Source organism: Clarias gariepinus, chromosome 13 (assembly GCF_024256425.1).
Source record: "Clarias gariepinus isolate MV-2021 ecotype Netherlands chromosome 13, CGAR_prim_01v2, whole genome shotgun sequence".
Lineage (NCBI taxonomy): Eukaryota > Metazoa > Chordata > Actinopteri > Siluriformes > Clariidae > Clarias > Clarias gariepinus.
In genome coordinates, this window is record NC_071112.1 from 3,253,027 (window position 1) to 3,397,205 (window position 144,179).

The following is a 144,179-nucleotide window of genomic DNA, read 5'->3' on the forward strand; positions in this document are numbered from 1 at the left end:
AGCATTGTCCATAAGCGCCTCTAGTTCGTTGTATAATACAGTCAACTGACTCCACTTAGCCAAGGTGAAGTAACCGTTGTGTTTTCAGTTTAACATGTTTTGTGTTCCCACCATTAAAGCATTTTTTTGTTTAGTTTTTTTATAAATTGATACAAAATGAGTGTAGGTTTAAATCAGTTGCCTGTTGGAAATGCAAACAGAAAATAAGATAGATTACACCTGAAAAAAAAAAAGTATGTGCAACAGAAGTGAAGTAATGGAGTAAACACTGAGTGCAGTAAGTCAAAACACATTAAACATCCATCTATTCGAAACAGAAGTCACAAAACAGACTGTCTAACAAGATTCAAGTGTGCTTGTTAGTTCTTGGGTGACCTAGCTTACCAGTTTGGGTGTATATCTGATCAGTAAATTAGACCAAGGTGAAGTTGAGTTTTGTTGAATACAAAACCTTCATTATTACAATGATTGATGAAGGTCATGAGAAATCTTCTAAACAATACAAAAAAACTTTAGTTTGCAGCATCATTAGACTTCCCCTCTACTAGTTTTAGTTTCACTTCAGTACTTAAAAACAGCTACCTGTCATAGTAGAGGTATGCACCATTTAACACCAATTCATGCATCAACTGACCACATGTCCTCTAAGGCTATTATATGGAATGTACTGCACAGAACCAAAGTGTCCTAATCACAGTACAAGTATCATGCATCATTTAAATAAAACATACTACCTGCTTTGTTGAAGAGAAAATATTTTTGCTTAAAGAAGGAATGCATTTAGCTTGTCACAACTTGTCTACTTTTTCTTGAAAAACTGGCACCTACGTATTGTGCTTTGAAAAGGAGCTAAAGCCGGCTGCAAAAAAATATCACTAGACGGTGAATCACTTGGCCGTCTCAAGGGAAGCTGGTGGTGTCTGATAAACAGGTACGACTGTTACCTAGACAAAATAAATACTACCATTACAGCCTGCTGCATATTTCACAATTACTGTGAAGTAAATGAGAAGTTGTATAATGTTGGGGACCAGGAAGTAACTGAATGGAACCCCCTTTATTCAAACACCACTGCCAACAGCACAAAAGATGCCTTCTGTACATTTTATTTTACACCTTCTTGCGTGTGAACTTTTAAACGTAAGCTAAGTGACAGGTCCCATTCGAGTTAGGCATGTTTTTAAAGTTATCCGAGGTGGAGTAACCGTTATGTGTTTCCAGTTTAACATGTTTTGTGTTCCCACCACTGAAGCAGTTTTGATACAAAATTAGTGTGGGTTTAAGTAATTTGCTTGTTTCAAATGCAAACAGAACATGAGATACAGTAGATTACACCTGAAAAAAATAAACAGTATGTGCAACAGAACTGACGTAATGGAGTAAACATTGAGTGCAATAAGTATAATTTAAGAGCATTCTTAAGCAAGAAAACAAAGGTACCTAATTGTCTTTAGCAAGGGGGTCCCTTTAGTTGAACTTAAACTCATGCCTTAATTTTGATTTTTCTGAGTCAGACAGAGTAGAGTAGTAGCAGTAAATTAGATCAAGGCAAAGTTGACTTTTGTTGAATACAAAACCTTTATTATTGCAATGATTGATGAAGATCATGAGAAATCTTATAAACAATAAAAAAAACTTCATCATTAGACTCCCCCTCTACTAGTTTTAGTTTCACTTTAAAACTTAAAGACAGTTATGTGTCATAGTAGAGGTATGCACCATTTAACACCCATTCATAAATCAACTGACAACATGTTGAAAGTAATTAACTGTTCACTCAGCAGTGGGTATGTTCCTAAATCCCTTAAATTAGCAGTTATTAAACCACTAATCAAGAAACCTGTTAGCTTTCCAATTATGGCCGATATCAAACCTCCCCTTTATCTCTAAAATTCTGGAAAAGGTAGTATCACAGCAGCTATGTTCATATCTACATAGGAATAGCATACATGAACTGTATCAGTTAGGATTTAGGCCTCATCACAGCACAGAGACAGCACTCATTAAAGTAGTAAATGACCTCCTAGTGGCCTCTGATCAGGGTTGTGTCACTATACTTTTGTTACTCGACCTCAGTGCAGCTTTTGACACTATTCATCATAGTATTCTCCTTCACAGATTAGAAAATGTAGTAGGAATTAAGGGAATGGCCCTCTTATGGCTCAGATCCTATTTGACTGATCGTTATCAGTTTGTAGATTTAGATGGTGACCATTCCTCATGTTCTCAAGTTGAGTTTGGGGTTTCACAGGGTTCTGTTTTAGGCCCACTGCTTTTTTCCCTTTACATGCTTCCTCTGGGCAACATAATTCGTGAACATGGTATTAGTTTTCATTGTTATGCTGATTCAAAAATAAAGAGCATTCTTGATTCTAAAGCAAGAAAATATAGGTTCTTAATTTTCTTAAACAAGGGGGTCCCTTTAGTTGTACTTAAACTCATGCTTTTATTTAAATTTTTCTGAGTTAGGCAGAGTAGAGTAGTAGCAGTAAATTAGATCAAGGCGAAGTTGAGTTTTGTTAAATACTAAACCTTTATTATTGCAATGATTGATGAAGATCATGAGAAATCTTTTAAACAATACAAAAAACTTAAGTTTGCAGCATCATCAGACCCCCCCTCTACTAGTTTTAGTTTCACTGTAATACCTAAAGACAGCTACGTGTCATAGTAAAGCTATGTACCATTTAACACTTATTCATGCATCAACTGAACACATGTCCTCTAAGGCTATTATATGGAATGTACTGCACTGAATCAAAGTGTCCTAATCACAGTGCAGACATCTCATGGCTCTTTAACTCAAATCGCTTGCAAATCTTACAAGTGTTGATTTCAGAATTCTCCACAAATCATTTAAATAAAACATACTACCTGCTTTGTTGAACAGAAAATATGTTTGCTTAAAGAAGGAATGCGTTTAGCTTGTCACAACTTGTCCACTTTTTCACGAAAATCTGGCATCTACTGTACGTATTGTGCTTTAGAAAGTAGCTAAAGCCGGCGACAAAAAAAATAAATAAATCACTAGACAGTGTGCAATTGAGAATGGAACTTAGAACGTTAGTTTTATAAAACCAAAACAAGTTTTTATATGGAATATGATGCATAAAGTCCAATAAGTAGCCTAGATACATATACTGTAGTGAATGATAAGTATTCAAATTATGTACTTTCTATTCTCCCTCTGGAACATCTGGGTTCAGGAGAAGTCTGGTGTGTGGTGGCGACATGAGCTCTTGACCAGTAGAGACCAGAAATGGCTGAGAAATTTTTGCATGAGGAAGACAACATTCCTACAGTTGTATAACATCCTTCGGCCACGTCTCACAAGAGAAGCAAACTGGCTAATATGTCCAGTGCCTGTCGAGCAACGTGTGGCTATATTCCTCAGGAGATTGGCCACAAATGTTGAGTATCGGACTATTTTACATTTGTTCGGTATTGGCCTTTCCACAGCTTGTGCCATGGCTAATAATGTGGCCTCACGTATTGTGGAAAATTTACTTGCACAGTATATTAAAACACCATCTGAGGAAGAACTGAAAGTCATAATTGAAGATTTTCGTGATGGGTGGAATTTCCCGCAGTGTGAGGAAGCTGTTGATGGAACCCAGATAGGGATTTTAGCTATCAGATACTCCTTCAGACAATTTCAACTATAAGCTAACCACCACTGCTAACACCACAAGAGATGCCTTGGGTACAATTCTTTCTATACCTTCTTGAGTGTGAACTTTCAAACGTAAGTTGAGTGACAGGTACCATTCAAGTTTAGCATGTTTTTAAAGTTACCCGAGGTGGAGTAACTGTTATGCGTTTCCAGTTTAACATGTTTTGTGTTCCCACTATTAAAGCTTTTTTTTTTTTTGGTTTTGTTTTTTTGCAAAATAAGTATGGGTTTGAGTCATTTGCCTGTGGGAAATGCAAACAGAACATAAGATAGATTACACCTAAAAAAAAAAAAAAAGTATGTGCAACAGAAGTGAAGTAATGGAGTAAACACTGAGTGCAGTAAGTCAAAACACATTAAACATCCGTCTATTCGAAACAGAAGTCACAAAACAGACTGTCTACCAAGATTCAAGTGTGCTTGTTAGTTCTTGGGTGACCTAGCTTACCAGTTTTTCCTTTAGTTGAACTTAAACTCATGCCTTAATTTTGATTTTTCTGAGTCAGACAGAGTAGAGTAGTAGCAGTAAATTAGATCAAGGCGAAGTTGAGTTTTGTTGAATACAAAACCTTTATTATTGCAATGATTGATGAAGATCATGAGAAATCTTATAAACAATAAAAAAAACTTCATCATTAGACTCCCCCTCTACTAGTTTTAGTTTCACTTTAAAACTTAAAGACAGTTATTTGTCATAGTAAAGGTATGCACCATTTAACACCCATTCATGCATCAACTGACCACATGTCCTCTAAAGCTATTATATGGAATGTACTGCACAGAACCAAAGTGTCCTAATCACAGTGCAGACATCTCATGGCTCTTTAACTCTATAGACTTGAATGTTGTTGGGGACCAGGAAGTAACTGAATAAAACCCCCTTTATTCAAACACCACTGCCAACACCACAAGAGATGCCTTTTGTAAAAAGAATTTTATACCTTCTTAAGTGTGAACTTTTAAACGTACTGTAAGCTGCGTGACAGGTCCCATCGAGTTAAGCACGTTTTTACAGTTATCCGAGGTGGAGTAACCGTTATGTGTTTCCAGTTTAACATGTTTTGTGTTCCCACATTGAAGAGTTTTTTTTTGGTTGTTTTTTTAAATTGATACAAAATGAGTGTGGGTTTGAGTCATTTGCCTGTTGGAAATGCAAACAAAACGTAAGATAGATTACATCTAAAAAAACTGAAGCTAAGTCGATCTACTCTTAAAGAGTGGTATAGGAAATTTTTAACATCAAACAACAGACCAGTACAATAAAGGCAACCAAGGCTGGATAACATACTGGATCAGATCACATGGTTGTATATTTCTCTGCTGACATTATTTCCCAAGTTCTGTTTGTAGGGTTGCATGACTGTTTAACAAAATTCAAGTGTGCTTGTTAGTTCTTGGGTGACCTAGCTTACCAGTTTCAGTGTAAATCTGATCAGTAAATTAGATCAAAGCGAAGTTGAGTTTTGTTGAACACCAAACCCTTTATTATTGCAATGATAGATGAAGATCATGAGAAATCTTATAAACAATACAAAAAACTTCAGTTTGCAGGATCATCAAACTTCCCCTCTACTAGTTTTAGTTTCACTTCAGTACTTAAAAACAGCTACCTGTCATAGTAGAGGTATGCACCATTTAACACCCATTCATGCATCAACTGACCACATGTCCTCTAATATTCCACTATATATGGAATATAGTGCACAGAACGAAAGTGTCCTAATCACAGTGCGTGATCATGAATCATTTAAATACAACATACCACCTGCTTTGTTGAACATAAAATATCTTTGCTTAACTGATCATAGGACAAAAACAAGGAATGTGTTTAGCTTGTCAAAACTTGTCCACTTTCTCTAAAAAAATCTGGCACCTACGTATTGTGAAAGTAGCTAAAGCCGGCTGAAAATAAAATCACTAGACGGCACTAAATGATGTCACATGCCAATTTGCATATTACTTCCAGTATTTACATAACAGCTAATGGGAGACAGAGAAGGTAGTGTGCATGGAGGTTTAATAGCAGGAACAGACGCTGAATTTTGGGTTTCGAGCCTGTTGTGATGAGCTGTTCTTCAGCTCTAGGGCTTAACTTGTGAAAGAAATCAGTGCAGTTGTAAATGTACTTGTAGTAACGTGGAAATATAAGATATTATATAATATTCATTTACAATTATTTGCTTTTATTTGATTAAACAATATTATAATATTTAATATAATTAATAATATAATATAATCTCTATGTGCATAGAGTTTGCATGTTCTCCCTGTAACTGTTGTGTGGTGGGTTTCCTCCGGGTACTCCGGTTTCCTCCCACAGTCCAAATATATGCAAGTTAAGCAAATTGGCGTTCTCAAATTGTCCGTAGTGTGCAAATGAGTGTGTGAGTGTGTGTATATGTGTGTACCCTTCAATGAATTGGCACCCTGTCCAGAGTGTACCCCACCTTGTGCCCTCTCCTGGGATAGGCGCGACCCTGAATACAGAATAAAGAGGTATAAACAATGAGTGAGTGGGCAAGTAATAATATAATACATAAGTAACTTGTTTTATCTATTATTATTAAAAAATTTATATTTTATTTTATTTTAGATTATATTATATAATGTTTGATTTTCCTGAAAAGAATGAAAATGCAGCTCCCTAAGTGATTGGTGATGAGGAACCGGCGGAGTCATTGACTGACAGGGTATCTACTTTCTCTTACCCACTGACTGGATCTGAACCTGAGAGGGTTAAAAGTATAGATTAAAGGAAAAAGAGGTGGAGGCTGGCAAAAAGCTGAGCAAAGACGTAACACAGTGGTATGTAGGCAGAAAATCCACAACAGGTTTCCATTCATAGACGAATTCAAGATTCATGAAACATGGGGTACGTACCAGACACCTGTATGTAGACTGGATAGGTACGAATTATTTAGAATTAATTTTATTCAGTAAGCAAAAATATTTTGATTCTTTAATTTTGTATTTTGTGATATATGTAAAGAAAAATTGTGTGAGTAAAAAATGCACTAATGATTTTTTTTAACATGAAAATAGAAAAGTGAATGTTTTTTGATCTGCAGAATAAGAGTTTTGCTCGTTGTCACCTCTTTTGTGGCTCTGGCCAGTGCAGTCAGTATCTCTCTTGAAGACCTGGAGTTCAATGCCTGGAAACTGAAGTTTGGTGAGAATCTAATGTCTAATTAAACTGTCAGAAACTACCAGTTTGATTATCTTTCTCACATTTACACAATGTATTCAAGAAGGAGAAAAGCTGTGCATTAGTTTGCTTTGGCAGGATGAGTTATGTTTTGTTTTCTTTAGGTAAGATCTATAAGTCTGTGGAGGAAGAGACGCAGCGTAAAAATACATGGATCGAAAATCGCAAGCTGGTCCTTCTACACAACATGTTGGCTGACCAGGGCATTAAGAGCTACAGACTCGACATGACCTTTTTGGCAGACATGGTAAGCTCTGCTTTATCAGCAAGTAACCATGTATTTTTTTCAAAATAATAAAGGAGTTTCACAGCAACAGTGATCAAAACTGAAGATAAATTAATATAAAAATTTAAAAAACATTTTACAAGTGTGAGCCAAAAAGCATTCTATGTGCTACTGCTTTTTGTGCAATTTACCCATAAAAAAGTAATTAATTTCACTGAATCTCCATCTCAAATAGGATAACAAAGAGTACAGAGAGTTAAAGGGATGCCTGGAAAACTTAAACAGGACCAAGAAACACAGTGCAGCTACATTTCTCCGACAAGCAGGTGGAGTTGTTTTGCCTGATACTGTGGACTGGAGGAAGGAAGGATATGTGACAGAGGTTAAGGACCAGGGGTTTTGTGGCTCTTGCTGGGCCTTCAGTGCGGTAAGGGCAGATCGACACATACTTATTAGACTGTGATTTATTATTTTTTTTAAATCTTGCTTCTCCACCAATCTTTGCTATGTAGGCACCATGTACATGTCTTGATGTGAATAGGCATCTCTTTGTCACTTTTTTCACTGTGTCCTCAAACATTTCCTCTATAATCTGTCCTATCTTTGACTGGCTCACTGGAGGGCCAGACATTTAGGAAAACAGGGAAGCTGGTGTCATTGAGTGAGCAGCAGTTAGTGGACTGCACCTGCCTTTACGGTAACATCGGCTGCCAAGGAGGCTGGATGGACTGGGCTTTTCTATACATTATAGACAACAATGGGATTGACACTGAGGAGTCCTACCCTTATATGGCCAGAGTGAGTAGAGCATGAAAACACTTTAATCAGCTGCACATTCATGATGCGTTGAAAAACATTTTTTTATGCTTACTGTGATTTTATCAATGTTTTCTTCTCTGCAGAACATGCCCTGTAAGTTTAATCCAGCTACTGTGGGAGCCATCTGCACTGGATCTGTGGATATAAACAGTGGAGATGAGAAAGCTCTACAGGAAGCCGTGGCCACCATTGGACCCATTTCTGTTGCCATAGATGCAAGTCATACTTCCTTTCAGCTCTATAAATCTGGTGAGTCTGTCATGAAATGTAAAAGTGAAAGTAATATTGATAGGTTTAATAGGTTTATTTTTATTTGCCACTATCTTTGTTCAATGAATTTACTTAATTAATTATTAAAGTAAATAATAAATTGAATAATGTTGGACACTGACCCTTTTATGACTGATTAAAGGTATTTATGATGAGCCTGCCTGTAGCAGCAGTAGGGTTAATCATGGTGTCCTGGTTGTTGGTTATGGGACCGAACGTGGAAATGACTACTGGCTGGTCAAGAACAGGTAAAACAACAACATGGATTCTTAATTCCTAAAATTCCTCCATTATGTGACCTAAAATGAATTTGGAAAATATATTAAATAACTTTACCACATTTTTTTTTACTATTGTCAACAGTTAATTCACAATTATTTAGAAAATACATTCACCATTTTTCTTTTTACAGCTGGGGTGTTTCCTGGGGTGACAATGGCTACATCAAGATGTCAAGAAACAAAAATAATCAGTGTGCTATTGCGAAATATGCCAGCTATCCTTTGGTTTAAAAGTGTGCAAAATAACAGTCAACTACAATATGTCATAGTAGCCAGTGCTTTTTATTTTAAGTGATAAAAATAGCATTAACTACTAGATTTTGAGCATAAATAATATCAGTTTGTACTTGAAATAAATATACAGTATACTTTCTTTACAAGTTTTTTTGTGCTGCAAACACATGACATGATTATCTACACATGATGCATGTACTGCATGTGACAATGCTCATAGTCTTGAACTCAAAAGAAAAAAAACGCAAAAAAAAAAAAAAATTTATATGACATTACTGGAAATCTGGTAGTCTTTTTTTGTGATTGATTATCATTTTTGATTTCTTTCTAAATTACCTTATGATTTGTTAAAGCACTTTTGATCAAGAGGGTTATGGCATTTAATAGAATGATATGTTTAGCATAAAAAACCTTGGTCTTTAGTAATGTTGTTTTTGCTTTAATAAAAGAAATCTCATGCAAACGGTATTAGTCTTTTTCAGCAATATATTGTTCCGCATTTAGACACATTTCTAGTCCTTTTTTATGTTGCAAATGTTTACATCATGGCATTTGCCATAGAAAGTGAGTTGTAACATAAAATATTTTGAGATGAAAATAAATTACATAAATCAACATGAAATTTTACCTCTTGTATCATTGTCTACTTAATAGCTAAAAGTTAATGTGCCACAAATGTAACAAATAAGTTATTAGCATCATTAAATGTCATTAATAGTCAAACAACCTAAACACATGCATATGCTGCCAATACCTCTTACTTCCTGGATCGGGTGTTTAAATTTCGCCTCTGGTTTGTGTGTGTAATTTACCCAAAGCTTTGTGTGTTTTCTCCATAAAGAATAGCAACATTACAAAAAGTCCTATACAGTAGTAATGGTGGAACAGCGCTGCAGTTATTTGTTTGGACGAGAGAAGGAGAGATTGTTGTGGATCATTTCTTTCAGAGATTTTTTTTTAACCGAAATATCTTTGACTGGACATATCTATGGATATGTCCCACCCTCCGTCATCGGCCTCTCGGACTTCATTAACCGAACCATACTCGGTATACTCGGATAACATGCATACAATAAACACGGAGGGGTTGGTTAAGCAAACTTCAACCCAGCAGCTGGGTTACACAAAAACTACTCAACTCTCTGTAAATAACCCAGAAAAATAACCCAACACAGGCAACCCAGCACTTGGGTAGAAAAAACAACCCAGCATTTTTTAGTATATATATATATATATATATATATATATATATATATATATATATATATATATAAACATAATATGATCTGTTCTATAGCTCATTTGATTTAACTTTTTTATTGTTTTTTTGTTTTTTTATTATACATAAGACAACCTTTCAGTTTTGTAAGCTACAGTATACCAGCAGGAGCTTAGTCTTTAAGTGGGACACCCAAGTTAGACAGATCTGAAGGTAGAGACCTGACAAAGTGCAATCCACTTCTCCAGACTTTGGACGCAGCTAACAACACAATTCAGCAAGGACAATACTGTTACTATAAGCACAGGGGAAAAAAACAGTGCTCGAACATGATATGTACACATGACGCCCCCTTCACATTTCTCACTGCCCACCATATGGTCCTGGCCCTGATGCTTGCTCTGAAGGACTATACTCGACAAAAATATAGAGGATAAAAATCATATTTATAATAAGATAATTAAATTATAATTTTAAATAATTAAATAATAAATGATAAAAATAATTAAATAATAAAATTATTTATTAAATAATAAAATTATATAAAATAAGGACTTTATCTAAAAGCCAGACCGACCAAATTTCTCATTCACTGCTAAAGTAGTTAAATATGCTTATACTGTAGATACGAAGGTTACATTTACATAAAGGTACAATTGCAAGTAAATTACAAACTGCATAAAATGAACAGTTTGTAAAATATGAATGAAAAATATGAATGAAACAGTATTAGACACAAATATATGATATGGTAGTATATATACAATAAAAAAGCTATTTACACATGAGTGCTCAAATGTAAAGCAAACGCAATTATTAATTCATTGTGTATATTTAAATTCATTCAGCCTTTTAAGTTATATGAAAAATAACGTGCCTACCAGCCCACTATTATTTTTGTTCTAATTTAAAAAATACCCGCGCGTGTGTGCAAAAAGACGCAAAATGAACACATTTTATTTTAAACTTAGAATATTAGCCTATAAATATATCACCATAAGAGCACGGCTCCGGAGCGGCAGCAGAGGCAGGGAAGAGCTGCGTGCGGCCCAGAGCCGCAGGTTGGCGACCCCCGATCTAGGCTATATATTAAAATATATGCATATATATTAAAAGGAAGATTGACACAAACATAATAAAACTCGACCTAAATCCAATCTAGTGTTTTTTTCTAACTAATGTGTATGAAGGCTGCTGTCCCGCACGCACCCGACCAACCAATCTGAAGCGCTGCTATTTTAATGTTATGACTTTTAATAGATTTTGTTTTTTTGTTTTTTACAATAAAACCTCACAATATAAAGTTATGATATTAAAAACTGAAAATATTACAGTAAATATGATTTCCACACGTTTACTTTATTAGTTTGTTTTAATCTGCGCCTGAGAACTGCCACCTGAAACATGACTGCCACCTACTGGTCTGAGACATGGCGTCTCTTGAAATCTCGCGCACTGCCGCGAGTTGCCATGAGATTTCTGTCCCTCTGACATGCAGTTTTTACTGCCCCATCTGTACAACTAAAGAGACCCCCTTGCTGAAGAAAAATGAGGACCTCTGTTTTCTTGCTTTAGAATGCTCTTAAATTATACTTACTGCACTCAGTGTTTACTCCATTACGTCAGTTCTGTTGCACATACTGTTTATATTTTTCAGGTGTAATCTATCCCATGTTCTGTTTGCATTTGAAACAGGCAAATTACTTAAACCCGCACTCATTTTGTATCAATTAATATATATATATAAAGAAACTGCTTCACTGGTGGGAACACAAAACATGTTAAACTGGAAACACATAACGGTTACTCCACCTCGGGTAACTTTTAAAACATGCTAAACTCGAATGGTACCTGTCACTTAGCTTACGTTTAAAAGTTCACACTCAAAAAGGTGTAGAATAAAATGTACAGAAGGCATCTCTTGTGATGTTGGCAGTGGTGTTTCATTAAAGGGGGTTCCATTCAGTTACTTCCTGGTCCCCAACAATATTCGAGTCTTCATTATACAACTCCTTGTTTACTACAGTAATTGTGAAATATGCAGCAGGCTGTGATGGTGGTATTTATTTTCTCTAGGTGACAGTCGTACCTGTTTATCAGACACCGCCAGTTTCCCTTGAGACGGCCAAGTGATTCACCCTCTAGTAATTTTTTTTTCAGCCGGCTTTAGCTACTTTTCAAAGCACAATATGTAGGTGCCAGATTTTCGAGAAAAAGTAGACAAGTTGTGACAAGCTAAACACATTCCTTCTTTAAGCAAAGATATTTTCTATTCAACAAAGCAGGGGATATGTTTTATTTAAATGATTCATGATGCACGCACTGTGATTAGGACACTTTGGTTCTGTGCACTACATTCCATATAATAGCCTTAGAGGACATGTGGTCAGTTGATGCATGAATGGGTGTTAAATGGTGCGTATCATATACTATAATAGGTAGCTGTTTTTAAGTACTGAAGTGAAACTAAAAATAGTAGAGGGGAAGTCTGATGATGCTGCAAACTGAAGTTTTTTGTATTGTTTATAAGATTTCTCATGATCTTCATCAATTATTGCAATAATAAAGGTTTTGTATTCAACAAAACTCAACTTCGCCTTGATCTAATTTACTGCTACTACTCTACTCTGTCTGACTTAAAACAATTAAAGCATGAATTTAATTACAATACAACTAAAGGGACCCCCTTGCTAAAGAAAATTTAAAAACTTTTTTTTCTCGCTTTAGAATGCTCTTAAATGATAGTCCTATTACATGGTGAGTTTCTAATTTTAATCATCCTCAAGCATTGTTTTCCAAATTCTTCTGTTTAGGCTACATTTTCAGACATTTTTTTATTTTTGATGTTTACTACTTTTAAATTTATCTATTTACCTGATATCAGATATACACCCAAATTGGTAAGCTAGGTCACCCGAGAACTAACAAGCACTCTTGAATTTTGTTAGACAGTCATGCCACCCTACAAACAGAACTTGGGAAATAGTGTCAGCTGAGAAATATACAAACATGTGTTCCCTTTAGTAAAAACCGGTTGTTGAAGCATGTGTGTCAAACACGCCAAAGTTTGGCCTATATGCTTTAATAAGGTGCACCTGGAGGTTATAAATAGGCATGAACCTAAAACCTCCTCAGATCTGGTCTTCACATTGTGTGTGCGTGTGTGTCTTTTCATTGAAATATTGCGATGCAGTTGCGAAAAAGCTTAAGAAAGCTTAAGTAAAAATGGCGCTAGTAAGAAGATGTTTACCTCCATGCTAGGGACTTCTTGATGATGATGATCTCCATGCTATCTGTGTTGAGTGTTTGGGGGGAAGAACACGCTATCCTCTACTCAAGGGAGAATGCAAGCACTGTGATCCCCTCTCAATCAGAGTGCTTTGCGCCTGGCTTACGTTTTTTAAAGGGAAATGGCAAGCAGCGGCTCACTCCTGGGGATCGCGGGTCGATCTGGGGAAGCACGTGAGACAGATTCGGCCTTTTCTCTCGCACTTTCGCTGGATCAGGAGACTCTTGCGTCCGCTTCTCAAGCGCGCTTCAGCACTTCTTTTGATCGGGTGGAAGAGACCTCTTTTCTTGCTTCTACTGTGATGGAAATTGCCACCTCAGAACGCTCCTCTCGTGAAGAACAAGCATATGTAGAGTTACTTGAGGGTTGTAACTAGGACGGTCGAACACCTACACCCCAACTGGCCAAAACAGGAGCAAAAGACTTCCATACGCTCAAAGTTAGATGACAGGTTTCTGTCAGGTGGCCACTAGGGAGGCGAAGCGCTACGAGGAAGCGAGTGAGGTTTTTTCCGCGCCATGCTCAAGTGTCGGGATCGTCAGCCAGCCATTCCCAATCAGGTCCAGTTCTTTTGAGGGGTGAAGCACAAAAAGAGACTGTGGCGAGTCAAGCATCCCCTCGTAGGGACTGGGATACGGCTCACCGCGCTTCACAATCTGCCTTGAGAAGACCGGACCTGAGGAGCATCATCTCCTCCAACAACAGTCCTGGGGTGTCTCCCCCCGGGGAGGGGCAGAAAGAATTCCAACAGAGAATTATAACTCCTTCCTGGCAACCTCAGGAGGCCATTGTCCAATCTCCATCACCACTGGTGTTTCGGGGAGCAGTGGACTCCAGCAAAATGTTAAGTGTTCGCCCCCTGCCATGTTTCAGGACGCCGAACATCATTCCTCAACATTCCCCCATCTAGCAAAAGTGTCAAAACCTGTGCTTCTTCCAGGGAAAATGGCAGCGTGGAAGCTACTGCCAAGTACAGTACATCTCCTTGGGTTTTATGAACTACAGAGAAGGTCTACAGAATTCAGTTTGCACATCGTCCTCCACTTTTTAATGGCCTGGTCTCCACTTGCTTGAAACCGAAATGAGCGCATTTGTTGACACAAGAATTGCAGACTTTGCTGGAAAAAGAAGGCATAGAACATGTCTATATACAAAATACAACATGTCTATATACAAAATGTTGACAGTCAAGACGATTGTTTCTCAAATCCAACCAGAAGATTGGTTTGTGTACTTCCATTTGACCTAGCCCTGTCACCCTGCACATATACAAAATGCATGGATGCATCACTGGTTCCTATATGACTCCAGGGCATCTGTATTTTAAATTACATAGACAACTGGCTGATTTTAGCTCAGTCTCAGAAGCTAGCGTTTCGACATCGGGATGTCGTCCTAGCTCATCTCAAATCTCTAGGTTTGAGACTCAAAGCCAAGAAAAGTGTTTTCTCTCCTGCTCAGAGAACAGTATTTGGTGTCTTATGGAATTAAATCGTAAATGCTGCACATATCGAATTCATTCTAGGTACTCTAAAGAAGGTCAACAGAAAGTGACATGTGTTACTTTCAGAGAATCCTAGGTCTCAAGGCAGCTGCATCCATGGTAATACCCTTGGGCCTTCTGCACATGAGACCCTTTCAGTTGTGGCTGAAAGCCAGGGGATTTCATCCAAGAGCCAATCCCCTGAGGCAAATAACGGTTATGCACCAGGGGCTTTGTACCCTTTCTATGTGGTTCAGACCCCAGTTCCTGACTTTGGGTCCCACTTTAGGTCCATGTTGTCGTCGCTAGATGCTAATGACAGACACTTCCCTCATGGGTTGGGGTGTAGTCTTAGATGGCCATCCAGCCCAAGGGATCTGGAGAGGTCATGTCCTCGCATGGCACATCAATTGCCTCGAAATGATGACTTTATTTTAGACCCTCAAATACTTCCTCCAGCAGTTAAGAGGCTACAATGTTGTGCGGGTGGACAACACCACGGTAGTCTCTTACATAAATCGCTAGGGCGGCTCGCGTTCGCGCTGCTTAAACAAGCTAGTGCAGCAGATTCTGCTTTGGGCACAAGTTCTTGTCCCTCAGATTTACATATCGGGGCATATCAATGTGGGAGCAGACTTGCTGTCCAGACCATCTGTGACACATGGGGAATGAAAACTTCACCCCGAAGTGGTTTGTCAAATCTCCGAGCTCTGGAACTATTCTTCACGTCTGGCCCCTGACGGGGACCAACTAAGAAATGCTGGTCTCCCAGCCCATGTAATAGAAACTATTCTAAGTGCTAGGGCTCCCTCTACTAAAAGAACTTATAATGGAATGGTTTTGAAAGTTGGTGTATGGCAAACCATGTAGACCCAGTCCATTGCCGAATTGCTTCTGTGCTAGAGTTTCTGCAGGAGAAACTGTCTTCGGGCATATGTCCTAGCACTCTCAAAACGTATGTGGCCGCCATTTCGGCTTGTCATGTTCTGATTGATGGGGTTTCTGTGGAAAAGCATCCTTTAGATGCCCGCTTTATTCGTGGAGCTAAACAGTTGAGGCCACCCACTAGAACGACAGTTTTCATGGGACTTAACTATTGTGCTTGATGGTTTGGTTGATAGCACTTTCGAACCTTTAGAGTCAGCGCCTGATAGGTTTCTGATCCTTAAGATGGTTTTTCTAATGGCCATTACTTCTCTGAATAGAATTGGGAATGTGCAGGTTTTGTCAGTCTTATCATCCTGCCTAGACTTTGCCCCTGGGCTGGTCAAAGCTATTCTCCATCATCACCCGAATTATTTTTCAAAAGTTCCATTCTCGACCATGCACCCAGTTGTTTTCAAAGACTTTTGTCCACCGCCATTTAATGCTTCAGAGCAAAATAAGACTTCACTTACTGTGTCCAGTTCGTGCTCTGCAGATTTACATCCACCGCACTAAGTTTAAGTTAAGTTTAAGTTAAGCATTTATTTGTCACACATACATTACTGCACAGTGAAATTCTTTATTCTTCGCATATCCCAGCTTCTTGTTAGTAGGCAGGGGTCAGAGCGCAGGGTCAGCCATTTTTTTTTTTTTTTTTACGGCGCCCCTGGAGCAGACAGGGTTAAGGGCCTTGCTCAAGGGCCCAACAGTGGCAACCTAGCGGAGCTGGGGCTCGAACCGCCGATCTTCCGATCCGTAACTCAGAGCCTTAACACACTGAGCCACCACTGCCAGTGGCGCAGCTAGCAAGTCGGAGCAGCTTTTTATATGCTATAGGGGCTGCAACCAGGGGACGGCTGCCACTAGACAAACGATGTCACATTGGGTGTGGGATGTTATTGCCCTAGCCTATTTGGTCTAAGGCCCATTCAACTAGGAGGCTTGCATCATCAATGGCTTTGGCAAGAGGTGTCCCCTTGCAGCAAGTGTGTGATGCGGCAGGTTGGTCCTCTCCACACACATTTGTCAGATTTTATACTGTAGTTTGGATGTCCATGCTACTCCGGGCTCATGGGTCCTCAAGTCAACATCCCAGAGTCAGGTCTAGACCTCATTGCTAACTTTGCGCACACGCTACACAACCCTGAAGGTCCAGACACTTTTCAGTGTGGTGGCGTTGGTATTCTCGTTCCCAATAGCATTTTTTTACGCAGCAGCGAGTGTAGCTTTTGAAAGGGAACATCTCGGGTTACTTGACTGTAATCCTGTTTCCTTAAAAAGCGGGAACGAGATGCTGTGCTCCAATGCCTCATTGTATGCGTGACTGGACGTCCTTTTAGACAAAATTGACTTAAGGATGTTTGTGGTTCATACCTATTTATGACCTCCAGGTGCACCTAATCAAAGCACGTCACCTGACTAAGGTTATATAAGCCAAACTTTGGCTTGTCTGACACACATGCTTTAACAACCGGTCATGCAAAGAGTGTTCTCAATAGGGTTTCCCACTTTTTCAGGGAACAGGGTTACAGTCAAGTAACCCGAGATGATCTGATCCAGTATGTTATTCAGCCTTGGTTGCCTTTAGTGTACTAGTCTATTGTTTGATCTTCAAGAAATCCTTTACCACTTTCTAAGAGTAGATTGACTTACCTCTGCCTGTTGTTTGACTTCTGCTTCGAATAGATGGATGTTAAATGTGTTTTGACTTACTGCACTCAGTGTTTACTCCATCACTTCAGCTCTGTTGCACATACTGTTTATTTTCAGGTGTAATCTATTTTATGTTCTGTTCGCATTTTAAAGAGTTTAATGACTCAAACCCACACTCATTTTGTATCAATTAAAAAAAAATGCTTCAATGGTGGGAACACAACATGTTAAACTGGAAACACATAAGTTACTTTACCTCGGCTGTAACTGTAAAAACATGCTAAACTCATGTAGCAATTAACAGGGCTCCCACAGAGAGAGACAGCAGTCAACTGACCACAGTCCAGAGACCTTCTACCAGCATGCATGTTGCCATCCCGATAAGCTATCTGATCCGCGATCATAAAGGGGCATCAGCAAAACGAGGCTGCAATCTTATCTCAATCTCAATCTTATCAAAGCTGCAGGAAACCTCACAAGGCTTAAGACCAGATGCTTTGAAGTTATCCCCAAAATGAAGGGTGTAAATTAGCGATTTGCTAAACAAAGCAGTAAGTTTTACAGCTTCACCCCGAGCTGGGGGCGAGAACCTATCACACCTGGACACTCTCTTGACCTCCGGAAGACTTCCCTTTCAATGAACAAAGGCATATGGCATGGACACTATTTTAAACATCTTTACAGTGTGCCAGTAGGGCAAAACGAATTTACATATAGTGTCTTTTATTCCTGTGTATATGTTTGTTTATTCTGCATAACTTTAAAGGTGTAATCAGAATTTACAACCACTTTTATTAGATAAAGGAAGGAGTGAGTGGGTAAAATATGTAATGTTTGATGTCAATCTAAGGCTGGCTTTATTCCAAGAATGTTGGTGAACATGGGAAATTGGTAGAATGAACAGAGCTCATGCAAAGTTACTTTATAAAAAGTATTAAAAACTCCAACCGGATGGGCTCCACGTGACAGACGAAACACAAGGCTAATGCACTTGGTGCAGGCGTGGCTAAGCTCCGCAACCACATCCGATTGGACCAATCACCCATGGGATGGATTGACCCCAAAGGGACAAAAAACCCTAAGGAAGTCTAAAGTCGGGAAGTTAACATCACAACTGCAACCTACAACATCTTCCAAGCAGCTCGGGCTTCCGCCCTTGCGGGCGCTGTGCCACCGCTGCTGGTGTCATCCGCTCTTCAAGAACTCTCAACGAGACTATGTGCCAGAACTGCAAAGTCCAGCAACAAAGAAACCCTTAGGAGAAGTTTCAGAGCGCAGCCATCAGTAACCAGGCAACCAAAACCCCACCGAATGGCTTTCCCGACAAACTTCATCTCTACAACAGCGCACCAACCAATCAGCAACGCCGTGATTCCCTTTGCTGGAGTCGAACCAATGGATGAGATCGAAACATGACGCAAGTAAACAAACAAAGCTGCTTACCTTGCTGAAGTTGGTGTTCGTTTCATAACTAAACCGTAAGATTAAACCCAAGATTCTGCTCTTGTGACTTTCGTTGATCTAGTAAACAGTACTAGAATAACTTCATTTAATTTTCACCTTTCAAACTGTTTGTATGTGTGTGCATGCGTTCAAGTAGTGTAGTTTCATGCATCGTAGATTAGTCAAATAAATTCTATTCTTGGTCATGTATTTTAAAGTCTAAACATTTGATCTTGCCAGATCTTGTTACCTTGCTTATAGTTGCTAAATACTAGATTTTGTGTTATCGTCGTTGGCCACGTCATAGGCAGAACTGGTAAGATACACTAAATTGTGCTAAACGGTGGATGGGTAGTCGATAAACTATACATTATAAATTTTGTTTCGGTTAATCAAAATAACCCGAATCGTTAAAATTCGATACAACTCTGACCCAAAACTAAACATTACATCTTAATGGTGAAGGATGCATTGCCATTGTGTCCACATTAAAATGTCTACATTTATTGGTGGACAATGCGATCATCATTCAATGTCTTTATTATGTAAATCCTACATATAACGGGGGAGAATGCCGGCAGTCCTTCATTGTCATTATTACACTCAAATGGTACCTGTCACGCAGCGTACGTTTGAAAGTTTACACTCAAGAAGGTACAAGAACTTTAACATACAACTCCTCCTCATTTACTTCACAATAATTGTGAAGTATGCAGCAGGCTGTGATGGTGGTATTTATTATTATTTATTATATATCTAGGTGACAGTCATACTGTACCTCTTTATCAGACACCGCCAAATTCCCCTAAGATCGCCAAATGCCCTCTCCAGAGTCATCCGTGCCTTGCAGTTGTAGGTTTGCTGTGCCGGTGTTGCACTGCTTTTAGGGTATGGTTTCATTAATCGTGTAAGGAGTGGGTATGCAGCATCACCTAACATTATCACCAGTACATTCACACCCATAATCCTCTCTGTGAGCTTGGGAAACACTGCTCCATCTTGACCCTGGTGAAAAACAATGTAATTACCAAATACTCTGGGATCATGTGTTACGATATTGGATTTATTTGTTACGATATTGGATTTATTTTTGTGTGTCTGGTGATGCTTGCTTTATCTCTGCTATGTCTCTGCTGGTGGGGAGGGATTGGGCTTGTCTCTTCCTTGTTTTTGCAGATGCCGCCCACTTCTGCCATTGCCAGGAATCTATTGGCCTGTCCTTTGTTGGTCCCGCCTCCTCCCAGACGATTGGTCCTCCAGGCAACCCAGAGGCCTACTTAAGGCCTTCAGACCACCAGGCTTCAGACCTTGTTTTTGCTTACTGTTTATCCAATAGTTTATTCTGAATGTTATTCTTTGTATGACCCCTTTGCTACGTTCTGACTACTTTTAGACTTTCCCCTTTTGATAGTTGCTTGGTTTTTGTTGGCCTATTCCGTGTATGACCCTTTTGCTTGTTTTGACTACGCTTTTGTGTTTGCCCTCTTTGTTTTGTTTGTTTAGTTTGTAAATACTTTTGTATATATTTGTACTTAATTCTTTATTTAGTGGCTTAGTAAGGAGTCGATGCCATTTTGTTTGCCCCTTGTTTTTTCTTGGTTTGTGGTTAGTTAGGGAGTAAGGGAAGAACTTTGTATTTCTGTTTCTTTGTTTTTGGTGAAGGTTAGTTGTTTCACTTTGGTACTAGGTAGAGGGAATTTTGTTTATTGTTTTGGCCTTGTCGGCTTCTGAAGCTTACAGCCATATTTTGGGAATTTGCTTATTTCACCTTGTTGTAAAATAAACACTAAGCAAACGCACTTTTGGTCTCACCCCCTTTTTTTTTCTTTTCACTTAGACCTAGACCGGGGCGTAACACATGAACTTAGCCTCGCAAGCCTACATTAATGTCCCAAAATTCAACGACACCTTAAAGAATTACAGATTAAAACCCCTTAATGCCTAAATGCCTATGTGTGTCCCATCAACGGCTTCCCCACACTGAAGGAAATCCCACTGATCATGAAAATCTTCAATTATATTAGGAAGAGTTTTTCCTCAGATGGTGTTTTAATATACTGTGTGAGTAAATGTTCCACAATGAGTGAGGTCATATTATTAGCCATGGCACAAGCTGTAGAAAAGACAATACCAAACAAATGTGAAATAGACCGATATTCAACATTTGTGGCCAATCTCCACTGGGTACTGAGTTACTGATCGAAAGCTCGGCGGTTCGATTCCCAGCTCAAAAAACTCCCAACTTAAAATAAAAAAAATTAAAAAACACCAGACTTCTTCTGAACCCAGATGTCCCTAAGGGAGAATAGAAAGTACATACATTACATGTTTATCATTCACTATATATACTTATCTAAAGGATTATTAGGAAGCCCTGTTCAATTTCTCATTAATGCAATTATTTAATCAACCAATCACATGGCAGTTGCTTTAATGCATTTAGGGGTGTGGTACTGGTCAAGACAATCTCCTGAACTCCAAACTAATGTCAGAATGGGAAAGAAAGGTGATTTAAGCAATTTTGAGCATGGCATGGTTGTTGGTGTCAGACGGGCCGGTTTAAGTATTTTACAATCTGCTCAGTTACTGGGATTTTCACGCACAACCATTTCTAGGGTTTACAAAGAATGGCGTGAGAAGGGAAAAACATCCAGTATACGGCAGTCCTGTGGGCGAAAATGCCTTGTTGGTGCTAGAGGTCAGAGGAGAATGGGCTGACTGATTCAAGCTGATAGAAGAGCAACTTTGACTGAAATATCCACGCGTTACAACCAAGGTATGCAGCAAAGCTTTTGTGAAGCCACAACAGCCACAACCTTGGGGCGGATGGGCTACAACAGCAGAAGACCCCACCGGGTACCACTCATCTCCACTACAAATAAAAAAAAAAAGGCTACAATTTGCACAAGCTCACCAAAATTGGACAGTTGAAGACTGGAAAAATGTTGCCTGGTTTGATGAGTCTCGATTGCTGTTGAGACATTCAAATGGTAGAGTCAGAATTTGGCGTAAACAATGAGAACATGGATCCATCATGCCTTGTTACCACTGTGCAGGCTGCTGGTGGTGGTGTAATGGTGTGGGGGATGTTTTCTTGTCACACTTTAGGCCCCTTATTGCCAATTGGGCATCATTTAAATGCCACGGGCTACCTGAGCATTGTTTCTGACCATGTCCATCCCTTTATGACCACCATGTACCCATCCTCTGATAGCTACTTCCAGCAGGATAATGCACCATGTCACAAAGCTCGAATCATTTTAAATTGGTTTCTTGAACATGACAATGAGTTTACTGTACTAAAATGGCCCCCACAGTCACCAGGTCTCAACCCATTAGAGCATCTTTGGGATGTGGTGGAACGGGAGCTTCGTGCCATTGATGTGCATTCCACAAATCTCCATCAACTGCAAGATGCTATCCTATCAATATGGGCCAACATTTCTAAAGAATGCTTCCAGCACCTTGTTAAATCAATGGCACATAGAATTAAGGCAGTTCTAAAGGCGAAAGCAGGTCAAACACCGTATTAGTATGGTGTTCCTAAAAATCCTTTAGGTGAGTGTATATCTAGGCTACTTATTGGACTTTATGCATCATATGCCATATAAAAACTTTTTACTGTTTTGGTTTTATTGGGTGAAAGATACATCTTGCTGATGCACTTGGACACATCATCAGTGATGTAACCTGGGGTCACTGGGTGTTTCGGGTCTTTCAACATCAGACACCCTCACCCAGGCGACCCAACCAGAGTTGATCAGACTCCGGCCTGTGTCCCAGCAGCATTCATCCACGGGTCAGCCCTCTTAATCCAAAGCCATCTTGTGGCTCTTTCTGCGGCTTCAGTTGCAGACCTAATGACTTTCCTCCTTGCCTCACTAGTGAGGCCTAGCATGGTGAGCACTTTGCAGAGGGACCGCCCTGCAAATCCTCGGCATCCCACCTCCAGGGGTTCACAGTAGGTCTTCCAGCCTTGGCTCCTGCACTCCTCCACTAGCTCCTGGTACTTGGCACGCTTCCTCTCATTTGCCTCCTCCATGCGTTCTTTCCAGGGAACTGTGAGTTCCAGAATGATTAACTGCTTGGTGGAATCAGAAACAATGATCATATCTGGTCGGAGCCGTGTAGATGTTATCCTTGATGGGATCTTCAGCTGTTTGCCCAAATCCACTTCCAGCTGCCAGTCCGTGGCAGTGGTGAGGAGACCTAACCTTCCCCCTGCTGGGATGGTGGGCTTCTCTCCAGCTCTGTGAAACCTGATGGTCTTAGGCTTGCTGTGGCCCTTGGTGGTGTTAATGGCCTCGGCTATGCTCTCAGCAACCGCCTTTAGCACCTGGTCGTGGCGCCAGCGATAACGCCCCTCTCCAAGGGCTTTTGGGCAGCTGCTGAGGAGGTGTTCCAGGGACCCCCGTCCTGAACACTGAGTGCAGGATGGTGTCTCTGCTTTGCCCCAGACATGGAGGTTGGATGGAGTTGGTAGGACGTCATAAACAGCTTGGACTAGGAACCTGATGTTACGGGAGTCTGCTCTCAAAATGTTGGGCCAGGTGATCTTCCGCTGAAGAACATTCTCCCATTTAGTCCATGCTCCTTGTTGCCCCATTCCCGCCACCCTGCTGGCTCGTTCTTTCTTCACACCTGCCCTCACTTCCTCCTGAATGAGGCGCTGCCTAATGTTCTAAGTTCTATGCTCCATTGCACATACTGTACTGGTACCCTTTTGTATTCTATTGTACATTCGTTTGTAGGACACATGGGCTAGGATGGTTCACTTAAATACTTAGAAATAAAAGTTTTGCCGAACATTTTTTAAAATAATTTTACAGTACATGCTTTACAGTACATGCTATATGTACATGATATATATATATATATATATATATATATCTACATATGCACATACACACATATGCATACATGTATATACCCATACACACACGATTGTGAGAGTGTGTCTACTTGTGTATAAATGTATAAGGAATGTCCGCAATCAATGTTGTGCAAAAAGGCAATTATGTGCAGTATGGAGTGCATAAAGTGGCTTAGTGACTATAAAGTGACAGTGTAAAAGTGACAGTGTAGTGTCAGTGGAGACCTATTGGTCAGTGTTCAGTAGTCTGATGGCCTGATGATAGAAGCTGTCCCTCAGCCTGCTGGTTCGGTACCGGATGCTTCCATGCCTCCTGCCTGACAGGAGCAGTTTAAATAGGTGGTTACTGGGGTGACTGGAGTCTTTGATGATCCTCCTCGCTTTCTTTAGGCACTGCTTCCTGTAGATGACCTGGAGGGAGGGAAGCTCACCTCCAATTATCCTTTCGGAACACCGCACCACTCTCTGCAGAGCTTTGCGGTTGTAGGTGGTGCTGTTGCCGTACCAGGTCTTGATGGATCCAGTGAGGATGCTCTCAATGGCACAGCGGTAGAAGGACCTAAGTATGTGGGGCTCATGCTAAATCTCTTTAGTCTCCTGAGAAAGAAGAGTCGCTGCTGCGCCTTCTTCACTGTTTTTTCAGTATGAACTGACCATGTGAGATCCTCTGCTATTTGGACACCCAGGAAGCGGAAGCTGCTCACTCTCTCCACAGCAGCGCCGTTAATGATGATGGGGGAATGTACACCTCTACACCTCCGGAAGTCCACTCTCAACTCTTTGGTCTTTCCAACATTGAGGGAGAGATGATTCTCCTGGCACCAATGTGTCAGGGCACTGACCTCCTCCCTGTATGCCATCTCATCACCGTTGGTGATAAGACCCACCACTGTTGTGTCGTCCGCAAACTTCACAACGATGTTGGAGCTGCTAGTGGCCGTGCAGTCATATGTGTAGAGGGAGTACAGTAGAGGGCTCAGTACACACCCTTGTGGAGCACCCGTGTTCATTGTGACGGGGGATGAGGTGATACTGCCCAGTCTGACCATCTGGCGTCTGTCGGACAGAAAGTTAAGAATCCAGCTGCAGAGAGAGCTGCTCAATCCTAGATCTTGTAGTTTCCTGTCCAGAATGGAAACAAAAGGATTTTCTGCAACATCTATCCAGTGACAACCAAACACAGACCTTTCGTATGACCCGTGTCTATATAAAAAGTTAAATACCCATACACACTGCCATTTTAACAAATTTAACAAGTGACAATTTCACTATTGAAATCAGATGAGAATCTAGAAGACATCAGGGTACACATCTACGAGTAGAGTTATAAAGGCATTCCTCATTTCCTCATTTTTCATATATCTCTTCACAAGATCGGTGTGTGATAGTAGCCAGTTTAATGTTTCTGGAAAGAGTTGTTGAGTTAAAAATGTATTTTTTTTTATACAGTACATAGATTGAAAAACAAGATTGAGTAGAAGAATGGGGAGGATTTGCGATCAAGTTAAAAGCCCGTCTGCATGTGGGTTATACTCCAAGCCCGTTTCCCGAGCCGCGATATGGAGGCTCTCTGGTTTGGTGTCTTGTAGATTACCAGTACATCGCACCAGTGGCTCCGATGTGTCCTCCCCCTGTCTTCACCCTCTTCCCCCCCAGCGTGGAGTCCCTCAGATCGGCCGATATTTCCGTAGAACTGGCTCTGCTTCTGGCGTGCTACGGCCACTGTGTAGAGCCTCTTTCTTATCTGGTGTTGCTCCTCCACCTAAGATGGGTTTAATCAATGCTCGTTCAGCAGTAAATAAGACATTTTTGCTGAATGACTTTTTTTCCACACAAAGTCTAGATTTTATGTTCATTACTGAATCATGGATTAAGCATGGTGATCTCATTCCCTTCTCTGAACTGGTCCCGGTTGACTGTACGTTTTTTAACTCCCCCCCAAAACAGACGTGGGGGTGGGCTAGTGACTGTTATGAAAAACTCTTATCGTGCGCAGTGTTCCTCTATCTCCCCGGGTATTTATACCAGCTTTGAAGCCCAACTTATCCACCTTGACTGGAACAGTCCTATTTGCCTAGGGCTGATTTACCGTCCTCCACACTCAGATAAAGACTTTCTTCAGCAATTCACCGACTTCATTGGTAATATTGTCACCAAATTTGATCGTTTCTTACTGCTGGGTGATTTTAACGTTCATGTTTGCTGTCAGTCAAACCCTCTTTCGAGGGATTTTCTTAATTTAATTGAGGCTTTTAAACTGATACAGTGGGTTAAAGGTCCCACTCATATTCATAGACATACTCTGGACTTTATCCTCTCTCATGGAGTTGATATTACTGATGTTATTGTTTCTGATTATATGCCCTCTGATCATAAGCCTGTTTTATTTTCCATGTGTCTTCCAAGCCTTCCTCTTGCTTCTTCCAGAGTGACATCTCTGTCTAGGGTTTATTCCCCTCAGTTCAACATCAAGTTTAGTCAGTGTTTCACAAAGTCTTGCTCCCATCTACTCTTGGACTCCCCATTATCAGACTTGCATGCGGATGAACATCTCAGTCTGTTACAAAATGCCTGGCTTATTGTAATAGATGAAATTGCCCCTCTGAAGCCTCTTAAGCTCAAACCTAAATCTGAAGTGTGGCATACCACTGAGACACGGCTACTGAGACAGACTTGTAGAAAGGCTGAGCGAAAGTGGAAAAAAGACAACTTAAACATTTCTTTACAGCTGTTCAAAGACGGTTTATCGGCTTATCAGAGAGCCACCAAATCAGCTAAGGCGACCTATTTTTCTAAGGTATTTTTACATAATCAGTCTAGACCTAAGGTGCTGTTTTCTGTTATTAACTCTGTTGTCAATCCCCCGGTTAACTCTGTGGCAGTTGCCTCTGTCGCAAAAGCTTCTCAAGGTTTTTTGAGAAGCTTTGTGAAAGCTTCTCAAGGTTTTTTAAAGACAAAGTAAGCTCTGGGAGCTTACAGTATATTTTATCTACCAAGTAGCCTGTTCTCCTGCCGTTGTCTGCATCCTGGAAGGTTTTTGAACCAGTTTCTATTCAGTCACTCAAAGATACTCTCACTAAACTAAAACCATCTTTTTCTCCATATGATGCTATTCATCCTAGATTTTTAAGACAAATCATTGATTCGGTTGGACCAGGCCTAGTGTCCTTTTTTAATATATGTCTCTCGACAGGCGTGGTTCCTACTAATTTGAAAGTGGCTACTATCACTCCTCTCCTCAAGAAGCCCTCACTCGATCCGTCTGTTTTAAAAAATTATCGTCCTATCTCTGTTCTACCATTTGTGGCTAAGGTCTTAGAAAAGATTGTGTTTCTTGAACTCCAATTTTTTCTTGCTTTAAACAGCTTGTTTGAGCATTTTCAATCTGGTTTTAAGGCGGCCCACAGTACTGAATCAGCCCTCTTGAGAGTGTTAAACAACATCCTTTTAGCCACTGATACGGGGGATTCTGTGGTCCTTGTTCTTTTAGATTTATCAGCTGCTTTCGACATTATTAGTCACTCAATATTATTACATAGACTAGAGTCTTGGGTGGGTCTCTCTGGCATAGTTTTAAAGTGGTTTCAGTCATTTTTATCCGACAGAAAATATGTGGTTAAGATAGGAGATTTTTTCTCATTGACTTCTTCTTTTCCCTGTGGTCTTCCACAAGCCTCTGTGCTGGCTCCTCCTCTATTCTCATTGTACATGCTACCTCTGGCCTCCATTTTTAGGAAACATAGGGTATCTTTCCACTTTTATGCTGACGACACGCAAATCTACTTACCTTTTAAGAAAAATGATGACCTGCCCATGACTACTTTGTTATTCTGCTTGGATGAAGTTAAATCTTGGTTATCTCATAATTTTTTATCCCTTACTGAAAAGAAAACCGAGGTGATAGTCTTGGGCCCTTTGGAACACACGAAGGCCCCTGATCTTGATCTAGGTCCTCTATCAGCCTTTAGATCCTCTGAGGTTCGGAATTTAGGTTTCCTATTGGATGATTCACTAAAACTTGAGAAACAAATCTCTACCGTGATTGGATCTAGCTTTTATCAGCTCCGTACGCTCGCAAAGATTAGACCTTTTCTCACTGATAAGACTCTAGAGATGGCCATTCATGCTTTCATTACAACCCGCCTTGACTATTGTAATTCTCTCTATTATGGTATTTCTAAATCTCAAATCGCCCGTCTTCAACTGGTCCAGAACGCCGCTGCTAAATTTCTCTTGAAAAAGAAAAAAAGGGATCATGTGACTCCGCTTTTGAAAGCCCTTCATTGGCTGCCTGGTTACTTCCGAATTCATTTTAAAATTTTACTATTTGTGTTTAAATCGTTACACCAGCAAGCACCCCTTTACTTATCTAAATTACTGCACCACCATACCCCCCTGAGAAGTTTGAGATCTTGTGACCTGAATCTCCTCTTAATCCCACACTCCAGACTTAAGCGTAGAGGTGACCGTGCTTTTTCGGTTATTGGGCCTCGTCTTTGGAATGACTTGCCAATTGATATCCGAATGGCTCCTAGTTTACCTATTTTTAAATCCCTTTTAAAAACCTATTTGTTTTCCATGGCTTACTAGGCGCTACTGTGCCTACGAGTTTGGTCAGTCTCACGGCTGTTTTAAATGTGCTATATAAATAAACTAAACCTAAACTAAACCTAAACCTATACACGGCCATATCTCGCCTCTTCATGCACTCCACCATGGAAAGGCCTATGTTGTTTAGCTGCTCCTCACACTGCTTTTTTGCTGTCTGACACAATTGCTGCATCTCCACCTGGACATTCTCCAGTTTACGTTGGTAGCTTAATACCTCTGTGTTGTGGAGGCATTGCACATGACGTCACGTCACACACTCCAGCAAGACTTTTAAATAAAATAGCATTTTTGGTTGATAAGGTTGTGATAAGTAGACGAAGATGTCCGTGATAGAGACTTAAGATTCGAGTGAAATGTCACAACCAAGCACCAGCGAGAAAGGTAACAGCACCAGGAAGGTAACAGGAATGATTGAAATCCTAGTTTGATTGCCTAGTTACGGACTCCTGGCCAGCGGGGGGAGCCAAAAAAACTCTGGAAAAGAGTACAGTCCTGGTTGAAAAATAGGCAAGTCTTGGTTTACGAGTACCGAGTATCATGTATCATGCATGCACTTCTTGCGCTGCTAAATTGTGGGTAATCGTCTCCCCTGCTGGGTCTCTCACTGGTATAATCAACAACCATGCAAGCGCGTACTGTTTACTACAACATTGTGACCACAGTAAAGCATATTTCATTTTGTTTATATGCGTGTGTGTATAGTGCGTGTGTACTGTTTATTATAACACGGTTGTCTCATTAGAAGGTTAAATATCCATTTTCTCCTCAGCATGTCATTATGTGCACATAATTTGACACTGTGCCGTTTCACACTCTCTCTCTCTCTCTCGCCTTTAGCGTGTGTGTGTGTTTGTAAACCAACACAGTGTCAAATTATGCGCGCGCACACATAACCACAGACCCAAACACACACAGCGCCTGCACACATAAACGGAAATACTTATCTGTCGGGATATATTTTTAGGTTTTTTTAAAGGTAAAGTGCAGGTTAATTTGTTTTATTTTTACTTTATATTTTTTATTATTTTTATGGGTTTTTTTTGGACTGTGGAACGAATAATTACTTCTCATGGAAAAATTTCAATTTGGTTTACGAAGGTTTTGGAATACGAGCCCGCTGCCAGAATGAATTATGTTCGTGATCCAAGGTTCCACTGTACTTTTATATTAAAACACTCCTATATCAAAGTCAACAATTCGTTCCACAGCCCAAAAATATTAATATAAAAATAGTTAATAATAAATAAAAAGTGAAAATAAAACAAATTAACCTGTACTTTACCTTTGAAAAGAATCGTGGCGGTAGTGATTAAGACAAGAGAGAGGAGAGGAGGAAAGGAGGAAGGGGGGCCTTCACACACACCCACTAGGACAACTTTCTCACTCACACACATAAACACACACACATACACAAACACACACACACCAGTTTACCAAATAAAGGCTCAAATACAAAATAAGAGATGCTTTACATGCACACACATGGTCACAGTGTTTATAATGAACATTACGATTACCCACAATTCCGCAGCACGAGATAGAGAAAAAACATTTGACTCGGTGTCAAAACGTGTCAAAAAAGAAGGGCATGCGTGATACATGATGCTTGATGATATTCATGAAATCAAGACATGCTAATTTTTCAAGTCAAAATTTATTAAAATTTTTTTCTCGCAAACCGGGCCACTCGCAATCCAATGTTTCACTGTAGATAAAATACATACCGTACATCACAAGAGAGTACACCCCTCACATTTTAGCAACTACTTTTTATATGTTCGTAAGAGACAATACTATAGAAATATAAAATTGAATAAACTTTAGTCAATGTGTAGCTTGTATAGCAATACAGATTTACTGTCCTCTAACAATAACTCAACATGCAGACACAAAACTGTGTCCAAAGTGTCAATATCCTCTGAGAACTGTTTTTATCTAGCACGGCCTTAATTCTCCTGGGCCTTGAATTCACCATGTACATGTTGCTGCTGGGATCCTCTTTCACTCCTTCATAATGACATCACGGAGCTGCTGGATGTTAGATACATGGCCTTCGCCACCTCCTGCTTGAGGATGCTCCACAAGTGCTCAGTACAGTTAAGGTCTGGAGACATACTCGGCCACTGACAATCACATCAACATGCTGAATAGGTCATGTGACTTTGCATGGTTAAAGATGCACAGCTGCCATCACTTAGGGTGTACTCACTTTTGTTGCCAGCTTTTTTGACAATGACTGTGTGTTGAATTATTATCAGAGGAAATTAAATCTAAACTGTTATACAAGCTACACATTGATGACTATGAAGCGGTTTTGTTAGTCTCCACAATTATAGTCCTGTAGTAATGTAGGATTTTCTACTTCGAATAAACAACTTGAGGACACGTAAAAATGGAAAAGTTTGACTTTTAAAGAACTAAACCAAATGTATTTAAACAGTAAAAATATTTTCTTTTCCAGGATGTTGCACAAACTGGCATGGAGAATGTATAATAAGTTAAAGTATACATTACCGTTTAAAAGTTTGGGGTCACTTTTTAATTCTATGATCGTTCCTGATTTTATTTCTTTCTACATTGTAAAGGAATGCTGAAGGCGTCCAAAAAATGCATTAATCTCTTTTGATCAGTTAATGGTGAGATGTTTCTGCTACTTCTGCTTTGTAAAGACTTCATAACGCCTCTAATCTAAGGTGCGTATTCCATATGTGTTAGTTTATAGTTTTGAATTCCCCAGTATTGTTGTAGAATTCATTGTTGATTCATTCATTTACCTTTATTGAACCAGGAAAAAAACTCACTGAGATTAACATCTCTTTTCCAGGAGTGTCCTGGCCAAGATAGGCAGCCAAATAACAACATACATTACAAAGAAGACAGTTTACATATTAAAAACAATCACACACAATTTGATTTCTCTCTAAGTTACACAATAAGGACTTTTAAAAAAAAAACATTAAGTGACACTAAGTTCTGTAACTTTATCCCCTTTTGAAGAAGATTCCAATCTAAAGTAGCAGCATATTTAAAAGAAGTTTTACCAAGTTCAGTCCTAACAAAAGGCACACAAAGATTGTAATTTGATTGAGAACGTAGTGAGTAACTCCTAAATGAAGTCCTTTGTATAAGACAGCAGAGATAAATTGGTAAACAACCCAAAATTGCTTTATATATCAACAAATCCCAATGCATTTTTCTATGGATACTCAAAGAAGGCCATGCAACTCTATTATATAATTCACAATGATGTGTTGAAAATTTACATCCAGTAATAAATCTTAGAGCTCCATGATACAGAGCATCCAATGATGAAAGAAGATAAGAAGGGGCATGCTGATAAACTACATCCCCATAATCAAGAACTGGTAAAAACCTAGCAGAAACTATTTCTTTCTTAACCTTAAATGAAAAACATGACTTATTTCTAAAATAAAAACCAAGCTGCTTCTTTAATTTATTTTGCAAATACTTGATATGTGAACTAAAACGCAATGTGTTGTCAATAATAATGCCCAAGTATTTGTATTCCAACACCGACGTAACTTGGCTCCCCTGATAAGTTTGAAGTACAATAGATTTCTCTGAGGTTATAGAATTTGAAAATAGCATACACTTTGTTTTGTCAATATTTAAAACCAACTTCAAAGCACAGAACTTATTTTGAATTGTATCAAAAACAGACTGTAAAGAAGCCACAGATTGTTGCTTAGAAGGAGCTGAGCAATAAACAATGGTATCATCTGCATAAAAATGGAACTTTGCATTATCAATATTAAAATGTAAAAAATAAATCACTAAACAAAAACAAAGAAATTTTTAAGTGACCTCAATTTTTTGAACGATAGTGTATATTTAACTTAATGTCTTCTAATTTAAAATAGTAATTTCCAAAATCAAACAAAAAATTTAAATAATGTGCAGAAACAAATAGAACAGAGACAGTATGCATGATGTTTATTTAGTTTTATGGGGGGGGGTCACAGTTTTTATGATGTTAAACCTGTTATGCCTTGTCAATAACAAATGAAAAAATCATGGAATTATTTAGGGGAAAAAAATCGAGTAAGAAATGTGTTCACAGAAAGGAATAAAAATTAGAAAATTGGTAAACAAATCTTCTGAGTTCCATATCAGCTTCTATATATATAAGCAAATTTTTATCACTTTTTTGACTTTTCTTTTTTTATAGCCATCTCATCACTGATTCACAGTACACACTTAAACCACAGGGTAGATGGGTTGTGTGGCAATGCCACACTGGTTACTCTTGTTTCTGGACATCCTGATGTAGCCGTTTTCACCCCAGGCAGTACCCCAGCTGTTAATAAAAAGAAATATATTTTTATAATTGACTTTATTGTGTAGCTTTGTATGAAGATATTGTATATAATAACTAGAATACTTTCATTATATTGTGTGTGTATATATATATATATATATATATATATATATGTGTGTGTGTGTGTGTGTGTGTGTGTGTGTAGAATTACAGTACTTCAGTTTTGATTTTGGTAGTTTTTATGACAAAAAAAAAATCAACTTGTAGAAAATGTAGTTATTATTTTAAAAAGTTTATATATAAACTTAAATAGTTGCTTTACCTGTTTTTGACCACCCAGTAGCCAGTAGTCGAGAGAGAAGAACCACTGCCGCCTTTGCCATAACCAACAACCAGGGCAGCATGATTCACATCAGTGCTGCTACACAATAGCTCATTGTAGATGCCTTAAATTAAGCAAATAACTGAAAATGTTAACATGAACATGCAATTTATTAAAACTTGAAAATGAATGGTTTTTAAAATGTTTTACAAAGAAAAATCTGAAAACTGTGCCATGCATTTTTATTTAGCCTCTTTTAGTCTTGTCACTTAATTAGTAAATAGATTTCACCTGTATGTAATTTAATCTCAGTATAAATACAGATGGTCCGTAAAGCCCTCAGAGGTTTGTTAGAAAACATTTGTGAACAGTCAGCATCTTGAAGCCAAAGGAACAGACCAGACAGGTCAGGAAAAAAAGTTGTGGAGTTTAAACGGTTAGGTTACAAGAAATGTTTTTATAGCCAAGAAGTCGATGGTAACTCTGGAGGAGGTCAACAACTCAGGTGGGAGAATCACCACAACTTTATCCCTGACCAGTCTGTCTGGGAGCCTCTGAGGGCTTCACAGAACAGCTATATTTATAATGAGATTAAATTACACACATGTAAACTCCATTTACTAATTAGCTGACTTCTAAAGGCAATTAATTTCACAGAATTCAGTTAGGGGTGTCAGAGTAAAATGGGCTGAATATAAATGCACGCTACACTTCTCAGATTTTTATTTGTAAAACAAACAAACAAAAAAAACATTTGAAAACCGTGTATCTTTTTTTCTTTTAATTCACATTCATTATGTGCCACTGTGTTGACCTAAAATCACATAAAATCCCAATAAAATAAATTTGCGTTTGTGGTTGTAACTAGACAAAATGTGAAAAGGGCCTTTCAAAATAAATACTTTTGAAAGGCCCTGTAGCGTTACTTCATTCAATCTTCATGTATTCATACTGATTCATAAAGTTGGAACGAACAAAGACTTTTATCTATGGCAACAGAAATGGGTCCAATGGTGGCCACGGCTTCCTGTAGAGCATCCTCACCTCCTTCTACATATACATCTAGTGCAGGTGGCTCCTACAGCAGCTGGATTAAACCTGCATTTCTGATCCTGCAGAGAAAGAGAGACCCTAAATTTATTAAAATGCATATTACACGTACTGTATAACCATGTGCAAGCTTGTTGTATAAATGTTTTACAAACTAAACATGCTTGCAATATTAAAATATGTATAAAAAAATAAATGGCTAAAACGAATATGGCTCTCAAAACTAGTTGTGCTTATGCTAAATAAAGTGTTTTATGATCTACTCACACGGGCTTCATAAGGGTATGATTCTTCTGTGTCGATTCCATTGTTTTTTTTAATGTATTTAAAGGCCGAGTCGATCCTTCCTCCTTCACAACCCTTGTTCCTGTATTTCTTGGAGCAGTCTACCAACTGCTGCTCACTTAGTGACACCAGTTTGCCTGTTTTCTTAAATGTCTGTACCTCCAGTGAGCCTGTCTAAGAGAGGATAGGTGATAGATTAAAAGGTTGAAAACACAGTAAAGAGAGTGAAACAGTTTGGTTTATTCACACCTGAACCTATTGGTGCCTACTGTATATACTGTAGCAGTGGTTGGTGGAAGATCAGAAGTACAGACGCTATGTTGAAACAAGCATGTGTCACTCTGCCCTTACCGCACTGAAGGCCCAGCAAGAGTTACAATCCATCTGTTTTTTAACCTCGGTCACATAGCCCTTCTTCCTCCAGTCCACAGTAAGTGGCAGAACAGCTCCTCCTGCTTGTCGGAAAAATGTATCTGCACGGTGTTTCTTGGTCGTGTTTAAGGATATCAGGCAGCCCTTAAGTACAGACTCTTTGTACTCATTGTTATCCTGTTACAGATGGAGATAAAGTGAACAGTATTTTTTTTTTACTTTTACTCCGGCAGTAAAGAGTGTGCTTTTTGTAATAAAATGTTGCTAATTATTCACTTGTAGCAGGCATGTTATACTTCTCTTGTTTTATATATTGTTATTTGTGGGTGTGTGTGTGTGTGTGTGTCAAAAAATTACACTTGGACAATATCAACTGCAATACATTACATAATTCCAAATTATTTGTCAAAAAAAAGTAGTGAATTGGGGTACATTCAAAATAATTTTGTTTAAAATAAGTTTAATTTGTCTTTAATTTAAAGACATTAGTAAACTCACACGTAATCTGCTGTCAGCACTGCTTGTCTCACCTGCTCTATTGACATAAAGACATCTGCGCATCCTGAGGTTCAACCCGTAGACTCGTGCCCTTCACCTGGGCGCCACCGAAGCCACTGTGCTTTTATCGAGTGTACTGTAACTACACTAAGACCTCCTACCTTAATAAAGACTGTTTGTGATTGTGACATCTGGTTACCTTGTGATCCTTGTAGGTGTCTCACCTGTTACACTCTAGTCTGTATAAAGAAGCATACAGAAAATACATACAGTATACTGCAATAATCTTCTCACCATGTCTGCAAAGTAGGTCATCCCAAGCCTATAGCTCTTTATGCCCTGGTCAGCCAACACAAAATGGCACATAACTTTGAACTGGAAAGAAAAAGAATGGTTTTTTACACTTTTAGTAAAGAAAAATCTAGAGGCATGCATTTGTATTTAGCCTCCTTTACTCTGATGACAGAACAAGTCATAAAAATTCGGCCATCGTATTAATTTTCGTATTTTGTAATAGCTTTTTGTCACAGGGGAGCTGAAACAGGAGTGAACCCAGTAGCAGACAACTGTGATGTTCAGAGCTTGTTAAAAAATCACAGGCGCAGCAGGAGTAAAGGAGAGAAGCAGTGCGTGTGTGTGCCCTGCGATGGATTGGCACCCTGTCCAGGGTGTACCCTGCCTCGTGCCCTAAGCCTCCTGGGATAGGCTTCAGGTTCCGTCACCCTGAATACAGGATAAAGCGGTATAGAAGATGAGTGTGTGTATATGTATGTGCGTATATGTATATAATAGAATTACAGTAGTCCAGTTGTTTTTGGTTATTTATATGTCAAAAAATTAACTTGTAGAAAATGTAATTCTTCTTCTTATTATTATTTTTATTATTTTGTGATTATATATTAACTTAAAATTTTAATTTTAATAAGCATGTTGTGTTTCAGGATATTGCATGACTGTTCTTCTTTGTAATCAAATTCTTATAAGCATTGTGTAAATCAGTTTGCAAAACTTGTTTGACAGTTTAATTAGACCTAAGATGATTTCTTACCATTCTCACCAATCAATTAATTAAAAAAAGATTGATATATAATTATACTTTAAAAGTAAAAAAAAAAAAACTTTTAAAAAGTCATTAAGCTTGAATAAATAGCTACTTATTATTTATATTCACCTATTTTCAGGACCTGTTATAGGTGACAATGAATCATAGTACTATTATACACAGTGCTGCAGTCCTCTCAGCTATAAAATATCGAATATAATTTTGAACTGGAAGTAAAATTAATGGTTTTCCACACTTTTAGTAAAGAAAAATCTGAAAGAAGAGGCATGAATTTGTATTTAGCCTCCTTTACTCTGATGACAGGACAGGGTCATAAAAATTCATACAGGACCATCATACAGGAGTGAACCCACTAGCAGACAACTGTGATGTTCAGAGCTTGTTAAAAAATGGCAGAGGTCTAGGAAGGCAGGCGCAGCAGGAGTAGAGGAGAGAAGCAGTGCGTGTGTGTGCCCTGCGATGGATTGGCACCATGTCCAGGGTATACCCTGCCTCGTGCCCTAAGCCTCCTGGGGTGAGTAAGAAACATTAATAAATTATTTTATCCTAATAATACATAGGATAAATTAAAAATTTATATTTAATTATAAATGAAATCAAGTAGTTTATTGTGTTGGGTTTAATATTAACTGTTAAAAAAATTTATTCAGCATAAATATTTTAAGCTAAATTAAATCATTTTAAGAAAAACAGTTTTACCTTTACTAAAAAAAAAATGTTACATTAAATGAATATCTAAGAGAAATTTGGAAGAGATTGATTTATTTTTACTGAATATCCGAGACAAATTGACTAACATTAATTAAATATTTAACTGAACCTGATTTACTTTTACAGATAAGTCTTCATTTGCATCTAAATACAGTTAAATTAAAAATCGAATCTACTTAATAATATTGGATGTTACTTCATTGAAACAATTGTAATATTTCTAAGTTACTTAAATGCTTGTGCTGGGTTAACATAAAAACAACAGGAATAGCATTTAACATTTGTAACATTGATATTTATTTGCAGACAGGATGAACATTGTCCAACATTTTGCAGCATCAGAAGCTGGTGAAATGGACAGTAACTGCATACTTTAAGAGTTTTTATTTTAACATTAAAATTAGCAAACAGCATTATGAGACTATTACAAAGGTGGGCCATATTCATTATAAAGAAACATACAATATTCTGTCACTACACGTGTCCCTGTCATGTTTCTGAGGTTGGCGTGAATGTTTAGGTGGCATATTCGCAGGAGGCAAGATGTAGGTTTCCAAACTCGTGCAGTTCCCACTTAAACATAACCAAAACAAACTACAAACACAAACAGTCTTTGGGCGCATTGGCGCCCTCTAGGGGTTAACCCTCATAGTACCCCCCCCGCTAAAAATGCTCCTCCAGAGCGTTATCGGGGGTCCAGGACTCCCACCCCAATGTTCTGGGTTTGATCTGCCCACTCCTAGGCTGGGTTGCTGAACCAGCAGTACTTGATTAACTAGGCTTAAAAAATGGCCGTACTGACGCTGAATTGATGTCGCCGATGCTGGGGGAAGCGGTTGGCATTGGGGTTTTTGTGCGACACAGCCCAGCTGGCAAGACGCCCGTGGAGCTTGGCAGCAGGTGAGCTGATGCTTTGTCCATGACACTTGAAATCAGCGGAGCTGAAGCGACGTCTGCTGAGTTGGGCGGCAGCTGAGCTGAAGCGACGTTCATTGTGGCTGAGCTGCTGACACGCCGTCTGTGGAGCTGGCCGGTTCCCGAGCTGAAGCTACGCTCACTGCTCTTGGAGGGTGACGAACTGAAGCGACGCTTAATGGCAGTGGAGCTGAAGCGACACTTGCGGAGCTGAAACGACGCTCTTGAAACTCGGCAGCTGCAGAGCGGATGCAACGCCTGCTGAGCTGGGTGGCAGCGTAGCTGGGCGGCAGCGTAGGTAAAGCGACGTCTGCTGAGATGGGAGGCAGGTAAGCAGAAGCGCCGTTCATGGCGCTCGGCGGTTGAGCTGCTGACGCGCCGTCTGTAGAACTGACCGTGTTCGGAGCTGAAGCGACGATCGCGGCGCTTGACTGCTGAGCAAGCACCATGGCGCTTGGAGGCAGCGGAGCTAAAGCAACGTTTGCGGCGCTCTCGGAGCTTGGCGGTTGCAGAGCGAAAGCGACGCTCATGGCTCTTGGAGGCTGCGGAGCAGCAGCGCCGTTTGCTGACCTTAAAGGCAGCGGAGCTGAAGCGATGCTTGCGGCGCTCGGAGGGTGCGGAGCTGAAGCAACGCTCTCGGAGCTTAAAGGCAGCGGAGCGATGGCCTCAAAGCCTGGAGGCGGAGGAAGGACAATGCTCTCCAGGCTGCTCGGTGGCTGCAGAGCAGAAGTGATGTTCTTGTCGCTTAAATGCAGTGGCGTGTAGTCCTCCACGTCGGACCGAGGCGGCGGAGGTGGAGGGAACACGTTGACGTTGCCGTTGAGAATAGGCGGAGGCGGAGAAGGAGAAAGCATGACGTCCTCGATCTCGAGCTGAGGCGGAGGAGGAGAAAGCGCGCCATCCCCAGCAACGAGCAGAGGCAGGGAAAGCGCGTTGTCCTTGCCGTTTAGTGGCGGCGCGTAGTCCTCCACGTCGGGCAGAGGCGGCAGAGGTGGAGGAAAAGCGGAAGCGAATAGCAACACTCGTGGCTCTTGGAGGCTGCGGAGCTGCAGCGATGTCCTCAAAGCCGGGCTGCGGAGGAAGGACAATGCTCTCCAGGCTGCTCGGCGGCTGCAGAGCGGAAGCGACGTTCTCGTCACTTACTGGCAGTGGTGAAGGACGCGCATCATCCTCACTGCTCTGCGACGGCGCGTAGTCCTCCGCGTCGACCGGAGAAGAGAGAGGGAGAACATTCGGGCCTGCAGCGTGGTTCTCCCTAACCTGGACGAGCAGATTTTGGAGCTGTACCACCTGCTCCTCAGGTCTCGAATGCGCTCCTCGTATTGCTCTGCCCAAAACTTGCAAATATCTCCCGTGTCATTTCTCCCTCGTTGCCTCTCCATCTGGGCTTCGATTTCCCTCTAGCCACTGTCATATTTGACCTGCTCGGCCCGTACCTCTTCGTCGGTGCTTGGGATCATGCATGCCCCAGCTGCCTCACCCTTAAATGGCTTCCACCGGATGGCGAGCCTGCAGCCTTTCCAGATCTGCCGCACCTTTTTCTCTCTCTGCTCCTCGCTGTCGTTCAGCAGTTCCGCCAGCTCGGGCGAGATGGTGATTGCTTCCCAAAAAACATCCAGGGGAGAGACCTCCGCTATGCCACTTCGACGGTCTAACTTTGTCATGTTTTTGAGGTCGGCGTGAGTGTTTAGGTGGCATATTCGCAGGATGCAAGATGTAGGTTTCCAAACTCGTCTTTATTGGAATTAAAACACAAAACCAAAAGCTCCTTTCTCCGAGCACTAGTGAACTTTACTAATTTACTTTGTCAAACATAAACATATTCACTAACAACACCAATAATATACATAACTACAACAAAAGCTAGACGCCTAACTGATGTTCAGTCAGGCTATTTATAATTAACTTAATTACGTTCCTCGGTTCAGGTAAATGCCTACGTCACCTGACCGAGGTGCAACCTGGGACATGCAGTTCCCACTCAAACATAACCAAAACAAACTACAAACACAAACAGTCTTTGGGCGCATTGGCGCCCTCTAGGGGTTTACCCTTACAGTCCCCTTTCATTTTATTGTTTATATTGAGCTCAATTCAAAACACAAAAGGTAAATCTTTAAGTTAATTACTTCCCTCTAGAGCAACGGTTAACTGCTGCAGTTAGGCACTCAGTGTCAAGCACAGCTAATCACTCGTTAAAATGGGGCATAGATATCTATACTGACTAGATGTCGCCTTGGGCCTCTAAGCATACGTCAACATCGCCGCCATCTTGGGTCAGGGATCTGAAGAAACGCCAAAGTTTCCTGGGATTCAAATCAACTCTGAAGATGCCGAACTTTTGTGCTGCATATGGATGTTCGAACGAAAGAAATGAAAAAAAAAAAACAGCAAGGGATAACATTTCACAGGTGAGAATGTGTTTTATGCGTTTTATGACATTGTGGTTACGAAATTATATTGTTCCAGTGTCATGTTTCAGTCCTTTCTCGACGACCGCACGTAGTTAATCCATGCTTACGTAAGTTAGTTAGTTAGTTAGTTAGTTAGTCACCCATGCTAGTGCAAGTTGTTTTTGCCAGTTATGAAAACAAACAATATACAGAATGTATTTACATCGATGTAATATGATGGTAAGATGTTGGAAATTTGTCCACACAGTGTCATTGTAGTCTGTAAAGTTATTTTGCTTGACAAGTTCATGTCTGTTACTGTTCATGGTAATAACCACGAAGTTAATGTTATCAAATGAAAGAAAGACCTAGGTAACATTAAGTTATGTTAATGTAAGGTGAAGAAAACCAACAATGAATATAATATAATTGCGAGATAGTAAAGAGTTGCCTAAAGTTTGTGTCAGTGTTAGTTTGTAAAGTTAATCGTTAATGTGAATGACGACATTCACACATAAACCATAACCATATGAAGAACGATACCGGTTGGGGTCACTTTTAGAGCGATTTGAGAACGATAAAAAGCTAGAAGCTAATAGTCAATTAGAACCCATCACATTTTAGCCATTCATTATTTGACACTTGGAGAGATTTTGCTTGTTAATGGTCAGTGTGGACGCTTTTATTGCTATGGTTAGTTATTGCTGTCGTCCTCCCTGGTGAATGAATGCCCATTTACACTTCTATCACGTGGCTATGTCCCTTGAAGTACAATACAAAAATGCTATAGACTTTTGGGTTTGTTTTGTTTGTAGATTCCCAAGTAATAAACAGAGGCATCAGTCATGGGCAATAGCACTCAGGAGAGAGGGGTTTGAGCCAAAAAAACGCACCGTACTGTGCAGCTGTCATTTTCGGCCTAAAGATTTTGACAAGACTGGACAGACAGTCTGTTTACAGCAAGGAGCAATCCCATCCATTTTCAAGTTTCCTGATCATCTTTCAAAGGTTTGTCACAGCATTTTTTTATATTATCACAACATATTCTAATTGATTACGTGTTTCTGTAAGTTCAAACAATTTCCCTTTTTTCTAGCAGCCTAGTTCATCAAGGTTAAGCAGAACGTCAAACAAGGCAACTGAAGAATCTCCACAGTTATGGTCTAACATGCCTCTCATGAGATTTGTAGGACAGTACCTCTTTCATAAGTCAATCTTTGTAAGTGAAGTGATTTATCACCTTTGGATGCTTGGTGGCTGTAACAGTGACATTTTTAAAAGTTAGGAGACAGTATTAAAGTTACCGAGTTGCTACTGTAAATATTTTTCAGGATCATCAGTATGCCCTTGAGCCAGTGAAAGCAAAAGAGAAGTTGGCCATGTATCAAGAGAACATGAAGAAGTTATCACGGGACTTGAGAAATGCGAAGGACCGGAAAAGGAGACAAAAGAAGACAGTGAGCTCCTTGTTGGAGGATTAAAAAAAAAAAAAAATGTTAACAGAGGAACTGGAACAAAAGCTGGATTTCTACTCTGGTTGGTTGACTCGTTCCCTCTCTCTCTCTCTCTCTCTCTATCTCTTTGCACGTGTAGCATTTATAATTTAGTAGTATTATGTCTCATCTCACCCAGTTTGATTGCCATCTCAATATTGTTTTTGATTATTTACCTAAGAAATGTTTTTCAGTTGGTTGTAGAAAAAAATGCATCTGAACAAGTTGTCTCTAAATCAATATGTATCTGTGAAACTATAATATTTCATTGAGCCCTCCAGACCTCCTAGTTGAACTATTTAAGCATGACCATGCCTTCACTCCTACTCAACAGGAATTTGCCTTAACATGGCATTTATATTGACCTAAAGCCTACACGTACTTGAGAGAAACCATGAAGATTCCACTCACATCCTCACACTCTTCTAAAGTAAATATAATAGTTTCTACAATTTTACATTTGTCAGAACTAGATGAAACTGATATGTCAACATGTATTGTTTGCTTTACCTATAACAGATGGTTGCAGACTGTGGATGCCAAACCTGGATTAAACACATCACTCTTAGACATGCTACAGAGACAGAAAAACGAAGACCTTGCTGGGTATGGTCGAGTGTGTCTTGTCTTTAATGGCATGTCCATAAGAAAACAAGTTCAGTATGACTCTCACAAACAGACAATGGTTGGTTTTGAGGATCTCGGCAGTGGGATAGATGAGACTACTGTGGCACGTGAAGCTCTAGTGTACAGTATATGGTTGTTGGATTACAAGGTCACTGAAAAATGCCCATTGCCTTTTACTTCATCAGCTCACTTAAAACAGAAACACAGAATTTTGCTTCTGCACGCCTTGGAGGCACTTCGTGAATGCGGCATCAAAGTTGTGTGCATCACAATGGATGGACATATCTCAAACATTAACATGTATACAATGCTCGGATGCCAGCTAAAGTTAAATCATCCTTTCTAGACACATTTAGTTCACCCTTCCTCAGGGGAAAATGTGTTCATGATCATGGACCCTTGCCATTTGTTAAAATTGGCTAGGAACATGTTGCAAGCTTACAGCTTAATCGTCAGTCCTGCAGAAACAATTAAGTGGAAATACATATCATAGTTGAACGATGTTCAGGAACACGAGGGTCTTCATGCGGGCAACAAAATTACCAAAAAGCACATAAATTTTAAGGGGCAGAAAATGAAACTGTCAGTGGCGGCCCAGACACTGAGTCGATCGATGGTGATGGCTCTTCGCATGCTGGACATCCGCGGTTTGAAGAATCGTCTTCTACGATTGTTTTTTTTCAGGTAATTTTTTATTTATTTTGGAAATGAAATGTGCAAAAAGTACGATAAATGTTTTTCTAAAGGTGGACGTTTCCACTCTTGTTCTATGTAAATCTTCGTCTTCATCCCTCAGCTGGTGTTTCAAGCACTTAATCCCTTTGAACAGTTTTTTCTCTCAGTAAATGCCTCTGGCATCAAGATGGTCTTTGCTCAAACAACCTTTTCCCTTACCTAACAGGCTGATTCTTCCAGGCTACCACATTACCATAGAGATGCCGTTCAGTCATGCCTCCTAACCTAAAGCCTGTTCTCCCCAAGGCAGGGTTGCTATATCCAGTCATTCTCCTGAACAAGCAACCAACTGCTAACATCATATATCCTAACAGGTCTACCTTTCCCTCAACAAAGTGGTTAGTGAGCATTAGAGTACTTCATACGTCTTGCTTGTAGAACTTGTAGAGCTTGTAGAGCATTGTAATTGTGTTCCGTTGAGTCTGGTTTTCATCTGTCAATGATGGGCCTGTCTGTGGAATGTAAATCATAACCAGCTATAGTAAGGAATGTTTGTGTTAAAGGTGATTGACAGATTGATCGACGTTATGAACAGCAAAAACCCACATGCAAGAGGCTTCAAGGCTCCACTAAGTTTGCGCAACTCAATCAAATCAATCAATCAAACTTTATTCATAAAGCACTTTAAAAACAACAAGGTCGGCCAAAGTGCTGTACACCGCCTAACAAGAATAGGTTACATCACAAATGAAATAAGTGTCAGTTTAAATAAACACAAGAATATCAGTCAACAAATCAAACTGAGTTGAAAGCAAGAGTAAAAAGGTGTGTTTTAAGTGATGACTTAAAAAACATAAAAGATTCAGTTTGTCTAAGATGCAACGGCAGATCATTCCATAGTTTAGGACCCGCGACAGAAAGGGGAAGACATGTTAGGTTTTATGTCTGAAACCCGAGCTTACTTGACCAAGTTGAGGCTGAACAATGGCTCTCCACTTCATTGCTTATTATTATTATTATTTTTTTCTATAAGGAAAGGTAAATACGTACCTGGTACATAGTGTATCATTATATACATTGCAACTGTTCTCCTAATTAAAGATGCTATCAGCAAGTACAAACATTTTTTAGACCAGTAGAATCTAATAGTCAGTAGAGGTAGCCAATCTTCTCTGTGAACTAGAATTTCCATTGCTCCCAAAACATCAGCATACTAGGTATTTACCTTCACTTGTTATAATGAGTAAGAAAACAAGAGTTTTAAAGAGTAACAGTACAACCATAGAGTAGATATAGAGTGTGTCTGGTTTTTTACATACTCTGATCTTTGACCCAAAGAAATCACTTATAGATTTACTCTTTAAAACGTCTTGATCAAGTTCTTTGTTCATATCCTTTTTTTTTTTTTGACGTTGTGTGTTCAAAAAACATCTGCTTGCTGTTCCAGTGTTGTTTGGTTCCTTTATCGAAGTGTTTACTTGTAAAACATGTGGACTTCATTTCAGAGAAAATTTTAGGTAATGTATTGAGAAGTTATTTCCTTCATTCCACATCAATAGGTCTACCTATCTTTCTCTGGCTTCTATCCTTCTACTCAATGTTCTTGTAACTTTATTATAAATGTTCTCAACAAGGTCACATTGCAAAGCCTACATTTTACATGCTCAGATGGGTGAGAAATAAATGAGTAGAGAGATAAATTGGATAAATGAGTAGAGAGATTTCACATGCACTACGTGACATTTTAACAAGACATCACACTGACTAAAAGGAGGTTTGTTGGGGCAGGGAGTGGTAAGAGCTTCAGTCACTGAAACTCACTCTGACCTGACATTACATTTAGATCCTTTTCCCCTTTAATTTGTCTCACTTAACCTAGTATGTTGAAGTTCAAATAATGCAATGCTATTTACAATTGTTATGACTCCGATATGCTAGTTGTGTCTGTCAGATTTCTCTCTCTGCTCCTGTGTGTTGGACCTGTCTGTTTTAGGTGGGTGTGGCCTGTTAATCAGCTGAAGCTCCGGATTGGTCCTACTCTACATCCTAGCCTGATATAAGGACCACCCCAAACACTCAGCGGAGGCCCATTTTTGAGCCTCTTTGAATCTGATTTGTTGTGTGCTAGTAGTTACAAAATTCTGATTGACTGTCGTATTTTTTTGTCGTTTGTTTTTGAGTGTTGTGCCAGAGAGAAAGAGAGTTTGTGTGTTATAGTCTGTATTGTCTTTGTTAAACTCTGTATTGACTGACTCTCCCGTTTATCTGAACCTTTGCCTGTTTTGACTATGATATGGAGTCAGGTAAGCAGGTAAGCTAATTTGTATTTTGTTTTCTTTAGTTGAATTCAGGTTATTTAGGTTTAAAACAAAGTCTGTTTTGTTTATTGTTTTGGCCTGGTCTTTCCCTGAAGATAAATCCCGTGTAAATAAAAAGGTGAAAATAAACCCTTTAACTTATCTCTCTGGTGTGAGCTCATTTAGTTCTCTCTTTCTGTTGCGGCTAACCCCTAGACGGTCGTAACAGAAATTGGGGGCTTGTCTAAAAAAAAAAAAAAAAATTTTTCAAACATATTTGGATTTTTGGTCGTCGTGTTAACTTTGTAAAATTGGCTTTGTGTACATTCGTTTGCCTAGTGGTTTTCACTTTGAGGTGGAGGAAATTAGATATGGCTTCAAAATTTGAATTAGATTTGTTTGCAATTCAACCATCAGTAGACCAGTTAAATATTTGCCGAAAAGAGGATTTATTGGCGATTGCAGATTTATATTGCATCCAGGTTACTCGTGGTGCCAGGAAACAGGAAATCAAGGAAGTGATTTACAGGCATTTGATTGAACAAGGAACTTTGTTGGAGGAAGGTGAGGCGGGTGTTGCAATTCAAATGTCAGCTTCCGTAGACGAGGGGAAGGAGTTCCCCAAACCTGGGAAACTGACTGGCATAGATCCCGCTAACATTCCTTCTCCAAACGATCCCTTGCTGGCAATCAGGTTGAAGGAGCTGGAGATAGAATTGAGCAAACAGCAGTATCAGAGCCAATTGTTGCATGTGCGCGCAGTTGAACTCGAAACTCAGCGAGCGATCCGGCTCAAGGAGCTAGACTTGGAGCTAATCTCCAAGCAACCTACTCAACCCCCAGCTGCCGTTGCACCCAGCGTACCTGCGTCACCGCCTGTTAATGCATCCACTCCGAGCCCTATTCCGGCACCACGACGCACTTTACAAGTAAGTGAACCTGAATGTGATATTAGCAGACAAATTGCGTTAGTTCCGATGGTTCGTGAAAGTGAAGTTGACACACATTTTCCTGTTTTCGAACGCATTGCGGCTACTTTGAAATGGCCACGGAATATTTGGCCGCTTCTGTTACAATGTAAACTAGTCGGCAAAGCGCAGGAGGTCTGTTCTGCCTTAACACTTGAACAGAGTTTAAATTATGAAGAAATTAAAAATGCAGTGTTGCGTGCTTATGAGCTGGTTCCCGAGGCATACCGACAGAAATTCCGCCACCATATGAAAACCGCTAGTCAAACATTTGTTGAATTTGCAAGAGACAAAGCCAATTTGTTTGAGAAATGGTGCGCTGCCACTAAAGTTGTTACATTCGCACAATTAAGAGTTAATACTATTGGAAGAATTTAAGAATTGTCTTCCAGAGAAAATCGTGATCTATCTGAATGAACAGAAAGTTTCTTCTCTTTCTGAAGCTGCTGTGTTTGCTGATGAGTTTGTGCTTACTCATAAAGTAACTTTTCCGTCGCCCGCCAAGCGTAATCTTTTTGACCGTGTTCGCAGTTCTAAGGATACCCCAGTAGTATCTAAGAACGATTCGAGTGTAGTAAAAGAGGAAAATCGTGAGTGCTTTTACTGTCATGAGGTAGGACACCTCATCGCCATGTGTCCCACCTTGAAACGTAAAAATAGCAAGACAAAAGTTTCTAAAGGTGTTGGTTTGATTGAGCGGCCCCTTGTTTCTCCCATGAGGGAGAATTCGTACACAACTACTGAACCTGTCTTTGAGCCCTTTATTTTTGATGGTGTTGTTTCACTTAATAACCTAGACTCCAAGACAAAAAGAATTCTCATCCTTCGTGATACTGGCGCATCTCAATCCATGATCTTGGAGAATGTGCTGCCATTTTCAGAAAAGTCAAGCTGTGGTTCTAGCGTCTTATTGCAAGGCATTGATCTTTCTGTGGTTAAAGTTCCATTACACAATGTCTATTTGCGTTCTGGGATTATTTCAGGCAAAGTTAAGTTGGCGGTTCGGTCTGAGTTGCCTGTTAAGGGTGTTGCGCTCATACTGGGAAACGATTTAGCTGGCAAGAAGGTTTTTTGTTTACCTGAGGTTACAGATGTTCCTGATGTACAGGATGATTCTTTGCAGGAACTATTCCCTAGTGTATTTAGTGATTGTGTGGTGACTCGAGCTTAAGCTTAAAAATTTAAAGACACCATAGATTTGTCTAAGACCTTCTTGTGTGCTGACAATTCTGTTGAGACTAATGATGAAGGTGAATTAGTTGAAGTGAAAATGTGTGAACTTCCCAGTGTTGATTTACCATTCGGAAAAGCCATATTAATTAAGGCCCAAAGTGCCGATCAAACTTTGTGTTCCTGTGTTGCAGCTGCTGTCGAGCCACGCGTTTTGCCAGAGCATCCAGTTGCCTACTATTTTGACGATGGTGTCCTAATGCGCAAGTGGTCTCCACGTCATGTCACCGATGACTGGGGAACTGTGTTTCAGGTTGTCATTCCAAAACCTTTTCGAGAGCAAGTTTTGAGCACTGCACACGACCACGAACTTTCTGGGCACGTAGGTATTCGAAAAACTTATGATAGGTTGTTGAAACATTTCTTTTGGCCTTCGATGAAATCTGACGTCGCCAAATTTTGTAAATCTTGTCATGCATGTCAATTAACTGGCAAGCCCAATCAAGTTATCCCCCCGGCCCCATTGAGACCAATACCAGTAATTGGTGAACCATTCGAACGGGTTTTGGTTGATTGTGTTGGACCCTTACCCAAAACTAAATCTGGAAATTCGTATTTGTGAACGCTAATGTGTGCCTTGACTAGATATCCTAAAGCAATACCCCTACGCTCACTTAAAGCTCATGCCATTGTTAAAACGATCGTCAAATTCTGCACTACTTTTGGGATACCTAAATATACAGTCTGATCAAGGAACAAATTTCATGTCTAAAGTTTTTGCCAAAGTAATGAAGAAATTAAACATCAGACATCAAGTATCTAGTGCCTATCACCCTCAGTCCCAGGGTGCTCTCGAACGATTTCATCAGACTCTCAAATCTATGCTCCGAACGTTTTGTGTTGAACAACAAAAAGAATGGGACGAAGAAGTCCCATTGTTGTTGTTTGCTATTCGCACTACAACTCAAGCTTCCCTCGGTTTCAGTCCGTCAGAGTTAATTTTTGGGCACACAGTACGTGGTCCCTTGAAGATCTTGCAAGAGCAAATTCTCTCAGCTGACCATCCCTCTAGTACTAAGAGTGTTTTGGATTATATTAGCTCGTTTCGTGATCGATTGCATCAATTGTGGAAATTGGCAAAATGCTCGCTTGATGCTGCACAAGAACAGATGAAAACCCGATATGACCAAAAGGCAGTCCCACGCTCATTCCAAACTGGTGACAAAGTTCTGGTTTTACTTCCTGTGCCTGGGTCAGCTCTTCAAGCTAGATTTACTGGCCCCTATGAGATAAAAGAGAAGTTGAGTGGCACTGACTGTTATTTCCACCCCTGATCGTAGGAGAAAGACACGTGTCTGTCATGTTAACATGCTGAAAGCATATGTGACACGTTCTGACTCTAAGGGTAAGACTCCCCTCCTTACGATTGCCCCGGTAAGTGTTCCACTCTGAGTATTCACCAGAAATTGATGGTTTGAGGATGAATAGTGCCACCTTTACGTCAGCTCGGTTGTGCAATTCAGAGACTTTATCAAACCTTTCTGCAAAGTTGTCTCACTTACCTCCATCAGCTCAAGCTGACATTGAGGATATGATTAGGAAATATCCGAATCTGTTTAGTGACTTCCCCACTACTACTCACGTGTTAAAACATGATATTGAGGTTGGTTCACATGCACCCATCAAACAAAGGGCTTATCGAGTAAACCCATTTAAAAAAGACTTGATGAGAAAAGAAACCCAATATCTGCTCGAACATAACCTAGCATTCCCTAGTTCTAGTCCATGGTGTTCCCCATGTCTTTTAGTTCCCAAACCAGATGGTACTTCCCGGTTCTGTACCGATTATAGGAAAGTCAATGCACTGACCAAGGCTGACTCCTTTCCAATGCCACGCATGGAAGACTGCATAGACCGAGTGGGTAATGCTAGGTTTGTAACGAAACTTGATCTACTAAAAGGTTATTGGCAAGTGCCACTTACTGACCGTGCATCTAAAATTTCTGCTTTTGCCACTCCTGATGTGTTCCTGCAGTATCGAGTGATGCCTTTTGGCCTTCAAAATGCAGGAGCTACATTTCAACGTTTAATGTCTATCGTGCTATCTAAGGTTTCTAACTGTGAAGCTTATCTAGATGATGTTGTCTGCTATGCTGACACTTGGGATGACCATCTTAAATCTATAGATGAAGTTTTTGGGAGGCTTTCTGATGCAAATCTTACTATAAATCTTGCAAAATGTGAATTTGGTTGTGCTACAGTCACATATTTAGGTAAGGAAGTTGGCAGTGGTCAAGTTTGTCCCCTAAATTCAAAGATCCAAGATATCCTTGATTTCCCGGCCCCCAAGAACAAGAGAGAGCTTCGGCGATTTCTTGGCATGACCGGTTATTATCGCTGTTTTTGTAAAAACTTTTCTGTGGTGGCCAGTCATCTCACGGCCTTACTTTGTAAATCGGTTTCCTTTAAGTGGACACCTGTGTGTCAGACAGCTTTTGACGCTTTGAAAACTCTGCTTTGTAGTGCTCCAGTGCTTGTTGTCCCACATTTTGAAAAACCATTTCAGTTAGAAGTGGATGCTAGTGGTACAGGTGTTGGTGCTGTTTTGTTGCAAACTGGAGACGATGGTTTGAACCATCCAACCAGTTTCTTTTCAAAAAAGTTCCTTAAACATCAAATGAGCTATAGTACTATTGAAAAAGAAGCCCTTGCCTTAATACTTGCTTTACAACATTTCGAGGTGTATATTCGTTCGACTGTACAGCCTGTTACTGTTTTCACAGATCATAACCCTCTTATCTTTCTCCAACAAATGTCAAACGCCAATCATCGTTTAATGCGATGGTCCCTGATTAGTCAAAGTTACAATTTGAAAATATGCCACAAAAAAGGTGTTGGAAATGTAGTTGCTGATTCACTGTCACGTGTAAGCCAATAAAACATTACATGTTTTATTTTATGGGTGGGGGTGTTATGACTCCGATATGCTAGTTGTGTCTGTCAGATTTCTCTCTCTGCTCCTGTGTGTTGGACCTGTCTGTTTTAGGTGGGTGTTGCCTGTTAATCAGCTGAAGCTCCGGATTGGTCCTACTCTACATCCTAGCCTGATATAAGGACCACCCCAAACACTCAGCGGAGGCCCATTTTTGAGCCTCTTTGAATCTGATTTGTTGTGTGCTAGTAGTTACAAAATTCTGATTGACTGTCGTATTTTTTTGTCGTTTGTTTTTGAGTGTTGTGCCAGAGAGAAAGAGAGTTTGTGTGTTATAGTCTGTATTGTCTTTGTTAAACTCTGTATTAACTGACTCTCCCGCTTATCTGAACCTTTGCCTATTTTGACTATGATATGGATTCCGATTCGGCTGCATGTAAGCATTTTGTAAAATAGTTTGTAAATAACTCTTTTCATACGGGAAGTAGGGGGTTAGACGCCGTTTCTTTTTGTATATATTTTGTCTCTGTTTATTGTTTAGGGAGACAGGTAAGCTAATTTGTATTTTGTTTTCTTCAGTTGAATTCAGGTTATTTAGGTTTAAAACAAAGTCTGTTTTGTTTATTGTTTTGGCCTGGTCTTCCCCTGAAGATAAATCCCGTGTAAATAAAAAGGTGAAAATAAACCCTTTAACTTATCTCTCTGGTGTGAGCTCATTTAGTTCTCTTTCTGTTGCGGGGAACCCCTAGACGGTCGTAACAACAATATTTAAAGTAAATATTAACAGACCAAGTTTTTGGTTTTATATAGTCAATGTTGGAATATTGAAGTCTCTTTTCTTTATTTTAAAGGTATCTATTTGTGACCGATTTTGTTATCAACATCAACTCCTTCACCATAATGATACCAGCGCTATTAGAGGGACAGCGATATGTGTTCACATACCGCTTTAGCCAAGACCACCTGGAATTGTTTTTCCAACTCCATCGGGGCCTCAGGTAGGAGCTGAGATTGAAGTGAGCAAAGTTCTTGAGAGAAAACAAACAAAATTCTACAAAAACACACCTTCCACACCTATTGGAGACAGCTGTTAAAAACACACTTGTCTGAAATACCTACCTGGAATATACTTACCTTTTTAATTTCAGGTGGATGGAACAACAATCCAACTGTTGCTCACTTCCAGAATTATTTCTGGCGCATTATGGTTCGCTGTGACATTGCTCCAGGGAAGACAGGCAACGTTTAACCACAGGATGACACCATGTGTCTGTCAGCTGTCGACATGTCATCTGTGGTGCCAGCTGAGGACGACGATGACAACATTGCATCCTCTCCCTTTCAGTCAATCTCTGGTGTTGTGTTGGACCACAGTTATTTAGCAACAAGCTTTGGGTGCCTAACTGAAAACGCACTTGTTTGCATTGCGGGATTTGTAGTTGGGCAAGTCATGAGAAAACTTGCATGCAATGTATGTCGGAGTAGTTACAGTAGTAAGTACCATCTTTTGGCTATAACTACCATAAGGTGATCCGCTCGGCTGAGCATTGCATCCGACGGGGCTCTAACATCAACTCAGCAGCCCATCAGTGCCCAGCGTCTCTGTTAAACAGAGTTGTGAAAGCAGAAGTAGGGTCTGGAGACATACTTGGCCTTTGTGATCACATTGACACTCAAGATGTCATAGACAACCACCACTTTAATTTAATTTCACTGGTTGCCTGTACCTTTCATAGGTTGAGACAACACCATGTGGCAAAGGTTCATACTTTGCAACTGCAGAGCAAAAGTCTGAGGAAGAAACTGTGTAAGGTAGTGTTGTTGCAGGGATACTAAGCACTTAGTTTTAAGAATGCTTGACCTGTCTTATACACTGTAATCATTTAGGAAGCTGTAGTAGATATTTTCATGAACTGGATGTTTTCAAAAAAAGTACACTGTGCAGTAGACTAGGCTAAGGTAAGTAACAGTTAATTTTAAGTTCACTGAAGTGGATTAATAATAAACTTACACCTAGTTTAGAAGTAGATTAATATAAAAAGCTTCATAAATACATCGATCATAAATACATGTCTGTCAGTTGGAACAAACCAAAAAACAAAAAAAAAATCATTTGAGATTTGGGCGATTTATGATGATTTAATTTCTGCAGATGTTCAGTTTCCCATCCTAACATTCTGAGGTCTGTTGGTCAGGAAGTCCAGAATTGTTTTTTTTTTTTTTTTTTCCGCATTGTTTGTTTAACTCATGCCTTTATTAGTTTAAATTTTGCTCTATTATTTATCTATTTATTTATATATACTTTATTTAGTTTATATTATAGCATCCTTGTAATTTTGTGCATTGTAGAACAAATTAATTAGTTATGTAGGTGTGTCTAAGTATTGTATTGTATATGATATATCACATATTTATGATATCATATAAGTAAAATAATTAATTAATCTATGTTCTATCATAAATATATGTTTGACATTCATAATAAACCAAATTAGTTGAAAATTAAGACAATTAAGGTGATTTTAATCGTTGCTAGTTCTCTGCCAATGTTAACTAATGCAGAGTAGACGTGGCTACCCCAGACCCAAGATGGCGGCCGCGCTGACGCATCGTTTCTATGGACAGCAGAGTCAGAGGCGACATCTAGTCAGTATATAGATCTCACGCTGAAACTCTAAAACATTGACTAACCCGGCTGCTTCTTTAAAGAATATTATACAGTATACTATATAACACACATTGTAATAAAATTCACACACCGAACTAACTACCATGCTAAGCTCAACTTTTAGCCAATTTTTTTTTTAAGCAGACTGAGAGGACATCTTTGCTTTAGAACAGACTTAGAGGAAATAGCTTAACTGAATTTAACCACACAATAAAATTTGTATATTTCACAATTGTCTATAAAAAAAAAATTAACTGTGACAGAATTATTTGCTCATACTTATTACTAACTAAACAAATCTCACCTTAAGAAAAATGCATATCCCGCAGCATGTGGCACCTTGTCTGGATTTAAAAACTTGGGCGGAAATTGTATGGCAGTAGAATCTAATCTTTCTAAATGAGTAAAATTTACAAAATTTCTTTAGTTGTGACATGGCCAAAAAAAATAAATTAAAATTTCCCCATTTTTTTTCTCGCTGATTTAAACTAACAAAAAAATTTACTTGAAATGGAATTAATCAGCATCTGTTTAAATCAGCTTAATTAGACTCTAGAATGCAGTTAGTAAATTGTATTATCTACATGTGACTAATATTAATTTAACAATTGTTAATTAAGCCCAGTCCCACTTTTTACAGTGTAGAAGATGAGTGTGTGTATATGTATGAGTGTGTATATATTCTACTTCTTCTTATTATTATTATTATTATTACTATCATTATTATCATAACTTTATGATTATACATCAACTTAAAAAATTACATTTTAATAAGCATGTTGTGTTTCAGGATATAGCATAACTGTTCTTCTTCGTAATCAAATTCTTATAAGCATTGTGTAAATCAGTTTGCAAAACTTGCTTGACAGTTAAATTACCTAAGATGATTTCTCACTATTCTCACCAATCAATTAATAAAAAAAAGATTAATATATAATTATACTTTGAAAGTTGAAAGTTAAAAAGTCATTAAGCTTGAATAAATAGCTACTTACTATTTGTATTCACCTATTTTCAGTGACCACTTTATCCTGGTATAGGTGACAATGAATCATAGTACTATTATACACAGTACTCTCAGCTATGAAATACTGTACGTTTGGGATTTTACGTGATCGACCAAAACAAAATGGCACATAATTTTGAACTGGAAGGAAAATTAATTGTTTTCTACTTCACTCTGATGACAGAACAGGGTCGTAAAAATTCGCCCATCATATTAATTTTCTCATAGGTGGGTTTATAGTTTTTGACACGATCACTGCAAAAGAATCATAGCTGCAGTGATTGAGGACAGAGAGAGGAGGAGGGAGTATTTTAAGCATAACGGAAGAACTCTCTTGTTATAACATGGCTTTAAAACAGTGCATTAAGACACTTTTTCGATTTTTTTTTACACCTCCTGTCTAACAGCTCAGTCTGTGCAGCTCAGTACAGTACAGTTGAGTACGTTGAGTTTTAGTGGGAACCAGAGGATAGCTGGCTGCTGTATTGACACCACACAGGTTATCCTTGTTCCTGGATATCTTGATATAGGCTTTTTTTTCCTCCCCCGTAGGTAACCAGAAACGCACCAAATACAAACTCTTGTTTAACAACAGGATTTGTATGTATCTATACCACACACACATATAAACTACACTGAAATCATTGGTTATATGAGACTCACCTGATTCAAAGAGGTGGATGGATGTATGGTTTGACTCTATGGCAGCAGAAATAGACTTTGACATTGAAATAGACATTGTCATGCTGAAATGAAGGTAACTGGGACATGACATTAAAAAGTCTGCCTATCACCTGCATCAACTCTTGCCTTTCCTCCCGCTTCATTTGGAGTCGATGCTCCTCCATCTTCAGTTGAGCCTTCATACATGCATCCAGTGTCTCCTGCTCTTGTTTTTGCCGGCTCTGCTCTGCTAGCATAAACAAGGTTTTGGACTTCCTCTTTCTTCTGTTTGCTGGTCTTGCACTACTATTAGAGATCTCAGCTGGTGATCTCCTCCGAAATGCATATTCGAAAACAATAAGAAATCAATAGGCAAGAAGTTACTGAAGGTTACAGCCATAACAGCATTGCTGAGGAGGATACTTGCAGTTCAAATTCTTCCAACATTCAGATTTTGTCACAGCAATCAAAGGTAACCTGAAATTAGGTGTGGAGCTTATGTGGAAAGAATAGTATCCGAGTTAGGTTTTATACTTTAAATTAGGTTCGATACACGTACATTACATAATATATCACATTACATTATAAAGCATTTTGTCAGGTGCTGTGTCACATACAAGCCCAACATAAAAGAACCAGTCATTAATATGTCAGTAGAGAGACCCAGACACAGACAGGCGTTAGGAAATACATTTGCATTCTCCTGGCTAAACAAAAGGGTTCAAGAGCCGTTTAGTTGTATATTCGTCTAAGTACAGGCTGTAGGAAGTGTTACCACATAAGGAGTCAAAAAGCACAGTTAAGGAGGCTGCTTTATGGGCACAGGTACCTTCTCATCAGATTATATAAAACCTAACAGGTATCTTCTCATCGTATTACTGTACATGGAACCTAACAAGAAATTTTTATCATATTATAATGCCTTACAGTGGATCAGCAGCATCTCACTTTTTCTAAGTGCCTCTAAGTTGTGTTGAAGTGTAAGCAGAAAGGTACAGTATATAATTAAGATCATGCATCTTAGTGATGATAAATTGCTGGCTTATGTGTTAATGTGCTTTTGAGAACAAGGCGCCATCTTGTGGTGGCACCCTGCAAATCAATAAACAGGGCTACAGTTGTCGTGGTTACTGTGAAATCTAGACAAGCAAAGCAAGCAAGGGAGGGGGTTTCCAAAGGGTATTTTGCCTTTTGTTTGATTTTTTTTTAAATAGGACATGGTCGAAACCTGGCTTTAACTAGACCTTAAGGGTGCTTTCGTACCTTCCTTTGTCCAAATACCTCCATGAGTTTGTAAACTTGTAGTGTTGGTTTCTTTTTTACACAGAGACAAATCCAAGCATACCAAAACACAAAGCATCACTTCTTAAACAATGTGCGACTGTTGTTTCATGTTAATAGTTTTATTGTAGGTCCAGGGGGACAGCGCATTATTAAAGACATTTACCTCCCTAATCACAATGTGTTTTAGTGGCTGCAATCTGGCAAGAGACTCCAGTCACTCAGGGTATGAACTGAAAAACTAAACAGCAGCTTTTTCCATCAGGCTATAAAGTCATTTAACACACAACCTCATCTGTAACCAATGAATTTAGAACACAGTTGCACAGACACTAGTCACTTTATTACATATTCTTTCACAACATCAAAGATAATTTATATTCTGTATAATTTGTATTGTATAAAATTAAATTAGTCTTGTACATACTTATTCTTTTATTTCTATTAGTTTTTTATTATTATTTTAATCTGCACGGTCTGGAGTTTTGCATAATCGCATTTTACTGCTAATTTGTTTATTACATTGCTTAAGCTACGGCTTGGGGCTTTAAGGCCCTGTACAGGACATGCTTCTGGGTAGACAAGACAAAATCTAAGCCAGTACGACATAACTATGGTTAGGGATGGGAATTAATAAGATTTTTACGATTCCAATTCCATTTTCGATTCTGCTTAACGATTCGATTCTTTATCGATTCCCTTATCGATTCTCATTTGGAAGAAAAGGGACAACAAATTGTTGATTTGAGAATACAACCAGACTTTTAAGCGTTTGTTCCGCTTAGGCGCCATGCTTACTATTCACTGAGCGTAAGCTACGCAACGTGCGTAAGTTACGCAATGCGCGTGATGACGTCATTCGTGCCCACTGGAATCGTTAGCAAATTTTGAAAATGATTCCGAGGAATTGAAACACTGGGAACCGGTTCTCAACAAGAACCGGTTTTCGATTCCCATCCCTACACATACATACTTTCATAAATTTTCCTTTTTAATTTTTATCTTTTTGTGACGCTGCTTCGAGACAATGACCATTGTTAAAAGCGTTATATAAATAAAATTGAATTTAATGGATTCTCCTGTAAGCCGGGGGCTGAGGCAGCACCGGATCGATGTTGTAGGCCGGGCAGTGGAGGCAGCGCTGTGTGGGTTGTCCTCTAATCCAGGCAGCCGATGCAGTACTAGATTATCCTCAAAACCGGGCGGCTGACGCAGCACTGCGATGTCGAGGTTATTCGACCTCCCTGTAAGCGCTCCAAAGGGATGGAGCCTTTATTCAAGGCTCTCGGTCAATGTGTTTGCGTGGGGGGATGGAATCCCAACTGAGGATCTCTGGAGAGGTGTAGACAGACGTGACGCCTCTCGCTGAGGCACGCGGGCGAGGGTGACGCCTCTCGCTGAGGCACGCGGGCGAGGGTGACGCCTCTCGCTGAGGCACGCGGGCGAGGGTGACGCCTCTCGCTGAGGCACGCGGGCGAGGGTGACGCCTCTCGCTGAGGCACGCGGGCGAGGGTGACGCCTCTCGCTGAGGCACGCGGGCGAGGGTGACGCCTCTCGCTGAGGCACGCGGGCGAGGGTGACGCCTCTCGCTGAGGCACGCGGGCGAGGGTGACGCCTCTCACTGAGGCTCGCGGGCGAGGGTGACGCCTCTCACTGAGGCTCGCGGGCGAGGGTGACGCCTCTCACTGAGGCTCGCGGGCGAGGGTGACGCCTCTCACTGAGGCTCGCGGGCGAGGGTGACGCCTCTCACTGAGGCACGCGGGCGAGGGTGACGCCTCTCGCTGAGGCACGCGGGCGAGGGTGACGCCTCTCGCTGAGGCACGCGGGCGAGGGTGACGCCTCTCGCTGAGGCACGCGGGCGAGGGTGACGCCTCTCGCTGAGGCACGCGGGCGAGGGTGACGCCTCTCGCTGAGGCACGCGGGCGAGGGTGACGCCTCTCACTGAGGCTCGCGGGCGAGGGTGACGCCTCTCGCTGAGGCACGCGGGCGAGGGTGACGCCTCTCACTGAGGCACGCGGGCGAGGGTGACGCCTCTCGCTGAGGCACGCGGGCGAGGGTGACGCCTCTCGCTGAGGCACGCGGGCGAGGGTGACGCCTCTCGCTGAGGCACGCGGGCGAGGGTGACGCCTCTCGCTGAGGCTTGCCGACGAGGGTGACGCCTCTCACTGAAGCTCGCGGTTGGTCATTGTCCTCGCATATGGCAAGCAGATTACTGTCCATCAGCCCCGATGTCACGGTCCCACCAGTTTCCAAAAAAAAAAGGGCCCCTCTGCTATGCCTTGGGAAGGTCGAGCATTCTGTCATGAATGGGTGGTATTGACTGTTGTTATTGCTGTGGGCAGAAAAGGGCAGGCATAGGCGCAGAGGGGTGTTTTTGAACAAAAGAGTCTTTATTCAGGATATAACCAAAACAGGACTCCCAAAGAAACAAAAACAAAGAAACGAACACTTAAATTAGACCACCCATAACTGACCAGTATCCAGGCTAGAGGACAAGACACAAGACATAAGCATATTACTGAAATACATGCTTAACTGACAAGCTACAGACTTTAATACACAAAATATAAGCACTATGTTGAGACACATGCTTAAGGACGAAACACAGGCTGTAATACCCGTTACACAAAATATAAGCACTATGTTGAGACACATGCTTAAGGACGAAACACAGGCTCTAATACCCGTTACACTAAATATAAGCACTATGTTGAGACACATGCTTAAGGACGAAACACAGGCTCTAATACCATTACACTAAATATAAGCACTATGTTGAGACACATGCTTAAGGACGAAACACAGACTCAAGCTAAGCATGGAGCTGAAAACGGGGACAAGAGCGAGAGACTCGGAGAGACTAGAGACAGGACTTAGGCTAAAGACATGGCAATCAGCTAAACATTGCTATTAGCTAAACATGGTCATTAGCTAAACATGGCAGTCAGCTACACATACATCTAGCTACGCATGTATTTAGCCTAACATGCACATAGCTACACTTACCTTATAGCTAAACATACAACTACGGTAGCTACACTTACCAAATAGCTACCACCACAACACTAGGGACACGGACACACAGAGGCCAGGCTAAGGGACACACAGAGGCCAGGCTAAGGGACACACAGAGGCTAACTACTTACCTGATCTCTAAAACACAACATTACTCAACACCGAATCAGCTCCACACACACTTGAACACCAAAGACTCACATACAAACACATTTAGCCTGGGGACATGCTTAGTAGTTATGGGATAACTTGAACTACAAAATAACAATATAAAATAAACCAACATATAAACAAGGAAAACCAATACATAAGACAAAATGTCCACTTGCCAGTACGTACAAACGTTCAATGCTTGACCCAGTTTCTCAGACTAATCAGCTCTTTATTGAAGATTTAACGACCTACCTCGGTTCGGGTGTGCTCCCGCATCACCTGACCGAGGTGCCTTCTGGGAAACTGAGTCTGCAAAACAAAAACTACAAAGGGCAAAACAGTGCCCTCTAGTGGTGATTCCTTACAGCAGTCACATGAAGTTGCAATTCTTTTTGCCTGGTATTGAGAAACGAATGTGAAATGTGAAACAAATTCTACATTTTCTGATAATTTATTAATTTAAATATTGAGTTAATGCCACAAACCTGACCATATATATTAGACTATACTAATACTGTAAAAATTACTATCTTACATTTCTGACTGCTCTTAAAAAAATAATTCAGGTGAGTTGGCTTCATCAAATTAAAATTTCTAGACAAGAAAGAACAGAAAGTAAAATATTTGTTCACAGAAATAAATAAAAATTCCAAACTCAGTAATCAACAAAGCTCCTGAGTTCCATGTCAGCAGTTTTTTTCTTTTTAAATATTATTAGCACAATTTAAAATTCAGAAAACTAAAGCCCTGTTTTGACTTTTCTTCTTTTTTATAGCTATCTCATCACTGATTCAGAGTACACACTATTAAACCACAGGGTAGATGGGTTCTGTGGCAATGCCACACTGGTTACACTTGTTTCTGGACATCCTGATGTAGCCGTTTTCACCCCAGGCAGTACCCCAGCTGTTGAAAAAGAAATTACTTTTAATAAGTGCCTTTATCGTGCAGCTTTGTATGAAGATATTAATTTTTATAACTGATATGCTCTAATTCTATTATATAATTTTGTGTATATATATATCAACTTAAAATTGAAAATGTAATAACAGCAACAATAATAATAATCTTGTTTTTGATCTTTGTACATTTCTAGTTGCTTTACCTGTTTTTGACCAACCAGTAATCTGTAGTCCAGAAGAAAAAGCCGCCTTTGCCATAACCAACGACCAGGGCAGCATGATTCACATTAGTGCTGCTACACAACAGCTCATTGTAGATGCCTTAAATTAAGAAAATAATTGATAGTTATCATGACTATGCAACTAATTAAAACTTCATTAATTAAAAGGTAAATAAATGGAGTATCATTAATAAAATTAAGATTTATTGGTACAGTGCCTTGCAAAAAATTTCATACTCCTTAAACTTTTCCGCATTTTGTCATGCTACAACCACAAACTTAAATGTACTTTATTGGGTTTTTTTGTGATAGACTAACACAAAGTGGCACATAATTTTAAAGTGGAAGGAACATTTATAATTTAAAAAAAAATTACCAAAAAAAAAAAAAAAACTATGGCATGCATTTGTATTTAGCCTCCTCAACTCAGATACCTCTACTAAAATCCAGTGGAACCAACTTCCTTTAGAAGTCATGTAATTAGTAAATAGATTCCACCTGTGTGTAATTTAATCTCAGTATAAATATACTGTAGCTGTTCTGTAATGCCCTCAGTTCGTTGGAGAACATTTGTGAACAAACAGGATCTTGAAGCCCAAGGAACACGACCAGCACTAGAACCCGGAAGTAAGCGGTCACAAAGCAGGAAGTATAAAAGGAGTAAACAAACTATAGCACCTTGCTCAGTCACTGAGTTTTTGCCCATGCCACGTCAAAATCGTTTGTCGAATCGTGTGTACTCACTTTATTGGCTTTGCTTTCTGATTGAGTGTGCATTTATAGGATGCGGGTTGGATTGTGTCTTTCCCTTGCTCCCCATTCGTGAAAGTCCTTAGATTAAATAGCGTGATTATCCTGCCTACTCGTGTTCTTCCGCGTTTGGGTTTACTATTCACGCAACAAAGGGGTAACCGCTAAAGCTATGTCTTCTGGTCACCTAAGGTTAGTTCTCGACAGAATAACTAAGTCCTCCGCGGTGGACCCAGCGGATCATGCGCACCTCTGCGACAAGCTAACCGGAGCGATCGCTAATCTGCGCCTGGGCCTCCAAGACGTCGCGGCCTTGCGCCAAGAGCTCGCGACGTGGGAGAACAGATCAGCACCAACCACCCCCCGCCCCTCCTCCTTCTGATGTATTTCTGGCACTTATGGATAAATGGGATGGCACGGACGGGAAGTGCAGTGTGTTTTTGACAGCGCTTGATCTAGTGTCCACCAGCAGGTGAGGTGGAGACTGACACCAAACTCTACCATCTGCGGCATGGAGGATCGTCCGTGAGCCGGTACGCAGCTGAATTCCAGACCCTCGCTGTGCAGACCAACTGGGGGATGCCGCGCTCCGGACATACTTCAACGAGGGACTGGCTTCGCGAATAAAAGACAAGCTCGCCAGGCGAGAGCTTCCCGCTACACTGGAGGGACTAATCCAGCTTGCCCTCCGTATTAACCAGCGCCTTCTCTCTCGCCCAAAGCCAGCCCTGAGGACCCTGCCGCCTGCACCTACCTTCTCCTACGCCCCACCACGACCACCTACAGCCTTCACCACCACCGCTACCGGACTTGTCGGATCTCCACCTCCTGCCGTGGTTGACACCGGAGCCGGGAAACCCATGCAACTAGGATGCACCTCCCTGAACGTGGCAGAACGCGAACGACGGTATCGAGGGGGTTTGTGTGCCTACTGTGGGTCGGCGGCACACCACCAGGCAATCTGCCCAATTCGCCATGGAAACGTGCAGCCCCGGTGAGTGCGAGGAGAGACTTACTGGGCCCTCTCCACCTCTTCACCACGACACAACCTCGTCCACCAGATCCAACTCCATCTCACATCCATCTAATCACCGCCCATCATCCTCGGCTATCCCTGGCTGTTGCAGCACAACCCTCTTATTTCATGGACCCGGAATCGAATCATCCAGTGAGGGCCCACGTGCTCTGAACTTTGCCTTTGGGCTCAGGCTGGGACGTGTTCCACGGAGTCGGAGGCCCCTGATGTCAACATCAACGCCATCCCTCCCGCCTATCGTGACCAACCGCCTGGAGCTTTTTGTAAAAGAAGAGCCACCCATCTGCCACCCTATAGCAGAGAGGGCGATGAGTGCTCCCACTGGACATTATGAGAGCCTGGTCATCCCATTCGGACTCTGTAACGCACCCTCGGCCTTTCAACAATTCATCAATGACGTACTGAGAGACATGCTAGGCCTATGGGTGTTCGTCTACTTACATTCTCATATACTCTCGCACCACTGAAGAACACATCCAGCACGTCCGGGCTGTTCTCAAGAGATTGCTCGCTCACCAACTGTACTGCAAGTTGGAAAAATGTGCTTTTCACAAGCACTCCACCACGTTCTGGGTTTTGTTATCTCGCCCCAGGGTGTGGCCATGGACCCGCAAAAACTAGAAGCTGTTCGTCATTGGCCCCTACCCAAACAGCTTCAACGGTTCCTCGGGTTTGCGAACTTCTACCGTCGCTTTATCCGGGGCTACAGTACAGTTGCAGCACCACTGACCAGTCTGATCAGGCCCTCACCTCATCCCTTCCACCTCACTCTCGCCGCCATTTCTGCATTCAAAGAACTTTGCCACTATTTCACCACCGCCCCTATTCTTCTTCACCCAGATGCCAACCAACTGTTCGTTGTGGAGGTGGACGCATCGGATGTGGGCGCCGGCGCTGTTCTCTCCCAGCAAGGTCCAGACTAGAAGCTATACCCGTGTGGCTTCTTCTCCAAGAAATTTAACCCCACTCAGCAGCGACACAGAGTTGGGGACCACAAGTGGTTGGGCATAAAGTATGCCTTGGAGGAATGGCATCACTGGCTCCAGGGCGCCAGTGAGCCGTTTATTGTCTGGACGGATCACCTGAATCTCATCACCATCAGAAATCTCAAACAACTCAACCCACGGCAGGCACGGTGAGCACTATTCTTCGAACAGTTCGACTTCCATCTGTCATACCGCCCGGGGTCCAAAAACACCAAGGCGACCCCCTCTCCCGACAACAAGAGGAAGACGTCCCCTGGGCAGACCCCGTGTCTGTCATACCCACTTCACGTGTGATTGCACCTCTCCAATGGGACTTAGAGACGAGGGTACGCCAGGCTCAGGCTGCTGGACGAGTCTACGTGCCCCAAACTTTAAGAGGTCCTACAATGGGGGCACTCCTCGCCCGTCGCCGGACACCCCAGGAACCGAAGGACCTTTTTATTCATGAAACGGGCATTATGGTGGCCTTCCATGAAAAAGGACATCGAGGAGTTAGTTTAGGCGTGCCCGGTGTGCACCAGGGCCAAGGACCCAAACCGACCCACCCCCGGAGAGCTGCAACCACTTCCCATTCCTCGACGGCCCTGGACACACATCGCCCTGGACTTGATCACGGGCCTGCCGGTTTCCGAAGGGAAAAATACCATGCTCACTATAGTTGACCGGTTCTCCAAAGCAGTACACCTGGTGGCCCTCACCAGAGTTCCATCAGCCAAGGACACCGCCGAGCTGATATTGGAACACGTAGTCCGCCTGCACGGGTTCCCCAAAGACATCGTCTCGGACAAAGGGCCCCAGTTCACCGCCCGGTTCTGGAAGGCCTTCTGCCGTCTGATCGATTCCACCAGTAGTCTGTCCTCTGGTTACCATCCCCAGACTAACGGTCAGACGGAACGGACCAACCATCAGCTAGATCGCTACCTGAGGTGTTTTGTGTCTGACCGCCAGCGCTCCTGGGCCCGCTATCTCACATGGGCAGAGCTATCCCACAATCTCCACGTCTCCTCTGCTACGAACCTAAGCCCATTTGAGGCATGCTATGGTTTCCAACCTCCGATGTTCAACCATCAAGAACCGGAGGTTGACGTACCATCGGCCCAAAAGTTAGTCCGTAGGTGTCGGCAGATATGGAACCAAGCAAACATCGCCGTGCAACGCACCAACACCAGCTACAAAGTAGGTGACAGGGTATGGCTTTTAACAAAAAACCTTCTACTTTATGGTTAGATTGTGGCTTTCCCTTGCTCCCCATTCGTGAGAGTCCTTAGATTAAATAGCATGATTATCCTGCCTACGCGTGTTCTTCTGCGTTTGGGTTTACCATTCTACCCAGACATAGCCATCCACCCAAACTTACAGGTCAGGCAAGGAAAGCCTTAATCAGAGAAACAGCCAAGGTAGGGCCCATGGTAATTCTGGAGGAGCTGCAGAGGTCAACAACTCAGGTGGGAGAATCACCAAGACATTATCCTGACCTGTCTGGTTTGTTCCTTGGGCTTAAAAATTCTGTTTGTTCATTAATGCTCTCTAACAAACCTCATGGTTTTAGTGGTGGCTCAGACGTCTTAAGGCACGGCGTTACTGATCAGAAGGTCGGCGGTTCAATCCCTAGCTCCACCAGGTTGCCATTGTTAGGCCCCTGATCAAAGCCCTTAACCCTGTCTGCTCCAGGGATGCTGTTTCATGGCTGACCCTAGTTATGTTGGGAAAGAAAGAATTTCACTCTGCAGTAATGTACAAATAAAGGCTTAACTTAACTGTATTTATACTGCGATTAAATTACACACAGGTGAGCTTTGTTGACTTCTGAAGGCAATCCGTTACACTGAATGTCAGTTAGAGGTATCAGAGTAAAAGGGTCTGCATACAAATGCATGCCATACTATTCAGATTTTTATTTGGAAAAAAAATTTTAAACCCTTTATAATTTTTCTCTTTACTTGACAATTATTTTATCACATATTTATTATCACATAAAATCCCAATAAAATACATTTGCTTTTGTGGTTGTAATGTGACCAGATCAAGGGGTATGAATACTTTCGCAAGGCCCTGTAGCCTTACTTCATTCGATCTTCATGTGAAACTTGCCTGATTCATAAAGTTGGAAAGAACAATGACTTGCATCTATGGCAACCGAAATGGGTCCAATGGTGGCCACGGCTTCCTGTAGAGCATCCTCACCTCCTTCTACATATACAAATCTAGTGCAGGTGGCTGCGACAGCAGCTGGATCAAACCTGCATTTCTGATCCTGCAGAGAAAGAGGGACCCTATATTTGATAAAAATGGATATTACACGTATTGTAAAACCATCTGCCATTTTGTTGTATAAACAAGCTTGCAATGTTACAAAACATATTTAAAAAATAAATGACTAAAACTAATGGCTCTTAAAACTATGTGGCCTTGTTCTAAATTTTATGACCTACTCACACGGGCTTCATAAGGGTATGATTCTTCTGTATCAATTCCTTTGTTGTCCATAATGTATTGAAAGGCCCAGCCGATCCTTCCTCCTTCACAGCCCTCGTTCCCGTAAGGCTTAGAGCAGTCTACCAACTGCTGCTCACTTAGTGACACCAGTTTACCTGTTTTCTTAAATGTCTGTCCCTCCAGTGAGCCTGTCTAAGAGAGGATAGGTGATAGATTAAAAGGTTGAAAACATATTGGTGCCTACTGTATATACTGTAGCAGTGGTTGGTGGAAGATCAGAAGTACAGACGCTATGTTGAAACAAGCATGTGTCACTCTGCCCTTACCGCACTGAAGGCCCAGCAAGAGTTACAATCCATCTGTTTTTTAACCTCGGTCACATAGCCCTTCTTCCTCCAGTCCACAGTACGTGGCAGAACAGCTCCTCCTGCTTGTCGGAAAAATGTATCTGCACGGTGTTTCTTGGTCGTGTTTAAGGATATCAGGCAGCCCTTTAGTACAGACTCTCTGTACTCATTGTTATCCTGTTACAGATGGGGATTAAGTGAATTTAGTTAATTTTTTTTTATTTTACTTATCCAGCAGTAAAAAGTGTGCTTTTTGTAATAAAAAATTGCTTATTATTCACTTTAGCGGGGATGTTCTACTTCTCATGGTTTATATATTGCTCTTTGTGTGTCAAAAAAAATTAAACAATAACTATTAACTGCAATACATTACATAATGCCAAATTATTTTGAATGGAAAAACTCCCTGGGATGGTACTAGGAAGAAACCTTGAGAGGAATCAGACTCAACAGGGAACCCATTCTCATTTGGGTGATAACGGATAGCAAGGATTGATCTGCATCGTACTGTGTGAGACTGGAAGTTCAGTATAACAGGAGATGTGTTAAAGTTAATATGGAGTCTAGTTCATTCCTGGAGGCTTGGGTAGACTGTAGGAAACTCCAGTCCTGAACTATCGAGCGACTGAAGTCACAAGTCCTCAGAGAACAGCTGTCTGCATCAGCCGAGGACAGGACCGTCTTCGTGGAAAAGTGGAACCGTCCCCAGTCACCACACGCATCCCAGGCAGACCACATGGGGCATCCAAGCGACAAGATCTACAACCAGAAGCAGGACACCAGGACGAATCAGGCAGCTCCAGAGAGCAGAGGCGGTCTGGATCACTGGCAGCTCGTTTGCCTTTAATTTGAGGACATTAGTAAACTTGCGTGTAATCTGCTGTCTCTGCCTGCCTCACGCCTCCTGCTCACCACTGCTTGTCTCGGCAGCTCAATCGCCACAGAGAAATCTGTGCCTTCCTGAGCTTCAACCCGTGGACCCGTGCCCTTCACCTGGGCGCCACCAAAGTCACTGTGCTTTTATCGAGTGTAACTACACTAAGACTTCCCACCTTAATAAAGACTGTTTGTGATTGTGACATCTGGATACTGTGTGTTTCTTCCATGTGTCACACCTGTTACACTTACCTGGTCTGTATAAAGAAGCATATAGCAAATACATATACAGTGGAACCTTAGATTGCAAGCATGTATTTCAAAACACGAACTGCCCCCTAAAGAAATAAATCAGATTATTCGTTCTACAACCAAAAAAATAAATATCCAAAAATTAATTCATACAAAATGTAAAATAAAAATGAAACAATTTAATCTGCACTTTACCTTTGAAAAAAGTAAAAGCAAATCTTGACAGATAAGTGTTTTCGTTAGTGTGTTTGTGTGTGCACGCGCTCTGTGTGTGTGTGTGTGTGCGTGCGTGCGTGCGTGTGTGCGTGTGTGTGAAGCTAATGTAAGACGTGAGGAGGAATGACCATCTACCCCCTCCCTCTCCGCTTATTTGAGGGCATTACTGTGTGGGCGACGACTTTCATACACACACACACACACACACAACGGAAACACTGCTTTATCAGGAAACTGAAAAAGGAACCTCTCTAATGACATTTATGTGCGCGCACACGCTCATGAACTCACTGATGTAAGGTAAAAATTAAACGAATTAATCTGCATTTTACCTTTTAAAAGAATCGTGACAGAGCAGTGTTTCTGTCAGTGTGTGTGTGTGTGTGTGACGGAGAGGGGAGGAGGGAGGAGGCACACACACAGTCCTATGAGATAGACGCACACACACTGAGTCAAAGCATGGGAGACGATTACCCACAATTCCACATCACAAAAGACAGAAGAACCATTGACTTAGTTGTAATCATGTGTAGCTCGATGTCAAAACAAGAAGCGCATGTTTGCTACAGTAAATGATATGATATTGATGATACGTGGTACTCGTAAATTTAAGACTCTCTTGTTTAACAAGGCAAAAAACATTTTTTTTAAACATTTTGCTCGTCTGGCGGCACGCTCGTAAACCGGGTAACTTCCAATCCAAGGTTCCACTGTACTGCAATAATCTTCTCACCATGTCTGCAAAGTAGGTCATCCCAAGCCTATAGCTCTTTATGCCCTGGTCAGCCAGCATGTTGTGTTTCAGGACCAGTTTGCGATTTTCCAACCAGGTCATCTTACGCTGAAACTCTTCCTTTACAGATTTATAGATCTTACCTATAAGAAGAAAAGAAAAAACAGAATCTGACAAAGCAAAATATTGCATGGGTATCCTTTTTTGTAATCACATTCTTATAACCATTGTATAAATCGATTTTGTAAAATTTGTTTGAAACTTTAATTAGACCGAAGATGATTTCTCACCATGCTTTAATTTCCATTCCTTGAATTCCAGGTCCTCCAGAGAGACTGTACTGGCCAGAGCCACAAGAGTCGTGAATATAAGCAAAACCTTCACTCTGCAAAAAATTTGATCAACATTTCTGCTCTTGTGTAAAGATTTGTTTGAGAGAATGTTTTTACTCTTACCTGTGTTTTCAGGAAACTAAAATAAAAATAAACAAAATTTTTAACTAGAATTTTTTCAGCTTAGATAAAATTTTATTATAATTTATCTGTTTCTAGCCCTATGTGTATTACCGTATATGAATTGTGTATATAACACAAATATATATGTGGCACATACCTCATGTTTCTCTGATGTTGAATTCATCTACAGATGCAGATTGTGGATTTCCTTCCTCTATATACCACAGTGTTACATTTGTAAGCCTCCACCTTTTTTCTGTTTAACAAACCTGTTTTTATTGTGCAACTATACTTTTTAGAAGATAAGCAATGCCTGGCACACACCCATACAATATATTTTAGATTTGACATATTTTCAAAAGTCTGCTTTCCCTTCCCCAAATAAAGCATTTAAGTCTGGTTTTCGGAAGCAGTATAAAAGATTAATATTTGTAAGTAATCACCTGCTCGCTTGTTTAGATTGTGGATCTGCTCATGTTCTCTACTGCTGGATTTGTTCAATTTTAAAAAAACAAGCTTTGCATGGTTTAAAGTTAACAATACAATGAAATTTGAAAATTTATTGCTATATAATTATACTTTAAAAATTGGAAAAAAAATATAAAAGTCATTAAGCTTGAATAAACATTTACATATTATTTGTATTTATTTGTTTCCATTGGACACTTTATCCTGGTATACAGTAGGTGACAATGAATCATAGGGATATGTACAGTAGCAGTACTTAGCTATAAAATACTGTACATACTTTGGAAGTCCACTCTAAAACTACAATATAGACTCTGGGTGCAATGTGCCCTCTATGGTTTAAAATACAATTAAATTAAATAAAAATTAGGAAGTAAGAAATTTTTGGGTTAATGTGAAATCCTCTGATCGCATCTTAAAATTCAAAGCTTATCTAGCTGTTGTCAATAATAATTGGAATGCTGCAATGTTATTACCTACATTCTATCTCTGAACGCATTTTGCATACTACAAAAATAAAGTGTTTTTCTTGATGTCCTTGACCAGCCATTACTCTTATCCATCTTTTGTGCCGTAAGCCACAACCAAATGCTGAACACAAGTGTTCAGATTCTTTTAGTAGTATTATCAAGTTCTGATTGGTAACACCAGATTGCCATATGATTTCAATGTAAGACACACCAGAATTATAAAGATGAAAAGTACTGAACTCCACTACAGATGCAGACCTGCCATGTCTTATTTTCTGTTTGCCCCTATATCATGGCTTTGATCATCTTATCGTCAATCTCCACTTCTTTGAACATCCTTGCCCATGGGACCAAAGAACAAAGTAGCTGTGGTAAGTAAGGCTAAGTCTTTATTTATCACATACAGTATAAACTACTGCACAGTGAAACTCTTTCTTCACATATCCCAGCACAACTGGAGTTAGAACGCAGGGTCACCAATGTTACAGCGCCCCTGGTGCCTATTTCTTGAGACACACACAAACACCCACATGCTCATTCAAACTCTATGAGCAATTTGTTAACGCCAATTAGCATAAACTGTATGTTTTTGTACTTTGGGAGGAAATCCACCAAGCACAGGAAGAACATGCAAACTTCATGCCACAGTGTTAACCACTCAGCTGCTGTACTGCCTATATCTTCTGGTCTGCATCGTTCGTTCTTTTGTCACATGACTCTCATATACGCTATGCAGGTATTATGTGGGGAATAGAAGAGAACGATTCTTCTCATGTCTTTCAGTATTTATACAGTATATCTTACACTGGAAATAGTTTACATTGTTCAAACATACATGTCTTACAAACAGTAGGTATTTGTTTCAAATGCTTTATGTTATTAATTAAAATTAGGATTATGAAATTTGTTTCTTGTTCCCAAATTTGCTATTTTGTGAAGATATTTATTTTTATTCTTTTGTTTTATTTTATTTATTTCATTAATTTTATAATTTGGAAATCTCAGAATTTGTAGATTATTTTATCATTTTGTCCGGCTGCTTAAATAAATTCTAAAAAAAAAAAAAAAAGAAGAAGAAGAAGGAATCAGACATTATGATGAAAAAGTTACTCAGTATTTGAGAAGTCTTTTCACCAAATACTTTTTTACTCTTACTTGAGTAATATTATTTTGTTACTACTCTTACTTGAGTACAGTTTTTGGCTACGCAAACCACCTCTGTCAGTCATCATGATGAAACCGTCTCACATGAAGACCTTCCCAGGAAAGCAAGACTAAAACTTAACTCTGCTGCAGAAAAGAAGTTCATTTAGAGTTACCAGCCTCAGAAATTACCAATTAACAAACAGCACCTCAGATTAGAGCAGATTTGGGCCTTGCCAAACTATTAAAGGTTGAAAGCATGCAACTGTATACACTAAACTCTGAAGCATGTTCCAGCATGACAATGCCCCTGTGCAAAGAGAAGTCCATGAGAACATGGTTTGCCAAGGTTGAAGTCAAATTTGAGCATGGATTTTGAATCTGATCAAAGAGCTAACCCTACAGAAAAGGTGGAATGATTTTTTTTGTTTGTTTTTATTTTACTGGATGTCACTGATGCTAAATCTTTTCTTTGATCTTTTAAAATCACATAGGTATTCAGGGACAGTCATTAAAATGGTTTAGATCCTACCTGTCTGATCGATACTATATTGTAGATCTGAACGAAGAACTGTCTGATGTAATGCCAATAAAATATGGGGTCCCACAAGGGTCAGTTTTAGGACCTTGCTGTTCTCCATATACATGCTTCCCCTGGGTAATATCATTGGAAGTCATGGGATTAGTTTCCATTGTTATGCGGATGATACCCAGTTATACATCTCAACAAAACCAGACGGAATATCCAAGTTGTCTAGATTAACTGAGTGTGTGCAAGATATAAAAGATTGATTGACCGATAATTTTCTTTGACTAAATTCAGATAAGACGGAGATACTACTTATTGGCCCAAAAACCTGTACACAACAGCTCTCACAATTCAGCTTGTGTTTAGAAGGATGTACTATTAATAGAAGCTCGACAGCGAAAGACCTGGGCGCAATATTAGACAGTAACTTATCCTTTGAAAATCATATTTTCAATATTTCCAAAAACATTGGAAATACCTTTTTCCACCTTAGTAATAAGTTTGGGAACATTCTATCCATATCTGATGCAGAAAAGCTGGTTTATGCATTCATGACCTCCAGACTTGACCTTAATAATGCATTACTAGATGCCTGTCCTGCATCCTCAATAAACAAGCTACAGTTAGTCCAAAATGATCATATAACCCCAATACTATCATCCCTGCACTGGCTACACCGGCTACCTGTTTAGTTTAGAATTAATTACAAACTAGCATTACTTACATACAAGACTCTAAATGGTTTAACTCCCTCATATCTAGCCAGTCTTCTGACACATTACAATTCACCACGCTCCTTAAGATCACAAAACTCCGGAATTCTGGTCTTCTTCTTCTTTGTCTTTCGGCTGTTCCCTTTCAGGGGTCGCCACAGCGGATCATCTGCCTCCATCTAACCCTATCCTCTGCATCCTCTTCTCTCACACCAACTAACTTCATGTCCTTTCTCACTGCATCCATAAATCTCCTCTTTGGTCTTCCTCTAGACCTCCTCCCTGGCAGTTTAAACCTTAGCCTCCTTCTACCAATATATTCACAATCTCTCCTCTGAACATGTCCAAACCACCTCAATCTGGCCTCTCTGACTTTATTTCCAAAACATCTAACATGGGTCGTCCCTCTGATAAACTCATTCTTGATCCTATCCATCCTTGTCACTCCCAAGGAGAACCTCAACATCTTCAGCTCTGCTACCTCCAACTCTGCCTCCTGTCTTTTCTTCAGTGCCACTGTCTTTAAGCTGTAAAGCATCGCTGGTCTTACCACTGTCCTGTACACCTTTCCTTTCATTCTCGCTGATACTCTTTTATCGCACAACACATGCTGCTCCTGAGCTTCTAGTACTCCAGACCTCCCCTCTGTCCTCTGTACCTGCTGACTCATTCCTGTGCTGAACTGGACTTCATGATACCCAGGACAACTTTTGTTATACTGAACATCCAGCAGCCTAACACATGATGTCGTTATAAAATGTCTGTTATCAGTTATCAGGGGTGGGTTCCCTGTTGAGCCTGGTTCCTCTCAAGGTTTCTTCCTATTGCCATCTCAGGGAGTTTTTCCTTCCCACCATCGCCCTCGGCTTGCTCATCAGGGACAATCTCACAAACTCATTACTATCTCAAAACATTTTTTCTCACTCATACACACTTCCATAATATTCCTTTTCATTTTGTGAAGCTGATCATTGGTAAAAGCGCTATAAAAAATAAAATTTAATTAAACAAAAAAAATTTTTATTGAATATTTGAAATACTGTAAGTTTAAATAAATAAGAGTGTGTAAACAAGCCAGGCAAATGAGAAATTTTGGATTCACTCATTAGGTGGTGTTGCTTGGAGAGCCTGAAGGTTTTACCATGCAATAACTTTACTTGGGTACAAATACTTTTAGTTAAAAAAAAAAACTGAAATAATAAAAATATTCAGTACCTCTATTATCCTTTTATGTCCTTAGGTAAACAATCAGTTTTTTTTTTTTTTTCATTTGAGTCTTATTCCTCTTAAGGTTTCTTACTCATGCTGTTTTGAGGGAGCTTCCTCGCAGCCATCACCCTCTGACTTATTCACAATGGTCAAATTTAAATCAATTTCCAGACTTCTGTAAATCTGCTGTGTAATAATGTTTATTCAAAGTGATGTAAAAATTAAATTGAAATACATTGAATGTTGATACAATGGACTTAATGCAAAAAATACATACAAGGCACTAAAGGCAGTTGCCTAGCTACATACAGTAGATCCCAAGTTTGTATTGGGTGAATGCTGGTCACCAAGGAGAAATTTTAAACACAGAAGGCACGAGTACCTACAGTAATTGGATACACAAGGCCTGCTTCATCGGGACATCATCTAAATTTAGGTTATATAAACACCATTTATTCCATGATGCTACACAAGCTAGGACATATTTGACATTCAAATATATGCAGGTTTGACACATTGAAAATAAAATTATTACAACCTGTACAAATAACTGATAAATTTAAATAAGTATTAATGCAATCTAAATAAAACATTTTAACAGAAGACAGAAGCTGTTTTCAATCTGGACTGCATGGTCTTCATAAGTGAGATCACCTTAAAGATCAACTGAAGTGACAAAATATAAATCAGTAAACATGTGATGTAATCTTAAAAGCATCTGACAGGGAGTACAGAGGACTGATTCAAAACTTTGTGGATTGGTGCCAATGAAACTGCCTCCTGCTAAATGCGGGGAAGACAAAAGAACTAGTGGTGGACATCCGCAGGCACAAAAACACTTCTTTCTCACCAGTGAACATTCAAGGAAAGGACATTGAGAGAGTGGACTCATATAAATACTTGGGTGTTCATCTAAACAGCAAACTGGACTGGACAGACAACACAGATGCTATGTCTAAAAAGGACGGAGCAGACTCTTTCTGTTGAAGTGACTTAGGACTTTTGGAGTTCAGAGAGCACTACTGTAGATCTTTTTTGACTCAGTGGTGGCGTCAACCATATTCTATGGAATCACCTCTGACTCTCAGAATCTCTACTGCAGACAGGAAGAGCCTAGACAAACTGATTAAGAAGGCCAGCACAGTTCTGGTGATTCCCCTGGATACTGTAAAGGAGGTGGGAGAAAGGAGGATGGTAGCTATGCTATCATCATTGCTAGAGAATGAGTCCCATCCTCTTTATGAAACAGTTACATCTCTGAACAGCTTCTTTAGCGATGGCCTGTTACATCCCAAGTTTCTGAAGGAGCGATATTGAAGGTCATTTCTCCCTGCTGCTATTAGACTTTACAATCAGAGCTGCTCCCAGTGAACCGGTCTCCATATTCCACACTGTTGTATACCGTTATATAATGTTACAATATCTAAATTTTTGCAATAATTACAATATCTTAAATATGACATTACAATAGTATCTTACAATACAGTTATAATATGTTAGATTTGGGTGCAATAGCAACTGTGCAATAACACCATTTGAAACTGCAACATTATCCTAGTGCAATTCATTGCAACATAACTGTACAATAACATTTTAAACTGTGCAGTATTATCATAGTGCAACTCAATGCAATGGAAACTGCAATAATGACTTTTTAAATTGTGCAATAATACCCTTGTGCAATTTGTTGGAACTAGTGCAATCATTGTATTGTCTTTACTTTTTCTCTTGTATTTATGCACTGTACTGTCCCTATTTTTTTTTTATTATTATTTGCACAATTTTTTCTTCTCTGTTGTAACAGACATTTCCCCACTGTGGGACAAATGAAGGTATATCCCATCTTAATATAGAAAAAAGAGAAAAAGGAAATGTTTTCACTTCTTGGAAAGTGGAATTAAAAATGCCAAGTGAACATGAACACTGATCTATAAAAATGTATAACTAAGGTCAACTAATTTACATCCAAAATAACAAAACCCTAAATGCATCTACTTTATGTTATGATGGGGTCGTTTCAATTGGTAAGATCAAAAGTGATCGATGTTATGTTGCAATAAAATGTCAGTTGACTACCTGAATGTACAGTATAAAGGTTATGTTATCCATGGATGTTCTTTTCTTCTCTGATGGCACTGGCATATTTAAGAAATCAAATTGTGGAAAAAGTGGTACTAGGAGCATGAGAATTCATTTTCACAGATAAACTCCCACCACATGCAAGTTTTAAATATAAAGGATGTCAAATGAAATATAATTATTATATAGCTAAAATGACCGAACTCAGTAGACAGAAAAACAACACCAGCACTGTCAGAATATACTGTTTACTCCTTCTACAAACATGTTAACACCATTAATTATTTGTGAAGAAAAGTGCCCTTTTTTTCTTCCTGTTTAGGGTCCAACAGTATTAATATGATAAAGTAATAAAAAAAATATAAATAATTAAATAAGCATAAAACAGCACACAAAATGACAAACCTGTTTAGTCCATCCATTTTATTTATTTATTCCATTCATTTTTTTTTCATCCTAAAGTAGAAAATAAGGTTGGTACAATATTCTGTTTTGAGTAATTTAATATAGAAATTATTGTTGTTGTTTTTTTACTGTGCAATGTTTTACATAATTAAGCCATGCTGAGGCTGCAGATTTGGTTTGCCATGGACCTTTTCACCCACCTGTGGAAAAATATCAATACAATTTTTGCATTTATTGTAGCTAGATAATAATAAAATAACAAGTCATAATTAAAATATTTAAATATGTAACATTTTACATATTTACATTTTATATTTATATGTTTATATCTGGAATCTCTTAACGCCAGTTACCATTAGTTTAAATATAAAAAAGGATTTAAAAGCTGTGACAGCACTGATGTTTATATATATATATATATATATATATATACACACACACCTTTAAACAAGAGGGTAGCTGGCTGCTGTGGCAATACCACATTGGTTTTTCTTGTTCCTGGACATCTTGATATAGCCTTCATCACCCCAATCTAGACCCCAGCTGTGTTGGGAAAAAGACAGTATAAAATTTTGTGATCAGTGTTGTCTACTGGTTTTAACAATGTTTCAATTGTACTTTGAATTGTATCTTGGCTTTTTAATTGTACTTATCTAATGGATCTGTTTTAAATATGAATTTGAATATTTTTTGTTTGAATAAGTTGTTTCCTGCCTTTAAATCAATGGTGTCGAACTTGGCATAATGCACAGATAGCTTAACAAAAAAAAATGTTCCTTTTAATTGGAATAAACAATGGATAAACATTGCCTAGTGAAAAATTAATTAATTAGTTGGGTTAAGAAATGTTCAATATGTTATGAAGACCTAAAAATAGTTGTGGAGCATGAACTTTGCAGGAGAAATGTGGAAAAAAAATAATAATAAATGATGAATAAATTTCACACATGAATTAGCTGCCAAATTGCATATAAACAAAGGTAATGGTCATAAAAAAATAGTATGTGTGACATTTTGTATTTTACAAAGCAATGTGTGTCACCTGCATAGATATCGGGATTAGATCAATTGCTAGATTAGAATTGTTACTATATATTTATATTTGTAGCTTTGGAAAGAAAAGGCCATTACAAGCCAAAATAATGAAGTTTTCATATTTATGTATCTGTGTATCTTATTTACTTTTTTTATTATTTCATTTTACCTGTTCTTGACCAGCCAGTAGTCTTTTCCATTGTCTGTGCCATAACCAACAGCCAGAACACCATGATCCAGATCCAAGCTGCTGCACTCAGGCTCATTGTAGATTCCTTTAATCAATAAAAAAAACATTTATGGACCCAATTATTTATTAATTGAATTATTTATCAATTAAATAAATGTAAACCACTAAACAGTACCATTTAGATCCTGAAGCATTAGAAATAACCAATAATGTTTATATTAGACTCACCAGATTCATAGAACTGGAAGGATTCGTGGCCTGCATCTATAGCGACAGAAATAGGTCCGATGGTTGCCACGGCTTCTTGTAGAGCATCCTCATCTTCACTATTGATATCCACATAGCCAGTGCATGTGGCTCCCACAGTGTCTGGTTTAAACCTGCACTGACCATCCTATTAAAAATAAGGGAATATAAGACTTAGTTCTTATTATAAATTACTTACCATTGTAAACCTGAAAGCCTGCTTGGTAAAAAATCAATAAACATAGTTTTCCAGCAAATTCAGATAGGGGTTTTAATCAATTTTTTAACAAAAAAAAAATGCCATTCCCATTTATACAAGACCCCTAAGGGAGTTAAACCATATGTTTTCCTGTTCCACTTACCATGGCTTCATAAGGGTAGGATTCCTCTGTGTCAATTCCCTTGTTGTCCTTAATATATTCAAAAGCTTGATCCATCAAACCTCCCCCACATCCAAAGTTTCCATAATCATTAGAGCAGTCCACTAACTGCTGCTCACTCAGTGACACCAGCTTCCCTGTCTTCCTAAAAGTTTGGCCTTCCAGTGATCCTGTCTAAGAGAGGATGGGTGATGGAGAAAGAGATTAGAGAAGAGGGCAAAAGAAGAAAACAGACAGTCTATTTACACCAAGACCTGTAAAAGTGGCAGGTTCTTAAAACTAACACTGATTGACTGTGCAGAAAGAGTAACAAGGCCATAATGCAGTAACCATATATTACGCTCGCCTTACCGCGCTAAAGGCCCAGCATGAACCGCATGCCTTTTGATCTTTAACATCAGTCACATAGCCCTTTTCCCTCCAGTCCATGGTAGCTGGCAGAACAGCTCCTCCTGCCTGTCGAAGGAATGTAATTGCACTGTGTCTCTTGGTCCTGTTGAATGATCCCAGGCAGCCCTTGAACACAGATTGTCTGTACTCCTGGTTACTCTGTCAGAAAAAGAGATATAGTGAATTTAGTCGCTGTTTTAAAGGAGACACTTATTAACTTAACTGTGTCTACCCGTCTTGGCTTTGCAGTTGTCCTCACAAATTTTATATTTATGTTTTTTTTGTATACCAGTCCATTACTAAGCATTATTTACAAAGACTTAATTACATATCTAGGGATGATTTAGAGTAGTTATTATTATTATTATTATTATTATTATTGGATTTAAAGGTATGACTTACAATAATGCTTGCATTACCAATTTAACTTATGAGAGAAGTGCATTGTATACATACAAATGCATAAAATTGTATTGTACAAATATAAATACCCAGCAACGGCCCTCAAGATCCGCCCTTTTGGAAATCTCACCCAATCATTCAGACATCACAAAATGTTCTCCAGTTAAAGTCGATCAGGGCCTTACACTTGCACATTTTTCCTTTGAGAACTCAAAGCTTTGAGACTTACACATCAACTTCGAGATCTTCCTGTTTACTTGCTGGCACATATATATTCCATACCTTGACAGGTGCCATTTTAATGAGATAATCATTGGTATCAAATTAGACCAAATTGAGTGCACAATTTGTAGCACAAAGGAGACATACTAATACCAAGAACTCCTAAAATCAATAATGTTATTGCTGATAAGCTCATTTGTACTAAAAATAATAATTAAAAAAAAGAATGCCAAACAATCATTTTTGAAACAAACCCTACAGTATATATATTTTTCTTCTTACCATGTCTGCAAAGTAGGTCATGCCGAGTCTGTAGCTCTTAATGCCCTGGTCTGCCAGCATGTTGTGTACCAGGACCAGTTTGCGATTTTCTAGCCAAGTCATCTTACGCTGAGACTCCTCCCCTACAGACTTATAGATTTTACCTAGAAGGAAAAATAAACAAACGATAATCATAATTACTACTAAAGCTTGTTCTTACTATCCTGTTTTAAAATTTACAAAACATGTTTTAAGGTTTTATTATGTACAAGAATGTTTCTTACCAAACTTCAGTTTCCAGGAATGAAACTCCAGGTCTTCCAGCGAGAGGCTGGCTGCACTGGCCAGAGCCACAAATGCGGTGATGACAATCAAAACCTTCATTCTGCAACCAATAAGAAAGAGGGAAAAAAAATCACATTCTGTTTTAAATTCCCCTACCATTGCATATTTCTTCCCTCTGTTGTCATAAAATACAACTGGCTGGTTACCCAGATTTGCAGGTTGTTTAAAACTAAAACATCATTAATCTGTGCAAATCCAGTTCGCAGATGTGTATGTTGTACATACCTGTTTCTGTAGAACTCTCTGTGGATGGAAACTTTTCATGGTCGTCTATGTTTTATATGCTACTGTGTCATGACCCATTCTGATCATGTGTTTGTCACACACAAAACACAAGAGATAGTAGTTAATCTTATACTCATTTATTGCAGAAAGTGCATAATTTACCATGTGGTAATGTCACAGTCAGGTGGTGAAGACTATTTGAGATTAGTTCCTTCTTAAGTATAGTTTGAACAAGGTGAAAAAGCAGAGAAATAACAGAATATATAACAATGTATATATAAATAACAGTGTATATAAAAACATTATATTAAATAATAAACAGTATATAATAGACAATAAACATGTTACAGTATATAAACATTTCCTTACCCGAGATCACATTCATCCTGGAAAAATGTTTACCACACTGTCACTTAAAACCAACTCACCCATAGTCGCTTACATACCGTATCTATAATTTCAATCTAACAGAATACAAAGTCTGTGCATGAATACAATCTATTCGACTGATACACTGTAGCCATCGTGCCATTGGGTGGTGTCATACCTCTGTGACAGTACTGAGCAACTTGCCAGGGCATTCCTCACAATAGTGAGAATCACAGTGGGAATTACGTCTTTGCTTGACCACCTTAGGACAATGAATAGAACTGGGGACAGTTATTGGCTAGACCAGATGAAAAACTGTTGTCTCATGTTCAACAGTACGTTAACTTGGCCTTGGGAAAGAGGTCCACAGAGTCTGGCCAAACGTTTCCTATATCTGCTGCACGACAACTGGTGGTGGTGCCATTCTTGCAAACAGAAAGGTGATTCACATACAGTGAAGATAGCCACACATGGGGGTTACAATATGAAACCATGGGCATGTTCAGACCTCATGCCAACCCGATCTATATGGATAAAATCAAAATAATGACATACTCTATAGCCGCTGGTCAAACTTAGAGTGAAGCCATTGGTTAATGATCCAGCTCTAAAACTTTCCAAAGCTTTACATGATTTGCAGATGTTTTTGTTCCTGTACTGCTACACTTCAGCATTTTACATTTATGCCCACAACATTTTTATTAGAGTTAAAATAATGCAGTATGATGTCCCAAAAGGTTATCTGCTTTAAAACCCAAAGACACAGTTTGAAGTCTGATGCTCCCCCGTTAACACACACAATGGCAATGGCATTCTGCAATGGCAGAAGTGGGCAGAACCTGCAAGAACAAGAAAAAGACAACCCCAATCCCATACAAAAGTACAAAATGCTAAGAGTCAGTATTGTAACAGCTTCCATATACTGTAAGCACATACTTTTTATCATCATTCAAGTCAAGTTTGTAGGCTTTTACTGTCCATATACAGTTAGTACACTGTAAAACCGAAACAATGTTCCTCCAGCAACATTAAATTAACAGAAAACAACGTAGGTAACTAAGAAACCTAATTAGCTGACTAGCTGAGACAAGACAGATTGACATGACAACAAAAATTAACAACATAACTTAACAAAAAACTAACTAGCTTACTTTAAGACCTAATTAGTCGGCTAGCTGTGACAAGACATTTTAAGTTAACAGGGATCTATTTACGACAATATAAAGTGCACATGCAAATGTGCAAACCTATGGTGTATGTATTTGTTGTTTTCTTTTCTTTCTTTGCTATAAAACTATAGCTATAACTATAACTATAGTTATTAATAAAACTATAACTATAGTTATTAAACTATAACACTTATTTTTTTATTATTATTATTATTATTATTATTATTATTATTATCTAGAGCACACATTCATATTTTTAAAGTGCAAAGTATTCATTTTGGAGAAAGTCTCTTATCCCAAATTATTATACAGTATGTACACACTACCAGTCACCTTCTAATTCCCTGGCCTTTCCTAATGCCGTTTTTTATTAAACAATGTTGAAGTTGATATTGTGATGTGTTTGCTACTTATTTTCTGTAAATCCTTTATAAACGGTCTAATACGAGGTGCTGATTTTTTGTGACTGTTAATTCTAAATTAAGTTCTCTGTTATGTTCTTGATCTCATGAGAGCTAGTTTCATCATGGTGATTTATCAGTTTTGCAAATACAATTAAATTTTATTTGTACAGCGCTTTTAACAGTATAATTGTCAGAAAGCAGCTTTACACAATCAAAAGAAGTGCAAATGCACTTGACAATACTGTTCAATATATGATGTCAAAAGTAGTCGGTTCAGCTCTCTTTTGGCCTGCTCTTAAATGGTTTCAGACAAAATAAAAATGATATTAGAAAGCTATACATATTGCAAGACATAATCTTAATGTCAGCGAATGCATTGTCAGGGGAAGGGTACTGTATGTGAGCATGCAGACCAAACCTGGTCTTCACTCCACTCTTTTGAACAATGTTCTACAGTCAGGTGGGGATAAAGATGAGCTTACAAAATGCATCAACTGCACCAAACTTCAACAGTATGAAACTGTAGATATAGTAATACTGCCACATATTAACTACTGTTTATTGCTCCTACCATTGACCTGTCTTTAGACAAATTACATAAGACAAAAGAAGGTAGGGCCATCAAGCAGCAAGCGGTTAGAGAGTTGATGTCCTATCCAAAAAAAAAGGAAAAAGAAAATTGATGAAAGCCTGTCCACAAACCTAAATATGTAAGATCTGATATTCTGTTATGAAACATGGCTCAGGGATGATGTACTGTATGTGCAGATATACTTTATTAAACATTAACTAAAACACAGGTAATTACCAAAAAACCAACAGGAATTTAAACTCAGAAAATAAATGACAAACACCAGACAGAGAACAAAGATAAAATAGAAGCTTAAGATAATAAAGTTTAAAGTTTAAAAATTCAATAAACCCTCACACATTTTAAGATAACATTTGCAGTAATTAGTCATATGCAGAGATCTATTAGTCATGCGATTTGGGTATGGGAAGTTAGTAATGTGAAAATTTATATCGCATATTCTATATTTTTATATCACATAATTATACTTAATTAAATTCAGGACATAACACTTTAAAGCAAAGACACTGCATTATATGATTATTATTCCCAAACAAATATTCACTAATGACCAAGACAAAATCCATATTTTCCAAGTCATATTTTTACATTACATTTCCCACCTATTCACAAAAAAATACACAGCACTGAGAACCCCAGTAGAAGCATGATGGAGAAAGTTTTATGTTTAACATTTTTGGAAACCAGTGGATAGCTGGCTCGTGTAGCAATGCCACACTGGTTATTCTTGTTCCTAGACATTTTGATATAGCCTTTGTCACCCCAGGCAGTACCCCAGCTGTAAGAAAAAAAAAGAAAAAAAAAAAAGGAACTTTTATAAGCGTTACAGCATTGCTTACTTTAATAAGCATTACAAAAGTAGAATTCACGTCTACTTATTAGTGGAATGATAACATTTTATTAACTTTACCTGTTCTTGACCAGCCAATAATCCTTTCCATTTTCAGTGCCATAACCAACAACCAGGACAGCGTGAGTCAGGTTAGTACTGCTACATTTTGGTTCTTCATAGACACCTACATTTCTCAAAGCAATTCATTATTTTAAAAACAAATACATTTCATGTAATTAATAATGTAAAAAATCTAAATATTTATACCAACAACATATGTACTGTATGTATCTCTACCATACAGTCCCATTGCACTGATTAGTCAGTAACTGGGTGAGACTCACCTGATGCATAGAGCTGGAAGCTTCCCTGCTCTGTATTTATGGCAACAGAAATGGGTCCGATGGTAGCCACAGCTTCCTGCAAAGCATTCTCATCTTCATTCTTTATGGACACATAGCCAGTGCAAGTGGTTCCTACAGTGGCTGGATTGTATCTGCAGAATGACATCTAAAAAGAGAGAGAGAGCACGAGAGAGAGAGAGAGAGAAAGAGAGAGAGAGAGAGAAAATTACTTTTGTTTATAGCAATAACAATTTTGATATTTCTGTTCCATTGTATATCTTCTTCTTTGTCTTTCGGCTGTTCCCTTTCAGGGGTCGCCACAGCGAATCATTTGCCTCCATCTAACCCTATCCTCTGCGTCCTCTTCTCTCACACCAACTAACTTCATGTCCTCTCTCACTGCATCCATAAATCTCCTCTTTGGTCTTCCTCTAGACCTCCTGCCTGGCAGTTCCAACCTCAGCATCCTTCTACCGATATATTCACCATCTCTCCTCTGAATATGTCCAAACCACCTCAATCTGGCCTCTCTGACTTTATTTCCAAAACATCTAACGTAGGTTGTCCCTCTGATGAACTCATTCTTGGTCCTATCCATCCTTGACACTCCCAAAGAAAACCTCAACTCTGCCTCCTGTCTTTTCTTCAGCGCCACTGTCTCTAAGCCATAGAGCATTGCTGGTCTCACCACTGTCCTGTACACCTTTCCTTTTATTCTCGCTGATACTCTTTTATCGCACAACACACCTGACACTTTTCTCCACCCATTCCAACCTGCCTGTACCCACCTCTTCACCTCCTTTGAACACTCTCCGTTGCTATGGACCGTTGACCCTAAGTACTTAAAATCCTGCACCTTCTTTACCTCTGCTCCCTGTAGCCTCACCGATCCTCCTGGGTCCCTCTCGTTTACACACATGTATTCCGTCTTGCTGCGGCTAACCTTCATTCCTCTGCTTTCCAGAGCATACCTCCACCTCTCCAAATTTTCCTCCACCTGTTCCCTGCTCTCGCTACAGAGCAGAATGTCATCTGCAAACATCATAGTCCATGGAGACTCCTGTCTTACCTCATCTGTCATCCTGTCCATCACCAGAGCAAACAAAAAGGGGCTTAGAGCCGATCCTTGATGCAGACCCACCTCCACCTTGAACTCTTCTGTCATCCCTACAGCACATCTCACCACTGTCTTACAGCTCTCATACATGTCCTGCACCACTCTAACATACTTCTCTGCCACTCCAGACTTCCTCATACAATACCACAGCTCCTCTCTTGGCACCCGCTTTCTCCAAATCTAAAAAGACACAATGCAACTCCCTGTTACCTTCTCTGTACTTCTCCGCCAGCATCCTCAAAGCAAATACTGCATCTGATGTACTCTTTCTAGGCATAAAACCATATTGCTGCTCACAAATGCTCACCTCTGCCCTTAACCTAGCTTCCACTACTCTTTCCCACAGCTTCATTGTCTGGCTCATTAGCTTTATACCGCTATAATTGCCACAGCTTTGCACATCTCCCTTGTTCTTAAAAATTGGCACCAATACACTTCTCCTCCATTCCTCTGGAATCCTCTCACTCTCCAAGATCTTGTTAAACAAACTTGTCAGAAACTCTACTGCCACCTCTCCTAAGCACTTCCATACTTCCACAGGTATGTCATCAGGACCAACAGCCTTTCCACTCTTCATCCTCTTCAACGCCCTTCTCACCTCACTTCTACTAATATTTGCTACTTCCTGTTCCACAACAGTCACCTCTTCTACTCTTTGTTCTCTTACGTTTTCCTCATTCATCAACTCCTTAAAGTACTCCTTCCATCTTCCCATCACCCTCCTGGCATCTGTCAGTACATTTCCATCTCTATCTTTAATCACTCTAACCTGCATCCTTCCCATCTCTATCTCTCTGCCTTGCCAACCTGTACAGATCCACCTCTCCCTCCTTACTGTCTAGCCTAGCATACAAGTCCTCATATGCTCTTTGTTTGGTCTTTGCCACCTCTACTTTCACCTTACTCTGCATCTCCCTGTACTCCTGTCTACTCTCTTCAGTCCTCTCAGTGTCCCACTTCTTCTTAGCTAGCCTCTTTCCCTGTATACACTCCGGGACTTCCTCATTCCACCACCAAGTCTCCTTGTCCACTTGCCCTTTACCTGATGATACACCAAGTACCCTCCTACCTGTCTCCCTAATCACATTGGCTGTAGTTGTCCAGTCAACTGAAAGCCCCTCCTGACCACCCATAGCCTGTCTCAACTCCTCCCTGAAGACTACACAACATTCTTCCTTTCTCAGCTTCCACCACTTTGTCCTCTGCTCTGCCTTTGTCCTCTTCGCCTTCCTCACCACCAGGGTTATTTTACACACGACCATTCTGTGTTGTCTGGCTACACTCTCCCCTACCAACACTTTGCAGTCACTGATCTCTTTCAGGTTACAACGTCGACACAAGATGTAGTCGACCTGAGTGCTTCTACCTCCACTCTTATATGTCACCCTATGTTCCTGCCTCTTCTGGAAGAAAGTATTTACTACTGCCATTTCCATCCTCTTTGCAAAGTCCACCACCATCTGTGCTTCTACATTCCTGTCCTGAAGACCAAACCTGCCCATCACATTTTTATCACCTCTGTTCCCTTCCCCAACATGTCGATTGAAGTCTGCACCGATCACCACTCTTTCACCTTTGGGGATGCTCTGCATCACTTCATCTAACTCACTCCAGAATTTCTCCTTCTCTTTTAACTCACATCCTACCTGTGGGGCATAATCACTAACAACATTGAACATTATCCCTTTAATTTCCAGCTTCAGACTCATCACTCTATCTGATACTCTCTTCACCTCTAAAACATTCCTTACAAACTCCTCTTTTAGAATAACTCCTACTCCATTTATTTTCCTATCCACACCATGGTAAAACAATTTGAACCCTGATCCTAAGCTTCTAGCCTTGCTACCTTTCCACCTGGTCTCCTGGACACACAGTATATTCACCTTCCTTCTCTGCATCATATCAACTAACTCTCTTCTCTTCCCTGTCATAGTCCCAACATTCAAAGTCCCTACTATCACTCCTAAACTCTTGCCTTTCCTCTTCTCTCTCTGCTTTCGAACACGCCTTCCTCCTCTCCTTCTTCGACCAACAGTAGCCCAATTTCCACCAGCACCCTGTAGGTCAACAACACCAGTGGCGGTCGTTGTTAACCCGGGCCACGACCGATCCGGTATGGGAATTATATTCGTGATTCGCATCATTGATTTGGCAAATGTTTTACGTCGGATGCCCTTTCTGACACAACCCTCTGCATTTATCCAGACTTGGGACTGGCACAAGAAGACACTGGATTGCGCCCCCCCTCCCGTGGTTGCATTGTATATCTAACACAGAAAAATATAAGTAATTACAGTACATGATCTGGCTTGTTTTAAAGACGCTCCCCAACAAATGTAGTCACAAACTATAAGAAGGTTTAAAGTGTATAACATAATGTTCTTAAAAAATAATAATTTGTATAATTATTTTTATAATAATTATTTCAGAATAATGATCTATGCTCACCCTGGCTTCATAGGGGTAGGAGGCCTCTGTGTCCAGTCCTCCAGTTGTGTTCAAATATTCAAAGGCCCAGTTCATCCACCCACCCTGGCAGCCTTGGTTCCCAAATTTTCATGAGCAGTCTACCAGCTGCTGCTCACTGAGTGACACCAATTTCCCAGTTTTCCTAAAGGTCTGACCCTCCAGTGCCCCTGTCTGAGAGAGCATCAATGGAAATAAGTAAAAAGAATAAATGAACATGAAGGAGTTCAAAAGATGGCAATAGAAGATAAAGGTGATGCATAGCATCCTGCATACATTATATTCATTCCAAGTCAAATGTACTGTACAGTATATTAGAAACTGAAACTTGTCATAAATGCAAACTATGTTCAGTACATTTAAATAAAATAACTCTCCTGTTTTTCCTTACTGCACTAAAAGCCCAACAAGAGCCACAAGAGCTCTGGTCTTTAACATCAGTCACATAGCCTTTGTCCCTCCAGTCCACAGTTTGTGGAAGAGCAGCTCTGTCATCCTGCTTGAAGAATGTAGCTGCTCCATGTTTTATGGTCCTATCAAAAGATCCCAAGCAGTCCTTAAACACAACTGCTCTGTACTCTTGGTTATTCTGTCGAACAAAGAGAAGATTACTTTAGTGGAATTGCTCTCACTGTATATGTGTCACTTATAAAGACTTATTTTAAAGTCTAACGTAAAGAATGATGCTTTATACAACATTGCATAACTACAGTATTGCTCACAGATTAAGAGGTGTGTGTGGGTGTGTGTGTTTTATAGATAATTACATGTTTGTTAGATTTTTGGGATTAAATCAAATAATTGATTGAAAATAGCCCTAGATGCAAGGCTTAGGTATAGAGGCTTAGGGGTCATTGTCATCTCATCGTCTATACCGTTTAATTCTGTGTACAGGATCACAGAGGTCCTGGAGCCTATCCCAGAAGACCGAATGCATGAGGCAGGGTACACCCTGGATGGGGTACCAATTCATTGCAGGGCACACACACACATGCTTATTCCACACTACGCCCAATTTGGGAATGCCAATTAGCCTAATGTGCATGTCTTTGGACTGTGGAAGGAAACACACCAAGCATGGAGAGAACATGCAATCTCCATGCACACAGACCCAAGGCGGGAACCAAACCCAGACCCTGGAGGTACAAGGCAATACTGTTAATCTAAGCCACTGTGCCACCATGCTTAGAGATATACAGATATACTTAAAGTAGAGTTTCCACCATGTCTGCAAACTTGGTCATCCCAAGTCTGTAGTTCCTAAGGCCCTGGTCAGCAAGCATGTTGTGTTCCAGGACCAGTTTCTGATTTTCCAGCCAAGATATCTTGCGCTGGGATTCCTCCTCTACAGACCTATAGCTCTTACCTAGAAGAAAAAACATACACACAGGTTAAAGGAAAATCATTTTCTTTCAGGTTTGGTTACAAATTCCGAATCAGGTTAAAGGAAAATAATTTCTCTTATTCGTTTCTTATATATTCGTAACATCTGTGAGAGTGATGTTGTGAGGGTGATGTTAAATAAAGAGGTTTGTTTAAAACCGGTTCCTTAAAACCATTATTTTAGAATAATGATCTATGCTGTTTAAAGGTTATGTACCTATTGTTATGTGGTGTGGGTTAGGGAGCCGCATTACGGGATGTAATAATACCAGAGGTGTAATAAAATTATGTACTCAAGTACTGTTACTTCTGTGAAGTTTTACTGAAGTACCAGTAAAGTTACCATTATGAAAATCTACTCAAGTAAAAGTAAAAAGTAGCTGATAAAAGAATTTACTTAGAGTAAAAATTACAGAGTTCATTTTTTTAACAGCGGAGGCGGGATGGGGGATTCTAGTGTAGTTCAAAAAAGACAAGTGGATATAAATCCAAAAAAAGTTGTTTTTAATTAAAGGAACACCTTTGCATAATAAAACTGTTGCCTTTCTTTTGCTTGAAATCAAAGTGGTCTCTTAAATATGGCCAGGGGTTTGCTTCATAAGAATGTAATGTCATTTTGCTTTTTTTCCTTCCCAGTTGCATTGTTTTTATTATTTTTCATTTTCATTCATTTATTTTTTACTCAGTACCAAATATGATTTAAAATGTAGTGAAGTACAATGCTTTAAACAAAACATACTTAAGTAAAAGTAAAATTACAGAACTACTTTAAAAAGTAGAAGTACACAAAAAACTACTTACTGTAATTACAGTAACATAAGTACTGTAAATGTAATTTCCACCTCTGAATAATACTTATAAGAGCTCTTATGCAGGGCTTCTGGGCTGTTAATGAAATAGAAAAATGTGAAAGTGCTTATGACACACAAAGGAAGACCTTCCTGTCTAAAAATAAACCCTCACCCTCTCTGGACAAGTTAACCCATTCTCTAAGGGCTTATGTCTCATATGTGTGTTTTTAACTTCTCAGTCTAACTTAAACTGAGACTGAGAGAGCAGATGCTTAACGGGTGGCGTTCCTCTCTATCTCGCTTTCTCTTAATAACGCTGGCTGTTTATGTGTACTTTGACTGGGTCTTTAATTTTGGTCTTGACACACATTTTGTCTTTGGCTTCTTCCTCAGGCCCTGATACTGTACATTACTGGGTGCTACCTAATGTTTTTGCGCAGGTATCAGGGCCTTTAAATAAACACTTCAACGGTGACCGCAGCTCTGCCTGTTTAGAACAGTGCAAAATGTTTTTACCCCTCACCAGACCTGCATTGTTACACCTATATCAACACATTTACAACTGATTCTTATAATTGGAATGTGCATTTGTTAGAGATGTTCTTAATTTGTTTTATTAATTAACTTATTTACAACAACTGTAAATTAAAACAGTGATGTGTATTAATTATTAAATACATATACAAATGTACAAACATTTTCATTTTCATTATATTTCATACCTGTAGTGAATTCTTTATAAACATAGTGCAGTATTTAGAAATCAACTTCAGATCTTTCTTTACCAAAGATTTATGCCATTTCAAATTTACACTTTACATTTGCGACTACATATTTTTCCATGTGGCTTTGCTATAGTTGCTGCTTAATGTTCTTTAAGAATAACAGATGAGAAACTAAATGAAAGGAGTGAATAGACCAATTGCAACACATTAGAAAATCCTAGAAATCCAACAAAACTGACATAATTAAAGTATTTTGTATATATTCTTTGTACAGCTGCATTAAGGTATTTAGGCAACTAAGTAAAATTAGTTTTAGTAAAACTAGGTATAGATATAGTATTATATAGTATATTCTATAATTATAGAAGTAGGTCTCTACAGTGCAGACCTACTTCTATAATTCAATTATAGTTATAATTGTTTGCCTTAACTCTTACATTGTTAAACTCCCCAAAAAAATTTAAATAAAAAAGTTTATCTGCTGCATGGAAAATTCAGGATCATCCTTATTTATCTTTATTTTGATATGTTTTTAAGCATATTTTTTGCATATTATGTTTATTAGAACAAGTATAAATTTTTTATGAAATACTCGTTAGCAAGAAGTATGCAAGGAGTATGTACTAAGATTTCTCACCAAATTCCATTTTCCAGGCATGAAACTCCATGTTGTCCAGAAGGATGCTGGCAGCACTGGGCAGAGCTACAACAACGCTGATGACAAGCAAAACCCTCATTTTGCAAAGCCTGAGAAGATAATGTGGTACTCACAAAACACTTCCACTTTTTATTTACTGTGGTTCCAGTGTTTCCTGTTCGTTCACTATAGTAATGATTGCAGTATTTTCATTTTGGACATTCTCTTGAAGATGTTTGTCATTTATGTTCATCGACTCGTCAAGACTCCTTGTACATCACTACTATATATATGTGTGTGTGTTCTGTAAAGGTAACTGGGTAACTGTGACAGGAGGCTCAGGCATAAAGTACCAAACATCCTGTGCTACTGTATATACACAGTTTGAAACACAATCCAAACTGTGGTCATCGGAACAAGCATTATTTTATTGCCTCATATTTCCGCTCTCTGAATCTTCTTCAAACCATCCCTGTATGTAATTTTGGAGTTTTATTTTTTACAACTTTTACATCGTTTATGTCATCTGTCATGTTTTTCCTTGATTTACTTAATATCTGGCTGTTAATACAACTATTTATTTTTTCAGGGCTTTCCATATTTACATTTAGGCATTTGGCAGACGCTCTTATCCAGAGCGATTTACTTTTTTTTTTTTTTTCATTACACATCTGAGCAGTTGAGGGTTAAGGGCCTTGCTCAAGGGCCCAACAGTGGCAATCTGGTGGTTGTGGGGTTTAAACCTGGGATCTTTCGAACCGTAGTCCAATGCCTTAACCGCTGAGCTACCCCTGACCCCCTGTCCATATCGTTGTATTGGCTATGCCCAAGAATTTTGCTGTGTCTCTCAATCTTCCCCCTCTAAGCTTCAAAATGTTTTACTTTTCTCCCATATACAGCTCTCTGGTCCAGTCTTTGTTTTTTTTAAATAACAAATGCAGTTTTACAAGTGAAACTCAGGGCTCAAACCAAATGTAAACATTCAGAAGTATTAACTGTCTAACCCTACAAACAAGACACATCGAAGCAACACAAATCACTAATCGTTCAAACATTCCGACATCTCTGATAACTTTCAAAATAGGTGGGTTCTAACAAAAGTCAACACATTTATACTGTATGATCATGAAATGAAAGCTAACACTGTGATCAATGAACTTATAATAATCTTTTAAACTTACACAAAAATGTCATTAGTGGATAGAAGGAAAAAAACAAAAACTGGCTTTGCTGTTCCAGTACTTCGAGGAGCTCTGTGCATAGAACTTACCCCATTGATCCATTTATATAATGAGCATAATTCCTGCTTGTTTGGGGCAGTGAATATTATTATATAGAACTAACCATTAAAATTATTCGTGCATCTACTGTAAATTACATTACACTGTTCTCATCATATAATAGACACACCCATAGCGTGACTTATGAAGAATTATGCACTCTTCTTTAAAAACATTCTTTTTTTTATACTTAAGCATAATCTAAAGCTATAGAGAAAGAACTGAAAGAAAAAAAAAACAGGTTTACATGCATACAGTAAATAACATTACACTTTTGCATTTGACATTTGGTAAACACATCAATTATGTATTGTTTTGAAATTGCCCATCCCAGTGATCATCATTCCTAACATATCAACCTGCATGTTTAGGTTAATGAGCTGATTCCTACAGTACAGTATATCATACCAGAATTTTATGTATGTAGCTTCTCATGAAACTCCTATGTGGTGCTTTTGACCAGTAACATTAGGTACTATCTAGAATAATTTCCTGATTTGAATGTTATGTAATTCTTAAAATTAAACTCTATGTGTTCATTTTATCATAAATTTCAAACTTTTAACCTATATAGTAAATAATCTTAGGCAATTTACTGTATAATAATTTATCATTAAATTTATTTCAAGATATTTCAGATAATGTAAGGTGCAACACTTTGCTGAACATGTGACTTGTGAAACATTCCAAATATCTCATGGGTGTGGATATGTTCAAGTAACAGGATTGAGAAAAGTGTAGTAACTTCAAATAAAACATGTTTATACTCATTTGTATCAAGCATTTAGTTTATTTGTAAATAATTTGCAGCAATGTTTACAGAATAAATGCATGAATCTTATATCTATTAGCAAGTATAATATAATTATATCTATTAGCACCTATTCCCTTGCAGTGGTTCTCTCCAATGTATTTGTAAAAACAAATATAACAACTACATTATCACATACAGTATACACATTAGAATTTGTTAAATCTATATTTGTTTTTACATTTATGCAGATATGAACACATTTTTATAAAGTAAAGTACAACATTTGTATTAAAATGATCAGTTGTGATTACTGGGAGGGAAATCCTGTAGATGGTCAAGTCACTACGTTCCTGAACATACTGCAGTTTCCTCTGTGAGTTAGTCATGAAGATTTTGTTTGATGTCTCTCATCTGTAGAATTATTTAATAGATGAAATGATAATTTCCAAATATATATATAAATATATATATATATAAATCTGTCAACATTCATGAGTAATTTTATTAAATGATAGTTTGTTTAAATACTACATACTACCTAACTAGAGGTCTTTAATAGAATATCACAGAAAAAAATCTCTAAAAATCTTTAAGAAGGGTTGATTAGTTGGGGAAATTAAGTGCCTCTGATACCTGTTTCTGTTTTAAAATAATTATCCTTTATTGTACACACCTTTATACCAGAGGATAGCTGGCTTGTGTGGCAATGCCACACTGGTTATTCTTGTTCCTGGACATTTTGATGTAGCCTTCATCACCCCAGTCAAGACCCCAGCTGTTAAAAACAAGTTAATGTACTTTATGTCAGTATTTAATGTAGACCCATAATTTACCAATAATCTAAAAATAAATAAATAAATAGGTTAAAATAAAATTAATTAATTCAATAAAATATAAAATAATATATTATAATAAAAAATATAATAATATAATATAATATAATATAATATAATATAATAAAAAATAAATCAATTAATAAAACTAAATAAATAACTACAGCAAGTAAACTCATTTTAAAATGTGATTTATTTTGATTTGTTTGTTTTTTTTCTCCTTTTTAAACCTTTACCTGTTCTTGACAAGCCAGTAATCCTGTCCCTCTTCAGTGCCGTAACCAACAGCCAGGACACCATGATCCAGTGAAGTGCTGCTACAGTCAGGTTCATCATAGACACCTACAACCATTGGCACGAAAAAAAAAAATTTAATCATTATGTAATTTAGTTTTTATAATTAGCAACTAAAATGAGTAATGAAAATTTAGAAAACTGTCTCAATCTCATCTATCAGTGATTGTGTAAGACTCACCTGATTCATAGAGCTGGAAGGACTCATGGCCTGCATCTATGGCAACAGAAACTGGTCCAATGGTGGCCACGGCTTCCTGCAAAGCATTCTCATCATGAATGTCCACGTAGCCGGTGCAGGTGGCTCCAACAGTGGCTGGATTATATCTGCAAGGCTTATCCTACAATAAAAAATACAGGGGAAAAGTCACTTATAGGTACTTATGGATAAGTCACTTATCTAGTGGGCAGGAGGACAAAGTCTTCCACTAACTTGGGCCTCATAGGGGTAGGAGTCCTCTGTGTCCAGTCCTCCATTTTCTTTTATATAGTCAAAGGCCCAGTCCATCCAACCTCCACCACAGCCCATGTTACCAAATTTACCAGAGCAGTCTACCAGCTGCTGCTCACTGAGAGACACAAGTTTTGCAGTTTTCCTGAATGTCTGACCCTCTAGTGCCCCTGTCTGTGGGAAGACCGATGAATGCAGAATTAAATTATTGTCTTGTAAAAGACACCATACATTTAGATGACAAACAAGGGTAAAGCTAAGTTTCAGAAGAATCAATGAATTATTTATTATTGGAGTTTAGGGCTAAATGGCATTGAGCAGAGACAGTGCAAGTATATTAAAACCTGAAATTGTCTTGTTTTGAATTACCATTGCTTGAGACATTTTTAAATATAAGATTAAACTCTCCTTACCGCACTAAAGGCCCAGCAAGAACCGCATGCCTTTTGGTCCTTAACATCAGTCACGTAGCCCTTGTCCCTCCAGTCCACCATTGCTGGTAGTACAGCTCCCCCTGCCTGTCGGAGATATGTAACTGCACTGTCTCTCTTTGTCCTGTTGAAGAATTCCAGACAGCCCTTAAATACTGACTGTCTGTACTCCTGGTTACTCTGTTAGAAATAAAAATGGTGGGAGATTACTACACTTAGTTTAAGTAAAAGGATACATACTTGACTAATATGATTAGGTATCTGGCCAAGCAAGATATACAATATATACTTTTGAAGATATACAAAATTCTTTTTAACTACCATGTCTGCGAAGTAGGTCATGCCAAGCCTGTAACTCTTGATGCCCTGGTCGGCCAGGATGTTGTGTACCAGGACCAGTTTGCGATTTTCCAGCCATGAATTTTTACGCTGAGACTCCTCCTCCACAGACTTATAGATCTTACCTAGGAGGGAAAAAAACACAGTATTTAGGATAAATTTGATTAACAGATGCTGAAATACAAATACATTAAATACATATCAATTGCTAGTCATTTCATTTTTCCAGTGGCTGGGATTAATTAAACTATTTAAACTCACATAAACTCATATGAGTTCCAAATGATACATTCTCGTGAGTACATGGCTTTTCAGTTTTCTTCTGTAATTACTGAATAATGTTTAAAAATATTATAATTCCTATAATTCATATAGCTGCAATAATTTACAACATTTTAAAACTTATCAGACCAAGGTTTAATTTAAAACCAGATTTGAAACCCAATATTCTGTATATGTCAAATGCATTAAAAATTAGTTGATCACAGTTGCAAAATTTTTAACATTTTATTATATTTAATGCTTTTTTTTTTTAAGGAAAAAGTTCAAGGTTCATCAATTGAGGTTTTTATTCATTAACGCCACCACATGGAGGAATTGAAATATCACTTCTCTACTCCCTCAACATGTGTTTACATTGTCTATGCAAAAAAATAAATAAAAACATTGCAGTCTGTGCAATATGAAACAGTATTATATACTAGTAATAAATAGATATAAATAAACCATGTGTATATCTAGTAAACATCTAAATGGATGTAAATCATAAATTCTTTTAATATTTAAATATAAATCCAAAATATGCAAATATATTTTCAAAATGTACACTGTTTGTTATACTTCTTATTAATCCAAGTACTTTTATGAAATGCTCTCAGTTTAAAAAGCTACAGTTTAAGAAGGCTTCTTACCAAACTTCAGTTTCCAGGCATGAAACTCCAGGTCCTCCAGAGAGATCCTGGCAGAACTAGCCAGAGCCACAAGAGCACTCACAACAAGCAAAACCTTCATTCTGCAAAGACTGAAAAAAAAAATGGTTTGTGTGAATTAAATACCATAAAGTTCTTTCATTCCCCTAAATATCACTCCTCCGCAGCCTTACTCACATACTTTTCCACTCATTCACCAGTTTCACTTTGTTTAGATAGTCACAAATAGGAAATACCAAAGTGAAACTAAGTGCCTATATGAACGAGTGTCAATCTATCGTATCTACATAAAATAAAACCCAGTTGATTTGTGCCTCCTTAAGACAATATAATATACAAGTGTGTGTATAAGAGGAACAAACCTTGACTTGGGTGTCCTTCAATGAAGAGCTTTCTCATTAATCGTGTGTTTATATACTGCTGTGTTACAGATGCTGGTCAGGTGCCTGTCACACACACAGCCACAAAAACTCATTTTTACTGTATGTGGATCTATCATGTTTTATTTAAGGAAATTCCACAAACAAAGGAACTTTACAGGTGACTCACTACAGACTTTACAAAAAAAAAAACCTAAATAACATAACCTTGAGAATAGGTTTCCACCATATCTGGGAACTGTGTGTGGAACAAACAAACAAACAAACAAACAAAACAATAAATGTGTGGCATAGTAGAAAATATGAACTACTTTAATTAAAAACTATTTACATCGAGAAACATTGTTTTACTTTTAACTGTCAGGTCTTTAATTATAGCTACAAAGGGATTAATATATTCATATATGGAACTGACTTCATTATTCAAATTCTTAAACAAAATGTTCACAGATTGTGGAACTGGTTATAAATGAAAATTACAAACTACTTATGAAATACATGTAAATACAATAATTTGCCATTTGGGAAGATTTCTTTACATTTAAATAATGAAAGTTTAATAAATGATAATAAAACCAATAATAAAATGTTTAATAAATGTTTAATAAACTAAATATTCAATATATTTAAGACTCCAATATTTCTAGGTCCCTATTTAACTGTAAGCAAAAGCGTTAGATTGACCATACACTTAGATATATACTATATTATTATTACAAATACTAAGTGTTAGATGTACCTATAACTGATTTATACAAAAGGGTCGGATTGTCTAACAGTTTCTAAGAGGCACGCTGAAGTAGTGGTAAGCATAGCCGTCTTGCAACACTTAGGGCTGAAGAATCAATTCCTGCTACGCATTTCTGTAAGTTATTTCGTTTCCTCTGGGTACTCTGGTTTCGTCTCAAAGATGTGCAGAATAAGCTTATTGGCATTTCATAATTGGCTGCAGTGTGTGTGCTTGTGATGGATTGGCACACTGTCCAGGGTGTATCCTGTCTCATATACCGAGTCCCCTGACCCTGAACATGATAGGCAGTATGGTGAATGAGTAAGAGTGAGTAAGTAAGTAATATCTCCTACTGAAGTATATTATCAGACAGTACTCCAGTGGATTTGATCTAAAATGGTGTATAATGTTTGTTTGTTTTTTGCACAAACTTGTGGCATCCATGTCAGCTCGATTCTACTCTTTCCTCAAGATTCTACCTTCCATCAAAGTTATAGTCACTAATATGATTTGTAATGAAACAAAAACACACACTAGTGATACATATAGTTAAACATCCTAGTGCTGTTATGCTCTACAGTACAGTATATTAGCACTCATTAGAGGAATGCCTCTATCTTGCCCAATCTGATTACTCGTTTGGAAATACTGTAATTAATCATGATTAATATTTAATTAATCACTCTTTGTATTAACTTTACTATTGGAAATACACAAATGTGTGGTTTTTTTTATTCAAGATTTGAGTTGAATGTTCAAACAAGTTCATGTAAATGCATGTACAGTATGTAGCTCCACATGCATCTACATGAACTTGTTTGAACAATATGTATAACACTGTATGTAAACACTAGTGATTGAGCGGCTTCAAATTATATCGTTGTTCAAATAAGGACACAGGACATACGTTATTTCAACTAATCTTTAAAATATACAAGAATACACATCAATAAAAAATAGACATGGTGGCACTTTCTAGGTTTTAATTTTATTTTAGCACCATTGTCAGGAAGGAAGTCACAGTTATAAAAACCTTCTTGAGAACCAAAAACACACAATAGCGATACATAGAATTAAACATGTCAGTGCTCATGGAATGCCTTTGTCCAATTAATTAATGATTAAAAATTAATAATTCTCTGGAATAACTTGTCTCTTGGAACTACACAAACTTTTTTTTAACAAATATGTTTTAATTAAATTCAACAGCAAGTTCAGCAAGATTTGCAAATCAAAGCAGATTTCCTTTAAATAAAAATTTATTACAGTTTTTTTTTTCATGCAACCTTTTGAAACCAAAGCCAGACATGTATTACAAGCCCTTGTGCTATATTAGTTTAAACATAAAGGAAGAACTCTCTTGTTATAGCATGGCTTCGAAACACTTTTTCTACAACACCTCCTGTCTAACAGCTCAGTCTGTGCAGCTCAGTACAGTGCAGTTGGAATGAAGATTCCTTAACGGCCAAGACTACAACCAAGACCTCCAGCTTGACATTTTTAGTATTTTTTCCATTTTTTTTATTTACACACTTAGTAAAACATGCCCAAAAATGAGCATGCCAGTACAAAGACAGTAGAGCAAGCCCCACACTGAACACATGGAGTTTTATTGGCAACCAGAGGATAGCTGGCTGCTGTAGCGATACCACACTGGTTATCCTTGTTCTTGGACATCTTGATGTAGCCTTTTTCTCCCCAGTCAGTACCCCAGCTGTGAAATATAATTTCATGTTTTTCAAAAATATTTGCTTTTCTGAAGAAATAGTATAATCACTTAAATCTACTTATGAGTGTTATTTTACCAAAAACATAACATAACGTTTTTTTTTTTTTACCTGTTCTTGATCAGCCAATAATCTGTTCCATTTTCAGTGCCATAACCAACAATAAGGACACCATGACTCAGGCAAATGCGGCTACATTCAGGTTCATCATAAACACCTAGATCCATTGAAGCAATCATTTATTTAAAAAAAAAAACTACACTTTTCTGTAATCAGTACAAACCCTCAATATTTTATCAAGAACAAGAAGATCTGTAATGTATCTATACCACACACACTCATATATATACTACACTGGAATCATTGGTTGTTTGAGACTCACCTGATTCATAGAGGTAGATGGAAGTATGGTTTGCATCTATGGCAGCAGAAATGGGTCCAATGGTGGCTACAGCTTCCTGCAAAGCGTTCTCATCACTACTGTTTATGTCCACATAGCCAGTGCAGGTGGCTCCAACAGTGGCTGAATTAAACCTGCATTCCCCATCCTGTGTTAGAAAAAAAAAAGATGAGAGCTCTATTTTTAGAAAGAAAATAGGACATTTTAGTTTTCATTAAACAGACAGGATCATGGCTATAATATCTTTAGGCTGTCACCACATAATATCATACTACTGATTAATTGTTGATTGATCGTAAATCATTGGTCGGGTTCCTATAACAGCATGCCCCCAAGTTTTAATTCTTTAGACAATGTACACATTAACAAACAGCTGCTGAGGTCGTAACTATTTTTGTAGAGTGCCTCGGTCGTCACTATGAATTTTTTGTAGGATTTTTGTCATATAGCTCTCTGAATATTGCTTTTTTTCTTTTTTTTTTCTTTTTTTAGCATAAAGTAAGTAATTTTACAAAAATTTGACATATCATTTAAAGCCAAGTTGATGTGTTTAAGTGTTCTACTTACCGTAGCCTCATAAGGGTAGGATTCCTCTGTGGCTAGTCCATTATTTTCTTTCACATAGTTAAAAGCCAAGTTCATCTGGCCACCCTTGCAGCCTTTGTTCCCAGATTGTGTAGAGCAGTCCACCAGCTGTTGCTCGCTAAGTAACACCAGTTTCCCAGTCTTCTTAAATATTTGTCCCTCTAATGCCCCTGTCTATGAAAACGGTGCAGAGGACGACAGCATGAATATAACCACACAGAGTTTTATCAGTAATCTCCCAGAGTTACCAACTTTGATTAGATCATCGTCTGACCCCACAGAACTCGACCAGGCAACTGAATATTTAGAGTTAACGTTCCGTTATACCTTAGATAATGTAGCTCCAGTTAAAAGTAAAATTATTAAAGATAAGAAACTGGTATAACGATCATACACGTTTTTAAAACAGAGCGCTCTGAAATTTGAACGTAAATAGCCTCAAACTAAATTGTTAGCATTTCAAATAGCATGGAAGGAGAGCATCCTGAACTATAGGAAAGTTTTTACTCCCCTTGAAGAGAATTAACTAATTTCACTCATCTCTTCTGCAAATTCATCAACCTGTATATTAGATCCTGTACTGACACATTTTCTTAAACAGATAGTACCAGCAATAACAGAACCCCTGTTGAGAATAATTAATTCTTTACTCAGCATTGGGTATGTTTCAAAATCTTTTAAATTAGCAGTTATTAAACCGATTATTAAGAAAACTGACCTTGACCCCTGTCAGCTGTCCAATTACAGGCCAATATCAAACCTTCCCTTTATCTTTAAGATTCTGGAAAAGATAGTAGCGGAGCAGCTATGCTCATATCTACATAAAAATGGCATACATGACCTGTATCAGTCAGGATTTAGGCCTCATCACAGTACAGAGACAGCACTCGTTATAGTAGTAAATGAACTCTTATTGGCCCCTGATCAGGGTTGTGTAACTATGCTTGTATTACTCGACCTCAGTGCAGCTTTTGACACTATTGATTATAGTATTCTTCTTCACAGATTAGAAAATGTAGTAGGAATTAAGGGTACAGCCCTCTTATGGCTCAGATCCTACTTGCCCAAAATTTATTAGTATGTAGACTTAATGGTGATTATTCTGCATGTTTTCTAGTGGAGTTTGGTGTTTCCCAGGGCTCAGTTTTAAGCCCACTGCTTTTTTCCCTTTACATGCTTTCTCTGGGAAACATAAACCGTAAGCATGGTATTAGTTTTCATTGTTATGATGACAACACACAGTTATATGTCTCAGCAAAACCTGATGAGATAAACCAGCTTACTAAAGTTGAGCAATGTGTGCAGGACATAAGAAATTGGATGCTAATTAACTTCCTTCTGCTTAATCCAGATAAGAAAGAAGTTCTAGTCATAGGACCGCATACAGCTAGAAGTAAGATTCTAGATCACTCTGTAACTTTAGATGGCCTTTGTGTTCCATCAAGTGCAACAGTAAAAAACCTTGGTGTGATTATAGATTCCAGCCTTTCATTTGAAGCTCATGTAGATAATATTACCAGGATAGCATTCTTTCACCTCAGAAATATTGCCAAGATAAGAAATATATTGTCGCTAGGCTAGAAAAACTAGTTCATGCTTTTATCACCTCTAGGTTGGACTATTGTAATGCTTTACTGTCTGGTTGTTCAACTAGGTGCATAAATAAGCTTCAGCTAGTCCAGAATGCAGCAGCGATAGTCCTCACTAGAACCAGAAGATACGATCACATCACCCCTATCTTATCTTCACTGCATTGGCTCCCTGTGAAATTTCGCATTGATTTTAAAATACTACTTTTGACATATAAAGCATTAAATCGTCTCGCACCGCAGTATCTGAGTGAACTGCTAGTGTCTCACGATCCACCACGCCTACTTCAATCAAAGGATGCAGACTGCTTATCAGTACCGCGTATTATGAAAACTACAGCTGGGGACGTGGCTTTTTCTTACAAAGCCCCAAAATTATGGAATAGTCTTCCAATTAGTGTTCGGGGCTCAGACACAGTCTCAGTGTCCAGGCTAAAAACCTATTTATTTAATCAAGCATTTTTATAAATAGATCTGTCTTGGGTAAAGGGGCAGATCTAGGGGACTCATGGACGTAGAGTATTAGGTGAACTGGTATATTTAGATGCTGTCCTCCCTACTCCCATTGATCACTCAGGTTTGTTGGCAGTAAGGTGATTGGTTGCTTTACACCTCAGAAAGCCCTCATGTTTGTATTTTCTTCTGGCTCTTCCTTTTAGTTATGCTGTCATAGTTGGTCCTGCCGGAGTCTCTGCTTGCACTCTACAGTTAATATACATTTACATTATATATTTACATTTGGGCATTTGGCAGATGCTCTTATCCAGAGCGACTTACATTTTTATCTCATTATCCATCTGAGCAGTTGAGGGTTAGGGGCCTTGCTTAAGGGCCCAACAGTGGCAACTTGGTGGTTGTGGGGTTTGAACCTGGGATCTTCCAAACCGTAGTCCAATGCCTTAACCACTAAGCTACCTCTGGCCCACATTATATATTATATGACTGTGACCAGACCTAACTGTTATCGCTTCTCTTCTGCTCTCTCCTGCTCTTTCTCTTCCCTCTCTCCCCCTCTCTCTCCTTTCCTCTCTCTGTCGAGCTACACATGTCGTTCCTGAGCTGCCAGTGATCCAGAGTCCCTTTGCCCTCCGGACCTGTCTGACCCATCCTGGTGCCCCACATCTGGTTGGAGATCTCGTCACATGGATGCCCCATGTGTCTCTTTGAGATGCGTCTCGTGTTTGGGGATGGTTTTCTCTACCTAAAAGACGGTTCTGGCCTCGACTGGTGTTGGCAGCTGTTTCTCTGAGTTGACTGTTCGATAGTTCAGGACTGGACCTTCATACAAGTCTACCTGAGTTTTCAATAACTAACTGGACTCCATATTAACATCAATTAACATCAACTGTTATGCTGAACTGCCTGCCAACTAATACACAGTATAAATGCAGATCAATTCCTGCTCTCTGTTTTACCCAAATGAGGATGGGTTCCCTGTTGAGTCTGGTTCTTCTCAAGGTTTCTTCCTACTACCATCTGAGGGGGTTTTTCTTGCCACTGTCGCCCTCGGCTTCCTCACCAGGGACTATCTGACCATTTTGATTCATACACATTTAAATTTCATACAAACTTAAATAATTCTTTTGATTGTGTAAAGCTGCTTTGGGACAATGCCAATTGTTAAAAGCGCTATACAAATAAAATTGAATTGAATTGAATAAGAAATTTGCAGAAGGTAATGGATTAAGTAACACAATCAAATTAATTAAACCCTCTTGGGATTAAAAGACTAAATTGCAGGCTACTGAGCTGAAATTGCTTGCAGTATAAGCAACAATTTGAATTCTTCTATTTCTCCTTACCGCACTAAAGGCCCAGCAAGAGTCACAATTCTTCTGGTCTTTAACCCCAGTTACATAGCCATTTTTGGTCCAATTCACAGATTTTGGAAGAGCAGCTCCTCTTGTCTGTCGGAGAAATGCAGCTGCATTGTGTTGTTTGGGTCTGTTGAAGGGTAGGCAGCCCTTAGACACGTTGTTCTCCTGGTCATTCTGTTTGACATAATGTAAAGATTTCGGAAGGAGATTAATGCAGAAGGAATACTTTTACAGTCTTTTTGTCAATGATCGTACTGTATAGTAAAATATCTTTATAATACGACTAGTGCCTAAAAGTGACAAGACAATAGTAAGTGTGTGTGTGCTCACAAAATAACAATAATGTAATGGTCATATGTACTTTACAGCACAGTAAAATGATTTTTAGCATATCTAAGTAATGAAGCTGGGTATAGCCAGTAGACAGTACTTATTGGTTCAGGAACTGTCTGACAAACTGTTCAAGGGGTTGACTCAACCTTCACATTCCCCAAATCTTAATTCAATTGAGCACCAATGAGATGTCCCAGACAAACAAGTCTTATCCATGGAGGCCCCAACTTGCAAGATGTAAAGTACCTCCTGCTAACATCTTGTGCCAGATACACCTTCAAAAGGGACGGTTATCAAGTCCAGGCTTTAATGTGTCAGAGCTGTTTTGACAGCACAAGGGGAACTGACAATAATAGGAGTAGGTGGTTTTATTGTTATGACTGATCAGTATACAGAAGGCATAAAATATTAAATGACGAATGGCCAAATGTCTCTGAATAAAGTAATTTTTCTGTCTCTGCTGTATAGAGATGCATGTGTGCATTGAATCATTCCTGTTGTGGGTATGTTCTGGTGACCTTTAAGTGAAGCCTTTATTTGTCACATATACATTACAGCACAGTGAAATTCCTTCTTCGCATATCCCAGCTGGGGTCAAAGCGCAGGGTCAGCCATGATACAGCACCCCTGAAGCAGTTAGGGTTAAGTGCCTTGCTCAAGGGCCCAACAGTGGCAACCTGGTGGAGCTGGGGATTGAACCGCCGATCTTCCAATCAGCAACTCAGTGCCTAACCCTCTGAGCCACTCGCTAGTTTGTAGCATAAGGACTTTCAGCAAATACACATATACAGTTTGTTAGTTTTTGAATTCCACGGTATTATATGTTGGCTCTCTTTTATTAGTAAAAAAAAGTGCAATTTTTTAATACCATGTCTGCAAAGTAGGTCATGCTGAGTTTGTAGCTCTTAATACCCTGGTCAGCCAGCTTGTTGTGATCCTTGACCAGCTTTAGATTTTTCAGCCAAGTATTCTTATGCCAATTTTCCTCCTCTACAGATTTATAAGTCTTACCTAGAAGAAAAAATGCACTAGAATTAGAGGTGTACTGTGTAGATTTTGATTGGCAGATAAAATTAAATTGAAAACATTCTGCAAATTTTCAGTAAATTATATATACAAGCAATATATATATTATAATATATATATATATGTATATATATATATATATATATATATATATATATATATACAGTATAAATATATATATTATAATATATATATATATGTATATATATATAATATATTATATTTTAATATATATAATGGGAATATATAATGGACAAAAAAGTTTGTCTGTCCAGGGTGATTTATACTGTATAATTGTAATACTACAACATCCATACAACATATTGTAAATAAATTATTGAGAACATTACTTCACATAATAAGACTTTATAATGTAGTGTAGGGCCACCTATAACTCAGTGATATAGTTGTGCTACAGTCAGTGTGAAAGGTTATTGGAGGTGAAGCGAGATGCAAGAGCAGATCTTTTTTCTCTTGTGAAAAACATGCAGGAAGCAATGTAAAAACAATATTTCTGGTCACTTACAGGATTTTTGAGGCAGAAACATATAGACTATGAGCAAAATTGTGAAACATACTAATAAACAATATGCATACCAAAAGCTTGATAAGTAGAATCTAAAAGCAGAGTCATCCACTATCACTGATGTGGATGATTCTATTTACTGATTTTTTTTTTGTCCCAAGAACATAGTGAATGTTTTAAAGTAAAGATTTTATACAGTAGCTACTGTTGCATTTCTATAATGTCTATAACCATTTTTAAAGGTGTACTCTGTTTATTACTATCTGTTAAGTATGTGTGAGAAGATGTCTTACCAAACTTTTTTTTCCAGACTTGAAATTCGTCATCTTTCTCATCTTGAGACAGAATGATTCTCATGACCAGAGCCATGAAAGCGGTGATCACGAGCAAAGTCTTCATTCTGAAAAGAGTATAGTTTGGCCTATATTTTGTGATGAAAAATATTGTGAAGCCAATACATTAGCTTATACTATTCTCCTAGGTGTAACCCTTCCTCATTTTCACTCGCATCCTGTTTCAAACGTTCACTGAATTTAAAAACAGGAAACACAAAAATTTTAAATGATTGTTAACTAACTAGCATCATTTAGGTAAATGAGCTAACTTTAGGATACTGCATAATGCTTGAAATTTTTGCCACTGCAAATTATTGTTGTTGTGCATTTCACTTTTTTATATATTTCAAAATGTAATTAAAGCATTTAAAAGTCAATACAAATACTGTATATTGACCTTACTTTTTCTATGCAAGATATTTTTTAAGTGTTAAAATTAACATCTTTATATTTCCACCTCATAAATTCAGGCAATCAAAATCTTCAAACAGAAGATAAGTCTTAAAATTTCCTCATTTATTATTATTTTCAAAATTGAATCTAAGAAAATGTGCATTTATCCTTTTCACCTACAGTACTGTATCTCAGTTTTACAAGCCATCAATCCTCTCTTTTTAGAGTTAAATGAATCAATCTGTGTACCAAGCTGTAAATCATTCTGGTGTATACATGTCATACAGTGAGAAGTGTGTGTGGGGGGTGTACATATCCTACTAGAGCTACCGAGCTGTAAATTTATTTACAGTGATGTGTGAATGTACAGTATGACCTTTAGGAGCCTCACTGCTGTAACTGTGTGCCAGTGACAGGCAAGGCACCATCATTGCTGGAAAATGTGGCACACATCACACTTTAAAGGTGCTCCTCTGTTGTTTAGTCATTTTCGTTTGCTTACCACTTTTTATTTCATTGAGTCATGTGAGCATCACTAAATGTAAATGTCTGCTGTGGGTGAACTGGATTTAGCAGAAGACAAAAAATTGTTTAGTTAAACAGCTATTTATTCACAATGCCTGTCTAATAGCTGTCTACTGGTAGTGTGAAAAGGCTTCCTATCATCTTTATATTAACTTAAAATCAAGTTTTTTTAAATATCATTTATAGTGGATTAACTATTCCAATTATATACTGGAGCAGAGTTCACCCCGGCTTTTTGAGTGAAGCGTGGTGTACAGTAAGCACCACACAGGGCCTCCACATGAAAGCTGCCTGGGAGTATGGTGTGAAGGGGTGATAGGGCCTAGCAAAGTAACTGGGCTGGGATTTAGCATAGGAGCTGGACCTGAAATGATAACTTAGTTTTTTTATGTTTGTTTTTAGTATTTTACATTTAAATGTAGTTTCCCAAGCAATATGAACAAAAACACAGACTTTGTAACTTAATAAACATAAGCTTGAAAAAGAAAACAGGTAGCACTTATGACAAAGAAGCAGCTTATGACAAAGAAAGGTGTAAACACAATTATGTAATATGAAACTAGTACAAATTTGAGTCAGATGTTGAAAAAGAAATGTTCAACTGCCATGAAATATGACAAAAAGAGATTGCTAATGCTCTGGCATATTGAAAAAAAGGGTAGAGTTCATTAAGTTGCTCCAAACAGATGCCAAGTATGAAGTGCCTAGCTGCAAAAACTTTGTGAATATAGTGTTCCCACATGTGTATATTGCTTCACATAAAAGAATACTGGATAAGAATTAAATTAAATTGTACCTTCTCACTCACTCATCATCTATACTGCTTTATCCTGTATTCAGGGTCACAGGGGGGCCTGGAGCCTATACCAGGAGACTTTGGGTACACCAGTTAGCCTAATCTGCATGTCTTTGGGAGGAAACCAGAGTACCCGGAGGAAAGCAACCAAGCACAGGGTGAACACGCAAACTCTATGCACACAGAGACGGGAATCGAGCCTGGCCCAGGAATCAAACGCAGATCTTGAAGATGCAGGGCAACAGTGCTAACCACTACACCACCGTGCCGCCTTTGTACCATTTCATTTACTGCTAAACCCGAAAAGAAAAAACACATGGATGTGACTAATCAAATAGTTAAGAACTGGATAATTACTGCATCAATTAATACGGTTCACCCGCAACAAGTTATTTAACCCTAATTCAGTTCAATTCAATTCAATTTTATTTATTAGCGCTTTTAACAATGGTCATTGTCTCAAAGCAGCTTCACAAAAATTAAAGAAATTCATTAAAAAAATAATGATTAAAAAAAAAAAGAAAAAAAGAAAATAAAATAAAAAATAAATAAATAATAATAATAATAATAATAATAAATTGTGTATGTGTGAGAAAAATGTGTCTAGATAATAATGAGATGAATGAATGAAATGTCTCTGATGAGCAAGCCAAGGGTGACGGCGACAGTGGCAAGGAAAAACTCCCTGAGATGGTAATAGGAAGAAACCTTGAGAGGAACCAGACTCAACACGGAACCCATCCTCATCTGGGTGATAACAGATAGAGATGATATAACACCATGTGTGTTATGCAGCTGAAAGTTCAATATAACAGAAATTCTTTAAATTAACATAAAGTCAAGTTCAGCACAGGGAGTCAGTAGGTGCAGAGGGCAGATGGGGTCTGGATCACTGGGAGCACAGGAGCAGGATGTGTAGCACTTCTCTGGATGCCTTAGGATCCTCGCAGGGTCGGCCTTCGTCTACTGAAGCTGGTACAATCTCCAGATGCCTCGGGATGGGTAGAAAAGTACTGAACAGATGGAGAGAATTAGCGTAGTTGCCATTCAGGATAGATGTACTGAAGTATGAAGTTATGGGATGAGTTACGCGTATGCCAGATTAAAGAGATGCGTCTTGAGTCTACTTTTAAACTGGGAAACCGTGTCTGCTCCCCGAACACTGTCTGGAAGGCTATTCCAAAGCTTTGGAGCTAAATATGAAAATGCCCTGCCCCCTTTTGTAGATTTTGAAATTCTGGGAATTACAAAAAGTCCAGAGTTTTATGATCTTAAGGAGCGTGGTGGATTATAGCATATCAGAAGACTGGTTAGGTATGTGAGAGCTAAACCATTTAAAGCCTTGTATGTAAGTAATACTATTTTGTAATTAATTCTAAATTGAACAGGTAGCCAGTGCAGGGATGATAATATAGGTGTTATATGATCATATTTTCTGGATCTAGTGAGAACCCTGGCGGCTGCATTTTGGACTAACTGTAGCTTGTTTATTGAGGATGCAGGACAACCACCTAGTAATGCATTACAATAGTCCAGTCTGGAGGTCATGAATGCATGAACTAGCTTTTCTGCATCAGATACGGATAGGATACTCTTAAGTTTGGCAATATTTCTAAGATGGAAAAAGGCTGTTTTTGTGATATTGGAAATATGATTTTCAAAGGACAAGTTACTGTCTAATATTACACCCAGGTCTTTTACTGTTGAGCTGGTAGTAACAGTGCATCCTTCTAAACGCAGGCTGAATTGTGAAAGCTGTTGTGTGCTGGTTTTTGGGCCGATGAGTAATAACTGAAACTCTTAAAACTGGGTTGAGAACTTTAAATGTGTTGTGGTGAATCATCATTACTGAAAAAGAAATGTGGTTGGAAAACAGTAGAGCTTTATGGCCACGTTTAATAATGAAAGTAAGAGCATTTTTACACTCATAATGCAAAAATATCTCAAGGGATTGGGACTAAAGACTATTAGCTTGTGCACTTATTTTGGCTGGGGACAGCTGTTTGGTCCCAATCCCTTGAGTTCTGCTCAAGCTAAGCTTGGCCTTATTCTGTGGTTCTGTGTCTTGGTACCCACTGTTCTCTCAATGTCAGGTGAAAAATATAGGAGCATTTTCCACATCAAACCTGTGCTATCCATCTCTTGAACAAAAACACTTTAAACACTCATCAACCGCACAAAACTTCACAACCTCAACAGTACACACAATGACACTGCCACAGATTAACTATTATCTATTGCTCCCCTCATGGGCCTTTGACTCTGGACATTTTATGATAGATAGATAGTTGATGTCCCTCACAATAAAATTGAGGGAGGCCTATCCACTATATCTAAATATGTAATGTTTGGTATTCTATCATCAATGATAGCTGAAATAGGGTGTCTGTGAAAACATACTTTATTAAACACAAACAGAAACACATGTAATGGCAAAAAAAACAACAACAGGAATTAACCCGAGATAAACAAAATAATGATAAAAATATGAATACAGAAAATAAAGAATAGATACCAGACTGAGGACATTTAGAAACTAGTTGCCTAATAAAGTCTCCCTAATTCAAGTCAACCCTCATGATTATTAATTTAAAAAAGAATTTCACATTTTTTTACATAACACTGTCTTCTTATTTAGTAAAACTACCCAGCACTTAGAATTCCAGTAGAAAAAAAAAAATTGAGAACGTCTCACATTTAATATGTCTTTCCTAGCAGAAACAAAACTATAAAAAGAAGGGAAAATATATGTTTGTTTGGCAGGTAATCAAATCACAAACACTATTAGGTTTCTTTGTTTTAAAGTAATCAATAAAAAATATTAGAGTTGGTAATTTAAATAAATTAATTATTACTCACTTACTCATGTATACAGGGTCGCAGGGGGCCTGGAGCCTATCCCAGGAGACTTAGGGCACAAGGTGCATCGCAAGGCAAACGCACATTCACACACTCACACGCTCATCAGTTAATTAGACTAACATGTCTTTGGACTGGGGGAGGAAACCAGAGTACCCGGAGGAAACCCACCAAGCATTGGGAAAACATGCAAACTCCATGCACACAGACCTCGAGATGGGAATCAAACCTGGACCCTAGAGGTGCCAGGTGACAGTAATGTCCACTACGCTGCCATTTCGTCTAAATTAATTGTATTGATTATTATTTATTAATCATTAATGTCCGCAAAAGTTCTGTGAACTATGTTTCTAACAGCTTGTAACTCTGGGGCCAGGGGTAGCTCAGTGGTTAAGGCATTGGACTGCGGTTCGGAAGATCCCAGGTTCAAACCCCACAACCACCAAGTTGCCACTGTTGGGCCCTTGAGCAAGGCCCTTAACCCTCAACTGCTCAGATGGATAATGAAAAAAATAAATGTAAGTCGCTCTGGATAAGAGCGTCTGCCAAATGCCTAAATGTAAATGTAACTCAATAGTGATTTGTCTTAATGCCAAGTGACCAGGATCAAATTATGTTCTCCTTCTTAGTGGCCCAGGATTCCAGTTTATCACCGCTGCTTCTAGATTACAATACCTGCTACCAGTTCAAAAGGAACTAGGCGAGGCCGGCTGGCTGGTTCCTGTATGCGCCCGCTTCTGTCACTGCCATCACTCGCAAGCCTCATGCCTTCATGGACACATGCACATGGACACATGCACAACCTCACTCTTTTCCTCCCTGTCTTTGTTTCCTCTTTCCTAAATTCCCTGTTTTTTCTTTAGTTTTTTCTTCTTTTTTTGCCTGTTCCTGTAAGAACTCTTTGTAATTTTTAACTGCAATGTGGAAGAAAACCAGAGGATGGAGAAAACCCAAACTCACTCACTCACTCATCTTCTATACCGCTTTATCTTGTATTCAGGATCGCCGGGACCTGGAGCCTATCCCAGGAGGCTTAGGGCACGAGGCAGGGTACACCCTGGACAGGGTGTCAATCCATCGCAGGGCACAGACACACACACACATTCACACTCTCATTCACACACAATGGGCATTTTGGGAACACCAATTAGCCTAATCTACATGTCTTTGGACTGTGGAAGGACACCGGAGTACCAGGAGGAAACCCACCAAATACGGGGAGAACATGCAAACTCCATGCCAGAGCCGGGAATCGAGCCTGGCCGGAAATCGCACGCAGACCCTGAAGGTTTAATGGTCCTTTATTAAAGTAGTTCTATTTTTGAAAAAAAAAAATAATAATAAATAATAATAAAATAAAAAATAAATAAAAACACCACTGGTGTAAAGTTGTGTTTGGAATGGCAATGACCCTTAACTCACAACTTTATGTAAACATCATACAATATAAGAGTTTTTGTTCCTCTTTTAGAGACACATTATTTGTCATGAAAGAGGTGATGAGAAAAAAAACCTTGATTCTAAAAAGTTGCACTTCCATTTTTTTACTCACATCCTTGTTAGATGATTTTTAATTAATTACACAGTCAGAAGCAGGAACTAAACCCGTTCTATGTGAAATGAAAATGCATTCAGTAGTCTGTATTACGTATATGTATATGGAAATGTTGTTAAGATGTTTGTTAATATACTTTTAACATTTTAATATAAATAGAAATTTATTTTAAGTCAATAGTTGGCTGTTGATATTAACTATTGCTGCAAACACATTTACCTGAAGCAATGTTAAGTCACACTGGAAAAGATTATTATTATAAATTGCTGCTAAAAGTGGATGTTTTTTGGGGGATCCTTTTTTTTTCTTTTTTGTTAAATAAGGGGAAAAAATTATGTTGTTTATCTGAGATTTTATTTTCCTAATACTAAGACCGTTTACAATAATTAGCTGATTTTTTAAATGTTTTTACACAATAAACTAAAAAGGGGTGCACTAACTTTTACACATACTGTAACAGTTTTTAAGCTTATTCCATAAGTGGTTGGTAAGCGCAATAACCAGTTTCAAAATCAGCGTCTAGATTTTGCTGAAATCACTCAGAAAACATCCAAGTTTTATTTAGGTTTAGGTGGGTGAGCTGATTAACACTGAGTTGTTTCACAATTTTCCTGCTTGTCCTAATGGAGCAATCTCTAATAACATTGACGTATATCAGCATGCAACTGCATTTACCCTGACTCAGACTGTCAATTTAAAACTCTACATGTTGCATGTAGTATAAAAACATTCTCTATTTTTGACTTATTGATTTTTGATAGTGCTGTAGAGTCCTTATCCTGCCAAGCCCCTGGGAAGTTGTTTGTTGAATGTCCTTCCCTCTATTATTACTGGTTTCCACTTTTGCTCTCTATGTTTTCATTCTGTTCGTTTAAATATAAATAAGTAAGTCATTGATCATCCTCATATCCTACAGTGATTACATGGAACATAATGCAGAATTCTGAACGACTGAACATATGGACTATTTCCTCCCATGCTCATGATTTTCGGTACAACTTCCTTTTGATCATGTGACTTGTGGAATATACAAAATATTAAATAGTAGTAATTGTTTTGGGACAACTGGATTGAATCTCATTCCATTTGTCACATTTATTAAGCTTGTATCAAACTGTAAATCATTCTTATAATTAATAATTTAAACAATAATATGGTTTTCATAAAAAGTCAAGTAGCAAAGTAAATGTTCATGTATGTGTAAAGTATTTTTTAGATATATTTTGATTGAAAATATTGTAAAAGTATGAAAGTGTGCATAATCCAGGGGATATCATTAGCATATCTCAAACTTCATGAGGAGCATGCCAGGTTCCGGAACGGCCGATCCTGCACTGAGCAGATCTACCCCCTTCAAATAATAATCAAAAAAAAGCTTAGAGTACAACCAGAGATTGAAAATTTTGTGGATTTCTTCAAACTCTTCAATAGTGTCCACTGAAAAACAATGTAGAGCATGATGGACCTATATGGTATACAGAGTGGCATGTTAACATCTTCTGCAGTCTGTATCAGAACCATACCTGCTTCATATGGCCCAATAATGGAATAATGGTCTCCCTTAACATCAAGACTAGCATACAACAAAGGTTAGAAATAGATCAAACCACCTTTGGCATCCCATGAAGGGAGTTGCACCATCTTGACCTCAACTTGGCAAATTATATTGCCTTAACTAAACAGAGGCAAAAATCTCAAGGATTAAACAAAAAGCCTAGAACACAAAGATGTCAGAGTGGGGCTACAAATTAGCACTCCTAAGAAAAAAGTCAATGACACTGGTTATGCCCATGGACACTTTTACTCTATATATTAGGCAGCATCCTGTTAAATAAGTACAGTAGATCAATTCACATACTTGTGGAGCATGGTAACAGCGGATGGCAATGTGAAATGTGGTAAGAAAGGCAAGGTGTTGGCTGTACACCAAAGTCTCTAACTAATCTGGTGCTTCAAAATCATCAATCAAGATATGACTTTTCAAGTCTGTTGTCATCCCTACGCCAATCTACGTGAGTGACACATGGAAGATGACAGCAAGCATTGCACAATGGTTTAACGTCTTCCAAAGTTGCTTGCAGCAAATCCTGTGGACACCAGACCAGGACTAACAAAAAAAACATTAACGAAGAAATCCACCGCCATGCACTAACCCCCCCCCGATACTGTATATAGTTATGCAATTTGAATGCGATTTCAAAGAATACTTTGGTCAGCCAGGACCAGTCTAAGAAGTATCTATTAATCTTTAATGTAGTATTTTTGCATGCAGACGCCCATCATTCTTCTGCACAGTTTGTGCATTGGCTGGGGCTTTTGGCATTGTTGGCATGGTTCTGTGTGTGGTGCTGCATTGCATGGATGTGCAGGTGCCCCCATATCTTTTCTTTATTAATTTATTTTTTGCATCTTTCTTTTCTCATTTTTTCTCTCTCATTCACACACACAGACCCACAAACCTACCCAACATATACACATACATTTCCTGCCTCGATTGGATTGTTGTCAACTAGAAAAGTTATCACTATTGCTTTTGATAGAATTTAGTTATATTGAGGAGTACATTAATGGAATTTGGGAAAATCTCTAATTTAAGCATCAGTTGATCAATTTTAAATTGGGAACACTGGGGAAAAAGTTGAGTAACATTCAATTATTAATCCATAGGGTTTAATATGATGTTGGCCCAACCTTTGCAGCTATAACAGCTTCAACTCTTCTGGGAAGGCTTTCCACAAGGTTTGGGAGTGTGTTTATGGGAATTTCTGACCATTTTTTCCAGAAGCACATTTGTGAGACACTGATGTTGGACGAGAAGGCCTGGCTTGCAGTTTCTGCTCTAATTCTGTTCCATCGGGTGGAGGTCATGACTCTGTGTAGGCCAGTCAAGTTCTTTTTCTCATCCATGTCTTTATGGACCTTGCTTTGTGTACTGGTACACAGTCATGTTGGAACTGGTGTGGGGTTGGCCCCTTACTTCCAGTAAAAGGAATAGCTAATGCTTCAGCATACCAAGACATTGTGAACAATGATTCCTCATGCTCCGAACTTTGTGGGAATAGTTTGAGGATGGCAACATGACTGCGCACCAGAGCACAAAGAAAGGTCCAAAAGGTCCAAATACTCCAATTACTCCAAAAGCACAGCAATGACTCATCCAGGAGCTCATAAAGGTACCCAGAACAATATCAAAAACTGCAAGCCTCACCTACCTCAGTTAAGATCAGTCTTCATGATTCAACAATAAGAAAGAGACTGGGCAAAAATAAACAAAATAAAAGCACAATTCCTTATACAGTATTCTAGGCAAATATTCTGTGGACTGATGAGACAAAATTTTACCTTTTTGTGATACCCATAGATAATGATGGTGGTGGTAGTGTGATGGTCTGGGGCTGCTTTGCAGCTTCAGGACGTAGACGACTTGCCATAATAGAGAGAACCATGAATTTTGCGCTCTACCAGAAAATCATAAAGGAGAATGTCCCATCAGTTCGTGACCTCAAGCTCAAGCACATCCAGATCCAAATTCCACCAGCTAGTCCATCTCTAAATGGCTCAAAACAAAAACTAAAATAAAGTTTTGGAATGGCCCAGCTTAAGTCTGGACTTAAATCCAATTGAGATGTTGTGGCATGACCTTAAACAGGCCATTCATGCTTGAAAACCCTCTAATGTGGTGGAATCAAAACAATTCTGCTAAGAAGAGTGGGTCAAAATTCCTCCAAAGTGATATGAAAGACTCATATTTAAAAGATTTCTCTGGTGGCGAAAGAAATAAGATTAATTACCAAGAATGATAAAATCAAAATTTGACCTTTTCAATATTTTCAAATTCCTTTTTGTAAAACACTGCTAAACAGAATTATTTTCCTATTATGCACTTTTGTTAAAGTACAAGTTGTAATGTAGATGTGGTAATTTTGTGACTAAGTTCTTGACTGATGTTTGACACTTGACAGCATGGTTAAACATAAGGAAGATTGCTCACCAAACCTCAGATTCCAAACACTGACCTCCAGACCTTTCACACAAACCCTGCTGTATTGGCCAAATAGTTAGTAGATCCACATTCCTGTAAGCATGTGTTTAGTGGTAAGGGGGAAAAAATCTTTAATTATTACATTAAAAATGCATATTTCCCTTCTTCACCAGTTTCACGCTGTACAGGTCTACAAAAAAGGAAAGTACAAAAATGAAATTAACTATATTACAGCTGTATCACACGTCAAATCAGGTGTTTGTGACACACAGCCACTAAACATGAGATTCCTTAGTCAATGAAACATTAGGAAATTATATTACCTCATTTCATAAATTGATCTCTGCATAATCATTGCTTTTATTTTAAATTGCATGTTCTTTCAAATACAAAATTTTATTATTATTATTTATTACATACACAGTATGATATGAAGTGAAATGCTTATACGACTGCTGTTTCCCATGCTTGGTGGGTTTCCTCAGGGTACTCAGGTTTCCTCCCACAGTCCAAAGACATTCAGGTTAGGCTAGCTGGCATTCCCAAATTGCCCGTAGTGTGTGAATGTTGGAGATCCCATCACAGATGTAAAAATGAGAATAAATAAATGGTCACCATTGGCCTCCACTATTATTTATGCAGTTAATATTAATACATTATATGACACCTTTAACAATGGAGGATCAGTGTGTCTTCACCTCTCCTTAGGGGATATTAGTCATTTTGTCAGTTATATTGTATGGTGGGTTTATAGTATGTGTCTGGTAACTAAAATCAAGCTCATAAGATATCAGAGTCTTGGTATGACCAGTAATCATGTCTTGTTTTGAAATCAGTGGGCTAAATTACACATTAGGTTGGCACATGGCCGAGCACATTTCCAGTTATTAATGATGATTTGGTGCAATTAATCAGAGTGCCTAGGTAAATATCTTGCTGTGATATGCCAGATAATGGAAAGCAAACACAACATCTATGGTAAATTTCAAATTAATTTCCAATTGCATGGAAATGTTCTATTTGCTAGCTACCCTAGACCACAGTATTTGCTGATCTGAACAAGAACATGGCATTTTAAGCTACAGTACAGGACATAATTATTCAATATTCATATTGGATGTGGGGTTAACCTCATAAGACCCGAGCTTTAATTTTGCAGGCATTTTTTGTTTTTCCTATATATTTGGGATCAGTAGGACTTGATAAGTATAAAATCTTTAACAGAAAAATGAGTTTGTTTAGGAAATTGAGTTTGACACCCTTTTGTGTTTCTACTAATTACTAATAGAGTGTGTTATGCTTTTGCTTGAAACTTGCTACCATTATATGATGTTAGAAAAGTACCTACTAATAAGGGCAGAAGGTTTAAGTTAGACAGAATAAATTATAAGTATGCAGATGTGAATTAAGTTGTATCCACTTAACAACTACATTATTAAGACTAGCCATGATCAAGTTAATACCCAGCCTTAAGGGGGTTGAGACCAAGTCAAAACCAAAGTCCAAATGAAAGCAAAAATGCAAAACTGATCATGGCTGCACTAATATATACAGTATAAAGCATTATGTACAGCCTTAAAGCATTATTAGATACTTATACATATACCATGACAAACATGTACAGACAGAAGTCAACCAGACAGAACTGACAGTTGAAACATAGGAGGTCATATGTAATGAAAAACATTTAGAGTATAAAAATAGAAATTTGAACAACATAGAAATTTGTGAACAAAGTTAAGCTACTTTAAATAAAGTACCCATAAAACTTTCACATAGTTGAATACTGTATAACTGTGTCTCAGGACCTTGGACATGTATTCATTTATAGTTCCCTTTATCATTTTGTAGAACAGTAGATTAAAGAGCCTGGTGAACTGGACCTCAGCAGCAAGGTCAAGTCTTGCTCTACAACATTACATATCATAAAACTTAGGTACATTATAGGTGCAAGTATTCACAGTCAAAAAACATACACTGATCTGCCACAACATCGATACCACCAAAATGTGAACTGAACAACATTGAATAGTAATTATATACCAGTGAACTGGTGACATGGCCATGGATACCCAAGGAACACCCATGCCCCTTGGAACCAAAAACCAGCACATTTGGTTAAATCTAAAAGAAAAACCAATGCAGCACAAATTGCTCATGCCACCCAACTCACGCCACCCAAGTATCCAGCACCAACATCCTGATGTCAGACGCCACAACATGCCACCAGAGATCCTACAGAACCATGCCTGAGGGATCCACACAAGGGGAACCCAAAAAAATAGATGGTTTTAATGTTAATGTTTTGATGTTGCTTTTAATGTTTTAAAGCCAAATATGGTGTTACATGCTGCAGTATGGAGAGCCGCACCACGAGATGTTATAATATTAATAAGAGCCCTAACGCGGGGCTTCTAAGGGGTAAATTAAACGAGTGGCTGTAAGAGCACTTATGATACATTTTGTACTTTAAATGCACAGAAAGACCTTTTTGTTTGGAGATAGCATGGAATTATTAATTAAGGAACTTAAAAGGAAACGAAAGGAAAATAAAAACAAAATAAACAGAGCTTCGCTGTCTGGACAGGGCTCTGGTAACTAAATATGAAACTTAGAGAGGTTGTGTTTTTAGTGTAAACTTTACACTTAACTCTCCTTCTCTCTCTCTCTCTCTCTCTCTCTCTCTCTCTCTCGCTGGCATCTTAAGGAGACAAAGGCTGGGTCTTCACCTTGTCTCTTGAGCACGTTTTATTTTTGTCTTTATCTTTGTCTTTTTCTTTGGTCTTTGGCCCAGATACTTTACCGGCGCTTAAATATACATATATAGGCCCCTTAAATATAAGGGCCAGGTGTGGCGCGTTCAGGCTGATTGCGGCGTTGCCTGGCAACCGCGTGTCTATAAATGGCTTCACCTTTGCCTGTTCAGAACTCCGCGCGGTAGCAGCCAGCGGATCTTCCCATTCCAAACAGTGCAAAGCATTTTCGCGTGGTTCTGCCCCTCGTGAGACCCGTAACGTTACATATAAAATATCCTTCGGTCAAAAACTGGATCAGATGTTTTAGCTGAATTCTTTAATGGGCTTCTGTCATCTGTGAAGTGTTAGATTGTCCAAGCCTATCTGTAACCAGATGAAGTTTTTGCTGGACTCTCTGACTTAACATCATTTACCAACAGCATGTGATTGCACATGGTTAAAAATCCTGTCCTTCCTTCAAAGCTTGGTTATTCATTGATTTTTCCTATACAATGAGTAAAGGATTTTGATTCCGCAGTGTCACAAGATACTTTATGAGTAAATATTACTACTCACTGACTCAGGACATTTGATTACTAACAGGAATAAACAATCATGGCTCCTAGAAATTATCGTCTTGCATGAATTTAGCAATAACTGTACAATTATTTATTTAATGCATAAAGTATTTTTCTGTGTTTTTACAGATACAGATTAACATTTTTCTTTGATTTTGATGGCTACATTGTAACAAACTGCAGCACTGGCAAAGACACAGGGTACAGTATGACTAGATATACAGTAGTTATTATGATTTCATATTATACATGTTTCATTCATTTTTGTGAACTAAACCTGCCGATGCTAAAGATGCTAATAGCTAAGTAAATAGCTTGGTCATGTATCATCACTACACACTCATCATTTGCTTATCAGGGACGAGTAGACTATGGATCGTGGTGAATTAGAGAATTAGACCTTGACAGTAGATTTTGTTTTTCAACATTAAACAGTATATACAAAAAACATAACTACATTTAGGGTAATTTTTTTTTTCTTCAATTTTATTTAAAGATATTAACTAGTCTAGGTTTTTTTTTTATAAAGGCGTAGGTTTTACCAAACACTTTTAGCATGAGACACATATAAAAGGACTGACTGTTTTTATTTAGAAAGCAAATCTGTTTTGATTTACTGCACCTAATTAACCAATTAACAATCTACATGACTATTACTATTACATAACTAGTCTGTATGCCCTTTATGTTTGTTTATACTGTAATACTGTTATAATTAAAATAGGAGTGTAAAAGTCATGGGGTTTCATCTGGATAATTACAGCTGGATTTTTTTATGTCCTCCTGTCATCTTCCAGTAATCACTGATTTGTCCTAGCCCACTGTAACCAGATGACGTTACTCTGTACTGTCTAATTTAGAAACAAATGGAACTTTTTAAACCTCTCATGTTTCGGTTTCTTAGAAAGGGTTTTTGAACAGATTCGTACTTCCTGTTTTTCTTCCTTGTGCAATCTTCAATGATATTATTAGTGCAGCATAAAATCTGGTCATGTAAATGTAGGAATAAAAAGTCTTTGATCCTACATAGCATGCCCTTGTCTGAACTTTTTTGGTTACTGTAAAAAAAAGATGGAAGACAAACAGACAATAAGTTCATTATTTTTAATATTGTAGACGTAAGGCATATACAAAGATAAAACATGTTTAATAAAAATGCACTGGATTTGTGATAGACATAAAATAGTTAGACTTCTTATGTATGCATGTAAATTGTTGTGCGTGTAATTAATTCCACAAGTTGTTACACTGTTTATATTTGAATAATATTTTTGAATAATCTATTAAACATAATAAATACATAATGATTATGTAAAATAATGTGAGAACAGGCTAAGATATGCCTTTAAAGTGACTTTTTAACTGCAACATATCTGAGAATGTCTGGACCAGGTCATATCTGGCATGATGTGTTTATGGCTGCTATAATAATTATTCACTTGTAACTCTATTATGGCCGTGCTGTACACCTGGAAATAAACTGATGTCTTCTGTGTCACCTGATACGGTTATGGCATAGTTATACTGTATATGTCTCATGAAGCAGAGCTCAACTAGATGCCTGTTTATTAAATGGGGCAATGAAACCAGCAGAGAATGATTCAGCAGTGTTTTTTGCACATGCTTTGAAAAATGTGACAGCGATTAGCAGGTTATCATAACATGCGTGCATATTGTGTAGGTTAAAAACACAGAGCATGAGATGTAAACATTTCTCAACAGTATGACATCTGAGACAGCAAATACAAAACTAAGGGTTATAAATATGTTATGTCATTATGAAAGCACATCTTTGCTAACCTGCTTAAGGGAAGTGATTTGTTTTCATTTCTGTAAGTTTGGAGTCATGCGGTCATCTGCTGAGAGTTTATCTGCCTCACAGTTAAAGACATGTCTTGCAAAATTTCTGGACAATAAAACAAGATTCCTCGTAGTGGTAAAGGCTGGCAAATAAAATGAGTAGTGAATATTTCCATTTGATGTGCATGTGTAGGAGAAGGCTATGGAACAAGTCTGCACAATAATTTTTTTTTTTAGTTTGAATCAATAATTATGATAAACATTGCAGATTTCATAATTTCCCATACAACATCATGCATACATATGCATCTTTGATCAAGTGCCAGTATTACCGTATTCTCAGTGAGTTGTACACATTGTTGCAGACTGGCAAAATTATAACATGTCGGGAAAACAATCACTGATTGTGCTATTTATTGTAAAATTAACCCCCAAAAAAGTATATAGTCTTTATACTTTAATATAGTTTTAGTGCTAAATAATTTAAATTGTTAATTAAACATAAATTTATATCATATGGTATATGTTAACAATGGTTTAACTGTTATTCCAATATTAAAAGATATATAATTCCATGATTTTATGCATCAGTTACTTGTAATCCATATTTATACATCAAAAACGCCAATTCTTTTCTGTCTCTGTGCTGACACCTTCTGTTAATCTCTACAGTCTGAGACACCTCTGAAACGAGATGAAGTGTTGCTATAGTTGTGCTGCAGGTCACACACTTGTTTTCCCCAATCTTGCATGCACAAGGTGTATGTACATTACATGTAAGGAAAAGAACCCTAGTAAAATATTTACAGTTCAATTTTTTTACTGGTCAGGCACAAATTTTCCATCTAAATATCTCTATTAGGAGTGGATGGATTTGATGTTGTTGTTTTTTTTGTTGTAGTTTTTGTGTTTTTTTTTTAAAGAAATATAGACATGTGATTAAGTTGTGTATGGATGTAAAGAAGCCACAGTTTAGTTGTGCACACATAAAGAAAGCAAGGATGTTATAAATGTGCTAGCTTTCCTTTGTATAACAGGGTGAAGTGTGCTTCAAACCACAGTCCTACAGAAACCACATTTAAAAATAGGCATGCATGAGAGAAGATGAAAATATTTCAGTATCTCACAGAATCTCACATTATTTGTTTATGCAATTTAGCATTGCAGTGGTTTCAGATCCAGTCACAAAACAACAGGGCAGAAGGGTAATACGCACACACGCACGCACACGCACACACACACACACAAAAAGTGACACTCCAACACTACAGTTTTTTTTTTATAATGAAAGTAGCAGGATTAGCATGCTCTGTCCTTGATTGAAATGTTTTCAATAAATTATAGTTCAGTAGTGCATAGGTTTAAAATTTATATAAGTTTTTTTAAATAATAATGTAGTATTAATTAAATGGGTGTAATAGAGATACATGTTCATACTACATATTTTCCTTATATAATAGTCTAATAATATTTTTTACATGGGAAAAAAAAAATCTACATTATCATCAACCACTTGTTGGTTTCAGTGAGCTGTTCAAACTAATACCAGTCAGACGCCTATGTCTTTTCTTTCAGTTTCTTGGAAAGGGTTCTTACCTACGTCAAACATCCTGTTTGTTTCCCCATATGTCAAACTTACGCCTTTCTTTCTGTCTCTGAGACTTAAAAGGAAATGTTAAATGTTTTACATGCAAGTCTCTGCTGTTCAGAGGCGTTAAAAGTACCAAAACATGTACGACTCTATAGCTTCAAATTGCACACTTCAGTTAAAGTGGAAAAGTAAAGATTTCATGTTACTTAAAGTTTGAAATGAAAGGTATAAAAAGTCAGAAAAGAAAAAAACATCAGCTTTTAATCACACCTTATTTTTACAAGCTAAAAGTAAATCGGTGTCTCTTTTATTAAAGAATCAATTAATATGTAAAAAAAAAAAAAAAAAAAAAAAAGTTACCCATCAGGAGCTTTATAACACAAGCAAATGTAATGTTAGCAAGCATGATAAAAATTCAGGCTAATAGTGAGCTAACCTTTTAACAACTAACTAACTACAGCAAATGTACTACAAATGTTAGCTAGTACGATACAAACTAACTGCATGCTAATAGTAAGCTAACCTTTCAGAAACTAGCAATTAGCCGAGGCTAACTCCTACAGCAAATACATAGCTAGCAGAGCTGCTAACTCATGCGTTGAGTGTGAGACTCACGCGGTCACTCATCTTCACATGCTCTCATGTCACATGTCAAATTTCTCACACTTTCATATTTAAAAGAATTTTCTGTCTTGGAAGACGCAAGCAAAATCACTTACTAACGAGTCAGCTGTTAGCATCAATGTTTAGCGTGAGGGCAGAGACATTAAGGAAACGCATGTAAATATTAACAGTGACGTTAAAATATTTGAATTGAGTTTAATTATGTTTAATCACTTTAATATTAAATAGAACACACAGATTCATACATGCAGCACAATCCCACTTTACAGGATATCCGCTATATTTATTTTTCCTGTTTATTTCTTCTCCCCTTCTTTTGTATCAATAATGATTATTATTTAACTGTACTTTCCCCATTTATTATTTTTTATATTCATTATTCAATACATATATTTATTATTATTATTATTATTATTATTATTGTTGTTGTTGTTGTTGATGCTGTGATTGTTATTATTACCTTTGCCTTTTGCTTTCCTTCTTTTTAAGTAGTTTTCTTTCCTGTGTCACTTTTGTTTATATACTGTTTTTAACCTTTTGTTTATATATATATATATATATATATATATATATATATAAATATATATATATATATATATATATATGTATATATATATATATATTATTATGTTTTTTTTTTTTTATTATTTTTTTTTTTTACACCTTTTGTTCCATGGCTATTGCACTACTGCTGCATTTCACATCATATTGCATGTGTTTTGTTGTATTCTCTCTTAATCAAGTTTGTTATGCCCGAGGCTCTTATGAGTTTAAATAGTGATATAGTTTGGGTGTAACTTCACTCAATGCAAATTTTTTAACTTTCTCTCTTCTCTTCTATGTGTGTATATATATTGTTTGAAATTTCAGTTCTGAAATTAATAGAGTCACAAGTCCTTGTTGTTTTACTTTAACACCGCAAGGCTTAAATATAGCATTATACTGTAGATCTCGAGCCATACAGGTTAAGGTGTATGGTTAGTGTTAAACAAAATGTCTGGGCATGCGCAATGGGATCACGCCAAGCTTTTTGCAAAAACTGGAAGCTATGAGCTAGTCCAGCTACTGAACCTGATGATACATACACCAGCTATATGATGTTATAGTGTAACTATATGTTAATATAGTGAACTAACTTTTCAGCAAATAGAAATTAGCTAAACCTAACCAGCAACAGAAAATGTTTCTCAAACATTAGCCAGTCTGATAAGACATTTGATGTTATAAACTAAATTAATGCTTAAAACTAGCTACCATTTGAGAGATTAGGAATTAGTTAATGCTAACTGACAACACCTTTTTTCCTAATGTTGTAAACGCTAGCGAGCATGATAACTTGCGTGAAACTCCATCAGGATTTCCCTTTTTAAGACACGCATGGATTTTACAAAAAAAAAAAACAATAATATGAGTCTGAGTGCATGTGACCGAAACTTCTTTCAGATTCTTAGACTAACAGAGTGGGAAGAGACCACCACAATGTCTCACAGGAAAACCACTCACTCACAGATGGCTTTGTCCTGCTACTGTAGCTCGAGGGCGAAAAAAGGAAAAGTAGTAACTTACTCGTGTTTTACACCTTTTTTTATGGCAGCACATGAAAGACTTTTTAGACACTTTTTAGACCTATGGTTTGTAGACTCTGTCTAAGATCAGCTGATATACAGCATGTGCATTTATTTGCCCAATTAAAGCTCAGTGAAATGCACAGAGGCAGATTATCTCTCTTGTTGTAATCCTGTTGTTGTTGCACATGAGTCTGGTAAAGTGTGAGAAACGCTGAGTCAACAGTCATGTGTATGCAAGGATTTTATGGGAAATAAGCTATGGGGAAATAGTCAGCAGTAAATCAGGATTACAATATGTGTTTATGATTATAACCAACACATGGTTTTTGGCATGTTGCAACATGCGTATCAGGATTATTGTTGTAAAGCTGTCACAAAACTCTTACAATGTTTGAGCAAAAACAAAAAATACAAACAAACAAAAAAAAAGGTTTGACTATTTTAAGGACTTATTTTTTTCATAGAATAAAGAAATATTAAAGATTTTAGTTTCTTTAGTAATAAATTGTTGTAATAATGATAATAATAATAATAATAATAATAATAATAATAATAACAATAATAAAATTTTATTCAGTTAAATTTTATTTGTGTAGCACTTTTAACAACTGTCATTGTTGCAAAGCAGCTTTACTGATCTGCAGTCATACTGTGTGTTAGAAGGCTGAAAGTTCAGTAGAACAGGAGGTATGTTAATATGGATGAAGTTAATATGGAGTCCAGTTCGTTATTGGAGGCTCAGGTAGATTTGTAGGAAACTCCAGTCCTGACTGCAGTCACAAGTCCTCAGAGAACAGCTGTCGACATCAGCCGAGACCAGGACTGTCTTTGTGGAAAAGTGGGACCGTCCCCAGTCACCACATGCACCCCAGGCAGACCACACTGGTCTCCATGCGACGAGATCTCCAACCAGAAGTGGAGACCAGGACGAGTCAGACAGGTCCAGAGGGCAGCTCGCTCAGGAGCGACATGTATAGCTCGCCAGAGAGACAGGGAGAGGTAAAGAGAGAGAGGAGGGGTGGGGGGGAGAGCGGAAGAGAAGCAACCAATCACATAAAAAAATAATAAATAAATAAAATAATAATAATAATAATAATAATAATAATAATAATAATAATAATAAATTCTACTGCATATTTGGTGTTGTGACTGTAGCATAATATGGGATTTATTTACCCATTTATTTACTCACTCTACACCTTGGTCAGGGTCAGGGTCTGTCATTATGGGTAAAATTAAATGGAATTATTTTTGAACAAAATAAAATAAAATCTATGTGTTTCTTCATTAAGCTCTCTTAAAAATTGTGAAAAATGGTAAGGACATTAAAAACATGCTGATAAATGTGCTAAAACTAAAAGGTACTATATTATGGGTACTAATACTAAAACTGAAACTGTAAAAAAAAAGTGTTACTAACTTTAACTAATAGTGTAGGGGAAGTGATTTGCTTTTGAAGGCATATTTTTTTATTCATTTATTCATTCATTCATTCATTTATTCCTTCAGTCATTCTCTGTTTTTCAGTCACTGTTTTGATTCTTGCTTAGAACATGAGAGACACCAACAGGTCACTGCAGGAACACTGGCTTAGCTTTAAAATGTACTTTTGGTCAATGTTGTACACCTTGTTTAAAATGGCTAAAATCACACCTGAACAAGAGAGACTAGCTCACACCATCTAATAGCATTTTCTGTACATGCTGTGGAGTAAAATTACTAATCCATAAAGTTTAAAAAAAAAACTCTATTACTGTTGAAGTTGGATGCTTGCTGCTGTATCTGCAGGGAGGAAGCGATACAAGTTATTACCACCAGAGGGCAGTGTTTTCCCACAAAGTATTTCCTTTAATTCTGCCAAAACAAAATTATGGAGCTTTTAATGTGTGTGGAGGGGTATCATTTTAATGATTGATTTATTAATTTCTCAACATCTGAACAAAATGGTAAAACTGGCAACTTACTTTCAACAATGAAACTGTTTTAGTCATTGTTTAGTCAATAAACCTAAAGCTTATAACTACAATAAACCTCGAAAGGAACTAGACTTATATTAATGTACTCTATACATTTATAATTTTATACTGTATTTATACTGAAATTTCTGGTGATTGAAATTTACACAACGTTGATCATTCAAGAACACCACTTGTACAAAAACACACACACTTGGATAAACAACATCTTGCAATGTCGCACACCAACCTGCACAATAATTTTTCGCACAATATCTATTGCTGCAAAATGTTTACTGCATTTACCATCTCATGGACAATTTATTTGCACTACCTCAACTAAGCCTTTTCCACATGTTTGTGCCATTGAAGGAGTTCCTGGGAGGCCGGCGTTTCAGACGTGAAGAAGGCAGTCCAATCATGGCTCCAGCATACTGAGAAAACTTTCTACCTTGATGGTGTCCAAGCACCGGTGAAACACTGAGATAAGTGCATTAGTGTAGCAGGAGATTATATGAGAAATAAAGGGAGATTTTACTATTTCTTAGTTCTGTTATTCTGCACAATCAAAAGTCCCAGTTCAACTCGAAAGCCTCTCAAATAAATAAAAACACTGTATATCGTATATTTTGCTTATGGTACTTCACTACATTAAACAAGCGCATAAAATGCACAGCTTTCTGAACCTTTATCATACAGCTCAAGCCAATGGCATGTTCCTGTCGATGCCAATAAAACACATACACATGCATAACATCTTGCTCAACAGCAGTGACAGATTCTCACTACATGCCAATGCTTCACCGGCATTTACACACTTTAAAATTTGGCAACCAAACGCATTCATTCATGTTTGATTTACAGCATGTTAAAGTACTTGTTAGGTCACTCCCACTTTATCTGAGAAAATTATAATTTATTGTTTTACAGCAGACTGAAAAAGACTTTATTCATGTCAATATAAATAAATAGAAGCAAACACAAATATTAATCGTCAAACTTCAGCTAAATTCAAAAGACAGACATCATTTTTTAAACAGAGTGGCCCTAAAAAACTTTTATTAATTCACATATTTTCAGTTTTTTCATGCCGTCTTCTTCTTATTGATCATCTAGGATTATGCATTCTTTCCTGCTGATAAAGACAACTGCAGCATTTAGGAATAATTTATCATTATTAAAACTAACAAAAAATGACTTTACAAATGTACAAATATTCTTGTGTTGTGAATTTTAAATGAGATATTCGAGTATGAACTGTTAATAAGTGTATGCTTATATTTTTTCTCGTTGTCTTTATTATTTTGTATAAAAAGTCAACTTAATTTCACAATCTAGAAAGAATTGAAAAGGATTAAAGCTAACATAAAAAACAAGTTATGACTTTTTTTCTGAGAATTCAGACAATAAACAAACTCCTTGTGACTTATTTCTTCAACTTTTAATTTAAAAAAATTAAGTTTTTCTCAGAATTCCAAATTCATTTTTTTTTATTATTATTCTGATTTAATCTCAGAAAAAAAATCAGAACAAAAATATTTCTTATGGTAGACCTAATTGTATTCCATAAGAGAATATTTTAATAGGAAATAAAAGTCAAGAAGTTAATTTCACAGGAAAGCAAATTAAATAAAATATGTGAATTTACAGAAAGTTTTTTTCATAGTAAATATATATGAAAAATGCCACATACTTACATACATAATTAAATTACTTTTATATACATAATTTTCCAACTGAAACTACTTTATAAATTCATACACATCAACGAATCACTGGCCTTCAAATGATGTCAAATTCAGTCAATACAGTGTAATATTTAAAACAAAATAGTACACTTAATTAATAAGAAAAACAAACAACCATAAACATCCCTTGGCGACATACAGTATTTTTATCTCTGTATAATCAAAAGTGTGATGAATATGAAAATCCCATCACGGACCTGTACTACATATCATAATTAACCTGCTATCATCTTTAATTATTTCATGCTTGTTTGTTACTTCATGTCTTCTTTGTCAGTCTTTCCTCGATTCTTTTCATACATCCTCGTTCTCTATTTTTATTCAAGTCTCTCAAGTCAAGCGACTGTCCTGGCAGTAGGATGGGCTTTTTGTTAGACAAAACAAACAAAAACACAGGAGACATAAAAAAAAAGAAAAAAAAAGGAAGGATTAGAGGGAAGGACAGATGCACGGAGCTGGACCTCTCTCATTTTCTGCTGTTCTTTCTCCATCCTCTTTTTATCTCCATGGTGCACAGATAAACCTGGCAAGGCCGAAGGGGTCTGATAGAGAGGAGCTCGGTTACAATGGCTCGGTCTGCAGCTCTCCAGAGCTTTAATTGGACGAGTCGATGATCAAGATGGTCGTTAAAACCAGTAGAGCTCCTTCCCTTTCTTATGAGGCTGTAGCCCTGGAGTGCAAAGCAGACATGGGCACAAAAGACAAGACAATGAGGATACAAGAAGACACAGGTCTCCATGGATGCTTGATGACACTGAGCACAAACACTCGCTTGGACTGGTTTGTACCTGTTCTCTATTAAATACTCTCTGAATATAATGGTGGTTAAAAGCAAATGGAACGACATCTCTGTTAGATTTTGTAACAGCAGAGCAAAACACCGAACAGTCAAGTATTACTCAAAAACTCACTCACACACTGGACATCTGGTCAAGTCATTTTTGTTGTAAAAAAAAAAATATATGACTGAATTAGTCATGTAAGTAACAAAACATTTGGGCGCATGTTTTAAAGGAATTATTAACTAGGGGGTGATGTGATGCAGAATGATGGGAAACTGTTACCAAAACAGTGCTGAATAAGTTCCCATAATCTCAAAGAATTCTCTTTCCATTATACCTTGACAATTTGCCAACACTAACAAATTCCAATTTATTAATGAATGATTCATAATACTTTTGTCCATTTATCACTTAAGCATAATGTTGAGGCCATTCATACATTTAATTAGAATTTAATTTTGACAATCATTTCCCGCACAAAAATCATGAATTTCACTTTAATGCACTGGTCGATCTGTATTTGGAAATGTTATTAAAAAATTATTTTATAATTAATAGGTATACATATTGTAGGAGAATCTTTTCTTAGTAATATTTTTCACTAACAAATATAAAATTAAAAACGAGTACATTATTCCTAATGAACAAAAGTTTTATAAATGGACAGAAATTACAGGAGATGCACTATTCATTTTTTAACCAGATAGATTTAAATGCGTATCTAATTGAAACTAGGGATGTTCAAGGTGGCGTTCAAGTCAAACCGGGACTCAATGTAAAATGTCTTGTGAATGAAGGTGTAAAAGCGAAGGACATTTATAAAAGACTTTAGGCACAGTACGGTGATGAGACTCTTATCCGCAGTAAAATATTTGAAAGGTGCAAACATTTTAAAGAAGCCGATATGTCCTTTATTGACGAGGTGGCACGGAGCACACTGTAGTCGTTCCTCTGAACAATCAGCAACTATGATGCCTTAAAAAACTGAATTACTGTAGCAGAGGACTATATAAAGAAATAAATTAGTGTGTTCTGTTATCCTGCACAATCATAAGTCCTGGTTTGACTTGAACACCCCAGGGAAGGCAACAAAAAAGTGCATTAAAGTGGTTTAAATTAGGTAACTGTGTTTATTTAATAATTTTGATAATTGTAATTATCACAGTCAGATCAAATAATTACTTGAAGTAATATGAATAAAAATTTACAAACCAGTCCCATGCACATTTCTTGTACAGCTCTGTACAACATGTGTGATATAGCTGAGGTGTAGGAACTTTCAGAGAACTAATTCTAATGAAACATTCAGGTTTTACCAGTGTGGGCTTCAGAAGCTCGCAGGGAAGTGCTCTTACCTGGGTCCATATTTAGGGCAAGTGCCATGTCTCCTGGTGGTAGCAGGCCAGGCCATGTGGGTGTAGGTTCAAGTTTTGCGACATCATAATGGCCAGGCAGGGTGTGGGGTAGATGAGGTGGCCTGACAGCAGGCATGAGCAGGGGACTATAGTGCGCCTCCAGCCCTGGCGCAGAGTAGAGTTCATGGAGGGACCGCGGGGGTCCGTACACCTGACTTTGTGTGTAGCCCCAGGAGTCAGGGGGGTGTGCGTGAGGATGGGCATGAGGTAAACCTGCATGTAGGGCTTGGGTGTAGGGGTCCACGGAGTACGCTGGAGTCCCTGATGGGTCACAATGGGGTCGACTGGGAGGTGATGGGTAATTACTGTCCCAAAAGGATGGAGGGAAATTTCTCCGACTGTTTGGAGATGTTGGTTCTAGAGACAGACAGAGGGAGAGAGTGAGAAAGAAGGTTAGATTTAAAAGAGGAAATCAAGAGATGGATAGATGGATTAAATTAAAATCATATGCGGCTTCGTTTTAATGCAGGTGCTTAGAAATAGGAGGATTAAAATGACCAATTACATTGTATTTTATTTAACTGACGTTTCATCCTGGTGCAATGCAAATAAATGTTTTTTTTTAATAATATAATTTTTACACAAGTTGTTTAATGAAAATGGAACATTTCACAGGTGTTCCAATTATTTTAGAAATTCAATTTAATACTAATTTTAATACCAATGTTGCATGTTTCCGGCTTTTATTGGGATGACTCTTGCATAATGGTAGCATATTGATCATTTGCTTGGGCATAAAACCCATGTTCTAGTTTCTGTAAAAATAAAGAAATGCACGTGCATTATTGTGGTGGCTTATAGCAACCTAACATATGACATATAGCATTTAAATTGTAACATGGCCTCCAATTTTCCTGATTTAAATCAGTCTAAAATGTCCTTCCTCATTTTATACAGCCACTTTGTATGGCATGGCATGCTAATATAGGATTTTGTTAGGGGAAATAACAACGGGCGGTGTCAGAAGGCAGCTGACTATCAGTAGCAAAGTGTGTCCACATTAGGACCCCTGCTTCTGAGGTGAAGTCATCTGTGTCACATGATTGCTCTTCATTTCTTTTGGGTTGGATCATATGGTGTTGCATGTACCTCCAATGTCCTTATAATAGATCACATAAATAAACAGTGCCTCATGACAGACAGAGACATTGAAGCCAGTTGAAGAGGGAACACGACACTGACAGACGGAATATGAATGGCTTGGTAAATAAGAAACAGAACAGAGATCGAACAGGACACAGGGACAAAGAGAGGGGCTTGTCCTTTCTTTCCATGGAGCCTAAGCCTAAACTATATAAGGTAGCAGTTGCATGCTGCTTGCAACACAGCGCAAGGACTCTGGCACTTTAAATCACCTCCTGTGATGACATCTTTCACTCTCAAGCTGAGAGAGTACACCCCAACAAAACCCTCCTACCCCCCCCCCCCCTCTATTACCACATAGCACCTCTCCTCTTCTTCTGCCACCCTCCCCTGTTCGTGCCTACCGCCTTCTCACCCCACCAGTTGTTTTCACTAGCCTCCTGTCAGCCCTTGTAGAATGTCAGGGGGCATTTTATGTTTTTGGCCATTACATTTATATTTAGAATTCTTCCGAAAAAAGACACCGGTGATGTAGTGTGAATCAGAGTAGAGGGCGTCAGCCATAAATCTTGGTATGGGGATAGCTAGGCCGCCTGAGCTGTTTGAAGCCGATACAGCTTCGAGCCTCGGAGCTTACCACCATATTTAAACATAGTATCTGTTGGGAGGCAGGAAGTCACATTAAAAGAGTTGAATGTAGACGGCAACAAGAGCGACATAATCAGAGAGGGCAGTGGTATTGTCATTGAGGCCAATACCCAGGCTATAAGGGAGCGATTGTCCTCCACCCACGAGCACGGGAATGGTTATAGACATTAATATATTTTAGAGACCTTCGCAGTTGCCAGGACAGCTTGCAATTATCATTACTGGAATGAGAACAAACTTAAATTATAGATTAAATAGAAAGTGTAACACTGGCAAAATCGTATATAACTCATCTTTTTTACATTTCATTTTGCAAACGTACACTCGTGAACCAATGCATCTAAAAAAAACATGCTACATTTTAACATCCTACAGATGTTCATCTACAAACTGACTCACTGACATGCCCAATGCTCCAATTACTTACAGTCCATTTCATGCTTCAAGACACATGAAACATTTTTTTGGTTCTCACCTGTGACGGCCTGGCTCGCTCTCCTCTTGCCTTCCATGGGCGTGCAGGAGCTGAGCGCTCTGGAGAAGTGTTCGTCCACCACGCTGCCGATGTCCCCTTGGTAGTAGGTGAAAAGGACGCATCGGGAACTCAGGTACTCGGCTTCCCCCACCTGCTTGTCTTTCTGTCCGCCCGAGGAGTACGCAGATGAGGACAGGCTTCCTGGCACCGGGTTCCCTCCTAAAACTGGGACCTCCTCTGATCCAGAGGCGTCCATTAGGTTCCTGTGCCGAGACGATGGACTGCTGCTGACACAAGTGGGAGTCTGGAAGAGAGTTGAATGGTGGAGAGTGCCAAACAGTGTCGTAATAGCCAGCCCATCAATGTGCATGCATGCATGACTGACTGGTGAGAAGTGCTCTGCAGTTATTTAACTACGGATAAAGCACTTTGAACAAATCAGAGCATGCATGATCCAGATGAAAAAAAGAAAAAAATACATTAGGTCCGTAAAAGTGCAAAAACATGGATATTTTGGATCAATTAATAAAAAAGCACTAAACAGTAATAAAGTCAATAAAGTAGGGATAAACTCACGGGAAAGCTGTCGACGAACGCGGAGGCTCCCGGTGCGTGAGGTGCGTAATGTCCATAAACCGGCCGCATCACATCTGGGCAGCTCATGATAAACACCGCCGCGCGCCGCTCCCGCGCGCCGCTCCCGCGTCCGAAGCGAACGCGCGCGCTGCTCTCGGCTCCTCGCCTCGTATCTCCGGGGGGGAAAAGAGGAAACCAGGACGCCGGGTGAACCCGCACAGCCGTGCAGCAGCGTCCGTTTTAGTTCTCTGTGCGCCGCGCTTTTTTTTTCTTTTTTTTTTTTTGGCAACGACTTCCAGGTGATACACTGCGGCGTGGAGACACACTCCACTCACACACACACAGTCGGAACCGGTCTTCCTTCTTGAGAGACGTCTGTCATGTGCTTTTGGCCAATCACAAACACATAGGGGTGTGCTGGAATAAGAGGAGGGGATTCCAAAAAAAAAAAAATGTTCATGTACTGTACGTGCGTCTGGTACACAAACATTTTCTTTTTATTAAAAACATTCTTCTAAAGACAAAAACACACACATCTGGAAACCAACCAACCAGATACCAGCATTAATTCTGTCCAGAAGTGGACTGTGGCAGCTGGAGTGTTGAATAGGTCATTGCCACCTCTCCAAAAAAGTATAATAATAATAATAATAATAATAATAAAACTTAACCCCTATAAATCCTGGTGCAAAATCGTCCCAAATATATAAAGTTCAATTAACTCACTTAACTCCACATTTAATGGGGGCATGGTGGGTCACTCTTATAGGTTCTGCACCTGCCACGTGGAAGGCCTGCAATTTTTGGTGTGTATCTTTTTTCTGCAGATAGAGATTAACATTTTTCCTTGTGCTACATTGCCATAATTAGCTCTACAGTGTCCAGCCTACTGTCAAATGGTTTGCATTTTGCCCACAAGGAACTTTGCAACTTTGCAAACTGTTCGGCTAATGACTGGACACTGGTTTTCTATTTCTATTCTGTATACAATAGTAAACTTCAAAAAGTTAAACCTTTTCTTGGATTATGACTGTACATCTAAAAACATGCATATACAAAAGTTAACGAACCAACATCATGTTTTTGTGATTCCTAACTAATTTATAGTTTAGGAATCACAAAAGAAGAAACTCTAAAGATGCTTTAAGACAACAGCAGGGTTATAATTAAATTACAATGAAAATTTATATTCTATTCTATTATATTCTATTATATTATATTATATTATATTATATTATATTATATTATATTATATTATATTATATTATATTATATAAAATCAAATGTATAAGCAATAAGCAATGTACATTTTCAGTACACAAGTAATAGAAGTACTCTGTGGCTGATAATTTGGTGATATTAAATGTTTGAACCTCGGTAAGTTAATTCAGCATTTTATCTTTATATGCATTTTTATATTTTGTATATTTAGTGGTGTGTAAATAACATACAGTATTTATAGCATTACCTCTTTTTTTGGAAAAGAAAAAAAGGAAAAACTTTATAACTCCAAGGTTTTGAGTTGCGTCATTCTCAGAAAATCACGTGGGTGTGAAGTGCATGTCACCAACCCTGAACATACCAAGAGCAAAGCAAAAAAAAAATTCTGTTTCCAAACTCACTGTGTGCACTTTCACGAGCAGAAAGACAGGCATCGGTTTGCACTCTTGTTCGAGAACCAGTATGACACCAGGATCATTTTACATAAATACCTAAAGAAAAGAAATCATAATAAATTCTACAAAAAAAATACTAAATGCTTATATTATACAAATCTTGTGCAAATTATAATCATAATAAATGTATGCCTAATGTATGTGTGGATAGAGAGCATTGTAATATTTGAAAAATAGGACTGACCAAATTGAAAAGAAGACCATAACAGATTCTACAAGGCAGAGACTTTTTAATCAAAGTACAGTTCACAAACGACAGCAGTCTGAAGGATGACATCATGTCATTTTCCTAAACTAAATTAATTTGCACAAAACTGTCTTTTCCAGAACATCCAATTTTTCTGCAATTTTATAAATCTAACACATTCTGTTTTTATGTCTGTGTCATATTTAAAAGCATTTATGCTTATTCTTAGGTAATGTTTAAGCTGAAGTAAAAAGAAAATGATAAGCTGAATACGGATCTTTTTTCTTTGGTTAAGATGTACAGATCTTTGTGACAAGTTGTCTGACAAGCTTTATAGACCATTAAGAGAAAAGTGCAGAATTTTAGGTCTTGTTGTTAGTTACGGTGGAATGTCTTTGAAGTGTTTTTTTTTTTTTGGCAGTTAAAAGAGTGTTGTAAGGAAGTGTTGTAATTTGAACTCAAAATGACCCTTACATCATAAGATTTTCTCAATCTTAATACAATCATTTGTTGTATGTCTATAGAATATTATAATTAGAAAAATCATCAGTTAAGCTTAGTTTCCCCCAACTACCCCCCACCCTCCATTGTTACAATTATAATACAACTGTTTTACTTGCTGCTTGCATTTTTCTAAAAAAAAAAAAAAAACCTGCAAAAATATTTTTTAACTTTTCACTGATGCAAACATGTTTTGAACAGCTCCTGGATGTACGAGCAACATAGTGTTTGCTCGTATTCCAAAAATGCTTCACAAGCCAAGACAAATTTTTTGCAAAATTCTTAAGGCGAAATTTTTAAGTCAGGGCGTTTGTATGCCGAGGTAACACTCACAAACCCTCATCCCAAGAATTAATAATGTCCTGTAGACTGTCAGTAAAATGACTGACAGGAGATCCGTCCAGATGCAAACAAGCCTAGGTTTTCCAAACAGGTTTTCTCAGCCACTGAACAATTCTGTTATGGCTTCATCATATGACTTGCATGTAATTTGTACTAGTATGGATTAAAAAAAAAAAAAAAAAACAATGACAATTTAAACTTTTAAAGAATGCTCAAATTATCTTTTTGTGAAAATTGTCAATATTTATTCAAATTGTGCTGAAGTTGCCTCCCTAAGATCAGTGATTATATTGCCTACAGCATGTAAAATCTGAAAATGAGGTGTGTGACGATAAGAGGATCTTGAATCGATAAGCCAGGTGATGAACAGTTAAACAGACTGCATACAAAAGTTATTTATGCTATTCATCATATAATAGCATTTATGTTAGGGGTAATAACTTTTTAACCTAATCTAATTACAGAGAGCTCAGCCTCGACATCGGCCCTTGAAGGTAACATCCTGCAGGATTGCCAGGTTTAGACTTTTATAGCAAATAGAGATGGTTTTGAAGCAAGCTAATGTTTCAGAAAAGCTTGGAGTGATATCCTGAAAATAAAGACATTGGTTCTGCATGTATATGCACATGACATCTCCATTGTGCATGTCCAGACATTTGGTCTAGCAGTAACCATACACCTACTGTAGATCTGCATAGTGTTTAATGTTTACAGTTTAGTGTTGCAGAGTCAAAGAGAAACAACAGCTGCATGCGGCTGTATTTATTGCTGTTGGTACAACTGACATCTACATTAAAAATATTTACAAAAAAAAAAAAAAAATTAAATAGTACCTACCTGAATGTGACCAGTTAGTGGACGGTATTGTACTGTTGTGTTGTTGTGTTGTTGTGTTAGTGGTGTCCACTGGAGGAATAAGGAAGAGTGAGACAAACCTTCTTTTCACATTTTCATTTTTGTAGTTAGATATCGTCATCATAAAGGTGATCAGTAGGTTACAACCAGATTAACAGTTTATAAAATGTGGAAAAAGGTCTACTTTTCTAACGAGCCTTTTTCAACTTTTTGTTTACTATTTTATTTTAATAATTATTACATATATTATATAACACTATGAAATAAAGCATTGTTGTTGTTTTTTTGTTGTTGTTTTTTTTGCAGTGACTAAGAAATGTGTTAAACAAATCAAAACAATTTATATATTTTAACTTCTTACAGCATTCCTGATAAAGCTTTACACACTCTTGGCATCTTCTCAACCAGCCTCATGAGGAGCTCCGTGTGAACTCTAGCTCAAGCTCCTTACGGATTTCCCAAAAATTCTATGTAAAATCTCAAAGTTTGGATCCACAAATTCAATAGAAAGTTAAAATAAAACTATGTCTTGTATCTACATTTGATCCAGCAAAGTTACATTATAATTTAAAAAGACATTAGAAATCCACATTGAAGTTAGAACACTGACAATATGCTCCAGGAGTGTAGCTCGTAGTTTCTTGAGGCAGTTTTCTATCTAGTCTATTTGACCTGTCAGTACATCCCAAAGGGATGTAAGCTTCCTGAGTAGGCAGCCTTATGATGGGTTGGTGTAGAGTGAGTTGGCCCCCCTCTCTGGCTTTTTTTGGACATGGTGGGGTGATGCAACACCACAGATACAGTGTGACAAATAGCTTCTTCTGGTGGAGCATGCAGAGCTGCGAGCACACTGCTTCTCTCATTAATGACAATTGATTGTACTACAGTTAGAAAATGATGCATGACAGGATAACGAGCTATGTTAACTAAACAGCGGAGGAGAGATAATGCATTAGAGGTCTCTAATACCTCAACCTACTATACAGATGTCATTTTTTATTTGAGGTTATATATCCAGTGTGTGTTTTTTTGTTTGTGTACAGTATGAGAGAAAAAAAATGATGTAATGTCAGTGATTGGTTATTAAATCCTGCTTTTTTTATTTATTTATTTATTTATTTATTTATTTTAATAACCTGCCATGATGCATTCCGTACACTCCCACTAGGTTTTTCTGCTGCTTGTCCAACCGTACCATATAAATAGTTTGACATCATAAATAGCTAACAAAATTAGTTTGAGCTTTAAAAAATAAACATACAAAAAAAAAAAAAGTAACTGGTAACTAGTGCCATTAGTTATTCAAAATTCGATATTTTTGCTTGCCTCTAAAACATTCCACTTCTTCAGTTAACCTGGAAATGGAAACTTTTCAGAGTTAGAATTTTTGCCTTAATATATAAAAGCATGTCAGATAACAGGATGCCAGTTTTACTCAAAGGACCTTTAATGAGAATGTACAAATCAATGCATACTAGCTAGCCATCTAGCTGATAGGCTTTATAACAAATGTGGCTTAAATATTCGGCCATATTTTATCTGAAATTTTTGTTAGTTTAATGTAACTGTTTTTTTTTCATGAATATTTGTACTTTTTCAGTGATTCTTGTAGACACTGATGTTTTATGCATAGAATAAACCTACAAAATGGCTGTATTTATTTTTACAACTCCTTCTCTATGTCCCATCAACCAGCTGTGCTAACTTACAGACCACTATCTTGTTACTACCGTCTTGTCATTCTCGTCACCCACACATTTTATGAAGTTTGTCACAATACTTTGTCAAGCATCTTGCTGAGTTTCTAAGCCTTGTTATGGCTCTGTATTCCGTTCTGGATGTCTTGTATTTTACCCACTGTGTGTTCATATTGATTATAAACATTAGTTTTTCTGTACTTTCCTGGCTGCTGTTCTTTAACTTTGGACATCTTTGAGATTTCTTTTTAAAGAAAACTTTTTCAAAAGCAGAGGCAACAGATTCCAGCAAGGGCAGAGCAGTACTAAAGTACTAAAGTAGGACCCATCCATCTATCTAAAAACCTTTGTAGTCCAACAGTGACCATTGTATTTATTCCCATTTGTACAACCGTGGTAGAACCTTCAGTCAAAATCCACATACTACAGGCAATTTGGAAATGCCAGTTAGCCTAATCTGCATGTTTTTAGACTGTGGGGAGAAAACCAGAGAACCCAAAGAAGCCTACAAAGCACAAGGAGAACATGCAAACTCCATGCACACAGACCTGATGCAGGAATGAAACCCAGGAGCTGGAGGTGCAAGGCGACAGACAACCGCCACAACACTATAACAGATCTTCTCAATCAGTCCCTCCACTGCTCTCTCTCTCTCTCTCTCTCTCTCTCTTATCAGGATACAACTGGAATGGATATTTCCCTGTTACGATAACCTGCAAAAAATAGGTTTTACAGAATTCCTGAAAAAATATTTAATTGAAGCATCCAATTAGAAAATAAATGGACATTCTATAGAACTTCAGTTCCCCAGTACTATAGAAAGGTTTCTTTTCTGCAGTAAAAAAGTTAAAAGGTATACAGCCCTAGAGACTGTTTTTAGAACAGCTTCTACTAGGGGTGTAATGGTATACAAAAGTCAGGATTCAGTATGTACAGTACCTCGGGTTTTGAGGTCGCGCTTTAGTACTTTGCAAATTTTTTTTTATTTATTTTCATTTATTATGAAATTAACTCTTAAACATATAAACTTGTACAACCTTGCAAAAGTGTCAAATAGCAGTATAGCAAATAGAACTATATAAACTATCTATAGCAAATAGTCCAAACAACGGTTCTTTAAAATTCATTAATTAATTATAATAATAAATGATTTTTTTCAAACATTATTTAACCTTTCGCAACCTTTCGCAACTGATGATATTACTATTTTTTTAAGTCAATAAATCCTTTCTTTCTCAACAGAGTAAAGAGTCGAGTGTCTTAATACATAAAATTCCACGTCAACAAATTCACCTTGGAGTATAATTCCCAAATTTTCCCCATTTACAGAATGATGTCAGATCAACGTGGCAAGTGTTTGATTTAATTTAGTGAGCAGATATATTTATTTTTGTTAAATCTTAAACACTGACTATACAGTTCACTTTTTAAAAAAGAAAATGTACATCACTCATCCGAGTTAGATGTCTAGCAGGTTGCTAAAATCACCCGAACACAATGGTGTTCATTTCCCATGCTGAAGTTAATCTTGACATAATTCTGACTGGCGAATTAATGCTTAGGGAGTAACGCTGAATTGAATGTTAAAAAACGATCTTACTGGGGTTTTTAAACCGTGTATAAATTACATATATCCAAAGTAACATTCAAATGTTTTGCTGTAAGTCTTAGCCAATGTCCTGCCCAAATTAATAGGATTAACTGAGAAAATCACCGAGCACTAGTTAAAGCCATACTGTATTCACTCAGATCACAACACACACTGAAACAGAACAAATTTGAATGCATGTACTGTTACACGTTTCATGTTCTACTGAAACTTTATATAAACCTTGGATCCTAATTTTCTATAGGATTTCCATTTACATTTAGGCATTTGGCAGACCATTTGATTATAAAACATTTCTAGACAATTTTTGCAGCGTTCAGACATGTTTCTATGAAAAATGAAAAGTCTCTGACATCATGCTGTACAGACCTCAGAATTCTGATGTGTGATTTGTTGTCCAGGGAGAAAACATTGACCAGTTTAATGGTTTATTTGGCTGTTCTGTGTGGGATAGCGTTCAGCCTAGTCCATACACCTTCCTGATTACCTCGCTTCTGTTTCCTCTTGCACTGCTTGCTGTGTCTCAATGCCAGTGTGACTGTTATGGGCGATTTGGAACCTAATTCATATATCAAGCCAAGTCTGCTGAGCTCCTTTGTTAAAGCTTCTTCAGTGTAATTGCACTGATTTTTATCCTTGATCTACATTAGAGTCTAGCAGTCATATTTAATTTTGTAACTCGCATGCACACTCTGTCTCTATTTATAAACTATGATAAAAGATTTACAAAAAAAACGCCATACCATCTTGGAAAAACACACCAGTAGGCAGATCTTGAAGGATATGAGCAGCTTGTGGCCAGCAACTGAAAGGTTATGTTGCACAGAATGTCAATTTAAAATCCATTACAGACAGAGCAAAGATTTGTAAACTATTGGCAAGGACAGTAAGTCCTGACTTTTGTGAATATTGGATATTTTGTAGTTGTATAGAGTTCTACGATAGATTGTTCCTTGTCTTGTCTTGTTGCACTGCTTGCTTTCCATTCTTAGTCTGTATAATCTCATGCAGCGATGGATAAGCAAAGCAGTCCTTTACTATTTACCAATTTGTCCCATGCTAGGCATGATCTAGTCACTAGACATGATCTCCTGGTACCCAGTTCCAGAGAAATGACCAAATTAGCTTGTACATCCACCCTCCTTGGTATCAAATAGCTCAAGACAGCTAGTGTCGCCCTCAAATTTCATTGACTCAAGCATGTGTAGATTATTAATTACTTGCCAGAGATATTCATTACACTGTGAAAATGATTAAGACAAATTATGCCCAGAGAATATGCCGAGACCTAGACCAAAGTACTTGAAAGGCCACTAGTGACCTGGAAACAGATCAAACATTTTAGGTACGATCAGTACAGTAAATACAGAAAACCTCCTGGAGCATGTTAGCCATCGTCTGTGGACATTTTGACCATAACTGAGGTTACCTACTTTACTAGTAAAAGGTTTGGACATGCCTTCTCATTTCATGGTTTTTCATGGTTTTCATTTCTTTCTACACCATAAAACATTATTACAATACTCTCTTTTGAACAATTGATATTGAGATGTATATCTGCTACTTCTGCTCTATAAATCCTTCATAACGGATCTAATCTGAGGTTCTGGTTGTTAATTGGTGATTTCTGAGGCTGGTGACTCTAAATAAACTCCTCCTCTGCAGCAGAGGTCAGCTTTGGTCTTGCTCTCCTGGGAAGTTCTTCATGAGAGACAGTTTCCTCATGGAGTTCGATGGGTTTTGCAAATGCACTTGATACAATACTGTTCTTGTAAGAACTGTTCCAGAACAACTGATCTTCATGTCTTCAACCACAAATCCATAGTCAGTTGTTGTTTTTTGTTAATTTATTTATTACATAAATCCTGACTAATATGTTATTTCATAGTTTGGAATCTCCAGTAGTTTTCTATCATGTAAAAAGTAAATCCAATCTTGTGTCCAAACCTATGTATGTATGTCCCCTTCACCTGGGCTGGGATACAGGATGGTGTAACCATTAGTGGAACACAGTGGCTGAATGGAGTGAAGACAAGTTGGTTTGGACACATCTGACAAATCTCCCTCATCAACTTTTTTTTCTTATTCTCTTCTTCTTTGTTGTTGTTTAATGGCTCATTCTCCCTCATCTTCCCAGACTCTAAAAAAAAAAAAAAAAAAAAAAAACGATTTCCTAGTCTAGACTTTCTTTAAAAAAGCCTAATGCTTCCTGCCCTGATCTTCATCAACTTTTTGATTGTAAGGGCTACTTAAGGATTCGTAAAGTCATCATGACCATGTCACAATGTCTGACTCACACAGTCATTGTGATCCATGCATAAAGACTAAAAGATAGTATTAGTACAATAGAAATCACTTCATGCAGGTGGCTGAACATAAAACCACACATTTGCCTTCTACCTCTATGATCATTTGAAGTGGTTTTAAAATTGAGGTTTATGACCCATTTGACTCATTTTAGTCTAATGCACTAAGGCTGAGGTTGTTGATGGTCAGTGACAGCTGAATGCTGTGTATAAGTATGCTGTATGTATTAGGACAGTAGCGCACACCCTGACTGACTCTGATCCTGTGCCATGGCTATAGAACCTATAGAACCCCAACCCTAATTTAATGTCCCATTCTACAAAGCAGATAGATACAGCCCTAAATTAGGGTTTGGTTATATTAAGAAATCATGCAGGTTACAGCTCAAACCTTAGACTACTTTTCTTTTTTTTGCCTTACTACTTTTTGCCTTAGAGCTTTTCTATTGCTTTGAACTTGTATATGCATTGTATTTGGTTCTTGTTCTTGTCATGCTCTGATGAAAATAAAACACATTAGTGTTTTGCAGTTTATTTGAACCACTGGGTCTAAATTGTTCCATCTATTCATTTTCAGTAACCCGTGTATCCAGGAATGGGTGCACGGTGATAAACGCGGTTGTAAAAGCATGTGCAGAGACCATTTAGCATAGCAAAACCACCTAATGGCATGTTTGTGGACAGTTGGAAGAAACCAGAGAATCCAGAGGATATCCAAGCAGACACTTAGGGGAAAATGTAACACTCTGCACAGACGATAACTTGAACATGGGATCAAGTGAGGAGAGTCTTGGGATGTGCTGAAGAAGAATTTACGCAGTGAACTAACTCTCCCATCATCATTCTAATAATGCATTTTACAATTCTTAACCCAATTTTAGTAGTTACGGAAATCCCCTTAGTTGTTTTCTTTGCTTGATGAAGGACAATAATTTGACCCTTCTGAAACAGAGTAACGTCTTTGCCACGACTACAGGATGTGTCTTCTGACATGGCTGTTTAAGAACTGAGAAGCTACAGTACCCACTGCATCAGTTCAGGTAAAAAACTTGTTGCAGCTGAAACATACTGTATTAATCATTGCTGTAATTATCCAATGGAAGACTCTTAACTGCTTTATTAAATTCGGGTAGTGACGTTTTCGTGGCTGGGCTGTGTATAATGTCCTTGTTTAACAGATAAGACTTAACAAGACATAAAAATAACATCATAAAACTTGCCTGTTTAATAAGTTTCAGAGCTGGGCAAACACATGCATGTTCTTCTGTTACCTATTTATTAAAAGCTAACTCTCTTAAATTGACAGCATGCAAAGAGACAACATGACAGAAGTGGCCCATGGGTGCGACATTCCCCTTTTGGCCTTTGGCAGGCTGGAACATCCTAGCAATGCAGACTAGCCACTGATGTAATTTTGTGTGTGTGTGTGTGTGTGTGTGTGTGTGTGTGTGTGTGTGTGTGTGTGTGTGTGTGTGTGTAAGAGAGAGAGAAAGAGAGAGTGTGTGTGTGTGTGTGTGTGTGTGTGTGTGTGTGTGTGTGTGTGTGTGTGTGTGTGTGTGTGTAAATGATGCACTACAAAATTGTCACACCACTGTTGAACATTCCTGTTGTACAAGCACACAGGGGTACTGCTGATAGAGAGAGAGAGAGAGAGAGAGAGAGAGAGAGAGAGACCAGAGAGGATGAAGTAACAGACCAGTCATGTGACATGATCAAACAGAGATGATTGACAGGTTATACTGTAGTGGGAGAGAAAGAGAGAGTGACAGTGGGAGAAAGAAAGAAAGCTCTATTTAAGTGACATAAAAGACCAATCAGTGGAAAATAAGTTCAATTCAATTCAATTTTATTTATATAGCGCTTTTAACAATAGTCATTGTCTCAAAGGAGCTTCACAAAGATGAAAGAAATTCAAAAAAATTAAAAATAAAATAAAATAATAATAATAATAAAATATTAATAATAATAATAAATTGTGTATGTGTGAGAAAAATGTGTCTAGATAATAACGAGATAAATGAATGAAATTTCTCAGATGAGCAAGCCAAGGGTGACGGCGACAGTGGCAAGGAAAAACTCCCTGGGATGGCAATAGGAAGAAACCTTGAGAGGAACCAGACTCAACAGGGAACCCATCCTCATTTGAGTGATAACAGATAGAGATGATATAACACCATGTGTGTTATGCAGCTGAGAGTACAATGTAACAGAAATTCTTTAAATTAACATTAAGTCCAGTTCAGCATAGGGATGAGTCAGTAGGTGCAGAGGGCAGATGGGGTCTGGATCACTGGGAGCACAGGAGCAGGATGTGTAGCTCCAATCATAATAATAAGGCATCCAAAATCGAGAAGTACTTTTATATGTAACAGTAGAGCACAATTAATGTTTGTTTGTTTTTTTGGTCTAAATGGTGGTCATATGCCTAATCCCAATAAGGTTAGTTGGCTGGATTTTTGCTCATTTTAAACCCTAACACATTAAAATATAATATAAATTCACAAGGACTATTTGAACTCTTTTAATAAGATAAGATATGTGTACAGTGAATAACAAAGCACAAATACAGGAGGAATAAAATAATAATAAAATAAGACAGTAAAAATTTACTTTTTATTAAAAATAAAGGTCAAAATATAAAAAAATAGCGTAGATACTGCACAGTGCCTCCTTACTGTTTTTTTATATATATATATATATATATATATATATTTTTTTATTTAATATTACACAAAGATAACCCGAGTAAATACAAAATGTAGTTTT

At 38.3% G+C, this 144,179-nt stretch overlaps 8 protein-coding genes and 1 pseudogene across 10 annotated transcripts; 2 read left to right on the forward strand and 7 right to left on the reverse strand.

Annotated features, from left to right (window-relative positions):
* The first annotated feature begins 6,445 nt into the window (after positions 1–6,445).
* Positions 6,446–9,309, forward strand: LOC128535428 (procathepsin L-like). The gene is made up of 8 exons (XM_053509324.1): positions 6,446–6,545; positions 6,742–6,842; positions 6,983–7,125; positions 7,340–7,530; positions 7,710–7,902; positions 8,007–8,172; positions 8,336–8,441; positions 8,606–9,309. Exons 1-8 carry the CDS (start codon positions 6,541–6,543, stop codon positions 8,703–8,705), a joined length of 1,005 nt encoding a protein of 334 aa, XP_053365299.1. The 5' UTR covers positions 6,446–6,540; the 3' UTR covers positions 8,706–9,309.
* Positions 9,310–32,421: 23,112 nt separating this feature from the next.
* On the reverse strand, positions 32,422–37,776 carry LOC128535710 (procathepsin L-like; annotated as a pseudogene).
* Positions 37,777–40,017: 2,241 nt separating this feature from the next.
* On the forward strand, positions 40,018–107,021 carry LOC128535427 (THAP domain-containing protein 2-like). Of its 2 annotated transcripts, XM_053509323.1 has the most exons (4): positions 40,051–40,109; positions 40,907–41,099; positions 41,188–41,277; positions 41,423–41,572. In XM_053509323.1, the coding sequence occupies exons 1-4, from the start codon at positions 40,051–40,053 to the stop codon at positions 41,570–41,572; spliced, it is 492 nt and encodes a 163-aa protein (XP_053365298.1). The 2 variants fall into 2 exon arrangements, 1 of the variants encoding a protein (XP_053365298.1); XR_008361851.1 differs by lacking the exons at positions 40,907–41,099; positions 41,188–41,277; positions 41,423–41,572 and adding an exon at positions 106,916–107,021 and having other exon boundaries at positions 40,018–40,109.
* LOC128535422 (procathepsin L-like) lies at positions 58,957–68,472 on the reverse strand. The gene is made up of 8 exons (XM_053509318.1): positions 68,407–68,472; positions 68,085–68,179; positions 67,795–67,937; positions 65,697–65,894; positions 65,371–65,562; positions 65,026–65,188; positions 60,145–60,262; positions 58,957–59,945 (listed from the first exon to the last, which is right to left on the reverse strand). Exons 1-8 carry the CDS (start codon positions 68,409–68,411, stop codon positions 59,846–59,848), a joined length of 1,014 nt encoding a protein of 337 aa, XP_053365293.1. The 5' UTR covers positions 68,412–68,472; the 3' UTR covers positions 58,957–59,845.
* Positions 75,269–78,985, reverse strand: LOC128535423 (procathepsin L-like). Its single transcript, XM_053509319.1, has 9 exons — positions 78,962–78,985; positions 78,676–78,776; positions 78,413–78,555; positions 77,468–77,665; positions 77,099–77,290; positions 76,719–76,884; positions 76,470–76,575; positions 75,707–75,808; positions 75,269–75,465 (listed from the first exon to the last, which is right to left on the reverse strand). The coding sequence occupies exons 2-8, from the start codon at positions 78,773–78,775 to the stop codon at positions 75,709–75,711; spliced, it is 1,005 nt and encodes a 334-aa protein (XP_053365294.1). The 5' UTR covers position 78,776; positions 78,962–78,985; the 3' UTR covers positions 75,269–75,465; positions 75,707–75,708.
* LOC128535425 (digestive cysteine proteinase 2-like) lies at positions 81,814–87,635 on the reverse strand. Of its 2 annotated transcripts, XM_053509321.1 has the most exons (6): positions 87,481–87,635; positions 86,649–86,846; positions 86,240–86,431; positions 82,672–82,837; positions 82,406–82,511; positions 81,814–82,273 (listed from the first exon to the last, which is right to left on the reverse strand). In XM_053509321.1, exons 3-6 carry the CDS (start codon positions 86,312–86,314, stop codon positions 82,102–82,104), a joined length of 519 nt encoding a protein of 172 aa, XP_053365296.1. In that variant the 5' UTR covers positions 86,315–86,431; positions 86,649–86,846; positions 87,481–87,635; the 3' UTR covers positions 81,814–82,101. The 2 variants fall into 2 exon arrangements, with proteins under 2 accessions (XP_053365296.1, XP_053365297.1); XM_053509322.1 differs by lacking the exons at positions 86,649–86,846; positions 87,481–87,635 and having other exon boundaries at positions 86,240–86,642.
* LOC128535424 (procathepsin L-like) lies at positions 91,841–95,556 on the reverse strand. Its single transcript, XM_053509320.1, has 9 exons — positions 95,467–95,556; positions 95,087–95,196; positions 94,158–94,300; positions 93,819–94,016; positions 93,388–93,579; positions 93,136–93,295; positions 92,897–93,002; positions 92,501–92,602; positions 91,841–92,238 (listed from the first exon to the last, which is right to left on the reverse strand). The coding sequence occupies exons 2-8, from the start codon at positions 95,184–95,186 to the stop codon at positions 92,503–92,505; spliced, it is 999 nt and encodes a 332-aa protein (XP_053365295.1). The 5' UTR covers positions 95,187–95,196; positions 95,467–95,556; the 3' UTR covers positions 91,841–92,238; positions 92,501–92,502.
* LOC128535420 (procathepsin L-like) lies at positions 97,184–104,705 on the reverse strand. The gene is made up of 7 exons (XM_053509316.1): positions 104,511–104,705; positions 103,534–103,676; positions 102,318–102,506; positions 98,909–99,100; positions 98,324–98,489; positions 98,053–98,158; positions 97,184–97,928 (listed from the first exon to the last, which is right to left on the reverse strand). Exons 1-7 carry the CDS (start codon positions 104,614–104,616, stop codon positions 97,748–97,750), a joined length of 1,083 nt encoding a protein of 360 aa, XP_053365291.1. The 5' UTR covers positions 104,617–104,705; the 3' UTR covers positions 97,184–97,747.
* A 20,180-nt stretch (positions 107,022–127,201) lies between the features above and the next one.
* On the reverse strand, positions 127,202–132,509 carry vgll2b (vestigial-like family member 2b). The gene is made up of 4 exons (XM_053510230.1): positions 132,241–132,509; positions 131,665–131,968; positions 129,399–129,815; positions 127,202–127,931 (listed from the first exon to the last, which is right to left on the reverse strand). Exons 1-4 carry the CDS (start codon positions 132,325–132,327, stop codon positions 127,888–127,890), a joined length of 852 nt encoding a protein of 283 aa, XP_053366205.1. The 5' UTR covers positions 132,328–132,509; the 3' UTR covers positions 127,202–127,887.
* Between the last annotated feature and the right edge of the window lie 11,670 nt (positions 132,510–144,179).

What these genes read in the sequence shown, in the direction of transcription:
- LOC128535425 (XM_053509321.1), bottom strand. Translation starts at nt 86,314, where the DNA reads ATGAACTGGGCCTTTGAATATTTGAACACAACTGGAGGACTGGACACA. An exon ending in CTTCCAGCTCTATGCATCAG is followed by an intron (nt 82,512 to 82,671) that starts GTGAGTCTCACC and finishes TGAGAAATGTAG; the next exon opens with GTGTCTATGAAGAACCAAAA. An exon ending in TATTGGCTGGTCAAGAACAG is followed by an intron (nt 82,274 to 82,405) that starts GTAAAGTTAATA and finishes TTTTTCTTACAG; the next exon opens with CTGGGGTACTGCCTGGGGTG.
- LOC128535422 (XM_053509318.1), bottom strand. An exon ending in GGAATGGAAATTAAAGCATG is followed by an intron (nt 67,938 to 68,084) that starts GTGAGAAATCAT and finishes TTCTTCTTATAG; the next exon opens with GTAAGATCTATAAATCTGTA. An exon ending in TTTCCAACTTTATGAATCAG is followed by an intron (nt 60,263 to 65,025) that starts GCAAGTTTCACA and finishes TCTTAATTTAAG; the next exon opens with GCATCTACAATGAGCTGTTG.
- vgll2b (XM_053510230.1), bottom strand. Translation starts at nt 132,327, where the DNA reads ATGAGCTGCCCAGATGTGATGCGGCCGGTTTATGGACATTACGCACCT. An exon ending in CGTTCGTCGACAGCTTTCCC is followed by an intron (nt 131,969 to 132,240) that starts GTGAGTTTATCC and finishes ACTCTCTTCCAG; the next exon opens with ACTCCCACTTGTGTCAGCAG. An exon ending in TGCCCTAAATATGGACCCAG is followed by an intron (nt 127,932 to 129,398) that starts GTAAGAGCACTT and finishes TTTGCACTCCAG; the next exon opens with GGCTACAGCCTCATAAGAAA.
- LOC128535423 (XM_053509319.1), bottom strand. Translation starts at nt 78,775, where the DNA reads ATGAAGGTTTTGATTGTCATCACCGCATTTGTGGCTCTGGCCAGTGCA. An exon ending in CCTACCCTTATGAAGCCATG is followed by an intron (nt 76,885 to 77,098) that starts GTAAGTGGAACA and finishes TATTTTTAATAG; the next exon opens with GATGGTCAGTGCAGGTTTAA. An exon ending in TACTGGCTGGTCAAGAACAG is followed by an intron (nt 75,809 to 76,469) that starts GTAAAATGAAAT and finishes TTCCCAACACAG; the next exon opens with CTGGGGTCTAGATTGGGGTG.
- LOC128535420 (XM_053509316.1), bottom strand. Translation starts at nt 104,616, where the DNA reads ATGAAGACTTTGCTCGTGATCACCGCTTTCATGGCTCTGGTCATGAGA. An exon ending in AGTCTGGAAAAAAAAGTTTG is followed by an intron (nt 103,677 to 104,510) that starts GTAAGACATCTT and finishes TTTTTCTTCTAG; the next exon opens with GTAAGACTTATAAATCTGTA. An exon ending in TATTGGCTGATCAAGAACAG is followed by an intron (nt 97,929 to 98,052) that starts GTAAAAAAAAAA and finishes TATATTTCACAG; the next exon opens with CTGGGGTACTGACTGGGGAG.
- LOC128535428 (XM_053509324.1), top strand. An exon ending in CCTACCCTTATATGGCCAGA is followed by an intron (nt 7,903 to 8,006) that starts GTGAGTAGAGCA and finishes TCTTCTCTGCAG; the next exon opens with AACATGCCCTGTAAGTTTAA. An exon ending in CTTTCAGCTCTATAAATCTG is followed by an intron (nt 8,173 to 8,335) that starts GTGAGTCTGTCA and finishes GACTGATTAAAG; the next exon opens with GTATTTATGATGAGCCTGCC.
- LOC128535427 (XM_053509323.1), top strand. Translation starts at nt 40,051, where the DNA reads ATGGATGTTCGAACGAAAGAAATGAAAAAAAAAAAACAGCAAGGGATA. An exon ending in TTCCTGATCATCTTTCAAAG is followed by an intron (nt 41,100 to 41,187) that starts GTTTGTCACAGC and finishes CCTTTTTTCTAG; the next exon opens with CAGCCTAGTTCATCAAGGTT. An exon ending in ACATGCCTCTCATGAGATTT is followed by an intron (nt 41,278 to 41,422) that starts GTAGGACAGTAC and finishes AATATTTTTCAG; the next exon opens with GATCATCAGTATGCCCTTGA.
- LOC128535424 (XM_053509320.1), bottom strand. Translation starts at nt 95,186, where the DNA reads ATGAAGGTTTTGCTTGTTGTGAGTGCTCTTGTGGCTCTGGCTAGTTCT. An exon ending in TGCCTGGAAACTGAAGTTTG is followed by an intron (nt 94,301 to 95,086) that starts GTAAGAAGCCTT and finishes TTTCCCTCCTAG; the next exon opens with GTAAGATCTATAAGTCTGTG. An exon ending in CCTACCCCTATGAGGCCCAA is followed by an intron (nt 93,296 to 93,387) that starts GTTAGTGGAAGA and finishes TTTTTATTGTAG; the next exon opens with GATAAGCCTTGCAGATATAA.